Raw genomic sequence first — 144,179 nt, forward strand, 5'->3', positions numbered from 1 at the left:
CAATAAACTTTTATGAAACCGTCAACAGGTTTTCATAAAAAAACTTATTGCATTTTAAATGCTGTTAAAAAAGGGTGTCAATTTATTTTAATCCATTTCTTTGGTCATTTTTTTATTTGTTTTTGTCAGTTCAAATATTGAAATGAATCAGCCTCGAAAACAAGCATTTTTCACCTTATACACACACACACAAACATCACTTCTGTATTCCCAAATGGGGTAGGCAGAGCACACAAAACATTACCGCTTCGGAGCCACTTTTAGCAATTTTAGGTTTAAGTTTGCCGGTACAATAGTGTCAGGTTGTTAGCCTGTTACCTACGGTATACCTTAAAACCTATATCCTCAGTCGCCTCTACGGAAGAAATAGAGAGGTGTACACGGGTCACCTTATGCCCGGTACATAACTTTCTTACATAACTAGCACTGGAAAGGTCCAAATATCTCCTATTTTAAACAGAAATAAATTATGTAATTGCTCAATCTTACCGTAATGTAAGTATCGGAAAATTAGGTACGACGGCGAGCGAAGCGAGGAGGAGTGTCAGGTACAATTGCGACCACAAAACGCGCCAGCCGAGGGAGCGAAGCGAGCGCGCCGCGGTAGCGGCCGGAGAAGCGTCAGGACCTTATTTATTTAGAAAATAATATGGCATATCCCCCATGAATATATTTAGGAAATAATACGGGGAACAAGGGCATTTTTCCTCTGATTGATGATTGTTACGGAATCTAATTTTGGAGCGTGAATTGTGTAGTGTGGATTATAATATAAAATTTAAGATCATTGATTGGCCGAGAGGGCAGAAATTAACTATGAATCAATATCAACTATCAACACGGGCATCTTGGTTCCTAATTAAACAAATTTTGATGTCAGTTTGAGTGCAGCCTACGCGCTGAGAGGTCGTAGTGTGTTTTCTGCTTTTCCTTGTTTTGTGTGTGGTCTCATACAAGATGAATGACATAATGGTAACGACATATCCATTCGTACTGAGCAGCTAGTAAAATTAACTAAAATAAATTTGTATTTTTTTTTTATTCTTACCATAACCAGAGAAAATCAGAAGTAGAATATTTTATGTGCCTAGATAGATATAGGTTAATAAGAATTTTGTAAATTAACAGTTTCATTGTGTTTATTAAATTCGACATTGCATTATGCTTGCTACATCAAAGGTTCATAATAACCATGTGGCATGCCAAAAATATCAGGTGAAATTTCTTAATGTAATTTCGTAGCACTTAAAATATACTTAACATTTTTTATATATTTAACATTTTTTTTCTTTAATATTCCAAAAAAACGCGTTAATTGAACCATTAAACAAATAAAGAGTGACAACGGCACAATTTTATTATGCCTATACGAATAAAAGTTTTTTCAGACATCCAATATATTACTAAAAGCTACAACATTTTTGGATCTTTTCTTAGATTTCTCCGCAAATATCCTTTTCAAACGTCATCCACTGTCAGCAGTTTAATAGCGTTTTAAAAACCGCCCGTCCACTTCGCCGAGCGGCTGAACATTCCTATGATATTGAATAACCTAACGGCCACTATTATGCGCCAGAGATTTGCGCGGCCCTTCATAAATATCATAATAACTCTATCGGCGAACCGGGAATCAACCAGGAAGGTCGGAGGTTGGGCTAATCTATTACCTGTGTTCGTTCGTCGACAGTTAAAAGAAAGAAACCAGGTGTTCTTAACTCATAATAAACGCGGCCCGCTAGTTATTTTCACCGATAAAAATATAAATATTAGGTACTTAATTTTCGTGAAGCGTAAGGAGTGGAATGCTCTGCCGGCTTCTGTGTTCCCTGATCGCTACAATGTGGTCGTTTTCAAATCTAGGTTGAATAGGCATTTATTCACAAGCGTGCTCCATTTTAATCCACATCTTCGCTACCATCAGACGTGATTGTGCTCCAACGTAAATCTATACCTGCATAAAAAATCAAAAGTTTCCATCTTTTCGAAAAATCTTCTTCATATGTGATCAGATTACCTATCAAAACCTCACTTATTATTGTGGTGGAGCAGTTTAGTTGTATTTTTCTGGATAAAAATAATAATTTTAAACAATTATTAACACTATGAAACAGAAAACAACACGCTACACTAGCAGCAAAATTTTTGGGGATTCTATTTCTATTTCTATATCACACTAACCTAACCTAATGTACCTAACGTGATCTAACCTAACTCAATATTTTGTTGTTAATTTATAACAAATAATCAGTAGTCCAAACAATAATATGCATAATGTGTATTAGTCTAATACAAATTAGTCCAACTGAAATTATTCTAACAGCTTAATATACCAAAAAAGTAGTAGGCCAAAGTGTTACTATGTGACAGTACTATTATGCCAATACAAATTATGCCAAATCAATAATAGTCTAAAAAAATTATGCGATTGAAGGCGATCCCAAGAATTACCAGGGTCCTTGCAGTAGGCTTCGCCTGTAACGCGGGGATCCAGTTAAAATTATATAAGATAATTAATTTTGGTTATAACAGGCTTATTAGGATACAAATCCTGAGTTCAGCTGCAAAACTTACTTAAAATAAAGGAATCACAATAAGGTACAATAAGTGCTTAAGAGATCGTATCTAAAATTGCATTGTATTTTGACTTTACTCAAAACGGTTTAGAACTGCACCTTGGTACCCAGGATAACGTCGTATAATTAACAAAACAGCAGTCATAATCCTCCCTTTGTCCACCTTTTGGATCAACACGCTGTCTCCCTTTGTTTACTTTAACCCGAATAGGGACAATCGAAGATAATGTTAAGTTTGATTTACGATCGGCTCGGTGTTGAAATCGGTGGTTTGCTTTTGTTTGCATAGTGGCATAATTTTGAAATGACTTTTTTATGGCGACCAAAATCTTTTTCGTTTGGAAATAACATTGATTAAGAATCTGGTCATAGAAGTCAACATTCCTGAGCCTTTTATTAGTAAAGCGTTATGAGACTAGGAACTAAATATCAGTATCGTTATACTATGTACGGTAAATTCATAAATAGATAAAGGTTCCCTACCAAGACGAAATATCCACTTTATACCACTAGGTAACCATAAGGTCGATGTATACATATATGTTTTTGACGCTGTGGCTGTATACTTGTACCTGTTGTACTTCATTATCATATCCAGCATATAGATACGTCCCGCTGTTGGCCTGGCCACAGACTTCCTCTAAGATATGGCGGCGTTTCATGATATGCCTAGGAATTTCATAATCTGCTAAACGTTACTAGGCAAATCGTTAAACGGTGAGTTTTTAACGATATGGCGGGTGTCCCTTGACCAATTCATGAAATGCCGCCATTTCACGAAATACCTAGGAATTTCGTGATCTGGCGGATTTTACGATCGGCCACCGACATAAACATATAGTTTAATTCAAATGTAACTTTACCTAAGCCAATACTTTCATCCGATATCATTTGTAGATCATCTTCCAAGTAGCGGTGATTTATCATCTCAGGTCATACTAATAAATCGCCGTGCGGCGTCGGATTAACAGGCACTAAACGTCGCGGCCGCCGTATCGTACGTGTTAATTTAGAGAGGCTGCGGTTAGGGGTCCGCGGGCACGAGATGAGAAAACTTACAAAAGGGTCATTCGAGCGTTTAAACCGCCTCCATTTTCGTGGTACATTTTTTATCAAATTTTTGATTTAATTAAAATTTTATTTCCGACTCAGTACATCTAAATAAGCTAAGGTGGTTAAAATGTTATAAATATATAATATATAACCATTTGACCTAGTCCCAAACCAGGCAAAGTTTAGTGGGGTACTGGGATAAACATACTTGTATAGATAAACAGCCAAGACAGAACAAACATTCGTATTAAATAATATAATATAAATATCACGGGACAATTCACACCAATTGACCTAGTCCCAAAGTAAGCTTAGAAAAGCTTGTGTTATGGGTACTAAGCAACGGATAAATATAATTATATAGATAATATACATATTAAACAGCCAAGAACCCGAGAACAAACATTCGTATTTTTCATACAAATATCTGCCCGGCCGGGGATCGAACCCGGGACCTCAAGCTTCATAGTCAGGTTCACTTAGCCATCTGGTCGTCCATCATATACTTAAATCCGTTCAGCCGTTTAAGCTACAGAGAGGATCAAACAAATAGATATACATTTACGCTTGAAAAAATACAACCGTCCTTCGGACAGTCTTTCAAAAAGACAGTACATACTACCTAACCTCGTCACAAACAGATAAAAATAATGAGTAAATAAATAAAACGACTGGTAATAGACGACCAGATGGCCTAGTGGTTAGAGAACCTGACTACGATGCTTGAGGTCCCGGGTTCTATTTCCGTGTCGGGGCAGATGTTTGTATGAAAAATACGAATGTTTGTTCTCGGGTCTTGGGTGTTTACTATGTATTTAAGTATGTATCTATCTATATAATTATATTTATCCGTTGCTTAGTACCCATAACACAAGCTTTGCTAAGCTTACTTTGGGACTAGGTCAATTGGTGTGAATTGTCTCGTGATATTTAAAAATGGTTTATTAAAAGCAAAAACATATTACAAATAGGGTTTCCGTTGGTTCCACACTAGGCTAAGCCTGTCACGTGGAAATCTGATTCGGGGTACAAACAACTGATTAGAAACAGACAAAACTTCTAACAGCTTTCATGAAATTGTACCTCAGTGTACCTCACAAGTATTGCAAAATCTGCAAAATGAGGATGTTTTCTTTTCACTCTCCCCAAACAAAAGTAAGTGATAAAAGAAAAAAAAAGGTCAGCTTACTCAAGCAATTAAACAACCCGCATTGAGAAGGTTCTTTCAAATCCTCATTCCGGTGACTTAGTTTTTAATCCACCATTTAAAGTTAAAAACTTATGGCTCCTTTTAACTTTCGGATTAAGGTAAAATTGTCCTAGAAACTTCAAGCAGTGTGTGTTGCCAGACCTATGGATCTGAGTCGTGTTCCTTGACTATTGATCTCTTGGAGAGGCCCGAGTCTCGCAAAGAGCTATGACGAGAGCTATTGTTTGGAGTTTCTTTGCACGATAGAATACGGAATATGGAAATTCGCCGAAGAAATAAAGTCATCGATATAGCTGCAACGCACTCACCACTAAAAAACTTCGAAACTATAATGTATTGAATCAGGCGTTACTTTGCGGAGGCCCATATCAATGAACTAAAAGAATTGCTCAGCGCACCCGCGACCTTATGATAGCTACGTTTATACAAAATATGCGGTTCATGCAGTTCCTCCACCTCCACAATGTAAGAACACACTAAAATCACACACACCCACCACCACACTACATCACGCGTTTCGAACTAATCAGAGCTCATCTTCCGTACAACATGTTACCAGATGGGTTTGTGTGATTTGTGTGTTCTTACAGTGTGGAGGTGGAGGAACTGCACGAACACGCATATCTTGCATAAACGTAGCTATCATAAGGGTACGGCAAAGAAATTCTTTTTGTTCTTCGAAACTATAATCTTGATAAGTTCGAACGTGACACTAGGTACAGATAGTTCAACTCAGTTGTGCGCGCGGCCCTATGTGTGGGTAAAGCGATAAGAACACGTCTTGCTCGGACGACGACTGCCGCGTCACGTGAAAGTTGTATATTTTACAAGCGCACGCACACATAGGGCCGCGCGCACAACTGAGTTGAACTATCTGTAGAACCCTGTTGCAGTCAGCATTTGCCACACTTAACAAAAAATCTTGATAAATCATTATCATCTTAATATCGTAAGCCTTGTCTTACGATAATTCACATTAATCATTGTCTAATTCACATTAAGTTTCAAATTCTAATAATCGAAATTTGACGTGGGCCTCAGGAGGTTAAGTAGATAAGTAACTTACTTATTTATACAGTTCCATAATATCTACAATTACCGTTAATAACTACAAAACTTAAACAAAAAAAAATACAACTAGGTACTTAAACAGAACCCAGAATGAAACCACGGCACGCGCTTGACTAAAAAAATTACAAATAAATACACCGTTACTCAATACTATTATCTCATAGCGACGTATTTAGGTACAGTCGCACCAATAAATACTGATGTACAGTCGCACCGATAAATCCAATGGAATATTGAGACGTAGATCTAATCTCCCTCAGAGATTTATAAAGGAAAGAGATTTATTTTGGTTGAAAAATGTCGTCTCTATTAGAGGACGATTATTTTGGTTGTTTGAGATTTTTTTGTTAGTTTTTAGAATGCTTTGGACTAGTTTTAGTTGGTTTGTTAGCTTGGAAATGTTATAAAGTATTGATTTTATCTTTAACCGTGTAAATACTTGTATGGAAAAACAAATAGTGGCTGAAGTAGTGATTAGTGAAGTCTCATTTAACCTACTTATACGTTATACTACATAAAAAAAAACAAAAAAAACATAGGCAGGTACATTTTTTAAAGGCTAGTAAATTTAAGGTATGTTTACGCAAATTTGCATCATAGAAAATAATATTTGCGTGATTTTTAGGGTCTAAATATTTGAACCTAGTTAGAACTTAAGTGTAACAATATCAGTTTTGTACAGTCAGGTGTAAAAATATGAACTTATTCAACGTTTCAAAAATAAGTACCACAGACTCTGATTCAGACGCAATAAGGCCGTGGTAACATATTTTTGAGTGGTTCGAATAGATACATATTTTTGCACTTGACTGTACTTACAATATTAAATTCGATTTTATTTTCTCTTTCTATAGTACTGTGTGATTGACAGCCAAGCCACAGTAAAGCGGTAACGAAGTCACAGCCCGGCCATAGCCAAGCCATAATCAAGCCGCAGTCAAGCTACAGTCAAGCCACAGTAAAGTCATAGCCGAGCCATAACAGAACCTGCCCACAGCCTAGCCATAGCCAACTCACAACAAAACTACAGCCAAGCAACAGCGAAGCTACAGTTAAGCCACGGCCAAGTGATAGCCAAATCACAGCCCAGCCATAGCCATAATCAAGCCACAGAAAAGCCATAGCCGAGCCACAACCTAGCCACAGCCCGGCCATAGCCAACTCACAACGAAAAGCCAAGCAACAGTGAAGTCACAATTAAACAACAAGTACAGTTTCCCAAGCAGTATAGCTTAGGGATCTTTAAAAAACGAGCCTGTCAGTCTCTTAAAAGGCCGGGAACAGGGCAGGTGTCCATGGGTGGCGGTAATTGCCTCCCATCAGGTGACCCGCAAGCTCATTTCCCCCTGTTATATATAAAGGCCAAGCCACAGACAGCCAACCATGAGGTGAGCCACGATCAAAACACGGCCAAGTAACAGCCAAGCCATAGCCAAGCAACAGTATCTAATCTACTATGGTTGGCAACACTATTTGTATGTGTGGGGGGAGGGGGGGTGTACTGAAAATCAGCGCAGTGCCAGTCAGGGCTACCAATAGAACCCTGACTCACAGCATACGCTTAGTACATTCCCTTTGCCACAGCAAATGTTAGTATTATGTCTAGGTTTTATATTAATTACTAATGTATAATGTGTGTATGTATGTGTGTATTCTCTGTAATAAGTCTTTGTTGTACTCCGTGTTGTGGCAATAAATGGTATTTTATCTTTATCTTATCTATTTTGTAGTGACGATCAACTTTAGCAAACATTTTCAAAGTATGACAACGCCTTCTTAATGTTTAAGCCTTTAACACTACACAATCAAATAGGTACAATAACAAAAAAATACACTTAACACGTAGTAAAGCTCTCCTGCGAGGAACCAGTCGTAACCCAAAAAAAAAGGTTTCTACGTCACAGGCTAACGGACGTTCGGTTCGGAAACAGTTTAGTTAACGGTTTAACTCTAATAAAACAATTACAATATTTGCTCGTTTGTGCAAATTTCTTTTCTATGAATCGTTTCTTTTTGCGTGTCGGCACCTTTGTAGGGTTTTTATTGTGCAAACATCGGCATTTGTTTCAGAAAAGTGACCGTTAAATTTGTTATTTGGGTGATGTTTACATCATTTTGTTTATTGTAGAAATATTTTTTAACAAAGAACGGTAAACTGGATCAGCCTTCCAATCCAAACTTGTTTCTTACTGTAGGTATTTATTATGAATATCCAGTGTTATCCTGAGGGGCTCTGATTCAAATGTCATCAGCATCAGCCAGAAGACGTCCACTGCTGAACAAAGGCCTCCCCCTTAGAACGCCACAATGAACGACAACTCGCCACATGCATCCACCGGTTACCCGCAATTCTCACGATGTCGATGTCGATGATTACTTTGTTTTTATTCCAAACGTCGCACTTGTTGACGTGACAGCTGTCACAGACCGCTTCTCTCTTGTATATCGAAAAATAATGAAAAATTAATTACGCTCTGGTAGTTAATTCTAAATTAACAATTTGTTTTAATGTCGGTTCACAGCACTTAAATCTAAGTCTGGTTACAGTTTGAGGTGGTTTGAGGCTATATCAACCATACACGCTGTATACTGTAAGTTAAATAGTAAAAAAATAAGAGTGTCAATCAAGTCGCTTAATGTCTTTGTTTGAACTACCCGCAATTTACAAACTAAAGTATACAATAGGGTTAGTCTTAAATTGCGCATATTAACACTGATCTTAGTACATGTCACAATTTTAATCGTGCAATCAATTTCATTACCAACAAGCTAACCTGTGCAATAAATCCAGTTATTCATGTATGCAAAAGGATTTTCCTAGATTTCCATACACTACCACTTGCATGGTTGTTTATGAAGTGGCCGCGTTATATGTTCTACGTAATCTAGGAGATGCACTGTACACACATATGAATATGTATTAGTTTAATGTTTAGATCCATATAGAAGCGATGATGTTATTATGTAAAATATGTATTTTACAACTGCGAATTTGAATGTTAGTAGGTAGGTTTGTGTACCTAACATTTACCCAGCTTATAAAATCGTGTTTTGTTTTGGAGAAAAAATATATTTAAATAAACTTGAAAAGTAAAGCGCGAACTAAATAATATCAAAATGCGGGTGGTAGGACCTAGTGCAGGGTCCGTCCGGATCGCTACCACCATCTTACTCGTTAATCCTACCGCCAAGAAGCAGTGCTTGCACTGTTGTGTTCCGGTGAGGAGAGTAAGACAGCCGGTGAAATTACTGGCATAAGAGGCATTTTATCACGAACGTCCGAAAGAGAAAACAGTCACAATTTGCAATTACCAATTTTATTGTGCGTGAAATGAGACGAACTAAAAACACGAAAAACACCAAGAAAAGTACAAAATATTTAAGAGAAAGCAACGTGATTGCAAACCTCCGCATCTTTGGGTTTTCTAACATGACATTTTTTTGTTCGTAATGTACTCGTAATAGCATAAAAATAATAATCTTAATAGCGCAAAAGTAACAAAATTTAGAGTTGAAATAAAAGATACAAAATGACTCCAAAAACCAATCTTAGCATTTTATGTTTTATACATTTTTTTTTCAATATACTTAAAATTTAAATACCAACTTAATTAAAGATTTAAGTCTACATTTTACGTAAGTAATTTCTTAAATGTTTTTGTAACCACGAGCTGAAGCTTATGGTGAAGTAAAACATTACATCGCCATGGAACCTGTACTAATCTGCGGAGCAATTCAATGGTGTGCGTGAAGTTCCCAATCCACACAGAGCCAGAATGGGAACTACGTCCCAAGCCCTCTTATTCTGAGAGTTCTGTGCCCAGCAGTGGACGTGTATAGGCTGGGATGATGATGATGATGATGAAGTTGACCAGTGTAGTTAATTATACAGTGTAGGTACTATACAAAACGACTGCCTGGAAGAATACAATACAAATATTTTTAAATTCAATATTCTGTATTTATTTGTTAATTCGGCACATAAATACAAACCATATGAATAAAAAAACAATAAAAATTTAACAATTCAACACCTTATTTTTTTATTTAATTCTAATTATAATGTTTCTTTATTTATAACAATAATAACAATATACAATAAAAACAATACATTAAACATTAAGGGGCTGTTTCGCCCTCTATTGATTAGTGTTAACTGACGGTTAAATGTGATGCCGTCTCTATTTGTTTTGTGCGAATAGACGGAGACGGCATCACATTTAACCGTCAGTTAACACTAATCAATGGATAGCGAAACAGCCCCTAAATATGACTATGTACAAAAAATATCTAACCTAGCCTAACCTTTATATAAAAAATCCCTCCTAGGTCACCGTCGCTGTTCATACAAATATTTTTAATTACATACACAAGAAAAATCATTTCAAATTTTTATAAAGACAAAATGCAGATTAGACAATAGGCGGTAAGAAGTTTCTAAGTGACATTGATTAAATTCTTTTACATTACCTACTTATTAAACCCCGCCCGATTCGTTTCACATTAGAACAAACAAACAAATACGTCTTTCACCTTTCCTAGAGTGAGTAAAAAAAACTACCATCAACCGTTGTGATCTAAACTATTGCTAAAAAGGTTCGAAGAAAAAAGATTCAAAAGCGCATCCTATGTAAAATAATTATTCGTTCACTTCCAATTGTCTCTAACTTTAAAAAAGATCAATAAAAAAACTTTTGCAAAAGTCCCGTTTGTTTGTCCTTTGGAAAGAAAGTTTTATTGCCGTGCCCTAGTAAAGTTGCGTAAGTAACAGTTTTATTATTTTGAGATAGTTTCTTTTTAAAAAGGACCTTTTTTAATGGCACTCATCATGTTTGAAGTAAAACAGTTCGGGACGCAATGCTGCTTCGGTGTCTACGGTAGGTATGTAAACAAAAACTCCTTTAGTTTCAGATTATGTATTTTTATAATTTTATTGTTAAAAGCTTAAAAGAATAAGTTTATTGCTATCTCGCGTGAATTATGCAATTTTTCGGAATAAAAACTATCCTAGCAACAGGCAGGACCTAGGGTCTTAAACATTCTTCAGACCAAATTTCGTCTTAATCGGTTCAGCGGTGTAAGTTTAGTTTTCATAACTCATGAAGTAGGTATGTGCCTAAATACGACAAACTTAAACTTTTATTGCACAGTTTATGAAAATTGCTTGTAACTGACTAAATAAATATCAATTCCTAATAAAATGACCTCTATAGATTTTTTTGTTCTATTCTGTAAAACTTATAGTAGGTACAAATAAATAAGAAACTTGATAAAGTATATAATGTAAAAGCTGATAACTCAAGTTACTAGATTTTAAAACCATTACCTAACATCACGTTAGTAAGTAATCTTAATTTAAATAAAATGTTGATGAAAAAAAAGTATTTTTATTTTATTTGATTAGCACTCGCAATACAATTTATAGGTATAAGTATTTTGGACGTTTAAAGGTATTATATATAGATAGATAAGTAGATAGATGAATTTATTGAAAATTATAAGAACGGACTACATAGTACCCATACATAAACATAACATATGTAAGTACCACCTAGGTAGGAAGCATAACTTTTTTACGGTTACAACAAACTGATGCAATAATCGAAAGTTAGGGTTGGATATCCTTACTAATTATAATGCCGAAATACCTACCTAACTCTACCTGTTCCCTTCTGTTATCTTCGCTTACTAAGACTTAAATCGAATTTGAGATGGAGACAGTTCGAAACCCTCGAAATGATATAAGATAGTCCGCGGGATGGCGATAAACGAACTCTTTGCAGATGGAGTCGAGAGAAACAGCTAGCAATTTCATAGTTTTTCGTGGTAGGTAATGGAATTTTTTTTTATATTTCAATATCAAAGCTTATCTCAAAAATCGTTAATTACAAATATTCAATCAACACATAAAATTTCGTAACCTAGCAATTCTAAATGTAATCCGGTAACACACGCATAAAAACAAGCGAACCGCCGCATTAAACTATAGAATTACGATAATCGTGCGATCTATAACGTCGCGTATCTTTAATCGGCGCAGTGGCAAAGTTCACGCTCCCACCACTTTGCCATAACGCACGAGAGCAACACGGAGATACGGGGTAAGTGCTCAGTGCGAGAGAGACGGTGGATCAATAGATGTTGCGTTAGAAGCAAGCCACGCCCGCTTTGCGCTCGGCTCGCTGAATCCACCTCCAGAGGCATTCGTGCGCGCGCGCCGGTACGACTACACGCGTGCGAAAACAGCTTAAAAAAGGACGATTTATTATCGAAAATGACGCTCAGCTAAATTTGAAGATGATTGTACTCAAATATTTTTTAAAGTATTTACTCTGATTTTAACACGTTTTGGCGAGATAGGACTCAGTCTATAGTTTCAGTTAGCGCCAGCCTGCAAATTGGCAGGCGAATTTGGTTTCAGTGAAAGTGACTGAACTGTGACATTTGAAAACGATAGTATTCGTAATTGAAGCACCGCGGGTGCGGTTGTGTTTTCAGACTGCGAGGTTTTTGTGAAGTGTTGTGGGATCTTTTTTTGGAAAACATCGGCTGCTCCGACGTTGTTTTGTTTTGGCGCCAAAGATACCAAGGTAAGAATGTATAATTAAACATAGAAAATAATGCGTGATCAAAAAAATAATTTTGTTACTTGCGTATTTTTACAATTTCGGGGATGCTAGCGGTGCCGCCCGAAAGACATCAACGGGTGCGCGATGTTGTTTAAACGCACTTAGGTATGATTTATATCAATCCAATTTATATGAAGTGTAAACAAGCCGATTTTATCAAAATTCTTGTATAAACACCCAGTAGATGGAATCATTAACACATGCATCTATAAGTCGTGTCTTTTAACTAGATGTATAATCACTTTTTTCACCAAAATTCACTTGATTTCAATATTTAATTTTCATTTGTAAAATCTTCGTCAAAATCTGACGTCACTTCTTGAATGGAACATTGGTATAAACTGTAGTAACATAGACTAGCGTAGAGTAGGTGGAAAATTTGATATTTCAAAAATCGATTAACGCTCGATTTGATAAGTGATTTTTATTTACTTACGTTAAAATTAAAAAAAAGTTACTACTTTTATAACTGAATGATCAGTCTTTGGAATTAAATCAAGTATTGTAAATAATACAATAAACAAAAATACTTCGATTTATTCAGTTTAATAATAATCGATTTACTGAACGAATAGAATAATTATTTTGTACTAGGTTCTAGGTTTTCACATCACTAAATTTGTCTATGGTCGGGTAAATGGCGTCATTGCTTACACTTTTCATAAATTGGATTGTTATAAACCATAGGAAGTTACGTTTCCCGTAACAAAAACAAAATGTTTAATTCAAATTTTTTTGTAATTAATTATTACTCTGCATTATTTTATAATTAAAGGCAAATTAGTGCACGAACTCGAATGATTTAAATCGTTAATTAAGTAAGGTAGGCGTCAAAGTGCTAATAACTGTACCAGTAATGGCATCTTCAATTTTATGTCTATAGAGAAGACGACAGAGTCTATTGGACATTATCATATCAAAAAGTAGGTTATTTATTATATCATTAGATAATATTCTTTATTTTTACGAGACAATTTGTGTCCCAAGAATGGGCAAATTACCTTAACCTAACCTGTACTAAAACCAAGTACCCTCAAATTATTTATTAATTTATCAAATATCCCACTAATATAATGAATGCGAAAGTTTGAAAGTCTGTTTGTTTGTTACTTCATCACGTCTAAACAGCTGAACCGATTAAGATAAAATTCGGTATACAGATAGTGTGAATCCCGGGGAAGGACATAGGATAGTTTTTATCCCGGATAATTTGAAAGTTCCAGCGGGATAGTGAAAACCGAATTCTACGCGGCCGTCGCGGGTAAAAGGCTAGCTTCTTCTAATATTATAAATTAAAGTAAAATAAAGCCTAAGCTAAGTTCTAACAATAAGTACAAATAGAATCATCAATTTATAAGATGTGATAAAGATAAATCATTTAAATCATTATCATACTAATATCGCGGAAATCCGGCCTTTATCATCTCATCTCGGTCTATCTACACTATACGTCCCACTGCTGGGCCTAGGCCTCCTCTCAGAATGGGAGAACTTGGGTTGAAGTTCCCACGCGGGCCCAATGCGGTTTGGGAACCTCACACATTTCAACAAATTTTTTCGCATGTGTGCACAGTGTGGAGGGTTATTTCGCACGTAAATTGCGAAATTCATAGACCGGGCTCGAACTTGAAAGGTCATAGGTCAAAGCACTAGGCCGCAGGGCGTTACAGTTAGAGTATTATATTTTTTTTTTATACGACTGGAAGGCAAACGAGCAAGTGGGTCTCCTGATGGTAAGAGGTCACCACCGCCCATAAACATCTGCAACACCAGGGGTATTGCAAACGCGTTGCCAACCTAGAGGCATAAGATGGGATACCTCACGTGCCAGTAATTTCACCGGCTGTCTTACTCTCCACGCCGAAACACAACAGTGCAAGCACTGCTTCACGGCAGGATTAGCGAGCAAGATGGTGGTAGCAATCCGGGCGGACCTTGCACAAGGTCCTACCACCTGCGAAACAGCACTATCTTCTTATTTATGTGTACCACTAGCTATTGCCCGTGATTCTGTCTGTTTATAACATGCCTTCAGGAACTATACAATTTTTGGTCGTAGAACTATAACATACTCTTATTATTATTACGGCTCAACACGATCATCAGCTTAAAAAATCAAATAATCATACTAACGTTTATATTTTTATAAAATTAGTTAAAATGCCTAAAGTAATTAAAAACAAATCAGAACCTATCTTCTTCATTTAATTACGCACAATTAAAAATTCTAGTCCTACCTGCACACCTATTTTAAAACACTTCATTGATTAATTTTAAACCATAGATATCTGTAATGCCGTCTCACTTTGTTTTGTGCGAACAGACGGAGACGGCATCACATTTATCTGTCAAATAAAATTTATCTGTGAGTGGTAAAACAGGCCCTTAATGTCGCCAAACCGTCAAAGTAATTAAAACAAGATTATTAGCGCGTTCAAAACCTGCGATAACAAATATTAGTACAAACTAATTTAAACAATTCAACAACAATTTGGCAATATTGGAATTTTTGTTATTTAGTCGCTAGTTGTTTAATGACGTGTCATTCGATTGCGTTGACTTAGAACCTTGTGCACCACGTTTTGGGTCATTCATTATTATTAATTAGTACCTGGGCGACCGAGCTTTGCTCTGGCTAAAACTCGTTAATAAGCATTTTCCCAGATATAAAACCAGGCTAGATCGATTTGTCATCCCCGAAAACATACATACCTACCTACCAAATTTCATTGAAATCGTTGAAGCCGTTTCCGAGATTCGAATTATATGTATAGAATTGCTCGTTTAAATGTATTACATATATACTTAGATACTCCGTTTAATTTAAGGTTTGAATTAACGGTCAAATTGTAATAATCAGTAATCAGTAATTTATTTGCTCAAACATGGTATAAAGAAGATGGTTTACATACAATGTATAGTGCGACATGTTTTGTCAGAAAGACATGCCAAATATATTATTTTTTATTGTAACACACGTATCTCGGTATTTTAAACACAAATGGACTAAAAATACCTACATGTATATTTATTAGCGGTATTTATTATGTTTTTATTATATAAGTTAACACAATTTTAAATATTTTCCTTGTTTCATTTAAAAACGTGTGCAAATTTTACCGTTAAGTTTCAAATGTTAAAATAAATGGAGTGTAGTACAAAACTATTGCTCTCATCCTTTATTATCCGGACAGCGAGGGAGTGGGATGCTCTGCCAGCTTCTGTGTTCCCTGATCGCTACAATCTGGTCGTCTTCAAATCTAGAGTGAATGGGCATTGATTAGGCAAGCGTGCTCCTTCTTTCCATAAAGCAGCCATAGAACTCGCGTGCATATTGCGTTTGTGTCGATACAACGTGCGTCAAAGATGCAGTTAAAAAGGTATGGATAGGAAAATGATTTGAAAAAAAAAAACGAAACCAAAAAGTTTATTTTGTAAGTAAGCCACGAAGAGTTCTTTTACATGTCACTTTTATACCACCAGTGCTTTTGGAAAGACCTTTTCCTTTCGGAAAGATATTGTCACGTATTCAAGATGCATCCCATATATGTATGTATATATAAACTCTTCATTGCACATAAAAAATAAGATACCCAGAGAGAAGCACAAAAGCAAGCTCCTAAATCCTAAAACCTGAAATCGCAACCGCTAAGTCTAGAAACAAGAAATTTTGCATGGGTGTACATATTTTAACTTTAAATTAAAACCACAATGAAACTGGATATTCTCGGGGGATTTTAGTGAAATATAGAACCTCAATTCAACTATCAGACTGACTCACGCAAAGCCCAATAAGCTAATTAAAAATAAACCTAAGCTTTTAACTGCTTTTTGTTTATACATGCATTGTATTAACTAACAAGCATAGGAGTATATCACTGACCTCTTATACAATCAATTGAACAATTGACTATTATTTTCATAATACTTATTAAAAAAACAACATAAAACTATTAACCGTAAAACAATGTTCCGTGGGAATATTTCCCACGGCTGGGCCGATTATGATAGCGTGGACAGCAAAAAGATAGACATTAAGAGTGAACAATAACTATTGTCAAACGGTACTGGACTAAGGACACGAGTATTGTTTTTGGGCCCTTAGAAAAAGTGTTGAAAAGTTAAGTCTGTGTGTTTGTGTGCGCTTAAAGTCACGGCATGAAATGTTTTTTATTTCATTATTTTTACCCCACGATGCAAAAAGAGGGGTGTTATGAATTTAACCTGTCTGTGTGTCTATCTGTACACTGTCATAGCTCTCAAACGAATAGAGCGATTTTGATGCAGGTTTTTTTTATCGGAAGCTAGTTTAATCGAGATGGTTATTAGCTAAGTTTCATTAAAATCAGTTTAGCCACTTTTGAGATATTGAACTTTAAAATGACAGTGGCTTTTTCTGCTCTTATAATTTGTTTTATTAAAGAGTAAGCTAGTTTGCTGAGTCATCAACCTCAAATAATCCTACAATATATTTTAAACTTGCGTGATTTTCACTCATAGTTAGGCCGAGTTTAGACTTGCAAGAAAAGTCGTGCAAGTTGCATTACATTGCGAGCCCGTAAAGCCAACGAGTTTGTAGTGGTCAATCGATTTTTCTTCCAAGTCTAAACTCAGCTTTAAATCCATAAACGGGACTTGACACGCTAAACAGCCATTATAGCAGACATGAGACTGTACACTTCAGTCTACTCGGGACCACGGTCACTGTAACGTGGTCGAAACGTCGAGGTAAATAATGACTCGTGTGTTTAGCGTGATGGTATTAACTAACTATTATAATCCTCCGTATCCATAATCTAAGGATGGCACAGTGCCACAAATGAACGTCTTCTTTCCTTTTTTTATCCATCTCCGGCGCAGTAATTGCGCTGCGCGCGCGCCGTCGGTAAACGACAATGATGCAATTAGCGCATTACGGTTATAAACTACCTTAATTGTTGCTTATTAATGTATTAATTAAGAGACGTTGATTTTCACAGTTTTAATAGGTGATTGGGACTTTGGTTGAAGATTGAAACTGTTTATTAGGTTAATGTAATATACTAGCTGTTACCCGCGACTCCGTCTCCTGAGAATTCATTTATCACAAACCCGCGGAAACTATGAAACTGTATTGTATTATGTAAAACTCTTTATTGTACATAAAAACACATGAAAATAACATAACACTGGATTATAGATGTACAAAGGCGAACTTATCCCTTAAAGGGATAAGGAAGGGATAGGGAATTTTTCGGGATAAAAACTATTCTATGTCCTTCCCCGGGACTCAAACTATCTGTACACCGAGTTTCAGCTAAATCGGTTCAGTGGTTTAGACATGAGGTAACCAACAAACAGACTTACAAACTATCTCATTTATAATTTTAGTAGTATAAAACAAATGCGAGATGACAGAATAATCACTTTATTAAAGTACCTACAAGGGCAGAGGTTTGCCGCGTATATTTTCAGGTGTGCCGCGATCGCCACGAGTGTCAACGAGACTCAATAAGCCTCCGCTATCCGTTATCTTATACATATTATGGGTATACTGTACGGAACCCTTTATAGGTAGTCTATGCGCCAGTTCGACTCGCACTTAGATATTTTTACTGGTGTGCCGTGAAACTTTGATGAACGAAGTGTGCCGTTAAAACCAAAAGGTTGAAAACGTCTGTACTAGGGTGTTACGTGGGTAAAAAAAAATACAAAATATTGGGCCCATGTTCGCATATTGTACTCCGAAGAAAATAAGCAAGCAGTCCCGTCGGAATTTTGTGACTAGGAATTAGGCTACGTACCTAGTTCCCGTGAGGTATCGACAAACTAATTATTCGCTTATAAAGTCAAGAAGAACTAGTTTAATTCATCATCATCATCATCATCTCAGCCGTAGGACGTCCACTGTTGGACATAGGCCTCCCCCACAGACCTCCAGTTGCTTCGGTTGGCAGCGGCCTGCATCTACCGTGAACCCGCGACTTAAATACAAGCCACACATAGCCAAGCCAATTAGCTCGTTGAAGTGGCAATGGGCGGGCCATATAGCACGGAGAGCTAGTTTAATTAAAGTAATTAAATAAAAGTATAGCGTCTAACAGAAAGTTTGTTAAATGTAATTAAGTATTGAATAAATTAAATTATTGCTATTCTATTATTAATTACCTAAACGCGACGAGCGTAAGTCTCGGCTACCTGCTGTCTTTTATTATAGTAACGTGGACGGTGTGCTTACGTGCCGACAATGCGGACGTACGTTCACAGCTAAGATAGAGCGCATGAGCGCCAAATAACTGACTAGGAGTCGAAGTGGTCGCCGTGGCCGAAATCGGTCGGATCATTCATTAATTACCTTACCTTAAAATTACCTGTGTCACCAACACCTACTTAGTACTGTTTTCATTAAAATGTGTCAAACCTAATCATAAGTTAATTGCATCTTGATTGAAGTTTGTAAAATTGCAGAACAAGTTGGGTCACTTATAGTTCAGAAAGTAACAATACAAGGCATAGCACGAACTTGAATTAATAATATAATAATAATAATACATTTTATTTCAGATATTTTTTACAATCATCTATAAGTGTTTTGGTTAGTGGGTACATTAAATACTTAAATCCTATGTTAGTAAAGACTTACAAATGCTTAATGCTTACAATACATTCCTAAGAGTTGCAGGCAACCGGTGGATGTAAGTGGGAGACCTGTTGTTCAGCAGTGAACGTCTTTCGGCTGATGATGCTGATGAATACATTCCTTCCTACTAGTTTTGGAGTCGCTTGCGCATGCCTCCAACTTTGTTGCCTGAAGATCTACACATACAATCAATGAAACTGAATCACGTACCCTCTATAACCTGGAACCTTTGTGCTACTAATGTCATGTTGACATCCCATGCATTTGCCAAAGAAATCATAGCGAAATTGATTATGAAAAGGTTCCACCCTGGTACGTAATTCAGTTACGTCGACTGTACCTGGGTAACCTGTAATCTTAATAGTTGAAATTTTAGGATTTTAATCCAATCTCGTATTAATTTTGGATAAAGTAGTCTATGTGTTATTCCAGATTCCCAGCTATCTATATACCTTTCGGTAAAATTCCGGGATGCCCCAAAAATTCCCGTGGGAATTCCTAAAACATCGTTAATTTCACTGACGTCGCATAAAAAACCTGTGCCTAATTTCATGTCTCTAATCCTACCGGTTGTCACACCACGCTAAAGTTACATTAGAAAAGTTTATGAAGTCGTCTAAAACACTGTTCTCTAATTTTCTACTTTTATAATTTTTTTCGTAATGTTTTCTACATTAGAAAACTTAGAAAAAAGTTGAATGAGATCGGTAAGAGTCGTTCTCAAGTTATAGCGTGACCGAGGAAAAAAAGGTTTTATTCTTTTATAGATAAAAGGCAGTAAGATTGGTTTTTGGTTGCTGAAAGTTTCTCGATGAGGGTTAAAGCATAGATGTCGCTAGTATCGCTGCTTAAGTGACTAAATAAGAAACAAACAAGCTGAGATATGTGGTGCAAAGGAGAAATTTGTGTCTGTACTCCTGTCCAGTGCTGGTGTAGCGGTATAGCACGCAGCACGCATTGCTGAGGACCTGGGTTCGACTCCCAGAGCTGGTATCTTTTTATGGTTTTTCTGTGCATCTATGTTTCAGTTTGTATTTTTAAGATAAAAGACAGATAAACTTCACTTACGTTTTTTTATAAATTAGCTATTAGGGCGACTTTAAGCTACTTATCCAAACTTAGGTGTTAAATATACTAATAATTTCAAATTTCTACGAACGTCTTACATATTTCTGAGAGCACTGCTGCCAAGCTTAATTGGTTTTTAATTACCTTTTCTATTTTTATTCTAAGTAGATACCTAATCGAAGTTAGATTTGCTAATCTTAAAGATTGCTATTTCAAAAACTATTCTATTCTATCTTCCTTAGATTAATTAATCTGAACTTAAATAGGATTTTAATCAGTTATGGAATCTTGAGCATCGATATTTTTAAAACACATCATAATAACTATGCCAATCAATATCTGTACGTTGGTACAAATAAGTTTGCATCACCCGAAGGGCCAAAACTATATAAAAGTAGGAGCTCCGATGACACAGTGTCTGTGTCGATTATGATTGGAAAAACGCTACCTACAGTGAAAATAATCTATTAGGCTGCGACTGATGTGCTAACCAGTTGCCACAATTGACCAAGCGCACACTAATTACTGACAATTAGCGTCAAAAGGTTCTGAACCGTTACTCTTAATGGGATGCTGATGGCGTGTGTGCTAATTTAAAAGTGAGTTAAAATAAGTTATTTGTTATATAAACATATTAACTAGCTTGCTATAGGCTTTGTAATAATATCATAACGGACGGTTTTTTGAAAAAAAAATGGAGGTTAAGTTACCTAATCTGTTTTTAAAATATATATACCTCATTGAGTTTCTTGCCGAGTTCTTCTCAACAGATGTTTTTCCGAACCAACGGAACGACTTTTTTGACATTCATAAGTGCTTGTTATAGCCTAAATTGACTTTGAGAATACTAATTTTCGTATGTCACAAAAAGGAGTTCAACCCGCAGTTCACAACCACTGCCCTAGATGGACCGACCAGCCAGTGTCGTCAACCGTTGGATAAAGGTAGCAAGTCGTTCTAAGAGCTGGTTCCCACTTGTCGGATGTCGGGCCCGGATTTTAATCGGATGTTCCCGTGCTATTCACACGTGCCCGGCACGATTTTCTATAGAAATGACCGACATCCGACACGAAACGGATCTGACACCCGACAAGTGCTGACGGTCCCGGGTCCGAGTGGTGCCGAGTCCCGGCTGCACTGAAAAAAAGCATAGCGGAACTAGTTTGGCTACTTGACGTTTAGCCAAAATTTACTAATTAGGAACTAAAATAATGCTAATATTTCAAAACTGATTTTGTAAGACATCACCTAACTTTTAGATACTAGTAAGTAGGTACACCTTAGTTTTTGTTACTGTTAGCAAATCCTTTTTTTTTTCAGTGTGCTGATGATAATTTTCTACCCTACTCTGTGACTTTTACCGATGATAGTTACTGTTCAGTGGTTCAAAGATAGTAGAACTCATAATACATCAAAAGTACCTGTACAAATAAAGCCATATACATCAGCAAATCGCAAATGTAAAGGCTACAATCAATAAGACATAACCCAAATACGGAATAGCTGCGCCCGCGTCGATCACGATCGTATGAAGATGTGAATGTAGCTATTCAACCACCAAGCACTTAGACAGGAGTTGACTGAAGCATTTATTTGAACGGCTCATTTGTAAATAAGGGTCTCCTGGAACAAGTCGAAATATTTAAAGTTTAAAAAGTATATTAGACAGAATACATAATATTTTATGACATATTACCATTTTTACATATTGACATATTATAAGTTGCCAATAGCTGCTGGGGTAAACGGCTTCTTGAGTGGAGACCGCGAATCGGCAAGCGTGGCGTGGGACGCCTCAGACTAGGTGGAGCGAGGGTCTTCACAATGTGGCTGGCCAGAACTGGATGAGAGTGGCCGAGGATCGTGCTGAGTGGCGTGCAATTGGAGAGGCCTATGTCCAGCAGTGGAATAAGATAGGCCGATGATGAATGTGGCAATAGAGACTGCTACTGCCCGCTCTCACACCAAGTCCCATGGTTGTCTTTTACGACACCATACCCCACGACACACCGCGACAGACTGGTCCGTCCTATTCTCAAACTGAGCATGGCATGGACTTAGATTTATTAATTCACTAGCTGTAGCCCGCGGATCCGTTCGCATAAAATTCATTTATTGCTATCCCGCGGGAACTATGCAATTTTCCGATATAAAAACTATCCTATGCCCTTAACCGGGACACAAAATATCTGTACGTATATCAAAGTTCATGTAAACCCGTTCAGCCGTTATTGCGTGATTGAGTAACAAACATCCAAACATCCAAACGTCTTTAGAAACATTCACATGCATATATTAGAGTATCATGGATAGGACATCCCTACGTCCCACTGCAGGGCACAGGCCTCCCTCAGAATGAAGGGCTTGGGCCATAGTTCCCACGCGGCCCAGTGCGGATTGGGAACTTCACACACCCATTGAATTGCTTCGCAGGTTTGTGCAGGTTTCCTCACGATGTTTTCCTTCACCGCATAGCTCACCGCGTAGGATAGGATAGTACGATGTAAATAAAATAGGATTAGTAGGATATTCATTCATGTATGCTTAATTATATTCAAAAACAATCATTAAGACGAACTTTTATAGTACGAATCTTCAGATTAGTTTGGTTAGGTGGGTACCTTTGCTCCTGACCAGTTTCGCAATAATTCAGACAGTCGATGTTGTACTATAAACCCTGGACCTTGTGTTCGCTATTAGCCGCCATTACAGTACGTGGGAACCGCTGGGCCGCGGGGTTAGTATGTACTAATGTGAACGTCATACACGTTCTTATCGTTCGTACATTCAGCGACAGAAATAGCTGGATACTATGGTGAAGGAAAACATCGCGAAGAAGTCTGCACACGTGCAAAGGAAGTCAATGGTATTCGTGAAATTCCGAATCCGCACTGGGTACGCGTTTGTACTACTGCCAAAGCCTTCTAATTCCGATAGGAGACCTGTGCCTTGGAGTGGGACGTATATAGTCCGAGATAACTATAATGAGAATATCACTCTAAGTATAGAACTTATTATAAAGATTATTTTACTGAGATATATGTAGTAACTTTGTTTCTACGGCAGGCGAAAAAACGAATACTCGTATTGAAGAAGTATAGGTATATTTTGTCCGATGTACTTTTTTATCGTTTACTCTTAGTACAAATTTATAAAGTACGGGCTGTTAGTGGTCACTCAAGACGATGAAACTTGTTGTAGGTATCATGTTATAGAATGACATTGAGAGATACATGCGAAAGGTTGCCCGTGGTACGATCTTTCGCATGCCGTAGTAACAGAGTATAGAAAAACATAGCTCTCTACTTTATCTCTAATTAACATAATGTTTATTTGTTTATTTTCGTTTCTACTCTTTATTGTAGGTACAAAAAGGAAATACAAAATGCTTACAAAAAAGTGTTAATTGCAAAGGCAGACTTATCGCTGAAGGGCTCTCTGCCAGAATAATATACTAAGTTTCCAAAGTCGTGTGCAAGATTGTTGCTTCTTACGTCACTAAGTAACTTAACTAAGCAAGTTACCAAAATGACTTATCGTATCTTCATACACATAAAGACGAGAATCGCAAATCACTTATTTATATCAGAAAGCAAACGAGTCGATTCACATTTTTTTGTTGTTCAAATGTTTCAGTTAATTAATGTGCTTTATTTACCTTTTAAGGGAATACTAGCTAATAGAAATAAACGAGAAGTTTACACGTTAGTTTGTCGTTGGATTTTAGTATTTATTTTAAAGAGATACGGTTAGAAGTCGTGTGTGAAATTAGTCAATTAAAGGTGCTCTAGATGGGTATTTTTATGGTGTATCCGTGAAACAGACTATAAATTTAAGCCACACTATTGGTGCGCGAGCGCATTCTAGTTTTTACATAAACGTGTTTTCTGTGAATAAAGTTTATTTTTCTATAAAAAAATTTTTTTTTTACAAGCTATTTTGATATCTGTGCTTTTTCTTGACTGTATTTGTATTATTATCCAATAAAAATGTGTATACCAAATTTCAAGGTATTCCAACCGCTGGAAGTAAATGAAAATGAACTAGAAAGATTTCAAGTAAATATAATGTACAAGGCAAAGTTTTAACTTTTTTGTAAAAAATACGCCGGCTAAGAATCCCAATAATATAATATAATATTATAAAGGCGAAAGTTTGTAAATCTGTTAGTTTGTTGCCAACCTCTTCACGCCAAAACCACTGAGCCGATTTAGATGAAATTCGGTTTACATATAGTTAGTAAAATTCGGTATATAGTCCCGGGAAAGACATAGGATAGTTTTTATCCCGGCAAATTGCATATTTCCCGCGGGATAGCGATAAACGAATTCTACACAGACGGCGTCGCGGGGAACTGCTAGTACGAATATAAATGTTAAATCTTTATTCAAGTAGGAAGTTTGTTTATTAAGATCGTGTTCGTGACTGTTTTTAAAAATAATAGTTATTATCATTTGATTCTTATTCCAATTATTAAAACCCTTGGAATTAATATTCTATAAATTAAACTTGAAAACCAAGGTTCTAGCTGAGTAAAACTGTGCGCAAACTGGTAAACTAAACTCATCTGTTATTGTTATTTGGGCGCATCTTTAAACAATTTTAAATCGTAAAGGTTTTTTAATATTATAAGCGCCATTTTTTTAAGTACTTGTCTGTATAATTTAGCTGACACACTTTCATAGAACATTATACTGTTCACACAGAAAAACCAACTAAACCAAACCTAAACTGAACCTCCTTGAGTTGCTGGCAATCATGCTCATGATTATTTCTCATCAGTAAATAAATAAATATCATGGGACACTTGACACCAACTGACCTACCCAAACTAAGCAAAGCTTGTTTCTATGAACACTAGGCAAGGGATAAACATACTTATATAGATAAACGCATACATAACCCGTCACGCGTCCAAGACTCTACATAAGCCCCTAACTTTTTATGCGTTAAATGTCCTAGAGACTACCAGTAGTCTACCAGTAGTCTTTAGGACATTTCCCGCTAAAAAAAGTTAGGGACTAATGTACTCTAGGACGCGTGACGGGTTAAATACATAATAAACATCCAAGACCCGAGAACGAACATTCGTATTATTCATACAAACATCTGCCCCGGGATTAGATGACCCACGTGCTTGTTTGCCTCTTTCTCATTAAAAAAAATTGTACATCCCAGCCTATATACGTCCCACTGCAGGGTACAGGCCTCCTCTCGTAATGAGAGGGCTTTGGCAGTAGTTCCCACGCAGGCCCAGTGCGGATTGGGAACTTCACACACACCGTTGAATTGCTTCGCATGTTTGTGTGCAGGTTTCCTCACGATGTTTTCCTTCACCGTAAAGCTCGTGGTAAATTTGAAATGTAATTCCGCACATGAATTTCGAAAACCTCAGAGGTGCGAGCCGGGGTTTGAACCCAAGATCCTCTGCTTGAGAGGCCATAGGTCAAACCACTCGCCCACCACGGCTCTCGGCAAAAAAATTGTACATACGCAAATTAAAATAAAGTACCTGCATCGCACATTGGGAAATTTCACCGTATACCTATGCCAAATCTTAAGTTGGTGTTTTTATACTATTTAATGTCTCTACACAATACTCTTTGGATTAATTTATAACAATAATAATGTAATAAATTGAACTTTTACAGTCAGTCATTTAATAAAACGCCTGATCAGTTAGGCAGCTCATTATACCGCGTAACACTTTGGGAATAGATCAAAACGACATGTCCATTAGACAATAACAATTTCTCGGCGATTCTATTAGCGGATATTCATTAGTTTTTGGGGTACCGTAGAGCTTGGACCAAACAAAAAATTAAGACAGAATTTTGCAAATAAAATGCTTCGTATGAGTTACTTAGCGAATTAGTAGGTATATTTGACTTTTACTTTAATTTTGACTTACTTTCTAGCTTTCATCAACCAATGAATTCATGCAGGCATCTTTCAAATCTCTCCATTTCTCGTCACATTTATGACATCCTCTTTTTGCCTCATTTGTGGACATACAGGTGGTTAGTATTTTTTGGACCCTATCCGTGTATTCCATGTATTTTTTCTTTTCTGGGTCATAGGACCAGAAACATTACTACTGAGTTTTTATTACTCGAAACAGATTTTTTTAATATTTACATACTTTTATGAAACTTAATAAACAGGCAATGAATTTTCCCAGGCGCAGGTTCTGTCCTCTTATAGCTCGAACTTGACCAATTTTTACCCACTCACCCCAAGTAGCCCGTAGAGCTTTATAAACCATTAGTTACAATGCCGGGCAGTTACATACTATTAATTATAATTAGCTCAGAAACTTATTAAAGTTCGAGTCAAGTGATAGGCGGTAGCGGTATTTTAATTTGATATCAATCAGTTGACGTCAAAGTAAAAAAAAAACTTTATTCAATTTGAACTTGTGACAAGCACCTGCTGAGATGTCAGTATGTTATTAATTAGTTTTAATTTTAATAGCTTCCGTGAATTAAAAAAATCCTCTGAGAATAGCTATTGCTAAGAAAAGAGAAGATTCAATTCAATTTCTTCTGAAAGTCGCATTACATTTTGACCTTTTTTTTAACTTTCATTAATAAATATCATAAATAATTTGACGTGACTTATTTAATTTTGTCAAAGATAGCTATCAGATATAAATCGAGTTCATTAAATTTAATAAGCCATTTTGACCATTTCATCTAATGAGGTCTTGATTAAGCAATTTCAGGATGCATTAAACGTAATCATGATTTATATCCCGTAACAAATATGTCTTATTAACCGTGAATCATTAGAAGTGTTGTAGAACGGTGTTTTTATATACGGTCAGTCAAGTAAGAGGTCTATCAATTTTTAAAGAACTTCCTATCAAATTAATTATGGTGCTAAATTCGAACTTTCAAATTGACAAACATGTATTATTGATATTTTTGTAGGAGACTACGTATTTGGCTGACAGAACTCATTACTAAACTTTGAAGAAAAAAAACTAATTTGTTGAATAATTTGTATGTATATTATTTGTCTTTAAAAAGGTTGACAGCATCTCATAACATAGTTCGACGTGCAAGTAATATAAAGTTTTTCATAATTATCATTATTAATTAAATATCAATAAGTATCAATTTTACTTTAACCATAATTAATTTTATAGCCTTAATCTTATCTGTTAGCACAGACTGATTCGTAATCAAAGTGAAAAAAAGATAAATGATTTCCCGCTACCGCTTGATACATGCGCCATCTATCGTCCAAAGATGATTCCTCACGTTCGCATGACCTCTTGCGTCACTGTCCGATCTCTAATTACGCTGTGCCAAAATTTAAGGTGTACCTTACTTCACGCGAATCTCGCATTTACCGTTCGCAAAGTGCATCCCAAACAAAAGAAAACTTTATTATCAAGATGATAGGATTTACAGGATCCAAGATAGGTGTTCCGGTAACTTTGTAGTTCATATGTCAAGCGGTGATATTTAATTTGTCAATGTTTTCGATGACAGCTCGGTTATTACTATCTTTTTTTATCGAAAGTGTTATGAGTGGGACGGTGAGAGATGGTCGCTACAATATTCGGTTTGACTCTTAATAAATCCAAGTCCAATTGTGTAGATGTTTTGAGTTTTATTTTGTGTGGAGTGGTTTGTCGAAGTTAATGCCTGTAGAATGTGTCTAGTCACATGCTACTTTTGTGCAACTAAGTATTGTGTACACGGTTATCTTCTGCGGTTTGAATAGCTTGTAATTCTGTTCTTTACGGTAAAGGCCTCGGGTGTTTTCCGATTTATGTCAAGTTAAAATTATTTTGCTATAACTTGTAATTGCGAAATATATTGAAACGAATTTTGCTTTACTTGCCACGCTTAAAAGTTGTATATTGAACACTTAATTAATAGCTTACATAGATATTCAACGTTATCCTAAATTTCTGTGATTTCGTACCTACCTACCTCAAAAGGGATGAACTTAACTTTCAAAAGATCAATCAATACATTTTCCGTCTAGGCGTCAGTTTGTCGAGACTATTTTCTAAGGAACAGATAAAGGTATCGTCAGAAAAGTGATCCGCATAAAATCGATGAATTTTTAGAATTATTTACATTATAAGCTCATTGTGAGCTCACTTAACTCAGACATTATTAAGGACTTAAAAAATCAAAATGGCGACCGAATGAAGTTTGAGAAACACAGAAGCCCTTAGCAAATTACAACATATTCAATCACAGCGCATTCAATTGTATCTACTTTATGACGCGATGCGGACACAGCTAAATTGTAAAACATGAAAATACAATAACGGCACAACGTTTCCCCTTTCTCTCGTAACATAACGAACGGCGATGCCCCGGCGCCGGATTGTCTACATTCTTCGGGCGTTTACTCTGTACGGCGGGAATCGTGCAGGAATCGTGACGTTGTCTTGTCGTTGATATTTAAACAGTTTTGTATAGTTAAATGGATCGGTGGACGCAGGCTGCTTCCTACCGAAGTAGTAGTACCGAAGAGTATTAATTAAGGAAGGCATATGTCCAAAAGTGGACGTCATACAGTTGACATGATGATGATAATATTGATAATGCATATTTAAATCTCTTGTCAAAAGTTTTAAATAATCAGTTCGGTATCTCGAAAAATCTGTAATAGTACTGTGCAATAAAAATATTAATGAACGTGGCCAAAAACGTAACTAACGCGGCTATCTTGCAAAACTTTACTTTTTACAGATTACCGAGAAAATCGCTCTTTGTATCTTTTGTTTGTGGTTTTCACTTTACATTTTAAGACTTGAGCATTTTTAAAATATATTTAAGGAAACTTAATACATAATATATTAACTAGCTGTTGCCCGCGACTCCGTCAGCGTAGTTTTTTTTATCGCTATCCCGCGGGAACTATGCAATTTTCCGGGACAAAAACTTTCTGTATACTGAATTTCATCTAAATCGGTTCAGCGGTTTAGACGTGATTGAGTAACAAACATCCAAACCTCCAATCATCTCCAAAAACTTTCACATTTATACTAAACAGTTTTTTCTGATTTTGGGTGAAAAATAAACATCCAAAGGAGTAAGTGGACCTTCAGGCTGATGATGATGATGACCACTGGCCTCTTCGTAGACATGTCGCAACATGTAAGCATCTCAACAAGTAGCAATACGCAGTATGACATTTACTATAGAATATCAATTTTACGATCGTGCGCCGATGATGGATTCCCATGCGCACGCATTGTACTGTCAGTCTCCAATATTATGCGCCTGCGCGATTCGCACTATAAGTTTAATTATGAAATTTCGGAGCTGTGGACACTATCGCTAGTTGACCAGTTGTTGAAAGCGGGCAAGTGTGAGTAGAACGCGCGCACTGTGCGTTCCGTAGGTACATCAGCCAAATATGTGGTCTACCACCCTAAAGTTGATAACCTTCTTCTTCTTCTCTTTTAAAATATGGCTTTTCTGTCCTAATTAATAGGTCAATTTCGCCAGTGTCAAGGTAAACTCTCTTTGAGAGGGACGTTGTACGGTGATTGTAGTTTTTGCAACTTGATAGTAAAATTCCAGAAACCACGTGGAGACCACTTGCGCATTAAAAAATGTTAGACACGAGAGCAATATAGAATTTTGGGATCACTGTTCACTGTTAAGGTTAATCGCCGCATAAAACACTATCAAAATTAGATATTGTCTACATCCGCCAGCATGCTACAAATCGAATCAAGTTGATAATCGTTTGCATGTCATAAAATAATAATGCTAATAGACCTGTCAACTTGAAAGTTTGACTTGAGCGACAATTCGTTTGATAGGAAGTTGTTTCAAAATCGATAGATTGATTATTTGGCTGATGGTACCCACCAATTTACTAGTCCATATGTAAGTACTTGTATGTTGACGACCGTATAGCCAAGTAGTTTGAAAATACAACAAACCCTAGGTTTCAGGTTCGACCCTCGGTCGTTCTAGATATTTCTGTGAAAAATACGACGAATTCTGTGCTCGAGAATGTTTGACTCTAAGTAACCCTGAAAAAAAAGATCTCAAGAACAAACAGCTACATAGCACAACGAAGTGCTACTGCACGAATGTTATAATTGAGTACGGAACTCTAAAAGTCAAAGTATGACATTTCTTCGGAGAAATCAACATGATTGTTAATTATTACATCAGCGAAGAGTGAACTTTCTGTTAGCTAGGCTGAGTGACTTTTAAATACGTATTCAGTACATTGTAATACGTTGACTCTTTGACACTATTAGCTAATAATTAAATTATGTAAATTGAAAAGTTTAAATGTGCTTCCTAAAGAACCAAATTAAAAAAAGGTCAACATTCATTTAAGTAGTCTTTCTTCATTGAACAACCAAGTACATTCTTTTAAAATGAATATGCAAAATTTTAGCAAGCGGTTAGCTTAGTTTAATTGACTCCTGTATTAACTACACGTAAACCTAAAATATATATTTTAGGTTTTCTGATTGTGACAAACTCCTATTTTTGAATTAAATGGAATATCTGTCTTGCTCCTCCGCCAAGTAGTGAGGCCAAGTCGTGCGAAACAGCTACGTTTGAGTTGTTTTTTTTTTACATTTAAACTCACTCTTGTCGGTCCCTCAATCAATGATTGCTCCTCTCCTCCACACAAAGGTTGACTGGTGATTCCTTAAAGGGATAAGTTCTTTTTTGTCAACGTCTGTCGTATCAATTGTATTTTTTTTTCAGTACAATATAAAGTTTACATACTACCACCTACATAAAAATGTCCAAAGTACCACGTTTACATGTTTCCTCTAAGTTAGTAGCAAAGCTAAAACTAAGTAATTAATCTCACTCTAAGATCATCATGGCCTTGAAAAACAAGTGTTTAAGTATGAAACGATTAATTGTGTCTGTAAACAAACAGTGCACCAATTAAACACAATGGGACCGTGACGTGCGCCCGCGCAGGTTGTTACGCGCAAGATCAAGGCTGCCGGCACAAGGCAGGGGAGGGGGCGGGGTACACTTAAAAATAATTGGAAGTAGCAAATTATGACATGTGAAAGAAAATCTTGCGGTATGGTGAAAGTTATTCTACCTACAGTAGTCACATCTTATGTACGAAAACTAAATTGACTAAAATCGTTCCATCCACTCAAATGTTCACTGATAAATATGAGGCTGATAAGGTAGGTACCTTAAAGTGATAAGTTCGCCTCTGTACATTTTTTGTCTCAATGGCTATCAATTGAATTTCCTTTTTTTTACAATAAAGGGTTTACTTACATATATATAGCATATATTACGTAGTCGTAAAAAGACTTAAATTCATTCAAAATGATGATCCAAAGTATTGGAGTTTAGTGTTAATGTAACTTCTGCGACAATGGCTTCGTATCAAGATTTGAACACAGTCACGTGACATCGTGTCATCTGTGTATCTGTTTTCTGTATCGCTTACTATTTCTGGTGTACAATAAAGAGTCTTTGTATTGTATTGTATTGTATCGTGTTGAAATTCTAAGTTGATGTTAGCTTAAACGTTAATATTACTAGATTAATAAAAACCAATTATTTTTGACAAAGCTTATAAAAAAGGACATGTCATGTCAATGGGAATAAAACTTTATACTTTTGGCACGCACGTCCAATTCCTTTTACAGTGGTACGCAACAACGCGCAAAATCGCTCCTAGCGATAAGCGATACCTCCTTTGAGCAAACCGCTCTTTCCCACCGCTTGGGCCGAGTGCAAGTAACGCGTGAGAACTGGAGCGCGTTTTTACTTTTACCGCGAACGTTACGCGTTACGCTTCGTGAACTTGCGCGTTCGCGTAATACGCTTAATGGGCAATGTCATGTTACGTATGTGACGTCATGGTGCTAATTTAGGTTAAAGAAGGACAGGTATATTTTGAAGTTTGTTACTGATACAGGTTTATGCAGATTTTGAGTATGTGATGTAGTTGGGAGTATTTTTGCGCATGTTTTTTGCTACCAATAAGACGTTAAATTCACAATACGCCATTTCCTCTAAGGTAAGACTTTGAGCGAAAAGTTTAGAAGCTCTGGTAGTCAAAAAACATGCGGATACTTACCCCCATCCCCATCACATTATCAAAAATGTACGAGGGTTCAAAGTTAATTATTTGATAATAATAAATCGGATGCCATGCAGTAACAAAACTATAGTTTTCAATATTGTTAGAAAAATATATTTTATGTATTTTTAAGCAGAATTAAAACCATATTAAATGAAAGTTAATCCGGATAACTCACATCTTAAATCGAGTTTAGCTACTAAAGGGCTACGAATTATCCCGCAAAATGTCGAGCTAAACTCGATTTGATTAACTTTCATTGAATATGAGTGAGTCTCACAGTAGTTTTATGTTCAGAATGAAAATAATGTAATTTAGATTAGCCCCGAAGATTTTAATATTTTAATTATATTAATTAAGCTAGAGAAGTGTCCCACTGTTGGGCAAATAAACATAATAAAACAAAAATTAAGACACCGGACAGGATTTGAATCCACACTTCCTGTGGTTACGCGCCAGAGGCGTCAACCAACTAGACCACCGCGAACCTTAGATTTCGTTGAGCAAGCGTAATGCTATGTTAACACAAAAACTGATTATATTTACTTAAAGGCACGCAAGCGTCACAGTCGGTGTAACGAGCATTTTCTTCATACTTTGCACGGCTAAAACTCTCCTACGCCAATCATGTCATCGAAAGTTTACTGAGGCATTTCGTTAGTTAAAGTATATTGGTTGGTAACACTAATATATTGTGTTAATCGAAACCAAAGGTTAAGTTATATTATTTCCTGCCAAACATAATAGATATAGCTGTGAACATCAATTTTAAGTATATTATTATGATTTATTAAAACTTTTGATTTCGCTCTTGAACTATACAATATAATGGAGGACGAACCGCGGTTTATAACCACGTCATTAATAATCAAAATATTAAGACGTTTCCTACTTATTTATGAATAAGACAAAAAGTTTAACCGCATCTTAGATCTACTCGTACCGCAAAGCTTCCAATATTGTGGTTTTGTTGTAAAAAGTGTATAAACAAAGCTTTTTTTTCCATTCGACCCAAATCGTGGTTCAAAAATGCGATATTGAATAAACGGTACTTTACATTTAATTTTAAATCGATACAACTTAATCATCTTTTATTTGTGTGCAACTAAAAAACAGTAAGGTGTATTTTTCTTTGCAAAACAGTCCGCAAAAAATGCACATTTATGTGCGGACGAAAAGCGATATCATTCATTTCACTCCCACTAACCAAAGTGATAAGAAACCCATGCCGATTTCCAATAAATTAAAATAAAACGCTTACTTACTATATTTTCCAACCAGCCGTACATCATTCGAAAACAAAACACCGCCGAACAAAATATTACAAATGGCCAGTATCAAAAGACATAAAACTCGTGAACTACAATGCAAGGGTAACCCATGCTACCAACATTACGAACGGTTCTCAGTAAAGGCAGGCAGTAAAGGCTGAACACACGAGTGATCTAATTCCGTGCATAATGTTTTATGGGTCGTGTATGGCGTCTTCATCGAGGTTTGCTTTACGAAATGCTTGTAGGGTCACGACCTTGTTTCCATGGTATACTGATGAGCTGGTTTATTTTTATTTTTAGTATTTCTTTGGTTATTTTAGTGAATAACATAATATGAGCTAATATCGGAATATTGACTTTTTATATATCAATAATTTATTAAAATACAATACAATACAAATATTCTTTATTGATCACCAAAAGCAGTACAGACATTACAAAAATAAAAAAATCAGGTAGACAATAAGCAAAAATAAATTCTAATGACAAGATAAATTTCAACCTAACATACATAAGTACAAAACTTAAGTTTTTTTTTAATTAATTGATTGAATTGGTTCCTACTTTGCGATGGTTTATTAAATGAAGGAATGTAATAGTGGAGAGTAAAATAAAATAAGAAATACTTTATTCACACATTTATACAAAAAACATTCCTCTTGACCCTCTTGCTTAACCAAACTATCTCGCCTCCAAAACACAATGTTCGTGATCAATCCCGTGTATGCCATTAATGACACGTCCTCAAATAAACTCGTGCCGTGTCGCGTGACAGTGGAGACGCGGTCACAAACACGGTTGAACTTTGCATGGAATCGGAACATAAATTCGTTTGAGACATGTTTGTGAGGGTCGAATTAGTTGGGCCATTATTTAGAGACTGTTCGATGTTAGTTCCAACGGTATGGTTTTGTTTAAAAATTGACGTTCTGCTTAGAAGTTACGTGATCTTTTGTAATGCCAAAAACATTTTAACATAAAAAGGGTAATCAGCCAATTTTGTTTTATCCCTTGAGGTCCGTTTAGACTTTGACCCTCATTTTTAACCCCCGACAAAAAAAGAGGGGGTCATAAGTTTGAAGCCATATGTCTGTCTGAGGCGTCGCAGCTGTGTTTCATTAGCATTAGGGTAGCTGTTTTTGAGATATTAAACTTTGAAATTCTAAAGTGCATTCTAAGAGTGAGTTGACAATCCTCTGAAATAAAATATCTAATTAAACACCAACTTTGCCAAAGCACTGTTGCAATAAAACCTGTAGGCGAAACATTATAGCCTCAGCCAAAACGTATATTTAACTGAACTATGTCAGATTTAGCTTCACACTTAAACTTGTACGTAATAGTTATAAGCTTAGTTCCTATGAGAAAGCGTAGTGGAATGAGAAATATTTACAACTTTGCCCGTGCAGGGGAGACTCAAGCTTACTAGGCAACTTTGCCTGGTTTAGTTTAATGTTAGTGGTATATGTAACTTTGCCAGTTATTTTCAAGAAGTCATCGTAAAACGCAGCATTGTAGGGGTCGTACATTATGTTTTATTTCCGGCATTGAGTTTATGATTCCCTGCGAAGTCTCTTTTAAGCGAGTTCCACTTTTGTATTGTCTATTGTGTTCGCTTTATTAATTATTTTAATTACGCAGGGGCAATAATTAAACATAGAATTTAGGGTTTTGTGACATTTGAAACTGATTTTAATATCACTACCGTAGATTGGAGCTTTCGATGGCTGGAATGATGCTTTGTAGTTCTATTCCACTATTTCATGTTAATGATGCGTCGTAAATAATTGTAGTTAGTTGGTTGTATATAAAATTACCATGTTTCTGCTTTAATGAGAGGCAAACAAACAATAATTAGCAGATCACTCAGTCCTGTGTACGTCTAGTTATATTTTGTAGGTAGATACATTAATTTATTAAATTTAATGAACAAAATAAGTAGTAGTAGGTAGGTAGTAGTTTCATGTTCAAAATAAGTAATTGCAATTTTCATAGCAATACTTGTGTCAAGGGAGGCGGGGGCGGTAATATGGTCAAAATTGGTGTGACGTACTTTTTGGCCCCTGGTACCTTAGTCCACCTAATGGGAGGCCTGTCGACGCTCCGTCTTTCGTTTCGTGGTCACTCAAGAACCTTTGTCCCAACGGTTATCTGTTTAAAACATGCAATAGTTTACATAATTTACCTAGTCTATACTGAACAAAGCTTATTCTATAGGCACTAGGCAACGGATAATCAAACTTATATACATAAATATTCCAAGACTCGAGGGCAAACTTTTGTATTTTTCATACTTATTATCTGCCTCGACCAAGGATCGAACCCGAGACCTCGAGCTACATTATCAAGCGAGATAGGGTCACTAATAATTAGATACAGTCTTAAAAATGCGAAAGTGTGTTTGCATGCTTGTCCGTCTTTCACGTCAAAACAGAGTGACGGATCGACGTGACTTCTGGCATAGAGATAGCTTATGGGCCAGAGAGTGACTTAGGCTACTTTTTATCCCGGAAAATGCGCAGTTCCCGAGGGAACAGCGCGCGATAACCGAATTCCACGCGGACGAAGCCGCGGGCAAAAGCTAGTTAAACATAAAAATCTCAAAGGTTTCAAAAACTAAGCGTTATAATTATTAATTAAACACACTAACCGATCTCACGGTTCAAACAATGATTTATACGGTTTCGAAACTAAAACTCAAACTTAATCGCATGCGCTATTGGAAACGCAAACGCAACGCAATTCACACCTCAATCCGAATAGTGGTGGTTTAACAAATATCACTAAACGGTCTTGGCTGGAGTAAACGTTAAGTGAGTTAGAACTTGCGCGTTGGGAGTTCCAGAATTCAATTTCATTTCAATGGCATCGATTTATATGAGTGTGTCCTAAAATTTCAACAGCTAGGATTATCAAATTTGGATACATCAAATTTGGCACAGGTTTTTTTATACAACCGAGATGATATTCACATTGATTTTTTATTCAATTCCCACGGGTTTTTTTGCAAGATCCTGGAATTTAAATTTATTTAAAAAAAAGGTTAATAACTATATTAGCCGATAATAAAGTTTTCCTTATGACGAGTTTGTACAAGTACTTGTACCTAATATTTTTGTGAAATAATAAACCGAGTTGGACAGAGTACATGAAAATATCAGATCACCGAGTTATTACGAGAACAGGATAAACCTAAGTTTAATTCTAACTCAGCATTATTATTCTGTAACAGTCTAATAAATTAGTAATTACGAGTCCAGTAATCGTCGCAAGTCTTCCTTATATTAATTAATTATAGTACTTTTATAAACTCGACTCTAAGCGTATGGTCAATTTACATATGCAATTAGAATATGCCTTAGTCTGACATCATAAACTGCGCCATTAAAAGCTGAAATGTTCCATAATACTTTGATGTAATCAACATCATACATGTCTCTTGTAGCTTTGCTCATCAACAAACTATATCAGATTGTCCCTGTGGGAATTACGATAAATCCGCCTTTCTCCCTTAAAAGTAGAAAAATTGGTTTAAATTCTCCGTACAAAAGTGGGTGAGGCAGAAAATGCTTCAGTAGATTAGGTACAGTCTAATTTTCGTATTGTATTGGAACTCTTTATCTTCTCCGAAAATTGCAGTTAATAACAGAATCTTTTTCGTCATTGGTATACCCGTGTAAAGCCAGGGCAGGCAGGTAGTAAATAATAATATTAAGGGTAGTTAATGCTGCCTTTTCTCATATGATTGCTTAAAATATTTAGCGTCTCGTCGATGAAAAAAAAAAACAAAGTTTACATCTTTATTATAGTCAATAGCACAGATTTGTTTAACAAGGATTACTCATACTATCACTCTTGAAACCCAAAAATAGATCATAGATTCTTAGATCAACAAAATTAACACGCAGTCTTAAAACTCAATGATGCGTACGCGCATGCTAAGTGGCCTCTAATGCGCATGTTACAGTGCCTATAATTAGGCTGCGTTTCCACCAGAGAGATGTGCGAGGATAGGTAAATGAAGCGTTTTTATTGGTTCATAACGCATGCCTCGCAACGCATCATCGCACATGTCTGGTGGAGACTCAGCCTTAGTGCGCCCGCGCAGCCAACAGGTGGTTGTTGACCGTGCGCGTTAGCTCCATTACTTGGAGATAAGTAACGGATTACGGAATAGTATTGAAATTTGAAATTCTAGCGTTTACTTTGTAAAAGTGGACTTGTTGGACTAGAATTGGAACTTGAACTGAACTTTACCGGATATGACTGTATGTATGAATACGTTTATTTTACATAGAGATGTAGAATAATGTTGAGAATCTTACTAAAACTAGGATAAAAAGTTTAGTTACTGATAAGGACCACCACAATATAAAGTCTGAATCAATTGGTTCATCTGCCCTTTTCACTTGTAATATGTAAGTATATTTGTATGTACGGCTATGGACGGGCCACGACGCTCCTAAAACAGATAACCATTGGGGGAGAAAGGTCCTCGAGTGACGGCTATGTACCGGTAGGCGACGCGTTGGCAGACGTCCCACTAGATAGATAGACTAACGACTTAGCGAAAGTTGCAAACAAAAAGTCCCTGCAAGTAGCGAGTTGTCGTTCATTGTGGTGTTGCAAGTGGAAGCCTTATGTTCGACAGTCGACATCATCCGGCTGATGATGATGATTTATGTAAACCCTGTAAAAAATATTACAATAACTTATGTATACAGTAAATATAATTTACTGTAAATAAATCGTAAAGATGATAAGAAATTTACCACCCTCAAGTTGGAAGATAGTCAAGACGGTAAGAACTTAAATGTTATTACTATAGTTAACGTCGAATAGAACTTACGGAATGTATTTTATTTAAAAATAACTGGTTCCTCTTTATCTTATCTCGGCACCGACTCCTTAACCCTTTAAGGCCCGTAAAAGCAATTGCATAATAATCTAATACAGAAAATTATCATCGAATAAAAACACGCATATCGTAAAAAGTGCGATACAGAAATATAAAACTTTATCTGAAATGGCGATTTAACTTGCCGGCCGATACCGGGGCGAGCATCGCGTGTACCGACGGCATAAAAAGTTAAAAACCAACATAAAACATGGTCCAACATGAACCCGTGTCGCTTTAATTGTAGAACATAACCATTTCGAAACTGTGTGTTTTGTTGATTGAACCGTGATTTTAATTGAGACGATTTTTTTAAACATGCCTTTTCGAAATGTTATGTTTATAAATGTCATGGATTACACGGTTCGATCGCTGAATAATTGATCTATAAATGTAATTTTACACTTTGGTAACGTATTTTGAAGTAGTGTTTTTTTTAATTGTCCCAAGCATGGGACTGGTTTTGGTGTTACTCAAATTCGCGTTATATGAGTTGAGTTGACTAACCACTTTAGTTCTGGCCCCTAGCTTCATTTTAATAGTTTAATTTGTTTAAATGTACATAATAAAATGACTTTGCAGATTACTTGGTGTGCAGTTAGAGTCGATTATTTCCAAATAAGGTACAAAGTTGTTAACCTATTCCTACCTTTAGATAAGTTCTTGCACTCCAGCGCAAGCAGCTTTTGATCATCACTCTGGAAATTATTGGCACATGCGGTATAGTATAAGTGAAAAACTTAAGTAAACGACCTTTTGTATGTAGTAGTAACATGTCCATATAGAATGTCGACGTTCCATATTCAAAAAATTACTCAACCCCTCGTATGCAGGAACTAAAAAAGTACTGCATTCAACGAGTAGGCTCATCTGTTTTAATAAACACAAATTCCGCTGATTTAAATAAACCAAAAAGATAGAATTAAATTTGACACGGATCCGAGTCTTAGCACAAATAGCTTAGGGTTAAATTTCATATCAATTTTGTGCACTACTTAATGAGATTTGCCTCTTTTGCACACCGTACGTATAATTACTGTCTGTTCATCTGTACAGCATAACACGCGTCTTCCCACGAAGCCTTGTTGAGGTTAAATCCTTGTTTTAACACGTTGCCGTCAGTAGAGCTGCTATTGTATGACAGTTCACGTAGAATAATTAGAGTTAGAAGAAAAGTCCCAATACGCCTATAGGCGTCGTAAACATTTTGGATTTATTACATTTTTTTATTACATATATAACTGACGCGTGATTAACCCCTGTCTCACCTGCTGATCGTGCTGATGGGGTAGAAGTGTATCTTACTGTTCAGTAACAGCCTATTCACTTTAGCCTTGAAGAATCCTATATCGTATTTATTTTCTGGAAATGCAGACGATGGGAGCGAATTCCATTCCTTAGCAGTTCGCATTAAAAGATGAAGCAAACCGCTTCGTGCGAATCAATGGAATACTAACTACATAAGGGTGAAGATGTTCCCCCCGCGTGAATGCCACTTGGTAAAATGGAGATGGAGGAATTCCTGCGCACACTCACTAAAATGTATCCGGTTAAAAAGAGACAGACAAGCAACTCTACGAGATGGTGTTCGAGGCTCTATTCCTCCCAAGGATCTGTTCCCGATCACTGAACTATCACCAATGAATTTATGATTGGATCATAACTTTGGTAATTTAGAATAGTGTCATGATACAAACGCGACGTGGATAACACCAATGGATTACTAATGTATTGCCAGCCTATAGAGCTAGATTTAATCTTCACATACCAAAGTTGCGTGTCAAATGAAAACTGGTAAAAAGGTTAAAATATCGCTCTAATAAATATCAAATGACTGACCTCTTCTCACTTCAAAAGTAGAGGTACGACCTAGTTAATTTTTATACCCTACAGGTCACGTAAATAAACGTGTCAAAATCATAGTTAACCTTTCCAGCTAATAATTATAATAAAACGCATGTTTACATAGTCATAAAAACGCGGTAACTGCGCCGCTTATCGGCGCATACGCATCTTTATCGCGCGCCAAGAGTGAAGCGATTGTTACTTTTGGGGGCTTTTGTGAAAAACATATGTTTGCCTCGCGTCGGAACCCTGCAATGCACACTTTGAGAGTGAGAGAGAGAGAATCATTTATTTACACATATTCGATACACATAAAAATACATTAGATGGAAAAAATACATCGAATAGTATGAAGTGGACCCCACTCAGCATAATGTTACGGCAAGCCGCAACGCTGTTAAAAGCTTTGCTCCCTGCCCTACCCTCCCTTGCTGGTGTTGGATTAGGTAGGGATCCTATTTAACTTACCTTACCTTAGTTTTAGAATTAATCAGAATTCTGATATTCGAACAAATCTAAAAACCTTACCATTTTTTGAAGTCACTTAAAAACGAAATAAGTGCATTTCGAGTGCTAAAAACGCGCTTTTAGCTAGCACAAATATAAGTAGAACCCATTATTATTTACCTCTCGCTCGTTCTACTCAATTTTAAATAAGACAAAAAACCCAACTTGTATTCAGTCACACGTGCGCCCAATTAGGGCTCCTTCGACCTAACACGAATATATTACAAAAATTAAATTCAAACCATAAAGCTTGTACCAAAAATTAAATAATAACAAAAAAACTTTTTTGAACCCCAAAACCTATTCAACTCTGTGTAAAATTAGACATCCATATCACACAGATCGCGCCGCGGACGCATCTCTGTTGCCGACCATTATTATATCAACAACCTCATTATTCCGCCTCCTTAGGAAATCGCACAATATGATATAATGGTTTATTTTGCAAGATACATTTAACTGGGTCAGAGGTTACGGTTTTGTAGAACGAAACGGTAAGTGTTATTTTTTCAGCTCGTTTGTAATGATTTAGGTTGTAGATAGATATTCGGTTTTTGACATCCATTAGTTAGATACTGTTTTAGAAGTAACCTTAGGTTCATGGATTTAAAGTGAACGTCACGCTTTTTTTATTTGTTCTCGTAAGTCCTGACTTTTTTTATCATACATCTACAGACCAAGCCGAGAATTCAAAGCTAAATTTAAAATTCTTATTTCGTTGAAAAATGTGTACTCCACCAAGTAATGTACTTGGCATGTTATTCTTACAATTAATTTGTACTTTAAGTACACGAGGACTTACGAGGTTATGTTCTGTGCCGGCAAAGATTTTAATTTGTTAAGAATGCAATGGTATATTGTCATAGTGGGGCTGCGTGTTAGCTACAAATATTGCTAGAGATTGGCAATTTTTAATATGATATTTTTTCGCTGTAGGTACAGTCAAGGGCGTCAAAATATGTATACATTGTCCTATGTTTATTGGCATAAAGGTGTCCAGATATTTTTGACGTCTTGTTAACGTATATATATTTATGCCCTTGACCGTACCTTAGCAAATTACTTTCTTAAAATTTACATGGATGTTCAGTCAGAGTAACCTATTAGCTTTAATCCGGACTAAAACAACTCTTACAACTTCAGGATAAATGCTAAACCATTTTATCGGGGTTGAGCCACCGGAAGGGCCAAAGAGGCTGGACTCTTATTATTAGTTTCCAAATACTTACAGTACCCGGCCATAAAGATAGCAAAATTGGTCTTTGGAAAGAGACTCGGCTAATTTCGGCTCCGTAGAGCGTTCTCACACACTACTTATTTCACTTTTGTCGCATTTAGACAAAAATATATAATAAAGAGTTAAAGTTAATACACATAAAGGCCTTGAATTCAACAATGATTATCTGTGTTAAAATAGTAAACATCTCCTCATTACATTAAATTTGAACGCCGATCACGTGATTTCATAGCCTTTCTGTTGGACTCCCATAAGCTTCCAAAATGCGAAGCGCGAGGAAGAATCATTTTCCAGCTGACTGGGTAGCCAACGATTAAATTTTTTAGCGCTAGGTCACGCAAGCGGTTCTAAATGAAACAAACTTCGTAAACACTAGCCCAAAAACATTCGAATCAGGTTACCATTGTACCGGGAGTGAGTCGTCGCGCGTAAAAGTGGGTGCTAATTCGATCGTTCCGCCGCCACGCGGGCGTTAACCGATCGCGCGGTGTCCACGCGTCTCGTGGAACGATTATTCCTTTTTCCTATAAGAATAAGGAACAATGAAGAGGTTTAATGTCTACTTTTTAATGAATTACGAGTCTTTACTTTTATGTGTATACCATTATTATGCGTACTGTTGCGAGCGACTTCTGCCAAGAATTCGTTTATTGCGCGCTGCGGAAACTAAAGAATTTTCCGGGATCACAGTTATCCTGTTCTTCTCAAAATTTCAAGCTATCTCTATACCGAATTTCAAAACGATCGGTTGATCACAACATACTCAGATTCGTCTTTATAATAGTTTCCCTAGGTGTTCGACTAGATTTCGCTTACATAGTGATTAACCCCCTTATTCATAAATGACAATCAAACCTATTTTAGTTAAAATGCCGCTAAAATTCGTTTGTCCTTATCTGTCACTTCGACATTTGTATTTGTTAGAAAGGGACAAAGCATTTGTTAGTTAACATAGGCTTGTTAAGTTTTATGAATAAGGGGGTAAGTATTTAACCAAAAAAACATTCGAAATTTGAAACAATAAATGATGAGCCTACCCGATCGCACGCGCCAATTAGGCCAGTATCAATGTGTTTTTAAAAAGCGACCATTTTACTAAAAATATTTGAAATTCGAAACAAATGGCGAGCCTACCCGATGGCACACGCTAATTCGGCCAGTATCAATCGGTCGCGCGGTGCTAATTTGGAAACTCGCTGCTTTCGCCGGCCGCTGGTGTTTGCGCGATCATTATCGCCGCGACGACCGTTCGAGTTTCGAGATGCGAGCAATTGGGTGAGCTGCGGATGTAGGGCTAGTTTTAGACACAAATAAAAATGTTATTTCTAATATTATTTGTTTTTATTAGCAATACGTTTGCTAACGAAACTTTCTTGCTTTTGGCTTACGCGAACGATTACGATTTTCGACTGCGAATCGCTTTTCAAGTTTATACGGGGTCACATTGTTTTCCTCCATTGAAAGCTCAGGATAAATTGGAAAGGAAATTTTGCCCATTCCTAGAAAGAGAATTCGAATGAGTTCGAACCCACAATTATCTGCTTGAAAGGCTAGTCAAACCGTCAGAGCCAGAGCCAGAGAGTTAGTCTCAGAGCCTGTGCTTGCCAGTAGGACCTGATGAAGCTAAAAGTAAAATTACTTAGCTCTCGCCACACACCACGCGCTATTAGCTTGAGCGAGTAAAGCTAGCTCGTTGTCATAAGAGCGCTAAAGGCCAACATTGTGCGGACGTTAGCGATGCACTTAAATCATTAGCTGGGGCACGTTTGAGCAAATGTTTGCGGCCAATATTTGGACACTTTTGTTAACCTAGATTACAATCGGTAGTTTGTTGTGGACGTGCTTTTACTAGTGGTACTGTTAAGGTTTTGTCCTACATAGGTACTCTACAAAAACATGATGTTCGATACTCACGTGTTATTTGATATCCAGTTGAAAGACGTTAGTGGTAAAAATAGATGTTCTTACATACCATCAACTTACAAACAATCAGTTTGGCTTGTTATCTACGAATTTAATTTGAGCTAAAATTAAATAATGTCAATGAACTAAAAGAGTTTCCTTGCTCACCCGCGACCTTACGATAGCTAAGCTTTATGCAAAATATGCGTGTTCATGCAGTTCCCCCACCTCCACACTGTATCACACAAACCCATCTATCACCACCACCACACTACACTGACGCGTTTCGAACTCAACCAGAGCTCATCTTCAGAGTGACACAACCGTACACCATGCTACCAGTTGTTAGACTAACGAACCACAACCACCGTTTTAATTTGTCACTGTAACTCCCCAAGTACCCACATGTTTTATGAAACAAAACAAAACTACCCACAAATCATTAATTTTTTTTTTTAACCGTCCTTCAAAACTACCTTGATTTTTATTTATTTACCCCAAAGTAAAGCCTGATTCAATAAATTATTTAAATAATGTCAATAAATTTGCTCATTATAGACTAAATACATTATTTACGAATCTCTAAACTAACCTTCGTAGGGTTGCTTGTTTGTTTATTTTTTATAGGATACATTTTTGTTAATGTAAGCAGAAATTAAATGATTTAACTCATTATAGTTAATGGATATTCTGGCGAGAAGAGCATCTTCAGCCTTGTGTAGTTCGTATTCATTCCAAAGCGGTTCGCTTCATCTTACCTAATGCGAACTGCTAAGGAATGAAATTCGCTCCCGTCGTCTGTATTTCCAGATAGATACAATCTAGGGTTCTTCAAGGCTAGAATGAATAGGCTTTTACTGAACCAGTGAGATACACCTTTGGCCTCATCTGCCAATTTAGGTCAGATAGGGGCAACCACGGATCAGTTTCAAATAAAATAACTTTGAACTGTAGCGGATATTCTGCTATCTACGAACAAACTGGAATACAATTCAAAAGTAGCTTAAATTTACTTTGAAACAGCAAACAAAACACTATCAAAACAGCTTGAAGTAGCTTTGAAATGTGAAAGTGACGAGGTACTAAATTGACTATTATCAAAAAATGCAAATACTTTGATTTAGGTATAAAAATGCATTGGAATGTAAGAAGAACCGTAAGCATTATCACTTGGTATTGTGTAACTTTTTTTCTTGTCGTAGTATACCTACGCTTGACCGACAACGGAAGACAAAAAACTTGTAACTGACTTGTTACTTGTACAGTGACATGGGATAGTTTGTCCAAACATTTTTTTCCCAGAAGGCAATTTACTCTGACAACCCTTTTCTTATCTTTGCTACCTTTTCCATAAATTTGTCGTCTGTCATAACTATTCCAAACTATTGTTTTCTCAAAGTTCATTGATAATCAGAAGCCTCAAGGGATTACAGTTTTGTCGTAGTTTTGTCTTCATTTAGAATTTTAAATGGTGTAAAGTATGCGGTTTAAAGTAATAATTGTTTCTTTTCTGTTACAGGTACGTATTGTTCCATAATCCGCCGGTTGGTGAGTCAAAAACGTCAAAACAGATCCCTTACAGGTACGAAATGGAACCTTGCAATTGATTGAGAGAGAAAAGAGTTAGCCGTTTTAAGAGTCCCGTAATAAAATGACAAAAACGGAACAATCGTAGGTTCGCCTTGTCTGCCTGTCTATCCGCGGCTTATCGCAGAGACAGTACTAGCTGTAATTTAAGATGAATAATTAATCATGTCGACAAATGAGTGAACTACTATCGAGGGATAGGTATACTTAGGTCTTTAAAAATATTGCAGGTTAGCAATTTTTTTTGTTTATACATCCGTTTTCGAAATATTAATCTTCAAATTAGGCGGGGTTTGAACCCACGACCCTCTGCTTGAGAGGCGATAGGTCAAACCACTAGGCCACCACGGCTTTTTAATTATATATTTTTATTCATTAATTTCATTTTGAAAACGGTACTTTATAATTAACTCTAAGAAGGAAATAACTTGATAACTATTAGATAGGCCTGCCCACCCTACCCTACCCTAGCCATAAAAGCCCATGTGCTTTATCATAAATTAATCAGATTATTCAGTACATACTTAAGCAAAAGCTTTTAATCGTCCTATAAAATCGCTAGCACCTAGCACTCGTAAAGTAAGAACAAATTAAATCCCACTAATAGGTACTATAAATGCCGAAGGTTTGTGTGTCTGTTTGTTACTCTAAAAGGTCTCAATGGATTTGGATGAAAAAATAAAAGGTAGGTTATGTTGTAAAATAACAATTAGGCTATTTTTATTACGATATTCCGACGCGGTTGGGATGGAAAATGTAAAAATTCAAAATCGAAATTGATGGCTGCGTAATTTTTAGCTATTTTCATGGGGATATAATAAATTCCCAGATTTTCAATTGACCTGCCAGTTTTAACAGTTCACGCGTGCAAAGCCGCGGGTGAAGAATAGTGGATTATAAAATCGGTTATTAGTACTATTCTTAATGGGAATGGGCGTTCGGGCGCGCTCGGGAGAGCTCGGGTCGGCTCGGGTCGACTCGGGTCACTCGGGTCGCTAGACGATAGACTTATGCTTCAATTGTTTTGCGCTCGCGCCGCATTCTTTTTTTTCAAATGAGATATTGTTCACACAACGCATCGAGGTATTTGTGGCGTCAGTTTTTTTAATCGATTTATCTGTTGTTTAACGATCTAGAATCGATATTGTTTTATTACAGCGGAACGAGCCGTGGCGGGCTTTCGACACGTTCGAGTCTGTATTACGAATTGATAGTCGCTGATGAAGTAACTGTTCTATCGATTAAAATGGTTGTCGAATGGGCAAATGGTGGGATATGTGGTACTTACATCCCTTAGGACTGTAAATTAATGTTTTGGGTGGTATTTTGCAAAATGCGTAGGGTCTTTAACCTTTTGGTGCATGCGGTAGGTATCATTCGTAATATCAACTTTTTATTGCAATTCCGAACTTTAACATCAATTGAACTTACGCCTGGCAAATATCTGAATATATACGTACGGCTATATTTAAATTAGTTATACGCACTTACTAGTGCTTTACTCGCGGCTTCACACACGTAGGTAATTTATCAGATCCGGCAGTTAAATAAAAACTTCGGGAATTGACTAAATTCCCATAGGAATTTCCAAAAATTATATCGAGGATTGCATTAACGTTGAATACTAACCTATAAAACACCGGTGCCAAATTTCATGTCTCTAATCCTAAAGGTTGAAGTTTCGAGATTTTATCCCATATCTGTGGGAATAACGTGACAAAAGTATTCTTTGTGTTATTTCAGACGTCTGGCTATCTACATTTTAAATTTTATCCTTTTGGATGATTTTTTATCCAGCCGTTTAAGCGTGAACAAACATACACACATATACAAACTTTCACATTTATAGTATTAATGTAGGATAGGTAATTATTGAACCTGCTGTCAAAATTTCACGAGAGTCTGTTTAGGAATGCGAAGAGGAGAACAGCTGGCCGTGACTGTCCAAAGCTAAAAATGGAGACTATCTTACTGTATCACTATTTTCTGCAAATAAATAACTTATGAGTTATGAGACGCTTCGCTCTCACTTCCCCGCTCGCAACGTCTAAAAAGTTATATTACACCAAGTTACAACTTGCACTACCAGAGTGGAAATTTCGCACGTTGATTAGAAAAAATGGATAGAGCAATCGCTACCCCGTAATTAAGTAAAGGTTAAACCGTAATCAAGATGTAATTGTACGCATCTGACCCGCGGCGCGTAATTTAATATCCGGTCCATTACAAACAGACCCGGGCGCGGAGCTAGTGCGCCCTGGAAGCGACCTGAGCGTGGTTCCTAAATTCTCATTTCGTTATGAAAATTTGTGCGAATTAAGTTGCCCCGTGTGGTGTCGGGTTAGAATTACGCCTCTACATTTCTTTCATGGATGTCGTAAGAGGCGATAGGTTAAGGTATACCGTAGGCGACAGGCTAGCAACCTATCACTATTGTACCGTTTTTGTCAAACTTTAAACCTAAAATTGCTAAAAGTGGCTCCGAAGCGGTAACGTTTCGTGTGCTCTGCCTACCCCATTTGGGAATACAGGCGTTATTTGTGTGTGTGTGTGCGCGCGTGTGTGTGTGTGTGTGTGTGTGTGTGTGTGTGTGTGTGTGCGTGTGCGCGTGTGTGTGTGTGTGTGTGTGTGTGTGTGTGTGTGTGTGTGTCTGTGTGAGACCTCCAGTTGCTTCGGTTGGAAGCGGTCTGCATCCACCATGAGGGCCAGTAATGCTCATCCAGTCCATCACGTTGGTGGACCTAAATCACACGAATATTACGAGTATAAATGTGAAAGCTTGTAAGTCAGTTTGTTTTTGTTTGATAGTTACCTTGTCACGTCAAAAACGCTAGGTAAAATTCGGTAAACAGATAGTTTGAGTCCCAGGGAAGGACATAGGATAGTTTTTATCTCGAAAAATTGCATAGTTCCCGCGGGATAACGATAAACGAATTTTACCCGGATGGAGTCGTGCGCAACAGCTATAGAATAAATAAACCTCTTCTAGCATTTCATCTGTAGATCTCAGTACAGGCTCCAGGCCACTCGTAATGTCTCCTCTTGATCTCGATCATAACTATTACCCCGCTATTTATTAAAGGGGTTTTCATTAGAGAACCAAACGGCCGCCTTCGATGCGTGTTTGCTTAGTTTTATCATTTCATTTTAATTACTGGTTTGTAATTGATGATGTTGGTTTAAAATGTTTCGTTAATTGTGCTTGGGGTGAATGGGTGATGGTGGTGTGTTAATATTGTTTAATTAATTGAGTATTTGAAGTTGTAAGAACTGTAGCAATTGTATAAACGTGTCTCATCCTGACTGAGCCTGAAACTCTAAAAGCGGACATTACATTTTGTGTAATGCTGTAAATTTTTATTGGTTAATAAATAAATAAATTACTGAGACATGTATTTTTAATCCCCGACGCAAAAAGAAGGGTGTTATGTTTGATAATAATCTGAAAATTGGCTCAGCCGTTATTGAGTTTTCGTAACTTAAAAAAAAATCCACATCAAAATCCTAAAGAGCTATGATGTCATACACAGACACACAGACAAGTCAAACTTAAAACACCTGTCTTTTGCGTCGAAGGTTAAAAATCGAACTAATCAACGAATACACGAACAATCACGTGACCACCATTACGTCTCAATGACGCCGTTGCGTTTTTTGTTTCCCACGTATCATTTTTATTTCAAGCTCTACTTAAACCGTAGCATCGACATTACAAAATCTTTAATAACCCCCATTTTGTTCAACACATAATAAAGCAATGCATTTGCACACTTCTTGCCATCGACAACTTTAACACTGCTGACACAGAACCCAAAACAATCGAACGTGAACTTTAAGAGCCTGCATTAAAGCCGCGACTTTTAAATTCGACGGCAAATAAAACGAGGAAAGTCCATCGGAGGTGTAATATCATCATTGCGGATAGTGCGGCGCCTGCGGCGATCAGCACGACCTGATAGTCGTCCTTTTCTCACTCACATTAAAACATATCTCCTACCCCGTTCATACAAGCCTTTGCTTTGTCATTTTTGTAACCTTTGACCCTGAAATATAGAGATTACATTACAAATGGATTATGAGAAACGTGATATGTTATACATCGTACGCAGTGAGTTATTAGGGGTACTTAATTGATTACTGATACGACATTTATTAATGTGTAAGTGACATTAAATTTTATTTTTAGTGGCAATTCTTTGTGGTGTCACCCAAGCCCTCAGTTTTTTTTAAATAACGGTAATAAATGCGTCCTATTCAAATATTTTGTTTATGTCCATTGGCAAGTCTAAATAAAAAATATAAGCATATTCTGACAGTTCTAAGCTTATATTAGTCAAGATCCGTAATGACTAATCGGAAACGTGGAATACCTAGTGGGAGTAAGTAACCGTTTTAAGTCAAGTAAATCCTGAGTAATAGTTATTTAACGTGAGAGTTTGTCTGTTTTCATCGGTACTTACGAAAATTAGCATTTTAAGGCCAAAAAGAGTCGCCCTTGAAAAATAGGGAATCTAGGAAGGGCATCGAAGGCAGGGGACCGAAATCCGAAAGAAGAGCGTCGGAAATTTGTATGCGTCCGAGTTGAGCAACGTCGAAAGTGCGATGCAGCAGGGCTATCTCACTCTCGTATAAAGTAATATTAGAGTCAGTGAGATGGTACGATACAAAGTTCGATTTTTGAATTTCGTAGTAGCCCAACAGGTTGCTGGAATTTCTATGTTTGATCACTAGATGGCGGTAGGAGTCGCTACAGGCGATAATGCGTTTTAAGCCAGCTTTTTTCGCTACAATTTTTTACCTTGTGTTTTATCATGCTGCGCTACTAGGTACACTTTTAGGTGAGGGAGTGTCCTGATAAAAATAAAAAGTTCATTGATGGTTGGAGACCAAAAATTTGGATAGTGTTAAATGGTATTTAATTACGTAAGTACCGACCGGTAAAGTTCTGTTGTGACACATTTTTTTTTCTAATAAGTACTAGTTTTACCTACCGGCGTTATGGTGGACTTCAATCAATAATATTTTTTTAACATAATATTTAAATTTCACGTGACGTTAGTGACGTGAAAAAATAAATTCGTAAAGCAAGTAAATCTCGGAAGTGTCACTCAGATACTCACTAGTAAGCTCAGCGTCACTTTTCCTAAGTATAAATTATGTGTTAGAACTATAAATAACTGCTGATTCACGGTTAAAGTATTCATCCCACGCCCATTGTCTAAGCTTATCGTCGTATTAATAATATTGATAACGCACACGTGAGATATCGTGTACAGGCAGGGAAATAAATTAAAATATTTTTTAGATGCACACTTGAGCTTTAATAATGTGATAAAAAATCGAACTCGCGTAGCAAGCGCTCTTGTACAGCTTTAAAAGACGGCAAAAGTTTTGTGCTTCATAATATTTCTACAGAATACGAAATTATTTTTTGCGGTTCAGTTATTTTCGAAATCTTTCCTATAGGTACTCGTTTAGTGAGGATTATTACCAAACTTCATACTTTTATTTCAACACCTAGTAACTTTGGACTACGCGGACCTAGAAACTTTTTTTTTACATAGATACATCTCCAATAAGTTAGAGACCTGCGTATTTGATATTGATTGAATATGATACCTGCGCGTTTCTGACAAAAATATCATGACAGACGGAGGAAGTGATCCTATAAAAGATCTTTTATTTACCTTAATGGTACGGAATTCCCTTAAAAAGGTTACACTTCAAATTGCGAACAGATAGAGCTTGGAATAAGTTAGCATTATAGACATACGCAAATAGTTATTTAGTCATTAAAACATACCTATTCCCAGGTAGACCAAAATGTGCCAAAAGTTCCTTGCCTTCTTGATGATACAATTGTATTGTTCCAAAGACGAGCAAACCCTAGGGGCGCGCGCGCAGCGTTCGTTCCCACGGCCGCCCGCCCACACGCCGCCCGCGCCTTAATTTATATCCGGACTATATACTGAATATAGTTGAAAGTATCGAGGCCAAAATGTGAACTATAGTATCTGTGTACAAAATAGTAAAATTGTTTAAGCATCTTGGAATCGGTTTAAAAAATGTCCAAGTTTTTTGTTAAATATTTAATGTTCAACCAAAGCTTTTTTTTGTTATTACGAGTTTGTGAGCATTTGACATATATTTATTAATAAAATCATTGTCATTCCAGTGCTGAAAAGCAGCCCGCCTTATGGGCATTCTTTAAAAGAACATACCTAACTTAGAAAAAAAAAACACAATGCAAAAGTTTTTCCTATTTAGTGTCGTAGTTTCAATTGTACCTTAATTCTATTTACTTAATAATTCACCAAACTTAATATTCTGTATCCTAAATTCCGACCCGAATGTGATCCAATTTACCTACAACCTGTTTTACAACAGGTGCAATGTAACCTGGCGCCAACATGCATAATAAGCAATGAAATAAAAGCTTGCTAGAATAAAACCATTTACTAATTACCGATAACAAATGCAAACGCCTTTTCTTGTCCCATTTATTACCCACGCTTCCACTAAACTACCACGTTCATATTACGTTTCAAGCAAGCAATTTTAATTTTTCTTCATATCTTTACTAGTTCCATTAAGGCTGTTATGATATCTCAACTATTTATAAGAGTTATCTTGAGTTATAATCTGTCGGAGGATCAGTTTAGATAAACAGTGTTAGGTATAGAACTACTGTTAATGCTGAATTAATTCAAAGGCATAACTATTAAGTTTAATGTTGGTTGGTTGATAATTCTAGATGTGTGCTTTCTTTAGCGCTACATAAATAAGTTTTTATTCAGGTTTAGGTAAGTAACTTTTTTGTTAAGACATAAACCTGTATCATAGCAAAGAACTACGTGGTGCTACAAATAAAAAAAAAAACAGTTCTCAGGCTATAAATGCAAAAGACGTTTCTCTGCCGTTTGGGCAAAATATTTTTCGCAAATGTTTCATTTGGCAAATATTTCATTTCCCAAGTATCAAATTTCTCCGAAACCATATTATTTTCGGAACTTTCGTAAAACAAACCTAACCTATTGCGCTCTCTAAAACCATAAGAAAATATTATGTGAAAAAATTTTGTTTTCGGAGAAATTTTATAATTGCGAAATGAAACATTTGGGAAAAAATTGTGCGAAACGGCAGTACACGGCGAAAGACCCACGGGTTTAATTCAGAGCATTGCAGCCAAGTTAAGGTAACTTGTTTTAGCGCCGTTTACATGCAAGTGTGATGAAAAGTTGTCAGTGCCGTGCCCGGTTTTAAAGACGTACGGGACGGTTGTTAAAGTAGGGCCCATCTCTTCCCGTGGGCTTCGTAAAAGGCGCGTAATGGATTTAATGTGCGAGTGAGCAGCAGTGCTTTCTTTTGTCAACTATGAACTCTAGAAGGCAAAAAACCACCCTATTTTCCCAAGATAGTCGTCGTGGAAGTTCACTATTGATCCAAAAACGTTCACTATTGATCCAAAAACAACACTCTGCCAAGAGTGTACTTAGTCACTTAGAAGAAATGATGAAAAATATACTCTGCCGGCTTCTGTGTTCCCTGATTGCTACAATGTGGTCGTCTTCAAATCTTGAGTGCATGGGCATTGATTAGGCAAGCGTGCTCCTTCTTCGTCCACATCTTCGCTACCATCAGGCGTGTTTTTTTTTTAATTTCACTGCAAGTGGGTCTCCTGATGGTAAGAGATCACCACCGCCCATAAACACCTGCAACACCAGGGGTATTGCAGATGCGTTGCCAACCTAGAGGCCTAAGATACCTCAAGTGCCAGTAATTTCACCGGCTGTCTTACTCTCCACGCCGAAACACAACAGTGCAAGCACTGCTGCTTCACGGCAGGATTAGCGAGCAAGATGGTGGTAGCAATCCGGGCGGACCTTGCACAAGCCTTCCACCTGCCTTTGTGCACCTGTGTGTGATTGTGGAAATGCAAGCCTATTTTTGCGTAACAAAAAAATCCTGTTATTAATTCTGTGATATCAGCCCATAGCAGCAGCAGGGCTACTACGTAATTCGAGAATCGATGTTCGTATCGTACCGTCCCTCTCACTCTCGTATTAAATAATTAAGCGTCGGCGAGACGGTACGATACGAACTTCGATTTTCGAATTTCATAGTAGCCCTGCAGTTCCACATAGTCATTCCCATACGCAAGGGCGGTCGTGTAGCATGCGCGTGCGCGCTCACACGTTTGGCTGCGAGCGTCTGCGCCGCTTCCCGGGTATTAGGGCATTAAGTATTTCTACCAATAGTTTAGACTGACGCCAAACAAACTCTGTCTGTTTCACCACTCATTGATGCAGTTTATGTAATATAAACGTGATGCTATCTCTGTTTATCGGATCAAACAAACAGGGATACCACAAATATCTGTCTGTCTAATTTCTGTGTTGTAAGTTCCGTAAAATGAGACGTGGTATTTGGTTTCTAACAAAAGTTTAGCTGTGTGATTCTCTAAGAGCTGGTACGCATTGGATGCAATACCGTTTTTGCCAAAGGGAAACATGGGATCCGTGCCCAGGGTCTTCCAGCTCATGGAGCCCGAAAGGCCGATACAAAAAAAGGGAAAAAAATACTATTCACTTTCTTTGTCTAAAGAGATCCAAGTTCTTATGTGCCACAGGGCCCGCATGGCTTAAGATGGCCCTGATTGGACGTTCGGAAAACTCGCACGGGGAGAGATGGGTCCGTCCTATGCTACACACAGTACGGACTAGTTTCATAACCAAACTCAAATCAAACAAACAAGATTTCCATTGATAAAAAATAAACGTCCTCGGTAACTACACTAACATACCTAGTTTCTTAAACATTGATTTTAAGATAACACAGCTTCACACAAGATGATACCAACGCCAACTTGCTTGTTTTAACCATTTTAAAACGGTACCGTTTAAAATAACGACTTGGGGAAATATCAGTTTCAGATCTAATCAAATATGTAGTCCTATAGAACTAGTTCGTAAAGAGGACCTAAAATCTATGTCCAGACCGTATTAGCATATGATCTCGGTAGAAAACGATTCGCGGCTCTCACAACCATCAAGTGAATAGTACAGGTCCTTCCGTGCCGTACTGGCCCTATACTACGAAGTGCAAAACACGAACTTCGTATCTTGCCGTCCTGCTGACGCTTGTGTTATTTAATACGAGAGTGAGAGGGACGGCACGATACGAACTTAGATTTTAGAATTTCGTAGTAGCCCCCTGGTCTCATTATATTATTAGCTAGCATCTCGATACGATCTACTGGCAAGACCATTTTTTATCCCCCTAGCGATAAAACCGTGGACATAACGATACTGATCGACAAAACATAAGATCATAACACCACGTGTTTATTTGCTGATGTGATCTTTACTGCTGGGTGAGTATATCATGCATTTATCATTTTATCGGTCGATGCGGATATAAAGTATGTCGTTATTGCTAACAGGGTTGTAGATCCACCGATTGAGGATGATGTGAGGTCGGTATGGATTGTGAGGCGCGTGATTTGTTCGCAACATTTTACTGCGTTCTTTAAAGTTTTGTATTAACAGACAGACGCAATACAATGACTCTAGATTCTGTCAGTACGAATAGTATCAACTAAATATATTTTTGGGGTTAGTTTTGCAACTTTATTAATTGATCTTTAAGTCCTTCAGGGTGGCAGTGAACATAAAGTTTTATTACTAACGGCTGCCATAATGACTAAAACGCGCACTTAAAACAGACTTAATTTTGTATGAAATAATCAATTTAGGACACCGTTGCGAATTAGCCTCATTCAGCGATTATTTTGTGGCATTCAATTCGTATTCCAAAATAGGAATAACAGTTGTTGTAACTCAAGATCATTTATCGAAACCGAGGATTCTGGCCATACTTACTTATTTGTAATATTTTCTAGAGATCACATCAAAACATACAACAGAGACAACAAAACGCAGAAATGTATTCGATGCGATTCCTTGAAGCCCTCCAATGGGCAAAATGAAACTATGAAGCAGAAATCTGACCTGTGGGACGCTAAAAAAGGTTCGATATCGAATGACAAGCAAAACCCACCCGCTGCGAGCGTTAGCAGTTCAACTTAAAAAAAAATATCAATTTTTAAAATAATAAAATCTTAGAGCGGTCACACCGCGTCACATCAACAAAGTTTTATTGCGCCCGCTTTTATAGAAACCATTCCAATTTAAACCCAATTATAAAATAAATAAGAGCGTGTTCCAAAGTGTCGAGAATCAAATTAAACGTTGTAAGGAACCGCATAAATACGAATAAAAATGTCAAAAATGAATTCTCAAGATCGTAATCGCAATAAAGTTAATAATATCGCGATGAGATTCCATATAAATTATTGGTGCGTTTTGTTCGTGTAGTTTACGATGTAAGCAGAAGATCTACTTTTTGGCTGTGCCACAATATTTTGTGGCGAACTAATAGAACAGCTTTTTTTGTCATTACATTTATTCAAATTAAATTTAGGACACGCGTTCGACGCCTACTTTGAATACCGTTGAGATTGCTCCGCTAATTATATTTGGAATCTATCTTTGAATATTGAAGCCGGTATTTGTTTTTGATGGTAAAAAAATCTACTACTAATACAGGCCAAACCCAGGCCCGCGGCCCACATGACATTTGTAATTTTTCGACGCGTTGATCTTTTCTTCTTTGTGTGTATAAGTTTAGTCGTTATATACATCTAAAACTAGTAGCCCGGCGCCACCTCAGACTTTTGCCCACAAAAATTGCCCACCTAAAAAATCTATTGGCTAATTCACCAGCCTCGAGTAAAGGAATCTGATATTTATATTTTTGGCAAAATCTACACTTATTCTTTGACTAAAGTTGTAACTATCTTGATCAATAGAATAGGCTGGGCTGATGAATCCGTCAGTCAGTCAAGAATTGCTTAGAATATTAAATCTAAGTAGATACCTTACCTACTCATAAAAGATACACTTAACATGACCAGTTATAAATTTGACAGACATTTATACCATTAGATAGGATTATCCGTACATACTCGTACTCTCTCAATTACTTTTTACAGTACGTATACCTTTTCGCCGTCGGAGTATAATGTAAATGCCCCACAGATCACGGTAAGCCACATGCGTCCGCGCACAGGTGTATTCTTTATGAGCACACACAAGCTACGGGTCACGGGCACTTATACTATATCTCCCAGCCAATTATTTCGCGACTTATTGCCTCCACTCACTTTATCATTGCAATATCCGCCATCTTGAATTATAGAAACATATGCGATGCGAACAGGTGTTTTTTTTAATTTGTTTTCCGTGGTCAGTGTGGCCAGTGTGTGATACAATGTTGCCTGTGGAAATAAATAAAATAGAATATTAACAGGTAATTAATTGTTGTGCTCTGTTAATACGGACAAAACAGAACGTGCTTGAATAATTTTAAATAGGGAGTCCGATACTTTGTAGCCAGAGCTCTAAAAGAAATGAACATTCAGCCGGTATTTAACGACTGCAGAAATATTATGTACAATGTGTCACTATCCTCTGGACAAAGAAGTACGGAGTAGATTTCCTTTTTAGCAATGTTATAATATTGTAAAGTATTTGATTAAATGAATATAAAAATATATATGATGTTCCGTTAATACAGTGGCGTTTGACATGAGGCTTTGTACCTAATCAGTTCTATTGTACCAAAGGGTCCAACAACTTGTACCATTAATATTTTACGTTGAAAGTTTTTTTTTTTGGGAGGAGATGCTGTAGATTTTATGTTTTAACGTAGGATATGCGATGTCTAGTATGTAAATTTATGATGTGAATTATTGGCAAAACCGATATGCTACAATATGTCATGTTCAGCATGTTTTATGCTTAATGAATTATGTATTTGTATAAAAAGACTTCTTTCTCTTATCAAGGCTTGAGAGTTGGAATGAATTTTATGTGAATTTTAACTTTTCGATGTCAAATTAACTACTAGCTTCAGGAAAATATGGCGTCATATTGAGGTAATCCACTGTTTTATGGATTTATAACTTATACAAAAAAAAATGACATGTTCGTAAAATATTTCTATGTTTAATAATAAATTATCCGTGCAACTACCGATTGCTTTTTTATGTGATTGAAAGTTTTCTTATACAGAAATTAGTTGAACGTGTGTTATAAACCATGGTAGTAGCATAATGGCCTCGCAAGCAGAGGATCGTGGGTTCAAATCCCGAACTCACACCTCTGTGTTTTTCAGAATTCATATGTGAAATTACATTCGGAAATTAACCAGGAGCTTTACGGATCTTATTAACGGATCAAATTGTTTTTTTTTACTCAGGAAAGTACACAATTACTAAATGAAAATTCCATGAAAATACATACTGGCGATCTGGCGACAATAAAAAAACTGCAAGAAATTTTTAACATTATATCCTTTTTTAATAATGGGACGTAGGACGCTAAACTTTTAGGCCTGGCTCCTCATTTATAGCTCACATAAGTCATGCACGTAATAAAGTTCCGTGTAAAGCTGTCAAGTTATAAAATGTAGGTTTCGAACGGTGTTCAGCTAAAATTAACATACAATCCGCGCAGTTTCAATAAATGCGCGATAGTAATAGATACCGAGCGGAGATGAGAGAAATGCACAGAATGCCAGCCTGGTGCTGCTACAATGGCCGCAAAGTCGGCGACGTGAATTTCATTTTTTTTGGTGGACTAAAAATTGAAGCCTAAAGCTTCTCCTCTTTTGCACCAATTTATATTTTACCAATTTGTATTTAAAGAGATATACCTATATGAATTATGAGATATTTTCTGGTAGGTTACCTATACTATGGTCTTTAATATATTGATAAGCATTACTGTAGTAGACAGTAAAAAACGAAACTATTGTACACAGAAAGTTAATATTGTTTCTAATAAACAAAACAAGCCTGTCGGCCAAAAATGCGACATTTACAAAGATACCCCTTCATTAAATTCCTAACATGGTCGTACCTACTCTAAATAATCTACTTTTTTACCGTTGATCGGTACTTTTATTCATAATCTCTAATTCTAAGGTGTCGTTATTATAATAAAATTTAGTAGGTACAGTAAGATTACTTGGAGTTAACACTAAGTCAATTTTCAACTTTGACGTCATTCAAATAAAGCCATTTTTAGTATACCGCTACCCACGTTTACAGATTATGTGAGAACTATTTTATTTGTATGACCTCAAAGTTGAAAATTGACTGAAGGCACGCCTATCTGTCAAGTGTTAACTCCATGTAATCGTACTGTAACCAAGGTACCATTTCAATTGTTATTGTGTCAAGCGACAATATCAATTACTTCATCGTCGGTAAGAAACTCGAATACAGGAACTAGTTTTCCTGTGTCATTTTATCATCGCTTTACGGCCGCAATTGTTATGCAGGCTAGTGGTTTTACTCCAAATTTAACTTTAACTCTTTAAAAAACAATCACAGACTAAACCGAATTTAAGTAAAAAATATACTAAATACGGGTATGTAAAGAAAGAAAGAAAGAAAGAAAATACATTTATTCACAACACAAGTACAAATAAACAACACGTAGGAAAGTATGTGTCATTGCGGTTGTGAATCGGACACTGGCTCAGCATAATGCTGAAGCGTTAATAATAAACACCCCAGCGCTGATTTTCAGCCAGCACCGTTGGTGACCCTCGGACCGCTACAAAGATATACTACACAGTTTTATTACTATACATAACATAAGACTACATAAATAGATAATTTGTAAACTATGAAACATATTATTTATTTTATTATATCCTAATTTCAACTTAAAAGTTTTAAAATTAAAACTGCACATTTGCAACTATCTATAGAAACAATAGCAACACATATGCCTCCTCGAACCCCATTTACGCAACAGTTACGCCTCCCGGCTATAATTACGCCAGAGCTCCGTAAAACCAGATACAGACCGACTCCACTGTAGCACGAACCACGCGTGAAAGGTCTGGCTCATCCCGTGACCCGCGCAGAAAGCGCACCTTAGTACCATTTAGTAGCATTGGCCCTTGAAATAAACACTTTCTTAGCAAACTCAACTCTAATCCTTCCAGCTAAAGTTACGTTTACGCTTGGCGCGTAGGAAATTTATAAAGAAACCAAGTGAGAATATTAAAGGAGTTTAAATCTTGTATTAAAGGCGGTAAGGATCTTTTGGTGCCACGTGCACTAGAAAGTCTGACTCCAATAACCTTAAAGTCTAGTTGAGTAAGTAATTTTGATTTCATTTTAAAGGGACTCGTTAAATTCGCAGTGTAATTATTATGTTGTATTTTTTAGGGTTCAGTTCCTTAAGTTGGCAAAAATGGAACCATTATAAGATTACTTTCGTTATTCGTTTATCAAGACCCTTTATCTCAGTAACTCGTAAAAGTATCATGAAATTAATATCAAATTTTCTGATTTGCTACCCTGGGTAAAGAAATTGAATGGGAATTAGATTGTAAAGGCTTTTGTTTCTTGTAATTGTAATGGGTCGAATTTTGAACTTCTACACAGTCAAGTACAAATATGTTTCTATTACCTGTATCGCGCGAATCCGTCTGCAAAGATTTTTTTTATCATTTCCAGGATAAACTATCTTTTGTCTTTTTCAGGGTATTAAACTATATTCATACCAAAAATTGATCTAAATCGGTTCAAAGTTGCTTTTGACAGACATAATATTGTCGCAACTTGTTTTAAAAATCATTTTCTCAAAAATAGTTTTAATAAATAACAATGAAGACTTAAACTGCTCATCATCCCAGCCTATAAGCGTTCCACTGCTAGGCACAGATCTCCTCTGAGAATGAGAGAACTTGGGCCATAGTTCCAAAAAAATCTACCACGGGCTTATTAATTACGCCAGAATAATACCGTGGTACATATGTTTTTATTTTTGAATAAGTTTATATTTTTACACTCGACTGTACAAGGCTAGAATCGCACGCGCAGTTGGCACGCTTACTGGGCCAGTGTGCCGAGTCATTGGCAGCGCCGGCGTTGCCTCACTTCCGCGCGTGCGCGGCGTGACAGGCCGGCACAGGGTGACTCCTTCGACTATGACAACGCTAGTTCTCTACAAAAACACGAATATGTACGTGAGATTTCATTTGACAACCATACTACAGTACGCCGCCGTTTCATGATTTGGCCAGTTTAGGCAGATCATGAAATTCCTAGGCATATCATGAAACGCCGCCATATCGGTTTGACATTGCTTCACTCGCTCGGCTCGTGCATTGTGAACACAATTCATACTAACAAATCCTAGCTTCGCTCGTCATACCTAAATTTTTTTTTCGGCATGTCACGATTTTCCCGGTATAGAGCTAGGAATATCGACGAATGCGTTGCTCTAATCGATCTGCCGTATTGTTCTCAGGCACATCGTGATATGCCTGGCCATCTTTTAGGCATATCGCATGAAATGGCGCCATTTCACGATATGCCCAGGAACTTCGTGATACCGTTGATTTTACGATCGGCCGCCGACAGATACATCCGACTATGTTGTTGTTTCAAGGTTTGTTGTATAGACACCCTACACGTAATCTAGTATTAACATCGCTGCATCCCGGATGGTTGTGCAAGATGCACTTGACGGAAGACTGTTAGTCACCGCATATACATTTGAAATGAGGTCAACAAGAACATGAGCGTCATCACATTGTGAAGTAGACTTAGCTGCGCTTGCGTGGATGATTTTATCTGGCACTGGATTCAAATTAAAAAATATATATACATGAGTTTCGAAAAACTCAGAGCTCAAGTAGGTACCCGTAGGTGCACCTACATGACTTTGCTTAACTGTCTGAACAAATTCCACCTTCTTTCTTCCTTCCCCCTTCAGCTACCTACTCCACATTGCAGTACCCAAGCTCTAGAAACTTAGTATAAATGTGCTTAAATACCTACATATTTGTGTGAACCGAGAAGAAAATTCTTAGACTTTACATAACCAGTCATAATTAAAATCTCTTAGTGTTCCAAAGTTCTAAAATTTTAAGCAAGTAGTCGTTCAAGTTAGTCAATCGATAGAACATCGCGATATAAGCACGTGTCCGTCGTTAGGTATTTTAATTTTTGTTTTGCTATGTGTTTGCTGTAAGCTGTAAGTACATCGCAAGTGTAATCAACTGTATCAGAAAATAATACAGGCAAAATTTTAACATAAATGAAATGAAACCACACATATTCACTGAAGAGTTACGATATAAACTGAATGAATGATGAAATGAATGAGTTTACTCGTATTTTAATTAGTGTTCCTATTAGAACTACAGACAATACTTAATACCTATACATATATACACATATAATATATGTTCATTATCGCAAAACATGGACTCGCTGGCCATGGTGGTAGGAATGCAGTCACTAGATAACGTAAATGATTGTACTATTTAAAATAATCCACAGGAAAAGTAAACTACATAAATTACTGCGTCAATAAATTTAAAACTTTATTGTTCAACAAACTAATAATAGAAGAATCATCTTAACGTCCTCACTATTGAACTAATGTTTTGCCTTCTGTTGCAGTTATGTTAACTGAAGTTATTCTCGTTTCAAGGCTCTGGAAATAACATTTACAATGATGCATTTTGTATCAGTTTGTTTTGAGACGATGATTCATTTTAAAGACAGAAATGTGCATTAGAGATACATAACTATTTTAAATGTGAATATTAATTATAATTCTTCTTCTTCTTTTTTAAGATATGGCTTTTCTGTCCTAATTAATAGGACAATTTCGCCAGTGTCAATGTCAAGGTAAACTTTCTTTGAGAGGGACGTTGTACGGTGATTGTAGTTTTTGCAACTTGATAGTAAAACACTATCAAAATTATACTTCAACTAGCCAAAGAAACATAAATAGTAAAATTAGATATTGTCTTCCTCCTATCCTCCTCCTTAATTATAATTGCTCAACTGACTTTGATCCGTATGGGACAATAATTTATTGGTGTCATAATCATAAAATATGGAATTACGTTTGAGTGATAATCGATTAATCGAACATACATACATTACTCGTAGGTGGCGGAGATATCGCGGGAAATACATACAAAAAATACCTACATACACATAAATTGTTAAATAATTGATAACCTATTTACTCCTTATTTTTTATTTGTCTTCCGACTATATAAAATGATATTTTTTGTATTGGGATCCATTATATTTGACTATAGTTTAATAATGTTCCTGCCGTGAAGCAGCAGTGCTTGCACTGTTGTGTTTCGGCGTGGAGAGTAAGACAGCTGTTGAAATTACTGGCACTTGAGGTATCCCATCTTAGGCCTCAAGGTTGGCAACGCATCTGCAATACCCCTGGGGTTGCAGGTGTTTATGGGCGGTGGTGATCTCTTACCATACTTGCTCGTTTGCCATCCAGTCGAATAAAAAAAAAAAAAGTGCATTATGACATCATCATTATCATTATCAGCCATAGGACGTCCACTGTTGGACATAGGCCTCCCCCATAGACCTCCAGTTGCCTCAGTTCGAAGCGGCTTGCATCCACCGTGAACCCGCCACTTTAACGACCACATTGTGTACTCTGTGAAAATTTTAAATTATACCTTACGACAGATAGACAACGTCTTAGTAATAAGAACCCGTTGCGACTTTTGGACACGGAACGCCAAAACGGCCACCATAAATTCGCCACGTCAAATAAATGATCCGTATAAAACAAACGTTACAAAGCAAACCACTTCCCACCGCGGGCGCAGTGGATATGTATTAGATTCATCACGGGCAGGATTAGGGAGATCTAGATCACACGGCGCCGACGCGTGGCCGCCTGCGCACACTCTTCACCGCTACCGCTTATGACGCCGCTGTTAGATTTGGAGCGCTTAGAACTTTATTAGCCTACGGCCCGCAACGGAAAGACAAATTTCAACAACTTTGATTAGAATAGACTCAGATTTGTTTGATTCGTATACGCTTGTGCAAACTTCCGCAAAAATATGAGTGATTCTAATAATTATATAGCGAAAATGAAATAGAAACCAAAATCTACATTAATACTGCATTCAGGGAAGCAAACTAGCTACCTATATTAGGTACACTTTGATTTCGTTCCTGTTATATTTCAAGAACTTTTATTCAAAAATCCTTAAGTACAGTCAAAGAAACTGAAACTCATACCAGGATGAAAACTCTGTGCTACACAGATGTCATATTGACATTTCATACATTTTCCAAAGAAATTTTAGCGAAATTGATTATGAATAGTACCCTGGTACGCGATTTGACAGTACCTATCAGCTTTTTTTAAGCTGACTTTTGATTGACCTTTATCTTTTCTAATAATAAATGCAATAAAGTTGCGTGCGCGTCTTGATAGTGTGCGCGCGCCTTTACCTATCGACCGTCGATCAACGATCAATATGGATGAGGTCCGATCGCATTCAAGTGTCAGCGCGTCGCGCGCAGCGATGCGATCAACCACTTTGTCGGTAGGATATAGGACAGTGGCGAATTGGTTCGAGCAAATATTGGACTGTTTTTTATATGAATAAGCACAGAGCTAATAATAAAAGAGTGGAAATATCGACGTTCGTATTTCCTTCGAACCGATCTCGTCAGGTTTTCACCTCTCCTACTAAACATAATTTTTGCCATTTGGACTTACACGTGTTAGTGTCTCCTGAAAAAGCTTCAAGTGAACATCCAACAAAAGTCTTTTTTCATAGCACAAACAACACAAACATCACGCCTGTAATCCCAAATGGGGTAGGCAGAGCACACGAAACGTTACCGCTTCGGAGCCACTTTTAGCAATTTTTGGTTTTAAGTTTGACAAAAACGGTACACTAACGGTACGGTTCTTTTCATAGAATTTACTAAATTATGCTACTTACTAGTGAAATGTAACCGTTTTTGAGGCAATGTTAGTACATATCTACTTATAGGTAGTTACATAGTTTATATTGGACATGCGCACGCGTTGAAGTCTTAATTATGAAACTACGCCAAAGTCAAATAAAGGTTAAACTTTTCAATTTTATTTCCACGATTCTAGTCGTGATAAAATTTGTACAAGTCTATTTATAAAACAGTTAGACACCGCCGCAACAATAGACGACCGAACTGTGCTCTGACTAAAAATTTAAATCACGAGTTTTCCCAGAAATAAGACCATGCTACTCATGCTATGCGCCCTGAATATCCCCAACTAGCAAATTTCAAGTCATTTCCGAAATTCCCGAAATAAATATACAACCTACTCTTTTAAAGGCATTAGACATATAGATTACTCGGACTTAGCCTACCCGCCACTCCATCCGCGTAGAATTCTTTTATCGCTATCCCGCGGGAACTATGCAATTTTCCGGGATGAAAACCATCCTATATCCTTCCGAGAGTCAAACTATGTGTAGGTATACTGAATTTCATTTAAATCGGTTCAGCGGCTTAGAAGTGATGAAGGAACAAACAAACAGACTCACAAACTTTCGCATTTATATTAGTGGGATCTGTAATATATGAGTAACTGTACTCTAGTATTTAAGCAACAATTTGACCAGATTGTACAGTAGCGACATGGCGCAACACGAATGTGATGACCCGTCATTAGCCGAAGGTCGCGCGGCACCGTTCCTCAAGGTTTCGTTATGATCGAGAGGATATTGAGACAGGCTATGATATTGATAATAATGTTGGTGTAATAGGAACATGGTTGGGTTGGGACGGAGATGCGTTCTGCGGACTGTTAAGCGGTATAGCAGCTATATATTGTTACTAGTCGTAACGTAACCCGCTACTCCGTCCGCGTAGAGTTCTTTTATTGCTATCCCGCGGGAACTATGGAATTTTCCGGTTTAAAAACTATCCAATGTTCTTCTCCAGTATACCAATTTTCATCTAAATCGGCTTGCGTCACTTCCGAATCGTCAGTCTTTTGAATGGGAGTATTTTTAGGGTTCACTTAACATCCCATTTGAATATCTGACGCGGTGGAATTAATTTTTATTATTTTTAATTCCGTATAGCCACCCCACCACACAGATCTATAAATGAATACTTTGGGTATCAGAGACACGCCGGGACATCTAAACTACAATATCTGACACGCTTAAGTATTTATGTATAATTTTTACATTTATGAAAATTCGTAGACGCTTCTCTCATCATGGTATGGGAATGGAAACTGGAATGGAAACTTTTGCCTTTGGGAGAGGATAGGTTAAGATTATCTACCAAATCTAATAGGTTGGCGACAACGCTCAAGTAAATCCCCATTTAGCGTCATGGGTTCCCTACTATTGCGGCCACAGCTCGTACAAATACGATACAGAGGGCTTACCTACTCCTTAATTCGAAAATCGAAGTTCGTGTCGTAAAATCCCTCTCACTCTCGTATTAAATAGTATACGTTTCAGAGGGACGGAACGACACGAACTTCGATTTTCGAATTTCGTATTAGCCCCGCTGGCCCTATACTACGAATTGCAAAATTCGAACTTCGTTGCCGTCCCTCTGACACTTATATAATTTAATACGAGAGTGAGAGGGATGGTACGATACGAACTTCGATTTTGAAATTCGAAGTCCCCCTGTATTAATCTAGCGCTGACACATGATCTAATATACAACGTGATACGGTTTGGTTGCGCAACTCGGGGCGTGGCGGAGCGGGCCAATCAGCTTGGAGCCGGCGCGCATGCGCGAGCGGGGCCTGCGCCAAATGATACAAGTAGGTACTATTGACACATTTTTGGGCTCTACAATACAAAAGGTATTAGTTGTAGTAAAAAAAGTTTTTACACAGGCCAAGTAAGAATAAATCAAAGACACATAACATAGGAACACTTTTCTCATTTTAACTACCTAATAAGACTCTTTATTAAATGCCACATAACTTATACTGAAAAAAGGTAGGACATAGATAATATAATATAATTACAAGGTAAAGACACTAGTTCCGCTGCCGGCGAATAGCGAGGCGATATTGATTATAAGTTTGAAAATATTAATTATTTTGGGTTCGCTATAACTTTTTTTTAAAAGTTCCTCTATTAACCTTCTTAAAAAACACTCTTCTCATAACTAGCTGGCGGTGGGACTAATGCCTAAGTAAAAGGCGGCTTTATCGCTTAGAAGCGATCTCTACCAAGCAGCTTTTACAAGTTTACAACAAAAAAAAATAGAAATAGATTGCAAGCTACAGCACATGGTACTCGTTGACTTTCTTGCCGGATTCATCTCAACGGAAGTTTTTTCCGGAGTTTTTTTTGACATTCATAAGTATCTAATTTTGTGGTACTTAGGAAACAAAGACACAGTAGGACATGTCATGTAACGAGATCAGGATTTTGATATTAACTCATTCATTTAACTAGTTCTCCTTTTATGCATTCGGTTCTTTTTGTAGCTGTGTGTGTAATCATTCACTTCAACTCTCGTGGCACAACTGGGAAAGAGTGAGTATGCCTTTACTCGTAATGTCACAATAATGTGGTACAGTACAGACGTTTCAAACTCCACACATTCTTGCTCTAATGACAGACCATGCATGTCGACGTCAAAATCATATTTCAAAGGACCATTGAACAGTGTCGTAGCACTCCTAGCTAAGCCCGAGTACCGTCACAATGGGTTGTGCAAATTTCTTTTCTGCGAATAGATCTGTTTTACGACTGCCTTGGTGCGCGCGCCGCCTTTCATGCGCCGACGCTTTTTTGTTGCGCAGGGTACCGCGGGTACTAGAAAGGGTTTTTCTACCCCTGTAAAACCCACGGCAAATTCAGTTAGATTCGTTCCTACGTTTTTTTTTTATGTTTGTCTTTTTATGTTGATTTTTATCCTATGTGTATGTTAAAAAAAGGTGCCGCATTCGTGACTAAGTGTCCTTGATAAGGACTGCAATGAAAGTAAAGCCGCGGGCGTAAATTAGTATTTAAATACGACCAGGTGGCCTAGTGGTTAGAGAACCTGACTACGAAGCTTGAGGTCCCGGGTTCGATTCCCGTGTCGGGGCAGATATTTGTATGAAAAATACGAATATTTGTTCTCGGGACTTGGGTGTATAATATGTATTTAAGTATGTATTATAATTATATTTATCCGATGCTTAGTACCCATAACACAAGCTTTGCTAAGCTTTCTTTAGGACTAGGTCAATTGGTGTGAATTGTTCCGTGATATTTATTTATTTATTAAATAGGATAAAATATTAGAAAAAAAACTGCATGTTAAACAGTTGACAAAATGTATTTTTGATAGTTTTCAGATTTTTTCGATCTATTTGTTCGTTCACGATAATTTTGGAAACTATACGGATTTGCAATGCCTTTTCTTGCGTACATACGTTGAGATTGACCTGGAAAATATCGAGACAAAATAATTGTCAAAAACAAATGCGGGAGTAAATCGTCTATTGTATAAGTAGGTAGTAACAGTGAAATCCACGCAAAGTGGTACCAGACAGTTTAAAACAAAGGTACGGAACCACTTTTCGTGGGAAGGTACACGCTTTAAAAGCGGTGCACTTTATTGCACTCATTGTTACATCTTTTTAGTGTAGATTTGCATGTTTTCTTAATATTCGCACCCTGGGTGGTACAGATAACCTAATTGCTAACAGCTTGTCGGTATCAAGCCCACGATCTTTGGGTTAGTTCTAGATTTTTTTGTATTGTTTAAAATATTTTATTATTTGTACCCTTTGTTTACTAAATTAGGGACTGCACGAAGCAATGGCTTAAAAACATTTAAGAATTATTATTATCATTAGATTTCTCATTGTAGGTAACCGGTTTTTTATGTTTTGCACAATTAACAATTATACATACGTGACGGAATTCTGAGGTAAGACACAAAGGACACATAAAAATTACACCCCAAGTGAGAAACACCTACTTTTTTGAAATCAGTCGAAAAGTACGTCAAAAATCACAATGTTTTTGTCCAAGTAAAGCACGTCTGATTAAAACATCATGTCTTATACAAAGAAAACAACAGTCCGTAACATTATCATAACACACAGCTGTATTTATAACCCCAATCTACTTAAAATTCAATTTAAAACAATAACTAATTAACGCGGCAAACGCCCGATTCTTTATTCGATTGTACTCGAATACTAATCGATGGTAATTCGATATGTGAATTGAATAAGAATCGATTTAGAGCAACGGAAGCTATTGTGCTTTTGACAATGCGGTTACGCCTCCGGTTGTTGGCTTGCGTCTTAACATGTCTATTGAACTGACTGTAATCTGATTCAATAAGCCGATTTTACCCCGGGAATGCGTGACATAACAGTGATTATGAACTCACGTCCGAATTTCCCTCCACCTCTTTCACCTCGATTATAGGCTGCGCTCTTGTGTTGGCAATTACTAGTAGCTATCTAGTCTAGACTTTATTCGCGACTCTACTAGCGTGAAGAATTATGTCTAGCAGGTGAAATTAAAGTCCCGAGTTAATTTTAAAATATTACAACGTGATCTCCATTTGCGTTGTATAGGTAAATAACACTCCTACAAAACTTATTTATTTATTTAATTGTAAAGTCATCACTTAATGTCTCTATAATCTAAAGTCAAAGTAATATCAGAATAAAAAGGTTCCCCGTGTGTTATAATGAAATGAAAATGAAATGAAAAGTTTTTATTGATGCAGAAACAGTGTAACATAAAATACGGTGTCAGCAGGCCCCAAACTAGGCAGTGCCTGTATCTTGGGCGCCCTGACGAGTTGGTATTCCAAACAAAAAACGAATTACAGTGTTCTTAATAGGTACAGAAGTAATAGTTCAGAAGAAACTGAATGAACCCTTCGTAATTACTACCAATGCCACAATATAAAATAATATAAAAAAAAAAGGGTGTGTGTGTGTGCGTGTGTGTGTTATAAGTCCAAATATCCAGCATTGAAGTACCAAATTACCTCCAATGTGTATAGCGAAAGCGTAAAAGAGTATTAAATACAAACACGACATATCTACAACGTTAACGCACATTCTACTAAATCAAAATAGTCTGTATCATGTGGTCTAGTAGTCACACAAAAAAAATCGTCGGTCGTGCGCGCAGATCGCTCCAGTGAGATGGTGGGAAGCGGCGCAGTGACTCAGCGGCGTGGCTTAGCCTGCAATTCCGACAACAAAGATTCGCGACTCAAAATAAAAGTTTTAAGTAACAAAGGTACCTACACATATTTTCATTTTTTTTTGTTATTTTGTGTAGCTCGAATAAACTTTTTAATTTTCATGATTATACACATTACACCATGTTTCCTACAGCATGTGGATTACGATTATATTTAATGATGTTTCATGCATCATGGTCCTGGGTAAACATCCCGTAGCAATTACGTCTAATGTAATTAAGGAGCTGTTTCACCATCCATTGATTAGTGTTAAATGACGGTTAAACGTGATACCGTCTCTATTTGTTTTGTTAGAATAGACGGAGACGGCATCACATTTAACCGTCAGTTAACATTAATTAATGGATGGTGAAACAGCCCCTAAATGTGTAGGTATTATAAACCTGTTAAATTAAATTTATAATATAACAAATACTTGCATGTTGTGAATATTATGACAGCATGTCTTGATTATTAAATCTTAACACGTTTTTTAAATAATTCATTGAATCAGGCGTTACTTTGCGGAGGTCCATATCAATGAACTAAAAGAATTTTTTTGCTCATACGCGACCTTATGATAGTTAAGCTTATGCAAAATATACGACGTCTAAATTATTGTTATTTTTTCTTAGTTATTTTAGTGTTTTTTGTGGCATTAATTTTTTTCTTTCTCATCTTTCTTTAAATCAAGTTTTAGTCTTTTAATTGTATTTTATCAATATAATTGTCAATTAGAATGTGAATAAATTAATTTCTTATTTGAGTTTGATAATACTTTCCTGTTAGGCACTTCGGTAAGTGTGCATCGGAACTGCACTATCTTATTTCACCAGTTCCTCTCTTGCCTATGTCCATAATTAGGCGAAGTCTTCCGTCTTGTGCTCTCCACATGCCTAAAAATCCGTCCTTTGCTATCCAGACTCTAAGTAATGGAGTTCAGGGCATATACAGTGTGTGGCCCAGAACCGGAGATAATATTAAAAATAGAGGCTCTATAGATCACCGGTAATTGGATGATCATGGTCCCACTTAATTAAAATCAACACTAAACTTTTGTTTTTTTTTCTAATTAACTTAATCGTAAATTCAATGTACGCCATCCTAGAACCCAACTGACGTCGCCTGCCACGCTAGAAATATCAAACATTTTGCTTTACATTGCTTCTTCGAATAAACTTTAAAATGTAATAAAAATATAAAAAACTAATTTTATTTTTAAAAGTCGCTGAACTAATGTTGTTCAGTTTGACGAGTACAATCTATGTTTTAATTATTTGCCCGTGTTACAGGCCACACCCAGTATCTGTAATCTGAACGGTAGAACCAGGCCGTCTTCCAATTTAGGGTGAAGTTTACAATCAGACTTATTTAGTTATTTCTAATACCAATCAATCAATTTCTATTACACCGCTTCCCTCTGAGATTCTTAAAATTAACTGGCAAAGCTTTTCGTTTATTAAATCAAATCGTGCCAACGAAACCTCACCCTAACCCACTGCAAAGTATCACTTACATCAAACAATAGGACTATTTCATACAAAAAGAGTCAGGTGATAGCTCGTATCTTCATCCATTGTGTTTGGGTATTGACCAGTCATCAACCGCTTGATTTCTGGGTCACAGGTCAAAATCGAACCATAGAAATCTCCAATACAGTCTATTATTTAAATCCGTAACTAATATAGGAAATGCTTATTTGTTAAATTGTCAATCAATTGGCGTCTATTCAGTCGTAATTTTACACTGACATCTCGATTAGAGGAACAGTTAATGTTACAATAAGCTGGCGAGACTTTTGACGGGGTAAATGCGATAATCTTATTAGAATTATGCGTGTCGCTTTTTTAATCGATTTTTTTGCGGACAAGAATCGAGCACCTGATTGCGTTTAGTTTGTGGCAGACACGACAATATTACAATTTCTTAACCCCATTTTTAACACCCATAATTTTAACATTAATTTTCACGTTGCTATTTCTTTCTGTCAAATGAAATTAGATAGTGGTTGAAACAGATTGTGAATGCGATTACGCTCAAATACGTGTGTGATGATATGATTATGATATTATTTTCGGGTACGGATTGTACTTTTGCACATAGCAGTTGTTCAACCAATTAATTGTGCAAATGATAAAGGCGATGAAACTTTCCCTAAATTATTTTGGGGAGCTATTCATTTGAAATCGTAAACAACATGAGTTGCGTGCAACAAATCAAACTTGATTGGTGGCATTTTGACAAGTCGCCAGTTTCATTGGTGATATTTGCCATATGAGTACAACTAATGTGTTACAACTAATGAATGACGAGCTTAATCTTCTCACAGTTTCGAACCAAACGTTTCTTTTTATTTTAATCCATGACATTTAAATTCAATTGATTGCATTCTGCAACAGATGCGATATCGAAACGCCGAATCATCGAGCAAATCGCATTTCGGAACGTATCGTTTTGATAAACCTTTTTCTTCAATTCGGACTCGAATCCATTCATTCTAATTTCAAATTTGAATCGGGAATGCCGCGTCACGCGCTCAACATGAGCATGTGCTGTTTGTAAAATATATAGCGTTTGAGAATGAACTTTTTTCTGATGTGTGTAAAGATTTTCCGTAGTTTATGCAACTGTAAACGTAAGTTTGTGCATTCCATATTCATTGACAAGGGTTGGTATCGTTTGACGCAACTGTTGAAATATTTTGTCACAACAATTTGTCATGGTCTGTCAAGATTTGTCGCGTCATGACATTTTACGTGGCACCCCGAGGGGCCGCGACGTGAATTATATCAATTAGTTATAATAAATCATACGTTTTATCGATCGACTAACGGAATCCTTTGCCTCCACGAATGACAAATATTCCAATGAGTTATTGTTGTGAAATTTATAAAAAGGACAAATTTTGTTGAGAAAATGCACATGCCCTTTTTTATTCAAATAAAATTGATTGATGATTTCTTTTTTATAATACGCAATGTCATTTTGGATAATTCGAAAAACTCTAAAAATATTTAAACAAATATATAACATGCATGTCTTCTAATTAATTGCATTGTGTCATTCTCTCGCTATTTCCCGCGACTTATTCTGTGTAGAACTGCGGGAATTCTGCAGTTTATCCCGGAATCCTGGAAAGTAGGTTATTAAATAGGAACGTAGAAGGTTTTATTTAATTATGTGAATAAATGTCTTCTTTCTCTATTAATTGGCATGGCAATGCTTATTATGTTGGAATTACATTTTGCTTATCAATTTCTACCCACTTCTTGTCATCGAATTAACTACTGGTTCCGATATAGTTTCAATAACAAAGTTAGTAAAGGCTTTTTAGCCTCTATTCAAAATGGATTTTTTACAAGGATTTTTTATTTTAAATTTTCAATGTTACATTATCTACTTTACATGAAAAAAAAGAATCACATACTTTAATCATATCATACCACAGAAACATCATAATCATCATCCAACTACCATATTAGTTACGCTTATTAGGCGCCATTAATAAACACACAAAAACAGTTGTATGTTAATCGTTCACGGTGCGCGGGCGCCGAAAGCGAGCGTTAAATTGCGCACGGAATAGATCGTAGATCGAGATCTATGCTTATTATTTAAACAAACATAGGTTAGTTATACGAAGTTGTTATGGCAGAAGTTTATTGTGGATGATATTACATACATACATACATAAAATCACGCCTCTTTCCCAACGGGGTAGTCATAGGCAGAGACTGCATCCTTCCACTTGCTACGATCCTGGCATACAACTCTCGCTTCCTCTACATTCATCAATCTTTTCATGCATACACGTCGGTTTAGAGTATTCCTGGATGATATTTTAACTGCATAATAGTTTATCAGCAAATTTTGAGTGGTGGCGACGTAAACCTACAGATACAATACAAGTCTAGACTCATACCTAAAATATCACCAAATATCATAATTATGAAAGCGGAAGTTTGTGAGTATGTGTGTATGTTTGTTTCTTCACGCTAAAACGGCTGGACGGATTTTAATAAAATTTGGTGTAAAGATGAGCAACTTTTTAGCCCGTGGGGGGCTGGATGAAATCTCGAAATCTGATTTGCTGGCACTGTTTTTTATACATGCCAATTAAACCATACATACACTACACACACACAAACATCATGCCTGTATTCCCAAATGGGGTAGGCAGAGCACACGAAACGTTACCGCTTCGGAGCCACTTTTAGCAATTTTAGGTTTTAAGTTTGACAAAAACGGTACAATAGTGACAGGTTGCTAGCCTGCATGTCGCCTACGGTATACCTTAACCTATAGTAATAATATATCCTCAGTCGCCTCTTACGACATCCACGGAAGAAATAGGAGATGTATAATTCTAACCCGACACCACACGGGATAAACACAGAATAGAACCATAATAACCGAGCTTTGCGGTGAAGGAAAACATCGTGAGGAAACCTGCACAAACCTGCGAAGCAATTCAATGGTGCGTGTGAAGTTCCCAATCCGCACTGGGCCCGCGTGGGAACTATGGCCCAAGCCCTCTTGTTCTGAGAGGAGGCCTGTGCCCAGCAGAGGGACATATATAGGCTGAGATGATGATGATGATGAGAACCATAATGTACATATAAGTATTTAACAAAACTCTCTACAGACGTTAGTGGGTTCAGTCACTTTTCAGTACTTTGGAGAACAATTTTTCCCAATAGATTGAGATTGAGCAGCTAAAAAATACATATTAAATATAATGACCCGGATAACTCACGTCTTAAATCGAGTTTAGCTCGACATGTTTCCGGCTAATCCGTAAGCAACGCGACTCAAATGCTAGAAATGTCGAGAAACTCGATTTAAGACGTGAGTTAACTCACGGTAGTTTAAAAAATACATATCTGATATTTTAAATAAATAAATAAATTTTACACTAGGTACTCTCTAACCTACCTACCTATCATCATCATGTCAGCCGAAAGACGTCCACTGCTGGACATAGGCCTCCCCCAAGGCTCTCCACTCAGACCGGTCTTGTGCTTTCCGCATCCACCGCGATCCCGCGATCTTAACCAAGTCGTCGCCTAAACCTACCTATACTTATATCAAAATAAATCAAATCGTAATAATAACCGTAATCGTAGCCGGGTCGGAGTTGGGAACCTTTCCTTGTTAGTTACCTATGTTAATTAACTAAATGTTTCGTTCTTTATATAACTTAAGGTCTTATAATTAAAAAACATTTGCAAGTAATGCGAACAACTTCATTTAATGCAATTATATTGTCAACACTTCCAGTGGGTGTTTTAACACTTTTAACTGACTAAAATACCTTTAATTTATTCCCCTGTTCAATCCAAGCTCTATAAGAAAATACCACTTATAATAGGTGTAAATAGCTCGTTAAACACCATTTCAAAACCTTTATTTTCCTTTTAATTTGCTTTTGCTGCGTTAAAAAGTTGATTAATTATTGCTGAAATGGAAAGTATTGACAGTATGGTCAATTAAGTACGAAAATAAGGGGCTGTTTCACCATCCATTGATTAGTGTTAACTGACGGTTAAATGTGATGCCGTCTCCGTCTATTCGAACAAAACAAAAAGAGACGGCATGGCATTTAACCGTCAGTTATCACTAATCAATGAATGGTGAAACAGCCCCTAAATCTTTTTCATCTATTCTATCTATCTATGTAAATAAAAATGAATCGCCGAAATGTATGTACACTCATAACTTGCGAACGACAACACTGAATTGGATAATTATTTTTTGTTTTGTTTGTTATTGTCAGGAAAAGATTTGTGCTAAACAAATTTTAAAAAAAGGTTAGAATTGGGCAAATTCGCGGGCAACAGCTAGTATAAAATAAATATAAATCATCCACACAATGGTTGACTGGTAGAGATCCCTTAAAGGGTTATGTTCGCCTTTGTACATATATTTCATTGTTTTTCATCTGTGTTTGTTTACTTATTTTGTACAATAAAGAGTTTACATATATACATAAGTACATACATTCTTAAATACATATTAAACATCCAAGACCCGAAAACAAACATTTGTACCTATTATTCATACAAATATCTGCCCCGACTGGAGGTCGAACCCGGGACCTCAAGCTTCATAGTCAGGTTCTCTAACCACTTGGCTTTTCGGTCTTCAGTAGGTATGTACTTGATAAATCAATTTCTAAGTGAAAAAATAATAATAAGGCGGATTATCGCATTGACTTGAATTGAAACCGTCCGTGCAGGTGACATAGAATATCACACCCTGTAGGCAAATTAATTCTTAATTGACTCAAATTGTCGGAGGTGGAAGTCGAATATTTCCATCTTACAGCTTTTCTCTTTCTCAAACTGTCAATCTCTGTTTACCTTTAGAACACTTTCATATGTACCTACTAGCGTTTTTCGAGCGTTGTCGTAGTAACAACAGCAGCAGTGTTACAACGTCAGTGGCGTCTTTCTTGCGTCAGTATCTAAGACAAGGAATATGCCACTGACGTCGCGGGGCCGCTGCGTAACCGTTAAGTTGTTACTGCGTGGGCGTTCGAAAAACGCTGCTGGGGGGCTACTACGAAATTCGAAAATCGAAGTTCCTGTCGTACATTCCCTCTCACTCTTACAATAATTATATCAATAAAAGTGTCGGCGGGACAGCAAGATACGAAGTTTGAATTTTGCACTTCGTAGTATTGGGCCAGACGTTGCGGCACTGCTGCGCAAACGTTGCGGGGACGCTGGCAAGAGGAAAACGCTCGAAAGTCGCTAGTGTGGATAAACTCTTAATCGTTGTTAGTCTGTTCGACTACGCGACCGGCATCGCTCTAATTGGATAGTAGCGTAAGTGAGCGGATTCCTCATTTTAATTACGTATTTATTCACGTTCGCCGCATTTATCGCCTAAGCAAAGGTTTAATTAAAATAATCGCATCCAGCCGGCCGGTATTAATTTGTTTAATGGAACTTTAGTAAATTGGGAATATAATTGTTGTGATATACCTAGTTAATGTCAGCTTGATGAAATTTAATGTATTTATTTACTCTACTTTAAAACTATCGAGCATGTGACAGAGCTCTTTTGGCGTCTTTCGAACTCGAGAGCTATCCGTCAATACAATAGAATGCGTTTTTCGAGGTAGTTCAGCTTGTTGGCCAGAGATGGCGCCACCAAACGTCAATTAAAATTTAAATATTCATCTAGAATGAATTATCTCGGCGAAAACCTTGAAAGGTCTAGTTTTACATGTAAAACATGACTAACCTAAACCCTTTTTATCTAAATCATCAGCACATTTTGCAAAAATTCACATAGGGTTGGGATAAAACCCCAAAATTTTAACTGCTAGGATTAGACATAAATTTCTTGCGGGTTTTTTAGTGAAATAATAAATCTAAATAAATGTTTCGCAGTTCCCACGGGATTTTTTTGCAAAATCCTGGAATGTCAATTCAATTGCTGGTTTTAATGGTAAAGGCAGGTTTGTTACAAATAAGAATTCTAAGTTTGTGTATCTGCTTATGAAAAACTTTATGTCGTCCTACAAAAACCAACTGAAATTTTATTATCTATTAACTAAACTGCTGCGGTAAAAATCCATTTAAATCCCCACTAAAGACCATAGCCGTAAATATATTTCACTATGAAATGCTCTTTTCCGCAGACAAAATGCAATAATAATCCTTTTAGAGCACAAAACTACGAATCTTGATAATAGCAGTATAACCTCTAAGTAACACTTAAAAAGCAATAAAAAAGATAACCGCCTATAAAATACCCTACTTGAGCAGGCTGCGAACACCGCATCAAAAAGAACCTCTACTCCCTTTCTCCACTTTTATAATATAAGCGAAAGAGATAAAAATATAAGCCTATTTTATGACTTCCAAAGTAGGCATGAAGGATCTAAATCGGTTTGTTCTGGGTTTATAAGGTAAAATAACGTTTTAAGTTTAATATGAATAAATCAAGCCATTAGGGGTCTATCAAAATGAAATCAAGTGCAGCTTTGTACAGACTGCAAAAACCCTAAATTGTCTACTTAAAACTAGGATAAAAAGCTTAAGCTTAGGTGTTGCTTTATAATGAACCGGAGGATGGCGGGTTTTCTGAATAAAAACTCATATGTGTCGATAGATGTAGCTGTCTTGCACGTGTAGCATAAGAGCAAATAAAGAGGTTGTTGTTCATAGATATGGACCTCTGTAATAAACGTCTGAATTAATTATATAATTTAATCATTGATAAAGTGTAACAAATTATTAAGTAAATTTGTTAAGCTACAAAAAAAATATACCTAACCCAACACTTTTTTTGCGCTTCAAAATCAATTCAACTCTGATAATGAAGAATTAATGCAATATAAGTAAAGGCTGACCAGGAATATAAAAACCTGACGCGAGGGCAGTACTTCTACGTTTTATATTGCAACATTCTTTACACTTACTATACGATACCTACCAGTCATTGACAACGGTGTCGGTGATGTTATTTAAAGGTATATTTTCTAATCCCTCAGACTTTTTCTATGACAAATACTTTTATACGTCTTGAATTATTTTCCTTCTAAGGCTATGGATAATCTTCGGCATTTTTATGCACAAAAACGCAAAATAACACTTTAAAATACCACGCGCAAACAACGTTAATCTTTGACAGCAATAAACAGATGACATTTGAATTTAGTGTTACCAGTGCCAGAAATTAGTTCTATTGGTTTTCCGCAATATGGCGAGGTTTTTTATAATTCTGGCCTTTTAAATGTCTCTAAACTTTATTCATTGCTAATCATCAATATCGAATGTTTTCATTTATTAAATTAAAATAATCAAAGTAAATGTTTCTATTTCGACACAAATTGGTGACAGATAGCTTAATTAGCACTTTGAATGTCACGGATTTTTAATTTTTAGATAGATTACCTATAATATAAAAATTCTTGAAATCTTTTATATTCATAAATACACTTCTAAATTAAAGTTTTACCACCTAGCTAGAGTATTAGAATTAAATATCCAGTTACTATTGTATTCAAATTATTTTTATTTCCTTTTTGTTTTACTTTTGTGTACTTTTTATCCCGATATTCTCAGGAGATAGGGATAAGATTTCAACCACTGCGTTTAGAGTCATGCACTTAAGTACGGGTATGTTATACAACGTTAATGAAATCCACGATGTATGTTTTGGCAATTTCCATAGGAATTGAGGGTCCGTATCGCCTCGCATACTTATTGGAAGTCCGAATTAATGTTTGTCAGAATGATCGTTTGTCATAAAATAACTCTTTTTTTCTCTGAATCCAATGATACTCTAGTTAAGTACTGTCAATGGAACTAGTAGGAACACACCCAAACCCCACCTAACGTATAGTTTTCTATAGGATGACCATTTAAAATTTTCAGGAAATTTTACGTTTTCAGTGGGGAAAAAATTATGACAAACGATCATTCGGACAAAAATTACGGTATGACCAGCGAAAAGTATGCGAACTTTGGCGCTTCAAAGTGCAGTCCAAGTTGAAATATTTCCGATGTCGTGAACGGCGAGTTTAAGTAGATCATTTCTGCAGGCCGTATGCTCGGTTCCCGCGGTATTACACATTAGACGCGCTCACTTACTGCTCCGTAGTTATAGTTTTGTCGGGCATTGTGAGAACTGCGATATTGGTGCGCATGATTAGTTTGAGTTGTTTTATCTGTTTATGGCGGCGGTTTGTGTGCCGCAAAACGAGATGACTCTGAATTGTGGCGACTGTACAGAGTTAAAGATAGAAAAGAAAAAAAAATATTGCCCGTAAAAAAACGTAAGTATAAGCAAGAAGATACATGTTCAATTGATATGTGGCAAAAGGCTCAGCATGTGCAGTGAGTTGCAATGGGATTATTTTTATTTTTATTATTTTACATTTGAAATATTTGTCATGGAATGTTAGACGGTGATTTGATTACCTTTAATTATGTAGTTCCCGTGATCATGATACATGCAAATATGTCCAAATATCATTAAAGTTAATCAGTAATCACTACTGCCTGTAGACTATACTACCGTACGGGATGGATCCCGTATCAAATACATGTAATGTAATTAACCGTAAATTATTAAAAATGTCGCTCTTTTTCATTCGCGTTCTGTCGTTTAGAATCTGCTGATAAAAATTGAAAAACTGTGCAACAAAGGAGGATTTCAAAATGTGCGATCATCCATACTTGCATAATTTAATAGTAAATGTAAAACTAACTATTTGTTTGCTACCTTTTTTAGCATAAACCGATTTAATGATTAAAAGACATTACATATAGGGATTGATAAGATTCCCGCGGGATTGCGGTAAACGAATTCTTTGCAGACTAAAATGCAGTAAAACCTTCTTCACGTCTGAGTCTTTAACTCACTCTATCTCACTTTTCTAAAGCTGTACCTAACTCGATCGCGACCACCCTGTACCTACGAACCATAGTAAGAACCTAACTTATAACCGACCTCGAGTTGTCTATTCACCTGTTGCCATCATATTTACAATTGACGGGAACGGCGGGCGTGTGAACGCCGCCGCCCTGTCATTTGGCGGACATTACCGACTCTTGCCGACGCCGCCCGAATGACCTCCGTGGGAATGCAGGGACAACTTTCATCGGACTCCTTCGGTTTATGAACGCCTGGTACTTTTGCTTGAGAAAATTGTTAAAGGCTTGTTTTAAAATGAAGTAAATTTTTAGCAAAGAAATAAAAGTTTATTGCTGTTAAAGTAATTCCAAAAAAATATCTTAAAAATAACAAAAAAACGTTCAGACAGTACCTTTTCCAGTAGTTTTTCCTGGTTTTTCCATTTATTTGAATATTATATATATAAACTGTAGGTACATTACAATGAAACTACCACCACTTATCTTATTAAAACGTTTACGCTTATAGACAAACGAACGGGAGAACTGAAACTAAAACAATAAAGATGTCATTCAAACGAGATGTCATTCATCCAAAAGGGTCAGAATACGAGTAATGTAGACCACACATGAATACGCCACATGCTTGCAAAATGTAATGATGCAGTAGCATGCAAGTAACTTGTATACATATGTCAAACTGCATACAAACTTCAATGTGATACAAACATACAAGTTACGATCGTGTGCACATTCCTAGCATTCTAATTATAACATACTAGCTGTTTCCCGCGACTCCTGCAAAAAATGTGTTTATCGCTATCCCGCAGAGATTATGCAATCTTTTGGATTTATAATTTTATTATTGGTAAGGATTTAAGGATGTAACAAAAATAGGCGGACCACGTCGCTCAAAGAACAGCAGGCCTACTACGAAATTCGAAAATCGAAGTTCGTATCGTACCTCACTCTCGTATTAAATAATAAAGCGTCGGCATGACGTTACGATACGAACAACGATTTTCAAATTTCGTAGTAGCCCTACAGATAACGGTTGGGGGGGAAGGTCCTTGAGTGGCGACCACGAACCGGAAGACGAGGCGTTAGCAAACCGTTGGTGAACTGACGACGGCGCGAGAGTGGTGTTACGTTCATTGTGGCGTTCTAAAGCTGTTCTGTTTTTTTTTTACAAAAACAGCTATAATAAAAATGTGAATCATAATTTATATTTATATTTTGTAACTTGCTGAATTTATAAATTCAATTTGTAACTTGGTTAGTTACAATTTTTTTAATTTGATTATAAATTTTAATTTTTAATTTTATCTCAATTTCTAATTTGATTATAATTTTTTTATTAATTTCAACTGACTATATTTTTGAAGTGTGTTTGAAGTCTGTAGCGTTTTAATTTTGATTATGTAAGTTTAATTTTGTATTTCTACCTAGCAACTTAATGTTTTGTACGCCCATTGGCAAGACATAGAACATCACAAAATGTCTTAACAACTCTGTATCTTACAGCCTACCTATGTTCTACAATAAACATTTTTTCTGATTCTGATTCTGATTCTGAACAGTGCACATCCTCCGGCTGATAATGATTAAAAAGTATGGCACATGATACTTGTTCTCATTTAAATAATCCGTTCCTTTAAATTCGGTTAACTAATTCGAAATTCAAAATCGCATCAAATTCACGAGCTAGAACAAAAAGACAAACTGTCCCTCGGAACACGAAATAATTAATATGCTAATTGTATGTCGAGATTCCATTCGCGATAACTGATTGCGCAGTGACAACCCTTTCGGCTCGCCATATTTCATTGGCTCTTGTCATAAGCCTTCAGTTTATATGCTTGAATAAATAAGTCCACCATCAAAGAAAAACGGGCCTTATTCGTGAGTATAAGGATATAGAATTGGTTGTTGGCCGTCCCCAAAAAATTCAAGTGCAAGGAGTCAAATTAATTAAGTCGTAAGGAAATCGATCTGCTGCATCGAGTCACATGCTCGAATACACGCGTCGGATAATCAGAGTTTCGGTGTTCTGCGTTTCAAGTGCGTTGACCTGAGATTTTTTAAATAACAGTACTTACAAAGATACGGTTGAAAAATTATGGAAAAATATACTTATTGTTAGTGGCCTGGAAAAATTGCCCAAAAATGCAGTCTTGTAAGTTGGTCAAACTAGTTGGCGCTAGATTAAGGTCCGTTTGACAACTTTGACGTTTGCGTCACACTTCATCATCAACATCATCATCAGCTTCTTCCATGGCGCGCCACAGAACTCTGTCTTCAGCCCCTGGCATCCATCCGCCGCCAGCGACTCTCTTAAGGTAGTCCGTCCACAGTGCCTCAGGACGCCCTACACTACGTTTTCAAGTCCACCGTTCCCGTCAAATGCACCGTTGCGTCACGTTCGTAATTGGTTAACTAAATGAGCCAATCGCAGCAAGATTGTAACGTCAACCAGACCTCATGACAATAACTCCATCTAGCGATTATTCGCATATCAAGAAACCCTTATTTCAATAATTAACTACTTACCTATCTCAAATTTGTTTGTAATTTTTTGTTTATAATTTAGTGTAAGTTTTCGGTTACAAAATAGGTATATTCGTGTTTGCATACAAATTGAGATTTTAACGCGAACGCGCGAGACGTATTTTGTAACCGAAAACTTACACTAAGGGCACTGCACAGTATTAAAAACTTAGTTACCTAGAAGTAAACAGTAGCTTTCTAGTTTGTAAGCGAATTATTTTTACACAAAACTAACCCTTGATTGACCCCTATCTCAAACACATACACACAAACATCACGCCTGTATTCCCAAATGGGGTAGGCAGAGCACACGAAACGGTGTCGCTTCGGAGCCACTTTTAGCAATTTTAGGTTTTAAGTTTGACAAAAACGGTACAATAGTGACAGATTGCTAGCCTGTCGCCTACGGTATACCTTAACCTATATCCTCAGTCGCCTCTTACGACATCCACGGAAGAAATGGAGAGGTGTAATTCTAACCCGACACCTATCTCACCTCATGAAAACTACAGGTGAGGCCATAGGTGTATCTCACTGGTTGAGTAACAACAACAGCAACAAATAATAATATTAATACCGCTAGAAACACCGTCGGCGCCATTAAAAAATTACAACGCTCAACATGCGCGGATATCATAAAAACGACAAATCATTGTGCGACATTCCCTTAAAACAAGCCTGCGCTTGTAGGGAATCGTGTTCGATCTAATTTAGAGCGGGCGATGCGGCGATAAGGGGCGACCTCATGCGGCGTGATTTACTCCATGCGCGAGGTATGCGGCGACGACTTTATGCTGAGATGTGGCGGAGTTTGAGGCACACTTTACTGGGAAATTCTTAGATTTTAGCTTGATTTTCTAGAGTTGGTTCACTACAATAGAAAATTAAATGGTGTTTGGTGGAATTATACACTGGAACACTTTGGTACACTGTAATGTTAGGGTTTGAGGCACACTTTACTGGGAAATTCTTAGATTCTTAACTAGATTTTCAAGGGTTGGTTCACGTCAATAGAAAATAAAATGGCGTTTGTTGGAATTATAACAGTACCTAATGGGTGTCCTCATGCGGCGTTATTTACTCCATGCGCTAGATGTGGCGATTTTATGCTGAGATATGGCAGAGGCACTTTACTGGGAAATTCTTAGATTTTAGCTAGATTTTCTACGGCTGAAATGAAATGTCGTTTGGTGGATATAATTTTGCGGCAGATATTTCTGAAGAACGAAACGCATATATACCTACACAGAATCATCAACAAAAATGTAATAAAAAACTTTTGCTATTAACTGAAACCCCATTTCAACATAGGTTGTGATCTCGTGTGTATATAGACGACGTCGTCAGGCACCTGTCGCGGGTGGGACTAGATACCGCGCGTACCCCTGTTTACATAGAGTACCTGCTTAAACTAAACAGGCTGCTTCGTTTAACAGCCTGCTGAGAGCATATGGAACTTCGGATTATTCTTAACAATGCCTTTAAAACTATTAACCGAGTTTTCGTTTTGTTAAAATATGGTCTCATGTCCTTAATATTCGTTTCATTGCAGGATACACTCTTCTCAGACTGAGAGAGCTTGGGCAGTAATAGTAAGTCTTAGCTAGCGATCTATCCCGCAATCCCTTCTTAGTAAATTTCTATGATTCTTTTTAGGGTTCCGTAGTCAACTAGGAACCCTTATAGTTTGATGACTGTCCGTCTGTCTGTCTGTCCGCGGTAAGACGGCTTTTCGATTCAGTAATCTGTTTGTGAAATATTCAACTTTAAACAGTAAATTTTTGTTAAAATCAAGCCTCCCCTCCTAAAAGCTAAACCGTTGATTAGAAAATTTGGGAAATCATGATGTTAGTATCATAAATCAAACTAAATAGGAAAATTATAACGGCTAAGTTTGCTTGAGAACTTTTAGTAGTTTAAGAGTAAATAGCAGCCTAAGGTATAAAATATACCTAAACTTAAAAGATTGCGAACAAAATAAAAAAATCTGGATAATAAAGGACGAGCGAAAATGATTTGTGCGAATTTCAGGGATGCCAACTGATAGTAAATATTAAAATAATAATTGTTTGCCTAATTTCAAGTCTTGATTTATGAATGTCATAGTCAAAATACCACAAACGGGACTTATCACGCTAAAACACACGAGTAATATTTACCTCGACGTTTTCGTTGATTTGATTGCCGTTGGCAGTGAGAAGTTAAGAGGAGACAAAACAATCAAAACCAAACGTAATAATATCTCATTTGTAAGCGTGTCGTTATAATATATAGCATTCTTTTGTAAATCTCCAAATTCCTCGAGCAACTTTACACGAAAGTTATCCATGAGTTCCATTTCGATACCGATCGCTATCGACTTGATTAACAACTGCGTTCAGAAATATTTACATTTTTAAATGAGAACGTTAATGAGTCGTGAGAACGCGTATTTAATAGGAACTACACCAAGTCTTGACTTTGACTTTGAATATTGAAGTCATTGAAGTTTACCTTTTGGCAATGCATGGTTTTTCTGCTCTGATAGCTTCTGGTAGTTAGCGCTGAGATTCTGGTAGCAGTGGCAGACTTAAATACATGTAGCACTGCCGTTGAGGGAGCGATTAGCTACCGGCTATATTTACCTCTCTTTAAGTCATAGCTTGGAGCACATTTTTTTATGTTGCTATCTTTTTATTAATATATTTTGTTCGACGTCTATTTTATGTAAGTACCTAAGTACGAGTATGGTTACTTTAATGCATACACGTGAAAAGAAATTCAATTGTGTGTGTAAAATTCCCAATCCGCACTGAGCGCGCCTGGGAGCTATACAGCCGAAGCCCTCGCATTCTGACAGGAGCCTGTACCCTGCAGTGGGATGTATACAGTGTGTGGCCCAGAACCGGGGATAATATTAAAAAAGAGGCTCTATAGATCACCGGTAATTGGATCATCATGGTCCCACTTAGTTAAAATCAAACTTAACTTTTGTTTTTTTTTTTCTAACAAACTTAATCGTAAATTCAATGTATGCTATCCTAGAACCCAACTGACGTCGCCTGTCACGCTACATATATCAAATATTTTGCTTTACATTCCTTAAATTTATGAATTAAATTTGGGTTTTGTTCCGCGTACCTTGATTTTACAGCAGCTTGATATTTAATTAATTTTTATTTAATTCATTAAATTAGTAACGACCGCGATAGTCTAAAATATTGTGTTTACATTGCTTCTTCGAATTAACTTTAAAGTGTAATAAAAATAAAAAAAACGAATTATTTTTAAGTCGCTGAACTAACGTTGTTCAGTTTGACGAGTACTATCTACGTTTTAATTATTTGCCCGTGTTACAGGCCACACCCGGTCTAGGGTATAAGGTTGCATAAAGACGCTCGCTGCGCCGCATGTTGCCTATAGGCGTAGCCAGGCCGTTTTCTTTTTGGATAAATACGCATACACCATCCATCATCCATCCATGCATCTCTTTCTCTTGTTTTTTTTTTACTCTAGTATTTTAACAAGGCTTTAGTACACCAAATGTCTTGATCACATCCAAAAGAAAGTGAAATAGGTCTTCAGTCTTATTACAACCTATACACAAAGGTGATTGCACAACTCTCATCAAATTCAAAAAACTGTTTAGTGGAATGTGACCAGACCGCACACGAAAGTAAGGTAGGTAGGTTGTTAATTGTAATTTTCATATGTTTTATGTACAATAAAGAGTTACAACAACAACAACATACTTCAAACTTAAGCATAATCTCTCAATTCTTACAGTTAAGTATTCAAATTAACCCATTTTAAAAGCCCAGCAATATTAAACGTCCATTAGACAGGCTTTAAGCCAGATGTTATACATTTTAAAACACGTCGCGACTCGCGCGAATATTTCAGTTTAAGTGTCACTCGGCTAATGGTATACGGATCCCTCGGACGTTATTGCTGTTGTAAACTTTGTTTAATTCCATAAGAGATTGCTAATGAATTGTCGCGTTACTGAAAAGGATTAAGAACGTTATGGGTATGGAAGACACCTATGTTATAGTTGCTGGCTTTTGCATGATTTTATCCTACTAATATTTTAAATACGAAAGTTTGTTAGTGGGTGTGTATGTTTGTTATTCCTTCACGCTAAAACGGCTGGACGAATTTGGATGATATTTGGTAGGTATGTAGATAGCTGGACGTCTGGAATAACATAGTTTATCCGTCCTGATATCCTGATATTACTTCGGGATAGGGAAAGAGATAATGCCCACGGTTAAATTTTTATGAAAACTAAAGACAAAAGCGATGCTAAATATAGCGTTATCAAAATTCTTGCGCCTTGTCCGTCTGTTGTGCTAATAAACGTGGTATGGTACTGACGTTTAGCCGACTGGTCAAAACGCTCGAATATTCGCCCAAAAACCTCGCATCTATTATACTAACTAAACTATGTAAACATAGTTACTGTATTATACATTATAATAAGTAAGTACCTACAAAAAGGTTATTAAACAATAATCAAAAATCTAATTAAACTCTATGCGTAATAATCAATCGTCCACGCGTCCGTATCAAGAACCCGTCAAATCGAAGTGGATTAAAAACTTAAAACAAACAACGCAATTTGTAATCGATACAATGCATCGATTCTGAAACCTACAAGCGATTTTATCGCACGCAATATCATGCGCGGTGGTCCTCGAAATTAACAACTAAATGACTGATTGGAAAATGGTCGCTCTCCGTCACGGCATATTAATACTGAATTGGGTTTCTGTGGCGAGTTTCCAGGCGCGTGCGCATTTGATGTCGGGCGATAACGGCAACAATATTGGTCGGTGCGTGCCTTTATTTTTTCGCGAGATTCATTTGTTTATCTTTGAGAAGTAGTGAGCGTTGAAGATTGCTTTCATTTGTTTTTGTGATCTTTCATTTGTTCTGCATAATTGCCGGTAAAATTGATCTTGAACTGGTTAATTTTAGTGATATCAAATCAAAATCCTAGTCAGACTCGTTCATTGTTAGGTACTATTAATGTTTAAATTAATTAACTATAACTATTAGTGACTTAGAAGATGCTTTTAACTAAAGGTTACTTTGTCTTGTTTCAGATGAACCAAAAGTGCAAAGTTTGTGGGGAACCGGCGGCGGGGTTTCACTTCGGGGCCTTCACATGTGAGGGCTGTAAGGTAAGAATTGTCACCTCAGATGTTTTCTTAATATCTTCATAAACATATGAGAAAGATCCTTCACAAAGAGTCACAGTTTTCGCCTGTCATCGAGCACGCTACAATTTAGCTGTCCTTAAATATAGGATGAATGGACATCTAAATAAATAATTACATCTACTAGGTAAACGTCATCTTGGATCATGTCATCGCTTACCAGTGTTTTTTTTTATTCGACTGGATGGCAAACGAGCAAGTGGGTCTCCTGATGGTAAGAGATCACCACCGCCCATAGACACCTGCAACACCAGGGGGATTGCAGCTGCGTTGCCAACCTAGAGGCCTAAGATGGGATACCTTAAGTGCCAGTAATTTCACCGGCTGTCTTACTCTCCACGCCGAAACACAACAGTGCAAGCACTGCTGCTTCACGGCAGGATTAGCGAGCAAGATGGCGGTGGTGATGGTGTAGACATGAATGCACTCAAACGTAAGCCTATTTTTAAAATCAGTCAAGTTTTCTAGAAGGATTCCCATACCTAGTACAAAATCCCAAATACAAAGTCAGCAACAACGTTTTAGTTAAATTACACTTCTTAACGCATTCTTCAACTCCACATGCGACTTAAAATGTAGGTCCCGAAATAAAGAAACACTTGCGTGAACCTACAAATGGTTACGATCCTTTCTTTTATTTTTTTACACGTTTCTATATTGAATTTTAGAAAAGAAAGAAAGGACAGAAACAACAACAACACAAGACACAACAATATTATTACAATAAGACTACGCAAAGGGTAGTGTGTCATTGCGGTTGCAAATCGGACACCGGCTCAGCTTACGAAGCGTATATTGTCACTCCTGCTCTGAGTTTCATTTTAACTGTTATTTCTCCACAAGCAGCATAAAATCAAACTAGAATAGTAATAATCATTAATATATGATCCTTTTTGCCAAACTAAATCTTGGTACACTTACACACTATAAGTAGATATAATTACAAGGGAAACATCAATTACTTTAGAATACAATACACGCTGGCAAGGTTTGCAGATTTCATACCACATAATTGCCTAAATCCTTACTTTATTTAAACTAGAACATGCAAACCCATCCCTTGATCAATTTTATTAATTGAAAATTGGTGTGAAACTCTGATATATCCCTGATCAGTATTTGTAATACGAATCTAGTTTTCCAAGTTTTGCATTTGTTTTGCGGCAATATCCTCTCTATTGGTAAAGTAATAGAATTACTTGTAGAGTATTTCGTTGGTTAATAGGTATATTTAAAGCCCGTCCACACTAGCGTTTCTGGTGGCGTTTTCTTAGCAGACGGGAACGCAACGAGCAGATTATTAGCTGCCTGCGTGCCGCCGCGGTGACGTCGCGTGCACGCGTCAAACACGCTATATACATACGCTCACTACCGCAAATTAATTTATTGCATAAAGGACTCCGACGAGGAGATACTTCTAGCTGTCTCACTAACAAGGCGATTAAAACGGATAAGAATAATAACCACCGTAGATTTTGGGAGGATACGGCATGGCATTTCCACTCATTCGGGTAACTATGTAGCACGGAGAACAAATGGCTGTTGGGGGCGAAAAGTTCTCAAGTGAATGCCACGGGTCCACCAATGAGATGGACGGATGACTTGATTAAAGCTGCGGGTTCCCGGTGGATTCAGGCCGTTTCCAACCGAAGCAACTGGAGGTTTATGGGGAAGGCCTATGTCCAACAGTGGACTTCCTGATATGATGATGGCTTACTATTACTAGCTTTATCGTAACATATTACGTGTAATTTATATAATCTATGGTCTCGGTCGCTCGAGCGGCACGCAGGCGCATAATTGCAGAGACAACGCAGCGTGCTCGCCGCGTGCACGTCGCGTTCCCGCTCCGCTATGAAGCCGCCACTATGAAGCCGCCACTAAAACGCTAGTGTGCACAAGCCTGTGCCGTGACGAGACCAGGATATTCACATGAATAACTCGATCGGCACGCAACGAATCCGCATTTTTTCTGCTACGAACTAAATAGACCGATCCTTAAAGTAGTGCGTTTCCGTAATTTGGATGCTTAGGAACATATTTATGTTTCCTAATGGCTCGCCGGTTTCTAATCGTGATTTAGATTTCACTATTGTTATGGTTGTGGTTAATGAAGCACGTAATTAATCAATGTTATTACAATATGCTAATTAGATTGGTTAACTATTTTATTTATTGTTTTAAACTTTCACGATTTGCACTCATACTTCTTATTAAACCCGGGACTTAAATGCGACGATTTGATGTTAAAAAATACTTTTGGCCGCGACTACGTCTGAGGATCGCTGTACCGCAGGCAATATATGATTTTCCGGGATAAAAGCTATCCTATATCCAGGCGTGTTCTATATAAATACAAAATAAAAACACCCAAGATATTTTTTTAAATACGCAAATATTAAGAAATTTCTTCATAATCCAGTACATTAGTACCTTGCAAATCTCGTTCCATATAAATATTATACATAAAGAAACACGGGCAATATTTCGCCAACGTAGCTCCAACCAAATTACCGTCCATGTTTATAATGCAAATATCTAAACAAGCAGCTTACCTCAATACAAACGGTTTCACAATACCCTATTTCCTTAAATCACATTAGGGTTACGTCACTAAGTGGACCCGCAATTTGTATGAGCGCAAGTGGATCAGAACAATAGAATGTTGCAAGGGAAACTAAAAACCTAGCGCATTGTGGGGACTGAATGCTGAACATTGACCTGCTTAGGGGTTAGACCTTTATTAGGGTTCCGTTTAGGGCGTGCGTGAACCACTTGATATTTTCGATCGTTTTTTTACTTTGTGATATCCTTCGATGGCCCCTTATTTCATGCCAAAATCACGTAAGATTTATTAGAATAAAAGAACAGAAAAGTTTGGGGTTTTTTTAACTAGATTTTTTTGAGGCAAGTATTTCTTCGTCAGAAAAAAAATGCCCCTAATTTTCACGTGTGTTTTTGTGCCCATTTTGCGATGAGTCAGATTTGAAATGTATTAAACAATATCTCAAGTGATTTTAAAAAATAGAGACTTAAAAACAGAGATTTAAAAAATGATTTTGTGTTCGCTTTTTTAATAAAAAAAGGTTTTATATAATTTATTGAATCAGGCGTTACTTTGCGGAAGTCCATATCAGTAAACTAAAAGAATTTCTTTGCTCACCCGCGACTTTCTCGCGCAAATAGTGAAAAAGAGAAGAGAAGAGAGAGTGCAAGAGAGAGAGAGGTCGCAGGTGAGCAAAGTAATTCTTTTAGTTCATTAAAAAAAGGTTTTTCCTGATAATGTTATTTTTTTTAAACTTTTACCTTTTTTACCTTAATGAGCAATATAATCAAATTTAAAGCTACAAACCTTACGAATTTTGTACATATATTATGTGCGTTCTCTATTTCTTACTGTGTTATGTATGTTCATTATACAGCCAAATATGTATTGTAAAGCACTGTCCCTCTCGCATTTCGATCACAAGTTATCAAGGGAAGCTGTTGTCCAAAAGCCGTCAATTTCGATATTTCGCCGTCATTTTCCGGGCGCTGCGCCGGCGCCGGTTGGCCAATGCGCGGACACCATGACCGGCCTTAGCCGATCATTGCGATACCGGTAATGGTCTGTCACATCTTGATAGTTTACTATAAATCAGTGTTTTTCAACTTGTGGGTCGCGACCCCCTGGGACCCCTTAGTTGCTGGGAAAACAACTTCAGTAAAAAAAAAACAATTAGCTTAAAAATATTTATTAAGGAAACGCTAACTAATAATATTTGTCACAAAATAAAATACATGAAAAAAAGCAACGGGTGGGGGGGTCTCGGAATATTTCTTCATAATCAAGGGGTAGTGTCATGAAATAAGGTTTGAAAATACTGCTATAAATAAATAAATATCATGGGGCTACAAACAAAACTAAACTGCTAATATCAATTCTGTTCACCAGTCCGGATGTCAATGGGTATCTTCATCATCATCATCACCCAGGCTATGTAAGTCCCACGGCTGAGCACAGGCCTCCTCTCAGAATGAGAGAGGGCTCGGGCCGTAGTTCCCACGCGGACCCAGTACGGAATGGGACCTTCACACATGCCATTGAATTGCTTCGCGGGTTTGTGCAGGTTTACTCACGATGTATTCTTCCATACAGAATCGTAGCGCTCGTAGTAAATTTTAAAATTTTAATTTTGCACATGAATATCGAAAAACTGAGAGGTGCGAGCCAGGATTTGAACCCATAATCCTCTGCTTGAAAATCCATAGTTTAAACCACTAGGCCACCACGGTTAGCGATGGGTATGTTTGCAATCAAATCTTTACCTACTTCAAGTGGTCGAATTGAGTTTTTTGGTATCTCATCTTTTAGCCTCAACTACATTCTTCATCAAGTGAGATACAGTCTGCTCAACAAAAGGTTATGTATGTATGTTCCTGCGCTCCGACTTCTGGCCGGAGGGTGTGGTGTTCCGTCATCTTAGGGTAGCGACGAAAATGACGTTCAAAAATCCCTAACTATTCAGTTTTTTTTTTAAATGTATTTTGTCTTTTCGTTTTGTATAATTTGAATTTTACAGCGCATTGGTGTTTAACTGTAATGCTGTATTTTTTTGTTGGAATAAATAAATAAATGTTAACTCTTTATTGTACAGAAGAAAATATTTTTTTTGAGATGACGAGATTTGAATTTGATTTTAGGCACCAGTTAGGTACTAAATAAAATTACCAACATAAATATTTATTACTTTATTTTCTTGATTACAAAACGTTCGTTGAATTATGTTTCATTTTAAAAGCATATTTTTCTGAACCTAAAATCAAATCTCCGTTCACAACAACATCTATAAAATGTAGAGAAATAATTTAAAATGAATTAAAGTTCCTCCCAATTTAGTCGATAACATAAACAACTCTTCCATTATCCATACAAAGCTGCATCGCGATCAATTTGTCGACAATTAGCAGAATGCGCGTCGTTTGTATGGAGATGCGCGTGCGCTGGGGCGCTATTCAGCACTCGACGACTACGCGGCTACACGCTGCCAGCGACGCAATGAGAAGTTCCCTATCCATTGCGCGGTGAATAAGTTCACCCTGTACAAGGTCACTGGCAACCTGCGCAATGTACAATGAATTTATAAAAGCACTCGCATCGCTTGCCATCAAGTCCTGGCTGGATACGCTCGGCTCCTATTTGGACTTATTAGGCCTTTGGCGTTCTATTTTTGTAATTTTGTTTTTATTTTAAGAGACATTTCATACGGCCAGTATTTGCCAGTGGAAACAGTATGCTGAACAAATAATGTACCTAAAGATTTGTTTCATTTTGAAAAGGAGTCTTTCATTATTGCGTTTTTGCACACGAACATTTTAAAAATATTACGTCGATAATTTTGATTCGATAATTGAGCTTTGTAGTGAAGTCATAGTGGTTTTCTGTTCAAATTTGTAAAAGTTCGTATTTCAAACTACCACTTTAAAATGACAAACAATGTTACGTCCAAACTTAAATGCAACGAATACTCATATCTATTGTCAAAACAAAAAAACTATTATAGAAAGCCCATTCTTACACAATGAGGGCTATCGCGTATGAATTCGCCTCTAGAGGCGCTAGTGTAGCGTGAGGTCTCCGAAATGTCAAATCTCATAGTTTTTGGGTGAGCGACGCGGGTTTATTTATAATTAGAATAATTTTGTGACTATTTTGCAATATCTGAAATTAATTATGGCAAATATGCGTTCCGGGGCAATGAATGTCTGTGTTTTGAGACAGTTTTGTCTTTCGGAAACCTTTGTCCTCCCTTTTTTCCGAACAAAACGGGGACTATGCAACACTGTGGCATGCTCGATATTTTTATGGCACGGTTTTAAGGTGTATTAAATATGATTTTAATCTAAACTTTGTTTTCACGCCCGTATAACAGACTTTGAAAGCCATACTTAAAAACCTCACGCAACAGTGCGCCATCTAGTGAGACAAAAAACGATAGCCCTCATTACGCTACTCCAGATTTAAACACTTAAAGAAAATTCGTATTCTCTACAAAGGGCAGAATTAAAACAAAAAGCGACCGCTGGCGGCAGTTAGTGTAATGGCTGGGTGATTGATGGCGGCCGCCGCGGCAAAAACGTGTGAACAGCTCTAGTTGCGTCACGAACGAGTTCTAGCCGAGTTCACGGTGAGGGCGGAGTGAATTTGCGACCGGTGGTAGCGGTTCGCGGGGTCGTTGCTAACTTGGAAGGTTGGCCTGATGAGTTACCATTTGTTTGCTAATTAATGTAAGTGAACTTTAACATTGTGCTGCAATCTTTGTTATAAATTAAGTATCTATAGTAGTATTCACTTTAGCTCGGATATTTACAGTTGTTTTCGCCTATTCGACGAGCAAAAATAGAGTACCTTAAATGCAGTAGCGCGACGTGGATATTTTTTTAAGCAACCAAATATTCAGAGGACCGTAAACTGGGGTTACTTTAGGAAATTTTGGGGGTACTTTGATAGATATAACATGGTTATGGAAACGCAAATATTCATAGCTCGAATGAGCAAATGAAGTAAAAAGTTAGGTAGTTTATGAAGGTAGTCATTTCACTGCCTCAGATGGTCTCAAAAATAAGGACATGGCGTAAAAACTGTTTTCCAAAGTAGCCCCTGCATTGTAAAGTTACCCCGTTTTACCGGTACCATTATTGGCATGAGTTAGGTGTGTCTTCGAATGCATATTTAGCTATACTTGTCTTATTGACAACACGTTAAAATCATGGCAATACTGTATGAAAAGTCTCGAATGGAGACCGCGGATTCGGAAGCGCCGCGTACGGCGTCTACTAATGAGATGGTCGGATGACTTAGTTAAAACCGAAAGAACTGGAGTTCTATGGGGAAGGCCTAAGGCTAGCAGTAGACGTTCTACGGCTGACATGATGACAATAAATACGGTGGGAATTGAATAGTTACGACGCTGCTAAGATGTCGATCTCTTCAATGACAAGATGTTCCCAAAGATTACATATTCAGACTAAATATAACCACTGAAGACGTTTACTAACCGATCCCTGATAAGCAAACGGTCGCACGGACGAATTATATTCCAATTTGGAGCACATACAAATTGCGGTAAAGCACGCGACCGACCGAACGGAAACAAATATTCCGGCTGAGTTCTGTCGTAACGCACCATAAATCATGGCTTCTAATTTGTTTTTAAAAGTTTCTGGAAAGAATTATCTGTGTGTGTAATCGCATTGTGTCGCCGGTGGCGCCGCTTTGTGGCGGGCAACGGCAACAGTAGTTGAAAGAGCGCCGCGCTATTTGTCACCGGACAATGGAAACAAAGAGGTTTAAAAGACTCTAATGTAAGTTAATTAATTGGACCGCCTTTGTTCGCGATCGGCCGCCGTTTAACGATTGCGGTTGGCGATTTTCTTAAGCGGCTTTAGATGGTGCTTTTTAGGGTTCCGTAGGTAGTTCGACAAAAATAGAACCTTCTTTTACAAGCTTTGATTTACTTTCACCTGTCCCGTTGTCTGTCTGTAATCAAATATTGCAAGTTAAATTTGACCAACTTCCAGTAGTTATGTAAATTACGTGACAATACAATAATCTGGTAGTGACATCCTGGTAGTCCGGCCAGGATCGTTTCCACAGGACGGAAGTCCTCAGCGGTTAATGGCATCGACTTGAAATTTTGTATGCAAATGTAGTTTGGGTGACAATACAAGTACAGTCAACAAAAAGTACAGGCAGCAAAAAAAGCTTGTATGCAAATTGAATTTTTTACCAAATACTTATTTCTCAGGACGCGTGGAGGTTATCATCGCCATATCAGCACATGCCTCCTCTCAAGGCTGTAAGAGTCAGGGATGATACAATCCAGCCGTGAAATATAAACTTAATTGCTTTTAAATTGCCACGGAACCCGAAGTGCGCGAATTCAACTTTGGCTGTTTTATTTGAAGCAGCGATCAGTAAGGCGTGGGATATAAATTGTTACTATTAATGGCCTATAAGTTTTTCTTTTCTTTTCTTCATTTATTCCATTTTAAACGCTAGTATAAAGGCTATTTAAATAAGTTTTAACCGTGGCAGTGAAAAGTTATCCAGCAAAGATAAGGATTTTCACGACTAAAGGCGATATGATTTGTATGAAAAATATGAAAACCAAACAAAATCAATGTGTGAAAAATAGAAAACAGTGGTACATAAAAAAAAATACTACTAGGTTCGATCTCGTTCAGGCATTTTTTGCAATATAAAGCAGTAAGAAGTAGATTCTAACAAGTGGTGATATTTACAGCAGGTAACAGCAATATCTAAAATACATCAAATAGACATTCACAACAAAATATGAGTATTTTGAACATGAAACTACCGTGAGACTCACTCATATTGTATGATACGAGTATACCTACCTATGATGTGTGATGATTAGCCCGAAACATGTCAAGCTTAACTCGATTTAAGACGTGAGTTATCCGTTACAGTATATTTAATAAAATATGAGTAGATTAATACGCAGGAAAATATAAATAAACTATATAATACGCATGCATAAGATGACAGATAGTGCGCCCTAAGGTGGCCCTAAGCATAGAATAAATATACTTAGGTAAAGACTTTACACTAACAATAAGAAATTCCTTAACTGCCCGAACAGTCTAAATAAAGCTAAGTTTATAAAAAAGAGGAGTAAGTGTTTTAGCTTTCAGAATAGGATTTAGAAATATTAACTAATTACACCAATTACACTTACATGTATTACTCAATATTAAGATAATTATCATTTCGCTGAATTAAACTAAAACAAGAAAATAGTCACTAATTACGAATTCAATTTCCCAAATCGCCCTTGCTTATACAACCTTGTGGTAAAAAACGTAATTAAAAAACTAGATCAAAACCCGGTTGATTTGATGCAACATTGAAACAATACCTATTTGTTGGCAACGGTCGGTGATAATCGATTCGATTCAGTCGATAGTCGGCATCGCAATCGACTGCGTACAGACTCGAGGCGGCTTTCAAATATCTGTGCTGCTTATAGCTACTTTAATTACTTATTACGGTTATTGATGAATTAATCAAGTCATTGAACACTGAAATGCTTATTTGCATTATCTCCGAATGGTTTCCGATTTGCTGTAATTGATTGGGTTCATGATGATAATTGAGTTAATTCTAATTGCTTGTCAATACCTTGGCCTAATTATTATTTTTAACTAATTTTCTATGTCTGACATGGTTAGGATTCGAACACGACATGGGCAGATATTTTGTACGGAAAATACGAATGTTTGTTCACGAGTGGTTATTATGTAGCTAAGTTTGTTCTGTCATCCATTGGCTAGTCTGTAACACAAGCTTTGCATACTTTGGGATTAGGTCAATTGGTGTCAAGTTATACCGATTCTTATTAAAAAAAGCTAATAACACAGAACTAAATTATCACCACTACAATGCTAACTCATTTGAAACTATACTTTTTATATTCTCCATTTTCTATTCTTAAAGCTGACCCATATCCAAACAAAACGTAATTAGTTACATGGGTGTCGGTCACTTACCATCAAATCAATAAATAGTTATATCAATAAAATAAAAACTACTTAAAAGTTAGGTTTTTTTCACTACTTCAAGAGGTTTCAGACCTGAATACCTACCTATGACCCCATGCACCTACCTATCTATGAAGCCGTGATGGCCTAGTGGTTTGACCTATCGCCTCTCAAACAGAGGATCGTGGGTTCAAGCCCCGGCTCGCACCTCTGAGTTATTCTAAACCCATGTGCAAAATTACATTTGAAATTTACCACGACCTTAACGGTGAAGGAAAACATCATGAGAAAAACTGCACAAACCTGCGAAGACAACGGTATGTGTGAAGTTCCCAATCCGCACTGGGCCCGCGTGGGAACTACGGCCCAAGCCCTTTCTTTATGAGAGGAGACCTGTGCCTAGCAGTGGGACGTATAGGCTGGGGTGACCTCCACTCGTTCCTGAGAAAAAGAGTCATGGCAGACAGACGATAAAGTGATCCTATAGGGGTTGCGTTTTTCCTATTGAGTTAACCTAAAAACAAATTAAATTCAAGGCAACTTCCCCTAGAGTTTGCAGGAGGTAGGACCTTGTGCAAGGTCCGCCCGGATTGCTACCACCATCTCTCTCGCTAATCCTGCCGTGAAGCAGCAGTGCTTGTACTGTTGTGTTTCGGCGTGGAGAGCAAGACAGCCGGTGAAATTACTGGCACTTGTGGTATCCCATCTTAGGCCTCTAGGTTGGCAACGCATCTGCAATCCCCCTGGTATTGCAGGTGTCTATGGGGCGGTGGTGATCTCTTACCATCAGGAGACCCATTGCTCGTTTGCCATCCAGTCGAATAAAAAAAAAGAGTAAGTTTGTCTCTCCAAACCAGTAAAACTAAAACAATCAATAGAACACTCGTAAAATCGTAAGTCTTTTTGCGACCGAATATAAATACGGGCCATCTAATAAAATAGTGATGCAAATAGTATGTTTAATTCGGCATTGTCTGTTGAAACTGTCGCCATTGGCTCACCGACTTATTGGAGCGTGCCGGTGGCAAACCAAATGTAACAGTGCACTGTCTTAAACGGTTTTATTATCACATGGTCTATTGTAAATCACACCATGGAATAGAAGTTACGTTGAAAGAAAAGTGCTCGAAGGGTGTCTGTAGGTCGAATCAGAGTGAGAAGATGCGCAAGAGAACTAAAGAGATGTCTGTGTAAAAGCTTGAGTTCAAAATGATTTGACTAGCAGAAACTTATACCTTCCAATAAAAACCTTAGAAAGAAGAAAGAAAGAAAATACCTCAGCATAATGCCGGCTCGAGAGCCAGCGCTGGTATTCGTGGGACCGTGAGGCCGTCATTGCATAGGGATATCTTATAAATATGAATTAGAGGAAATTTGGTATGTAAGTAGATAGCTCGAAACCTTGGGAAGGAGGGATATAGATTAATATCCCCGAAAATTGCATAATTCCCGCGGCTAGTAAGTTTCTTAAAGCAGGCCTTTAAAAAAATCGGGATTTTGATTTTTTAGTTAACTCATAGTTACAATAATCCAAGGGTCAAATCTGGAACCTCAAGCTAATCAGGGTTTCTAACCAACTATCCGATCGCCTCCGTCGGTGCCGATAGTTTAATATTTAAATTTTTACTACCATACAAAAGTCTTTCTATCCAAGTACGAAACAAAACCAACGCACTGTCCTGTCTTGCCTGTGGCCAGCTCATTGGGATGCCTTGCGCACGCGCACCGTCCGCGTACTGTTCGATTAGTATTGCATAATATATGCGGTATTTGAGGCTCCCTGTGATATAAAGTAGGCTATGATCTAAGTGCGAGGACAATTTTATTGGTCTATAGTAGTATTGTAGATTAAAATACGTTAGCAGTTTAAAAACCATTACTATTATTTTTAACGTATTTTTTCTCCTTCCTAATATTTCGACACTACTACGAGTAAACTGTACAGCAAAAAATTTTTGTGTCTATTTAAAACTTGGGTTATTTAACAATAAGTGTACTGAATTAGAATTTTTAACATCCAACATTGAATTATTGATAAATGTTACCAAAAAAAAATGTAATATGAAATAAAACAGGGTATCAAACGATATCACGGGTAGACTAAAGAAAATGCGGGTAGACAGAGGTTACCTACCGTTTTTTCGGTAGGCCCGTCTGGCGGCTCGCCCTTTCTCCGGTAAGCTCTAAGGTTAGACAGAACATTTAGACTGTTAGTGAAATTACTGGCAATAAGCTATTCTATTTGAACCCTCAGGCTGCCAACACATTTGCTTGTTCACTACTATTTTTTTTTAATTATCTTAAAGTCCTTTAGTATAACTACAAGGTTGTTAATTAAATAACTGAAACCTCAGACACCCCAAAAATATAGTTTCCTTTAAAGTTAGTTGATTACATTTATTTTCAAATACTTTCATTATTTAAAAAAATGTCCGAGTCTTCTGTTAAGTCTGTAACTCTACTTGATTTCTAACTTTACACTTGCTCTACACTCATAACTTGTATTTGTCATTTGCGCTATGACGTTTTAAGAAGAAAATCAAACAGACAGCAAAACGGCCAGTATTAAATTATCTAAATATTATGAAACCTCGCCAAAACATTTAATAGGCGCATGTTGCATTTGTAATTTTTATACTGGGCACAATAAAAAAGGGATTTAAAAATGCAAACACAACCTGATTCAAAACATAGTGAAATCGATTCTACTTTCGAGACTGAGCCAACTACTTTCTGGTTTTCAGTTATTTAATTAACACCTTGTATATGTCCTACACAAAATATTGACGTCATTTCATCCAACGTAATCATCTCTTAACAGCATTCAGCTGCTGCACTCACTAAATTGGTTCTCACAATCTTAAAAGTCATAGCACATCGATGATATACGACTCCATTCATCTCGGAGGACTGCCAAAAATCGCTTCCGCTGATTGATGGCTGAAAAGCGAGTGCAATCGAATCACGTTAGTCGAATGATCGCTAACTCGAATAATCGATTGTATTCGAATGTCAGCCGCAATCAAAACATCTCGAGAGCCGCACAGGTCACTGCTTCCGAACGCAAATGAGGGATGACAAGCGCTCGCGTTCTCTATGGTACATCAGTGTTCTATTTTTGAAAATGATTTTTAATGTTTTGAACTAACGGCGTAGCAGCCAAGGTTGAGATTACTTTGAGTATGGATTACTTTTTGGTAAAGTTATGATGGTTGGTACTACCGTTGCTGAGGTCAAAATAAAAGTTATCTACGACATCTATGGTGTTCTCACGCCTGTTTGTGTACGTTAGCTGATTGGCCAAGTCCGGTACGAGCGTAGCAACTATTTATCAGGCAAATGAACCTGCAAAATTGTTTATAAAATTAATTAATGACACGTAAAATTTTTGGAACACTTAAGTTGGATATAAATTGGTTTCACACGCTGTTAACGCGATAACGCGGTATAAAAAGTTTTTTCTTGAATTAAAAACTTTTATGATTTAAGCGTGGGATTGATCCGAACGGGAAATGTCGCATATCTTGTTTACCACGTTTTAATGCTGCGACATCTTCATTTAATAAGATGTTTTAGGACTTGCAACACTCAATCTATTAATCGGCATTTCAGAAGTAGCCAAAGATTCTAATTAAAAGCGAGCTTTACAATTTATATCCCTCGTACGGCTCTTTAATTGTAGATTGATTAATTCAAACCAAGCTTATGATTCGCTAAAGCCATCTATTCACTGCTATCTAGTTTTTTTGTACCTCGTCAAAACTCCACAATTAAGAAATTCAATTTAGTGGTAATATAGGAAGGGTTGTTAGTTTATAAATAAAATCACAAATAAGGCGTTTAAAAATAAATCAGGAGTACTTTACATCCCTATAAAGGTTTTATATTGGACTTTTAAATTTAACATTATAGTCACACTTATTACGCCGTACACTTTGGACATCAAAACCAAAACTTTTCGAATTACGTTCTAGACTTTCTGAGATCAACCCGTTAATTTTATAAGCAGTCCGCAAAGAGTTATTTTACATTGTCATTGTCACTTTTCCCATACTACCTGCAGCGCTTTCAGAAAGACCGTCAAGTCGAATGGACTGGAAGAAACTTGTACCAATATGTGGATAATTAATAATATCTAAAAACATTAACAGGAGTGTTTAGTTAAACTGTCGTAACAAACTGCTGAAATATTGCATATTAATTTCCAAACATATTATATAAACCACTAACCTTTATAACTCACCGCATGACAGTGAATCGGTAGCTTTAACTAAACCCGTCGTAGGCTTTTAATAGTTGTTAACAGTAGCAGTTAAAATTAAGTAAACCAGAGCATATTAAACCAATAAAATGCACGCTTGGAACTGAAGTGTAGTAACTGAATAACCGGCGTTATTTCATTCACAAACTAATTGCTTCGCCTTTAGAATGAATCGGGATAGAACTAACGTTTTATAATTGAATTGAAGTTTGTATCATATCTCCAGCTTTAAGGTCTGAAATAAAACTACAGGGGGCATTCTAGGATGCACTAACTGGGGTAACTTAGAATTGCAAATATTAACGACAGTGGAATGTTTTGAGGAATGAAATTTAATTTTAACAAGACTTTAACAGATATATTTAATGTCATCGCTTCCAGCAAATGTACTAGTTGGGGGTTAGTTTAAACTTACTTTTAACTAACTTTTAATAATTCCCATAAAAAATCTCAAAAACTACATATTTGGTCTTCATTTACGTTATATAAAAAAAACTTAGCGGTTGAGAATACAAGATTTTGCATAACATAACCGATCTTTTCCTCTTATTATTAGATATGTGATCAATACTGACTATCTTCAACAACTTTTGAAACCTATCAGAAGATTTCATATTCTCTGTTTCCCTACCCAATGTACATTACATTCCTCGATCAATAGCGCACTGCGGTAGGTAAAACGCAACAAAATGGCCAGAAAATGCGCTACAAGCTTTTACTCTTACTTTATGATCCCGTAATGACGCTGAGCCTTTATGAGCTCTACTTTGTAATACATCACGATACTAAATGCTTGTTACGGTTACGGTAATAAGCGGTTTAGTGACAAATAGTATTTACGGCGTGTGGTAAATCTTTGGTTTAGATTTTTATGGCTATAGTGAACGTCAATCGCTAAGTGCGTTCGGCTTGGAACGACGGAGCGCTATCGGCCACGCGGAGGGCATTTTATCTTCATTGCGCGGCCGAGAGGCTAGCTGAATAATGTTTACAGCAACACGCGCAATGGACGGAAAAAACGATCGCTGCGCCGCAGATCGCGCCTATTCGTGACCACGCCGATAGCCGTTTCGTCCATTCTAAAAGTTGCAAAAGATGGCAAATGTACATCCGCTATTATAACGCCAACCATCTGGCATAAAAAATATATTAATTTTCAACAATTTTGACTTTTAATGCTGTTGACAATCAATGCTACATTATCGTAGCGTATGTAGGCTGACCTTCCCAGTTACGATGTTTATGATAACGACTGTACTACCGTAAATTTAATATTTTTTCCTAAAATGTTATCCGACTTCAAATGTGAATAAAAGTACAATTTGGTCACTGATTTTGATAACATTTATGCAGATTACACTTGAGAAACCCACTTCCCAAACCATCTATACAGTAATGATGTTCTGGTACGGTCGGTGCCCTGACATACATAGGTATCCACTTTTCTATGCAACTTGTATGAAAAGGTGGATACATGAGTTAGGAAACCGACTGTACCTACTTGCGTAAGAAAATGCAGTCAAATTGAGAACCTTCTCATTTTCAGACGTGATTATGATCAAACGCATTCTGTAGACTGAAAAAGGGCATATCTAACATTGTCCCCGAAATCAAGTTGCATCTATATTCAGAATCATTTTATAAAGACGTATCTGAATTTGTAACTTGTTTTCAGAGCAAGATGTCGTATGTGTCTTTTCTGTAGACGGTAGTATTAGGCATGAAAGAACATCGACAGAGCTATTCATGAGGTTACTTTTAAAATGAAGTACGTTGTAAAACATATTCTATTATTAAATACAAAGGCGTACAAAGTATAGTAGTGTAGTGTAGGTAATGGCTGCCAGCAATAAATCTAACTCGCCATATAATTAAATAGCTAGTGCAAGAAACAGTCAAACAGACATATATAATTAGCAACCATATTTTAAACAGTCGCCACTATTATTAATAGTTGAATTCTTTCCATGCAAAGAGGCAGAAGCAAGTAAATGAAATTGCTAAAATTACTAAATAAATTTTATGTTTATTAACACGTAAAGACAATATAAATTAGCACTTCCCTTCCATTTTGTTTCATTAATAACAATGTGAATAAGGAAACATGAAATTTGTGACACACTCAAATTGCTACTACAACAGGGTTACCAACTGTCTTATTTTGCCAACACATGTCTGTTTTTTGACTTCTCCTGCTTTTTGGGGTGTCCTGTGTACTCGTAGTCTAAACGACGAACATACAGCTCACGAATGTTCTCGCTGCTCGGCTTTAATGTCTTGTTTTTATAAAGAGTTATCGTGTTTTTTAAACTTCAAATGTTACTTTTTAATTGTAGTTGACAACCCTAAGCATCTACGATCAAATTTAATGCAAATCTGAAATACTGTAGTTAATATTATGGCTCTTTTTTTAATACTTACACTTAATCTTATGCACATTGTGTATCCGATTGTTGACTTGATCGCAAAGTCTACTTTCCAGTAAATAAAGCGTCCTCTGTCAAAAGTCTCTTTTGCGAAATACTTAGTCGTTACTTTTTTATCTCCCTTGCGTAAAATTTGCATTAAGTATTTCATTATTATGGCATTTAGTATTTACACACGTTTGCTTTACTATAAGAATTTATATATGTGAACTATTAATTGCACAAAAAATAACTTTTTTTAATTAGATTTATCATTGTTTATTTATTTATTTTATATGTGTATTATATGTACGATATATGTATGTGTAGATGTATTTTTGTTGATTTTTTTTTGTTGTTTGCTGTAAACTAGACCTTTCTTCGTTCTGTAAAAAAGGTTGCCAGGAAGAGATCCCTCTTAAGGGATAAGGCCGCCTATTGCTTCCCTTGTAATTTTCTCTCTATGTACCTGTTTTCTGTATCGTTTACTATTTCTGGTGTACAACAATAAAGAGTCATTGTATTGTAAGACAGCTGGTGAAATTACTGGCACACGAAGTATCCCATCTTAGGCCTCTAGATTGCAACGCATCTGCAATACCCTTGGTGTTGCACATGTTTATGAGCGGTGGTGATCTCTTATCATCAGGAGATCCATTTGCTCGTTTGCCATCCAGTCGAGTAAAAAAAAACTAAACTAATTTATAAAAGTATCGTGCGTAACAACAAAATATAATTATCTATTTATTATTTTCCTCCAAGTCCAATACCTATGAATACAATTTACTGGTAATAAAAAACATGCGGTTAGACATCCTTTACTTCCATACAACCGCAACTAGATGTCGCCAAGCAATATAACTCATCCCTCTGCCACTAGATGTCGCTAAACCTCGTAAATTAACGCGGCAATAAATGAATAATATCGTAACTGGCAGAGGTTAGGGGTCGTAGGTCGCAGCACTAGCGACGTCGCGCGGTGCGCCTTGCCCAACGGTTATTTATGCGCAAGCGCATGGACATGCAAATAAGTGCTAGCTAGCGGTGCGTGTTGAGACTCTTAAGTGTTGAATTCTGATCTTTTTACCCGAAAGCCAGAAGGACGGTTATGTTTTTCGATAGTATGCATGTCTATTTTGTTGGTCCTTTTTCAAGGTTTTTGATTTTGCAATTTATTTTTTACGAGGTTTATTTCATTTGCAACTTTAGTAGGTTGCGAGCTGTGGTTTCAAAATTTGTAAACGATTGTTGGTTTTGGACCATCTTTTATTATATAGTTGAGCTAAAATTTTGCGTACTTATGTGAGTTTGTATATATAAGATATATTTAAACTTTCGGTGAAAAATTATCTAACTAATAGTAAAAGTTTAAAAGATATAGAATACAAGGAATAGGTGTATACAAATAACTTTATATTTTTCTATATTTATATAATTACCTGTATCCGCTTTAATTCAAAGACACAGGCAATTTGTTCGCCTTTTTCACAAACATGACCTAAGTTTTTTTTTATCTTTTCGAAACTACATAATTGCATTGTGAATATTTATAAAACTTGAAACAATGCCAGAATATCGCTAATTGGTTTGAATTTAGGTTCGATTCGAAAAAAAACTGACCTGTTATTATAAGAACAAAATAAAACTGGTATTTAAATTTTATTGTTATAAACCTAAGCATTTTTATAAGAATGAAGTCACGTGTAAAACTTCTATTCAATCATATTTTTAAATTTATATCAACAATGGGTCTTTATTGAACACGACAATTATATTAAGCAGTTACAGATAACAAGATAAGCAGTAGACGGCTTTATCGCTTAAGGTCGATCTCTTCCAGGCAACCTTGACAATCGAAAGAGTAAGGAACATATCTTAGCAAGTGTTGCATTCCAGATTAGAGCAATAACAAATTTATGTACAAGAAATATAATCAGCAACATACCTATAAATAAACTATAACCAAAACCTGATTTTTTACGAAGGTTTAAAGTAAAAAATGTTAGTATGTATGTTATAGGATTTACTTGACGATCTCCTTTACCTTTACACCGCATGTGATTCTTTGGAGTGACCCTAATTCAGAATCGATCTCCTGTTTCTATCATTTTATCACTAAAATTAATTAATATTGCTGGCAGTCAAAAAATACTGTTCCTGAATCCATTTTGTCAGTGCTGAATGTACATATAAGTCACTAGTTGCAGCGCGATTAACGAACAACCACACTTACGCATTAATAAAACGTGTGCTATAACTTATTTTCATCTTACGGTGTATGGCGAAATTCACTTAACAAGCACCCTGCGTGCGCGCGTGGCGTAGGGTTGTCAAGTACAGTAACTATGTACTTTAATTGCCATTCAAGCAACCCCTTTATTGTGGTATTTCACGCCATAATTATACACTTCACATCAGGTGAGATAGAGGTCAATCACGGTCAGTTTAAAAAAAATGCAAGTGTGATATAAAGTTTGACAATAATGTCTGTTTGCTGTCTGTCTGTCTGTCTGTACGTCTGCCTGTCTATCTGTCTGTGGCTTCGGTGCTCTCATACGAGTAGACCTATTCCGATGCGATTTTTGAGGTGAAAGCAAGTTACTTGCGGTGGTTCTTAGTAGTTCTTTTCTAAGTTGGTATGTTTATTTAAAACAACTTGTATAAGTTATAAACCATTAAAATCATTTTCTACCAGTGAAGTCGGTGCCAAGAGCCAGCAAGAGTGGACCTATAGTCGTCTACCTCACCTACATACTATACGAGTATTATTGGGCTTCAATCACTCCTGTTGGCTCGTGCTGAGGCACCGACTTCAGACTGATAGAAAATTATTTTAATTGTTTTTTTTGTAGTCGGTTAAATTTTTTGTTATAATTTTTTTCACGCTTTTTAGTGTAAACAATCTAAGATACAATAGTTTAATGTCAACTGCTCGTCACCTTTTACGAAAAATTGCTTTTTCCGATGCAGAGACGTTCATCATTGAGCAGTCCTGGTGCTTCACCACCCATTCCATTTCACCATATGCATTACGATGAGGTTAAATTGCTTAGCAACTGTGTAAAAGTAATTGAAATTCAACCAGTGAAGTACTTGTTATTGAGTAGTAGCTCCGTTGGCCAAATGTGGTCTTCATCATCAGTTCCACTTCACCAAATGATGGTTTTCAAGAGCAAATGCACGAGTTAGTACTAAATATATAATATATATCCAAATTACCATTTGTCCCTACAATATTTGAAGAGTTCCCTCGATTTCCTTAGGATCCAATCATCAAGATCCTGATTTGGTGTTTATGGGACCTAATTGAAAGCATTCCTAGACGGATGAAAAAAAAATCAAATCGGTTCATAAAATAAATGACGGAGTTCTGAGGTTGTTACCATAAAAAAAAATACAACCGAATAGATAACCTCTCCTTTTTTTGAAGTAGGTTAAAAAAACTATACTTTACGCAACCCAGTCCGTTGCCACTGGTCTAACTTTAAACAAATAGTTGTTAGCCCTAGCCGGACATATGACGCAATTAGTATAACGCATGCGCGATCCACGCAACCCTTTATCCGCATTAATTGCTTTATCTCTCCGATTCATCGCGCTTAATTAATTCGTCACTTTTATCTCTTGATCTTTCATAATTACTGTATAAATTTGTTTCAGAGGATCATCAATAAAAATATCAATGGGTTGACTGTTATAAATGTTAAATAAAATAAAAAAAATCTGTGCGGCGGCTTAAGTTACAAACAGCCAGGGCAGATTTTTATTAAGATAATTATATAATCTAATAATATATTTAAATCGTTTAAAAACATATATAAATACACTCTACCTTAATTGTGGAGTCAAAGGAAAGATTGACTGTATTGACAAATAAAATCTTAACTCTGGATATTTCTTAAATATTTCTTTTTATCACTCCTTTAGTAGTACATAATAATCTTCTATTTATATTCTAAACATATAAACTTTATTGCACGGGTATAAAGTCGCCGTTAAATTTAAAACTATAACGACCTCGTGATAATATTAGTTTTACGTGCATATAATTATTTCTACATACCTATTGCCCATCGGTTGGTAATAACTGTCCAATTCAATAACAGTAAAATAACTGAATGAAACGTCCCAGGTGAATATTCGTAGGAATAGGCGTAATAAATAGTTTATTTATGGCTTTGAGTCATACAGGTAAGTAAAGTATTTTAATAAGGGAAAGTAAACTTTGAAGTTACAAGCCACGAGGTTTTAGGGTGAATACATCAAGTCCAAAATCTTTCATATATAAACCAACGCCCAAAATGAGAATCATAACAAAATTAATAACATTTTCAGTATATAAATAAATTCAATCCAATCCAAAAAACAATAACAGCCGAATGTACAGTTACAACACTGCTCGCTTACTCTATCTAAATTTGGCGCTCCGAACGCATGCCTCCCAAAACCCTCCGGAACGTGGACAATAATGCGATAAAATTCCACTCACGCACACATAAGATGGTATTGTTTCAGTTCAAATGCTAAATCTATGACGATATGTGCATTCCACTTGGCATTCATCCCACGTCTACCGTTTTGGCAAACGTAGCTAAAAGCACGGTTTTTTTCCGGCGTACAAAATTGGAATTACTGTTGATACATATTGGATATCCGATGGTGGCGCTACTGTAAAGAAATAGCACAGGTTCTGCGTATATAATATAAATTTGTATTATGAAATTACGTGATTATGTAGCAGAGAGTAAGCAGTACGTTTCGAGTGCTCTGCCTACCCCATTTGGGAATACAGGCGTGATGTTCGTGTGTGTGTGCATGTGGATGTGTGAGTAAGCAGGAGTTACCAGGTTATCCTATTCTACTTAATATTATAAATGCGAAAGTTTATGAATATATTTCTATGTATGTGTATATTATGTCGCTCTTTCACGCTTAAACGGTTGGATAGATTTAAATTAAATGTAGCTAGAGGACTGGCATTATACAAAGGGTACTTTTTATACCGATATTCCCACGGCGTCTTTGTAAAATCCCAAAATCTAGTCTAGATCTAACAGTAAAAAAGGTAGTATAATTTACAACATTTTACGAAAAAAAAATCAACATCTGTCTTCTAGGTAATAAAATAATGGTGCACATTATAATTGCTTTTATGACTAACAACGACAACTAACTATTGGAAAATCTGAAAAACTTGACTTTACTTATAGCAAAAAAAACTGATACGCATACTTTTACTTGTGTAATTAATGAGTTATTAACAAAAAGTAACGTACATAAATTATGTCTAGAAATAAAAACTATGAAAAACAAGTATAAAATGCAGTCCATTGTCATAGAAACCAAAGCATGTTTGGTAGTAATAAAATCAAAGTGGTCATTAGGCTTCAAGAATAAAAACTTCCATATACAGCGGAGGACATCTTCCAATCGTAATTAGACTTCTTATACTAGATCTGACCCCAGACCCCTAGATCAAGGGTCAGCCGACGACGGCAACTCGTGAAAGTTGTATTCACAAACAGATACATATATTTAACTTATACTAGATAATTACTGACTTTAATGATGTCACGTGGAAGACAGGAACCCTAAGTACTCATCATTTGCTCACGAAAAATGTTAGGGATGAAAATAAATGATTTTTTTGAGTTTCTGACGTTTTTTAATCCTTTCTCGTTATCCATGCGACTAGGTATAGCATTCTTAAAAAATAACGCAGCTACACCTAATTTTACTGATAAGAGCCGCGAGAAAACTGGAGAGGCAACTGGAGGTATATGGGGGGGGGCTTATGTCCAACAGTGGCGGTCCTACGGCTGGTTTGATGATGATTATTCAAAATTGTATACATTTTTAAACCATCCAAGTATTTGACCTATTAACAGTAACAGTTGAAAAAGAAAACTGCTTGGTTACGGTATCGTGTAACCTAAAGACGAGTTTACACGGGTGGGTGGGCGCCGCCGGAGCGCATAGCCCCGAGAGTGAAAACCGCCTTAGCTGACGTCACTTCCCGTGGAAATGTGCCGGGGTTCCGCTCGGCCGCCGCCGCTTTGTTTTGAGTGACCTTGGCTTTTGAGAGTTATGTAAGACGCCATGGCAACTGCCATTATTGGATTAGGTTGGCAGGTGCCTCTCGCAACCACCTTGCTATACTAGAAGATAATAAATAATGAAAAGTTCTATTTTAGATTTTATTCAAAACGCCCCCAGTATACCTTTGCTGGCTACTAAGTAATTAAAAACGATTCTGGGCATATAATTGTACCCATCGTGTGCTGTAATAAATTCAAATTACAATTCACTAAATTCCTGTTTCTTTCTTTGCAGAGCTTCTTCGGGCGGTCGTACAACAATCTCGGCTCGATAACCGAATGCAAAAACAACGGAGAATGTGTAATAAACAAAAAGAACCGCACAGCCTGCAAAGCTTGCCGACTCCGCAAGTGTCTAGTCGTGGGAATGTCCAAGTCGGGCTCGAGATACGGGCGGAGGTCCAACTGGTTCAAGATACATTGCTTACTTCAGGAGCAGCAACAAGCAGCGCAGTCCCGATCGCCACCGAGAATGCCCCAATCACCTCACCATCTTCCACCGCCATTCCCTCCCCACCTATTCCCAAGTCTAACCAGACATAGGACAAAAGAAGAAATGGCTTTATTAGGCCTCGATGAATACAAACCACCATGTTCAGGCTCCCCTGATTCCCATCGCAGCGGCTCGTCTCCGAAGCTAGATGACAAAAATAGACTAAGTCAAAGACCTCCCGAAAGACCTCTCACGCCGCCCCGAGATTCTTTTATTCCCATGCCTTTAGCCAACATGTCTTTACCCCATTTTCCCCACTCTCCATTTCTCACTCCACCTCCCTTCAGCCCCTTTGCTGCCAACCATCATCTACTGTTTCCACCCGGCTTCCACCCATTGTACTCGAGGCATCTACTTGATCATGCCGCACTAAGGCAGGCTGCTGAGAACAACAACGACGTGAGAATTGATGATCACAATGCTGATTCATCAAAACGCTTCTTCCTCGATGAGATACTGAAACAACAGCGGTCGGTGCAGCCTCCGCCGCAAGAAGAAGTGATTCCAGAAGCCGAATTTGTTCCCACTCCGCCTGCTGAGCGAAGAACTTCAGAGTCTCCATTACAAGAGAATCCTATGGACTTGTCGGTCAAGTCTGATGGCCGGTCCAGTTCAGCGAGGCGGAGATCTGATGACAGCGAAATGATAGCGCATGATAACGATGACAATGGGTCAGGGAGCGGAGCGAGGTCAGCGAGCGAAGATGAAGACGTGCCTTTTCCCGAGATTAACAGGATTAAGTTGCACCCGCTGGACCTCACCACCAAAGTCTGACTCGCCCCCGCGTCCTCTAGTGCCGTACCTTACCACCTTTATGAAACATCAGTGAATGATTATAATTTAAAGGCCAGTAAATCGGATTGTGATTTTAAAAATAAGTAGGACGATCGAGTAAACTTTACGGCAGAGTTTGTTTTGTGAAATTGTTATCGCTTGAGAGAGTCTATCCAAATACGTAAATTAAGTAGCTCGTAGTTGATTCAAATGTTATTGGTACTCGAAGAATGGTAGATGTATGTACAAATTGAATGTAAATAATAAATTATTTCGTAGCATTAAGTCTAGGTTACTAGTTGGTGTTGCTATTGTAAATGGATGTCAATTCGGAACAGACCATTATTTTGTAATAAAGAAATCCTTATTTACGTTTTTTTGTATAATTTGAGTATAATTTATTCAATGTAGTTGAATTTCGAGTGTTGTTTTCAAATTTAAATTGAGTTCGGGTGCATTGTGAGGTTGCTGTCCTATGAAAGGTACTTTTAAGTTTTTTTTTTATAATCACTGTTCTAAATATATTAGTACAAAACGATACATTCCATTTGCTGTGTACTAAAGAAGATAATATATTATACTCGTATGTTTGGCGCTGACAACTTATCTGGGTTAGCAAAACGCTACGACCAATTTAATTATTTTGAATGATCCTAAATGCCCTGAACGCTTTAGTTACGCATTTCAGTAGCCCTTTTAACAAGTCTAGTAATTTAAAAGGTGACAGATACAGACTAAATAACATTAAAATTATGCGTTAAAAAATTAAGGGGTGGGGTTCGACCCTTTTTTACCCGACTGCCCAAAGGAGGGTTGTTTATTAAGCTATTAGTTTCACCTTATTAATTTTTGTTCGACTATATACACACCTATTTGAAATTACTTTTTTACTATTTTCAAGCAATCCCACCAAACAGAAATCTAAAAAAGAGCATAGGACCACCTTAGTTTTAGGAATAAAATCCACCTGGCTACCTACAGCGACAAGTTCTATATTATTTCCGATATAAATTGAAGATGTGAAATTCATTTTAATCATGTTAGTGGCAAGTTTTCTAAATCGTAAAATGTTAAATCTTGGCTATGGTTTTTTAGCTTTGAGAGCTAGTAATAACTTTTGAATAGAAGAAAAAATCAATTCGAATGAGTTTCAGGCACACACTTACGTAGGACATCTATTAAATGTGACCAATGAGAGGTCCAAATTCTTATTTCCACACTACAACCCCAAAAACTTCGTATTCATAACTCTCACCCCGTATTTCATCCTTTTAGGGGTTAATTTTACAAAATCGCTGATATACATATGTCACTCTTTATTTTTAACCTTTCAACTACATGTCGACTAACTATAAGTGTCGGATATCAGTGATGCCATCTGTGTTTGTTAAACAAAGACGGCATTACTTTTAGTCGACAAGTTGTGAAACAGGCCCTAAGTCTCAAAACAAAATTCCAATTAAGGGATGATTTTCGGGACAAAAACTTTCTATACCGTTCCCAAAGTCTTTACCACAATACTATACATCAAAATCGGTTCAGCGTTTTATGCGTAAAGAGGTAACCCACTGACAAACAGACTGACTTACTTAGGTATAATATTAGCAGGATGCATTACAATTGACCGTCAGGCTCTGCCAATTTCCCCTCTACCAATGCCAGTTGTGACAGGGTTTACTGTCTGCAATAGCTCTTTACAAACCTATAGTTACCTCTATTTTCATTTTTTAAGCAATTGCCTTTCGTTCTTTTCCAAATTTTGAATTCAAAACATTTCTTATTTCTGATCCTTTGGCTTTTGTTTCATTCGATCTTCAGTTCTAAAAGCGCACAGATGCGAGCATATTGTGGTTCAAGACAAGCCTTTGGCCGTATATTTCAATCTTAAAGGTGTTATTCAGTGATGTTAAAGTGACCTGTAAATTTTAATTGTTTTGCCGTTGTAAATACCACAGTATTTAAACGGCACGTTGCTTTTAAAAAGGTAAATAACGTATAGGTTTCTAACGAGCAATTGCAGCCTTCCCAAAGGCAGTGTTTTCGCATCTTCAATTTAAAAGAAGATACCTGAATCTGAATCAATGAATCAACAATTGGTGGTAGGATACGGAGTTCTTCGAAAAAATATTCTAAAAATCAGCATAAAATAAAAACAATAATAAAAAAAATATGATAAAATATTTTTGTTTGTTTTATCTTCTATTCAAAAGTTAAGGTGAGTTCAACTAAGATTGGACTCCGTGTAAGGAAATGAAATGACAATGAAATAAGAACGTGTAATTATAATTTACGCTTATTACGGGTGATTCTTTTAAATAATTCGCCATTTGACCCTCTTCAGCCCGCACTTGTTGCTCCGACTGACGAGTCATGTGTTATATGTAGCGAAATGAAAATTATGAAAATTTTAAATTTTTTTGTGTGTCCGGAATTACCGTTCGCTAGTTTTTACAGCATAACTGGTAAGAATAGGCGTTTTAACACGTCTTTATAACAGAGTAAATACTACTTTTATTAATTTTGTGACAAATCTAACATATGATTCAAACTTAGCCAAAGTAGTTATATAATATCAGATGAAAATAATGTAACCACAAACTGACAGATTCTCAAACTTCAGCCTTACGGGTTAAACAGATATTTATCACGCCAGCGAAATATACCTAGTAAAGAAAAAATCGAAAAATAATACCCGTACCTACCTATCCATAATTACAATTCACAGTAGGTATTCGTATCTATCATCTGGCCAATTTTACTATATGTTTGTCAGTGGGTAAATACGGATATTTCTCTGTAGTAATTTGTTTGCTTGCACCAATGGTGAAGTCCGTTCTTATACCACCACGTAAAAATTTCAGATGTCGAAAGATTTTCGATTCCTAAGTTCGAACACTCACCTTATTGAGGAAGATAACAAAATTCCAGAAGTAAGTTGCTTAATACGTAACGTACGTACGTACTCACAAACTGACAAAAATTCAAAATTCACCAATATCTTAACCTACATAGAAACGTCCGAAACTTTGTCGAGCGCACCTTGTTAACTGTCAAAGCGAGAGAATCATTGCGAATTTTCCACATTTTTCAATAAAAAAAACATTAAAATTAAAACAGATACGGGAAATTAATCCTACACCCCGGTTTAATCGAAAATTCTTTCAAACTTGCCGCAATAGCTAGCTAGAAATGTAGAGATTTTTACTTGAAGATTAAAATTAAATGTAGTGGAAACTCATAACTAGCTTAATAATAAAATTTGGGTTGTTTTATATGGGAGCGTGTCAGTACGCCTACTAAAATGCCATACTTAAATGCTTTTCATTACTTATTGACGTTGTTAGAGGGTTATTTAAAAGCAGTTTAAGGGCTCAATACAGCCAAAACAGCGGCATTTAGGGTTGTTAAATTAATTAATATAACAAGTTCAAATTTAGGCCAACTTGTCTGCAGTAGCGTGGCGCCGTAGCAATCCAATTCAAGTTTTTTTGTGACGTGACGAAAGGCAATTACAAGCAATCTCTTACGCCAACGGGGTGTTACATCCTTCGCGCGCTTTTGTCACTGAGTGGCCTTTTAGAATTGTTCTCTCTACGCTACTGCTAGTCAGATATGTCAGTGGCGCTGTAGACCATACGGTACGCGAAAAAATTAAAGACAGTCCATATAAAACGATGAGCTTACAAGCAAAATCGTTATCCTTCTCAAACTATTGTCTTTGTTCTTCTCGCGTACTGAACATTCCTATGTATTTGCTCAATATTATGTACGAAAGAAGCTTCACATTATGTACTCATCGTAGTAAAATTAGTCACATACATACTCAGATATAATATTGTTGTGAGACTATAGGTTTGTTTGTAAATATAATGTAGTTTGCGTGATTTTTATTACGAGATGTAACGGAGCAGACGTACGTACAAAATAAAATATTGATGCACTCGATTTTTCTTTGTTTTCTTTACCCCTTCATTCCAACAAATTGGCAAAGTACTTATATGCCAGTATTATTTATAAGTACTGTGCATATCCGTGACTGTCATCCATCATCATTGTAAGCTGAAAGTGGACATAGATCTGTCCCAATAATAAGTTTTTGGTAAAAAATACATTTTTAATACAAGCTTTTTTTTGCTGACTACTTTTTTGTTGACTTTACTTAAGTATTGTCACCCAAATTACATTTGCATACCAAATTTCAAGTCGGTGCCATTAATATGCCGTTGAATAGTTCCGTCGTGTGGAGACGATCCTGGCCGAACTACCAGGATGTCACTACCAGATTATTGTGTTGTCACGCAATTTACATAAGTACGTATACTTTCAAACCAATCCAACTACTGGAAGTTGGTAGAATTTAACTTGCAAGATTTGATTACAGACAGACAGACAACGGAACAGTTGAAACTAAAATAATGCTTGAAAAATACAGTAACTGGTCCTGCACCGCCTGCAATTGAACTCTTGCAGTCTTTACCAGGTTATCAGCTCCTTATAGCTGCACATGGAAAGTAGGTATGTAAGTAAGTACATTCCTACCAGTCATCTACAACGATATCGATACGGCCAAAGTTACAAAAATTGTATACACGACTTTAATATTAAGACAATAAAGCCGTGAATATACTTTTTTTTGGTATTTTCCAGTATCCTTCTTTTTGTAGTTTACTGTAAAACAGCTATAGCGATATAGCCTCATCCTTTCAGGGCGAACATTTCCAGACCATTTTTAACCCCCGACGCAAAAAGAGGGGTGTTTTAAGTTTTACCGCTGTGTGTGTCTGTGTATGTGTGTGTGTGTGTGTGTGTATATGGCACCGTAGCTCTTAAACGAGTAGACCGATTGAATGCCTTTTTTTAATTTTTAATCAGGTTTTCTAGCGATGGTTCTTAGGCACGTTTCATCAAAATCGGTTAAGCCGTTTTGAGGTATTGAACTTTGAAGTGACAAAGTCGGGGGTTTTCCAACTGGTTGTGGGTTAGGTTAGGCTATTATAATATAGACATAACATCCTATATCCTATTAATATCATAAAAATAAAACTTCATGAGTATCTGTGTTGTTATTGTGCATGTATGTGAGTTCTTCAGCTAAAACGGCTGAATGGATTTTAATAAAATTTGGTATGTAGATAGCTGAACATCTGGAATAACACAAGCTTCTTTTTATCCCGATATCCACATGGGATCGAGTAAAAAATGCTAAAATGCCAACCGCTAGGATTCATCATCATTGTCATCATCAGCCTATACCAGTCCACTGCTGGACATAGGCCTCCCCCAACGAGCTCCATTGCGCCCTGTCCTCGGCTAGATGCATCCAGCTTCTACCAGCAGCCTTTCGCAGATCGTCACTCCACCTGGCCGGAGGGCGTCCTACACTACGGAGCTGAAACGTGGACACTCACAGTACGGCTGATGCCAGTTCATGGTCGCTAAGCGAGCAGAACAAGCTACGCTCGGAGTTTCTCTGAAAGATAGAATCCGCAACGAGGCTATCCGACACTGAACTAAGGTCATCGACATAGCTCAGAGAATTAGCAAGTTGAAGTGGCAGTGGGCTGGTCATATCTGTCGAAGAACCGACAACCGCTGGACTAAACGAGTTCTTGAGTGGAGACCGCGGCTTGGCTAGGATTAGTGACATGAAATTTCACGCAGTAGCTTTTTAGGCAACGTTAATGAAATCTATTGTTTTGGGAATTTGCAAATTTTCATTAAATGGCTTACGTGTGCGAAGCCGCGGGTAGATGCTACTTAAAAAACAATATCTATTATTCACAGCAAACAGGATTCCAGAAACTTCAAATTCAATCGATTTTTTTTATTCTATAATTAACTTTACTACGTTACAGTAAGGTACCGAACCTCCAAGTCACCTCATTTATTTTCCCTTTGAAATTGATTCGCATAGGTGCGCACGCGTCGATTGTGCTAACCCCCGGCTGCGCTACAGGTCAGATCCGTGTAGGGTTACCAGGCGCTGTGTCATGAGGTTTTAAACTTTCGTGATTTTCACTCATAGTCAAAATACCACATACAGGTCTTATACGCTAAAGCACACAAGTAATATTTACCTCGACGTTTCGACCACATTGCAGTGGGCGTGGTCACGAGTAGACTGAAAATCTATACCACACTCGGTCTACTCGTGACCACGGGCACTGTAATGTGGTCGAAACGTCGAAATAAATATTAGTCGTGCGTTTTAGCGTGATAAGTCCTGTTTGTGGTATTTTGACTATGGCTGTGTCATGAGACCTGTATGTTAAGGCTTTATTGTCCATTGACAATCCAATCTACCAATGACTCTAAGGCTTCTTAGCATTGATGGTCTTTCCGAAAGCGCTGTTACCCTCTGTTTCACCATCCATTGATTAATTTTATGTGACAGATATCTATGATGCTGTCTCTGTTTGTCTTGTCCAAATAGACAGAGACAGCATCACATTTATCTGTCAATTAATGTATCTATCAATGGTGAAGCAGGCCCTTAATGTAACAAGTGACATGTAAAAGAGCCTGCAGAATAAACGTTTTGATTTTGACATTTGACTAACAATACTAGTGACTTTTTTATTGACAGAACGAGCGCAAAGACCTTGAGATAGACATAACTTTATTCAACGCCAAAAAGTACAGTCGAACAAACTAAATCATGTACCAGGGTGGAAGCTTTGTGCTACTAATGAGTGTGTTAAATTATTAATAAATATTACCAATATTCAAAAAATAAATTGTGCTTATTATTCAATCAATCAATCAAATCAGCCCACATCCACCCACTGCTGGGTAAAGGCGTCTTCATTTTCACGCCACTTTGCCCGGTCCTGTGCTAGTCTCATCCACTGTTTACCAACCGCCTGCCAGATGTCATCTGACCAACAGGCGGTCTGCCCACCGCTCTTCTACCCAGTCATGGCCACCACTCCGTAATTGCTTTCGACCACCTCTTGTCAGTGCGTCTCGCCAAGTGGCTCGCCCATCTCCACTTCAGTTGTGTTACCCTCTTGCCCACATCCACAACTCCAGTCCGTTTCCGAATTTCAGAATCGGGGATGTGGTCAAGAAGAAGAAGTTACGTTTTAAGAAATTTATTCGCTCAGCAGATCATCCAGTCGAAGTAAAATGAGCTGAATACGAAGAAATAGCTGAATTCCAGCATTCAAAATGTCCGGGAAATTCCGAATATTATTTATGGTAAACCTTCCCCTAGAGTACGTCGTAAAGACTTATTGCTACAATCTTAATAAAGGCTCGATAACTAATGTAATAAGCTGGTGTAAATTGTATAACTGCATACACGAATAGCTCGCATGCACCATGCACCTTGCACTTTACATAATTCGAGTCATATTTAATAGTTTAGGCATTTATCTTTATCAAAGTCCAAGGCAAAATATAAATGAACAAGCGGACCCGGCAGACGTCGTCCTGCCCGAAAAACACTACATTAAAATGATGATAACATACCAACAGCAGCGCCACCTAGCGGGTCCAATTGCGTTTCCAAACCATCAACCAACGTTGTTTTGCCATATCAATTATTTTAAGTGAATATTTTTCGAGGGAAATATAAAATAACTAAGTTATTTTCAGTGTGTTGTGTGGCAAAACTCCACATCTACAACTGACAGTAACGAAACCCATGAACATTTTGTATAGGACAATTTGTTTTCATTTATTTTATTTTTTCGCCATTTTCCAATGTTTTTAATACTTATTATCCTATTCCTGACGAAGACAAATCCAAAAACACAAAAATCATAAAAATTGGTCCAGCCGTTCTGGAGTTATATAAATGATGTAACTAACACGACTTTGTTTTATTTATATATAAGATATAAAACAGATATAAATATTTCATTTAGGCTATAAGAAGCACTTTATGAATGATTTTTTTATTTATTTATTACAGTTGAAACACCAATGCGCTCTAAAATTCAAATTATACACAAAAGTAATAGGTACACAAAAATTACATACAAAAAAAACTAATTAGGAATTTTTGAAAGTAGTGTTCGTCGTGATAAAAAGTCTACCACCGGTTCGGAAAAAAATCCGCTGTTTGATATAATTACGTTTTTAGATTCGGTATTGAAAGTAAGGGATCACCAATGTCAATCTTAGTTATTTTTAATCATCCCTAATCAATCATTAATAATACTCCTGAGGTATGAATGTCTTCTTGACAAAATATTAGGAACGACTTTTTGGTTTTAGACTTTGGGAAAATCACAAATATTCCTTGCACACATATTTAATTATTATAAGTAAGAATACCTACTTGTTCCTTTAAAAAAGATCTTACAAACAAAAATAGGCTTCAAAAAACGATTATGAAAACATTTCAAATTAATATGGTTCAATTGATGGCAAGTGTGTTAACAATGTCAGTTATGCCGACGACATGACTCTGCTAACCCTATCCATCAGGGCCCTCGAGAAGTTAATAGGAATTTGTGAGGGATATGCGGATTCCCATGGTCTCAGGTACAACGCTAAGAAAAGCGAGTTGCTCGTTTTTAAGGCAGGTAGTAAGAAACCCATTGCCGTTCCTCCCGTTAAGTTGTGTGGGTCTGTCTTAAGAGTATAGTCTCCAAATTTAAGTACCTGGGGCACTGGGTCACCGAGGACCTTATGACCTAGATGTGGAGCGAGAACGCAGGGCGTTGGCAGTGAGTGAGGAGCAACATCTTGGCTCGTAGGTTCGTACGTTGCACAAAAGATGTCAGGAAAACTCTTTTTAAGGCATATTGTCAAACTTTTTATACGTGCAGCCTGTGGACCAAGTGTACTCAGAGAGCTCTCAACGCCCTGCGTGTCCACTATAACAATGGGTTGAGGATGCTGCTGGGGCTGCCCTTTACTGCATCGCGTCAGGCATGTGCGCAGAGGCGCGCATAGACAGCTTCCAGCAGGGCTACTACGAAACTCGAAGTTCGTGTTGTGCGGTCCCGCTGACACTTACACTATTTAATATGAGAGCGAGAGGGACGGTACGATACAAACTTCGAGTTTCGTAGTTGCCCTGCAGGCCATATTGTGCAAACGAGTTGGCTCCCTGACGCATGCAGCGCGTACGGGATAGCCCGGACAGCCTCCTCGATACTATTCTAGGCAGGGTGGACTGCCCTATATTGTACGACGCTGGAATTTTCTTCATAAAGGTTCCAGACCGGTGTTATTTAATAGTAAGTAATAATCAATGGTTAATGATGTTATTGTGATTGTGAAATATAATATTTAAAAATGGATAATTTAATTTAATTTCATTTAATTGAATAATCGAAATTGTGTTTAATGTTATGGAATTATTTATAAATCTACTAACACAGTTGTAAGATTTAATATTACTAACCATCTATGGACATTGTGTTTGAAATAAAAGGATGATTATTATAATTATTAAAACAGTTTGGAACGCCAAATCATTCAAAGAATATATATTAATATCTGTTTGATCTTATGTAGTTACATTGAACTTTAGAGTTGAACAGCCGATCGAGTTGCTGTTTGTGCCAAATATTGAAATATGCTAATCCAGCATCGAGACAAATATCGTTCGTTCGTTCGATTTGTGTAGAAAAACAACCTTTGCCATATCGACACCAAAACACGTATTGGATTTGACACGTCTTTTACTAAAAAAAAACAAAAAAACGTATTAGTAATCAAGCTGATGAAATTATCGAAGTTTTATCTAGCACGATTAATGCCTGACACGTTCTTATTATTGGTATGATACGATGTAGTGGGTAGAGACCTTTATCCTTTAAAAACATCAAAATGGATCAGTATCGTGCTTGTATCGTGTATTACTTTACGTTTATCGGTAATACAGGTTACAAGCGGAAGATATTATCGTTCCGGTAAGTAAAGAAAGTCCCAAAGTGATTTTATTTTAATGTTCCCGGTAATTAAGACGTGGGAAAATCAGTGCCAGCTTTAGTGCTGTGGAGAGCAAAAATAAAGGGTCACTTTGTATTGTGTCTTGTATTAAAAGTGACCCGTTACGTTTGCTCGGCAGTGTAGTTAGTACACTAAGTTTACTTAAAGTTGTTACATTAATTGGAGAAGACGATAAGGGCTTAGCTATTTCATATAGTTTCCGGGATGATGGGTCCGCTATACGCTTCGAGTTACACATAACATACTCGATCTTTACATTTAACTCGACTTCCCGAAGAACGTCACATATGGTCTATCTCTCTAGTTCTCTCTGCAGCCTAAACGGCCAGATGGATTTTAACATATGATGTATCATTAGTTTCGTCATAACTGTCATATAACAGACATGTGACATAAGGCATGGGTCCCACTGAAAAACAGCATTGTGGCTTGCCGCAACATTATGCTGACTGGTCCCCAATTTATACTATTCGATGTTTTTTTTTATTATTTCTTCCTGACGTTCATGTGTTTTTTCTGTGTATCGAATATGTGTCTCTGTATATGTATTATTATTTCAATATAGATAGCGCGAAAAAATATATGGCGAGGGAATTAAAAAAAAATTGTATTGTAACAAAGGATACTTTCAAAAATAATTCCTGGTAATTAAAATATTCAGTGCTGAAAATGTTGAGTAAATTTTTTTAAAAAGTTAAACATTATTAAAGTTTTTGTAATTTTAAGTTTTTTGTTTACTTTTGCTGTATTAGTATGAAATGAAAACTAACGTTAGCTCATTCTAAATACTTTTAAGCTACAATTTTCCAGAAATATCAAAAAAAAATGTTAAAAGTTTTCTTGGTACGGGGGTTTTTAAAATGTTTTGTAAGTAACAAGAATTTATTTAATTAGGTAATAATGATGTGGACATTCTAAACGCTTAAACATAAAAGGATTTTTAAGTAAACCAGTAACTGTCTCCATTTTACTATTATCATGCATACATCGTAGAACATTATTATTATCGTAAAAAGGTCTTATTATAATCAATTATATACAATTATCCATTTTAACGGCTGTCTGGGATCGTGCAAAATGCAAGTCAGAGATCAAAGACATTTAATTATATTAATAACATGACTTAGTAAATGTCCATTAAAGTTATGGTATAAAACTAAATCGACATGTTTGATACCAGCTGAATAGTATCCCGCTGTGGGACCTTTTCACAACAAAAGTCGTAGTGCAGACACACAGACACACATAGCGATCGAACTTATAACACCCCACTTTTTGCGTCGAATGTTTATTGTACAATGAACATCAAACAAATTACAATGCAATGCAATCAATGCTCAAAGTAAGTTTGTACAAAGAAGTCACGAGAATTGTCATTCCAATTGGACCGACCCAAAATTGGCTATGATCGTCGAACAGACAGACATACAGGCACACGAACAACCGACTTATCTGCCGATGCGCACAATATGTGCAATATTAGCAGCGGTTATTAAAACGTACGGTCGCAGGCAGGTCGGCAGTAATTCAGCTGTGAGCGGCGATCCTTGACCCGGCGGCGCAGGCGCATCTCCGCGACAGCGCTAGCGGCACTGGATGCGACCCAAATATCAACCACGCTCATCAGGCTTTATGTAGTCTTACTTTTTAAACTAAACTCATCCATCCACTAATGGCTGATTATTTTGGGATTTAGATTGAGAAGAGAAAAACTCCCTAATTTTTTTACTTGAATTTTACCGGTAAAATGAAACCAAACATTTGTTAGCGTTTTTAGGCAGTTAAGCCACGTAGCGCTTACTGAAAAACAGTTTTTTTGTGAAATTTAGTTATCAAATCCATCATTATTATCACACAACAGATATTTTTCACTGTGCACCCATACATTTACAATTAGATTCTCATTAGAATTATTTTGAAACACTTTGCTAACTATCTAGTTGAAACATTCGAGAAAACATGGACTGTGGGGCTACTGAACTAGAGTCTGACCAGTGAATCGTAGCATCAGGGAATGGAGGCAAATTTGAAATTCACCGCCAGTTTCTTGATTTCTGATAATTTCGACAGACGGCTCATTGATTGGAAGTACCTGGTACTACGTATTGACCAAGCCGAAAATAAATCATACATTTATAAATCCACAATTATTGCCGACTGACATCGCTGTGTGAAACAAGACACCAAAAAAAAAAAGTTTTTTTAATATTTTTTTGCTAAATATGTGTTAATCAAAAGCACTTTGGTTACAGACTAAAAAAACTAAATAAATTACACCTTTATGCAATTTTACTGATACGAATAATTAATTATCTTAAATTGGCCTGACTCTTACTGTTTACTATTGGCTACTAGGTAGTATTTTTTATAGAAATTAGAATCAATAAATTAGAATCGCGATATCTCAGGAATTCTAAGAAAAAAAAGTATTTAGACAATTATTGTAGATAATTTTAAGATCTATAATTTTTTCCTGGGCTACTTTTTCATAAAACTTACCGTTTAAAAAAAACTCGAATTTTGGCCTTTGACCCCGAATAACTCTTTTAGCACACATAGAATCAATGGGGAGTTTTGACACTATTTCTAATGATGTACCTAAGGTCTCCACCAAAATTCAGCTTTGGCAGAATTTACGTAAATTGAAATGTCTATATTGACGGAAGTATATGTATTTACATAGATAATTAATTTATAGGTAGTAACTAGATTATAACAGCGGTTCTCACACTACGTCAGGCATGTTCATTGCTGGAGCGTGCTCGTTGTTCCAAGCCACATCCAGCACGGCTCTATATTCCACCGCAGCTCCATCGCGAGTGGAAGTGACTTGTGTAACAGTAGTACTCACAGAGCCGTGTTATAGGTCACTCCGTCTGAATACGTAATTACGCCCAATCGCACAACCTTGTTAAAAAACATGCATTTTCTGAGATTTGTACGCCACAACCAACTTAAGCGCGACCTGCGAGTGGCGCCACTGTTCAACAAAACCTTCGGACTTACTACGACAAGTTGCAGTTTCCAAATTTAGCCACTGGTATTTTTAACTTGCTGGTGTTCTAATGAACGCCAAGGCGACTCTAATTGCTCCGCGATTTGTTTTTGACACTCAATCTCTGTCAACGCTTCGGAGGTGTGTGTGTGTATCAATAAATTGGCCTTGAAATGTGTTCGTAAGCACGATCCTCATGCAAATGTTTATTAATTAGCTGTTAGATGTCAAATTAGTGATTTTTAACCTCACGCGTTTGATATAGGAAATCGATTAAAGTTTTAACTATCTAAAAAAGTTTAAGCTTGCATCAAGAATAGTTAATCATGACGAGAATATAACTATTTAGGATTAGATAGATCAAGATCCATGGTGTGGAGTTGGCGGATGCGGTTAAAGTATTACCTATAATTGGAGCCGGGATAAGCGACAATAATGTCATCATCATCACTCAAGCTTATATACCTATGTCCCACAGTTGGGCACAGGCTTGGGCTATAGTTCCCACGCGCGGTTGTGCGGATTGGAAACTTCACACGCCATTGAATTGCTTCACAAGTTTATGCAGCTTTCCTCTCTATATTTTCCTTCACCATATAGCTCGTGGATTTTTTTTAATATAATTTCGCACATGATTTTAGAAATACTCCAGTGTTAGGGTTTGAATTGAACCCACGCTCTGCTTAACCACAGACATACTTACGCATTTATAGTGTTAAAAGGATAAGGGCTATATAGCAACTTGTTGACTGTCAAAAGAATAAGTAATAGTTGCCAATTGTGTCAACTATAGGACCACCTGTAATGTTCCTGATTTAGTTTTGCATGTATGTAATTAATTTTTCATCATACATTTACAATAAAACGTGTAAGCATATAAGAAATATGAAAAAGGTCGCAAAAAAATAAAAAAGTTATTAAACTTGGTTGATGACTCTTAGCTACGATGAAACTGAGGAGTTATTGCATGCAGCCTGTAATTAAATTTACATACACAGCGCGCACACACACATACACACACACACACACACACACACACACACACGGCGGGGAGCTGGCTGCAACAGGCAGTCAGTGGTATCGGCAATTTTTGAAAAAATAGTATTTTATTTCAAATATACAATTTTACTCGCAAATGTGTGAAAATTGTATGTCTCACGGGCGGTACAGAATACAACATCGGAGTCATTGCCCTCAGTCTTCGACTTGGGCTTTAAATAGACCCTCGTTCGTAATTCCTTATTTACCGCCCTTAAGACACAATGTACTAAAAGTTTCAGCTAAATATATTTATATATTATATGCCTTTGTGTATACGAGCTGGACTAAGTAAAGTTTTATCGCGGACATGAACCATATCGCTTTTTAAAATAAATATTTATTCAAATGAGTACTTATTTAGGCGGCGCTGCCCGACTCAGGCACAAGGGCTGCGTTCAGCGTAACGCGTAGGGTCGTGTTGCACGACACGACACAGTGACCGTCTAAAATGGTCTCGCCGGAAGACCAGCGCTGCTGGCTCCACCCAAGGAGTTCATATTTTATGCTGAGGCGGGACCATTTCGGGCACAAACGAATAAGTATTCGTATTTTTTTTATATTTTGTATTCTCATTTTATTTTATTTTGATTTATGTTGTATCTATCATTTATATTTGTGTGTCCGGAATAAACTTTTTCATTTTCAATTTCATTTAGATTGATATTTGACACAGCGTATAAAACCAAATATATAATCGCAAGTTGTAGCGACCGTCTGTATTCTAGGGACCAGTCTGAAAACCAGCGCTGGCCGCGCCCTGCACACGCTGAAATTGGGACCCATTGCCTATAGCACGAAGTAGACCTACCTTAGTTTACCTTCTTGATGATTTAGTTTTACCTAAAATACCTGTTATTTTTATTTTTTTCTTAGTTTGTATTATTTTTTCTTAGATTTTGGTAATAAAGATTATTCTATTCTATGCGGGTAGGTAATTTGTTTTTTTTTTACTTTTTGGTAGGTACCTATTTTGTTTTTCGTTGTGTTAAATACTAAAATATTATTATTTTGAATATAAAACTACGGTGAGTCTCACTCATATTAAATGATATTGTAACGGATAACTCACGTCTTAAATCGAGTTTAGCTCGACATGTTTCGGTCTATTTGGTAGCCCTTCTTGACAGGAGCACGCGACTCGGCGGCTGTCAAGGAAACTGTCAGTTTCGTTGGGCAGTCGCGCGAGCAGAGCGGTGGCGCGTAGTGCGCGTGTTGCTCCTATGAAGAAGGGCTACGAAATAGCCCGAAACATGTCGAGCTAAACTCGATTTAAGACGTGAGTTATCCGTTACAATATCATTTAATATGATATTATTATTCGAGCTGTACATAGGTAGGTATTATGAATTTTCAGTATAATACTGCGTCATCATCATCATCATCATCAGCCGGAAGATGTCCACTGCTGAACAAAGGCCTCCCCCTTAGAACGCCACAATGAACGACAACTCGCCACTTGCATCCACCGGTTTCCCGTAACTCTCACGATGTCGTCAGTCCTGGTAGGAGGCCTGCCAACGCCTCGTCTTCCGGTTCGTGGTCGCCACTCGAGAACTTTTCTCCCCCAACGGATATCTGTAATAGTCTGTAGACGTCGTGTTCCGGCGGTTCCGGGGCACCATGCCGCAGATGATAGCGACGTCGGGGACGGTGACTCAACGGGGTCACGCCGTTTTGTCACCAAATTAGTTTTAAATAATATTGATTATAAATATGTATGTTAGTCTGTAAGGTATTTATTGTATGGGCCAAGTTGCCCGAAATAAATGAATTTATTATTATTATTATTATTATTATAGTACTTACTATAAATCGGTATCTAAAATGTTCACATGAATTTCGGAAAACTTAAACGTGCGACCCCGGGCTTGAGAGCCCATAGGCCAAACCATTCGACCACCACAGCTTTTGATGATGATGACGAATGTGTAAGGTCCACCCGGATTGCTACCACCATCTTGCTCACTAATCCTGCCGTGAAGCAGCAGTGCTTGCACTGTTGTGTTTCGGCGTGGAGAGTAAGACAGCCGGTGAAATTACTGGCACGTGAGGTATCCCATCTTAGACCTCTAGGTTGACAACGCGTCTGCAATACTCTTGGTGTTGCAGATGTTTATGTGCGGTGGTGATCTCTTACCATCAGGAGACCCACTTGCTCGTTTGACATCCAGTCGTATATAAAAAAAAAATAAGAACAAGAACGTTAATTATTCTTACCACTCGCAACAACCCCGGATTCTAGTCACTCAGCCATTACGATTTCCTCTCCATTTTTTATAATAAATACTCTTTTTGCGATGCCATGTGTTTTAAAATAATGAGTGCGAGCGGCGCGGGCGCAGCGGGCGCTGAATTATTGCGACGGCGCGTATAGATCACCTGTAGATGGCACAGTCGCGATACTTAGGCTGCTTTACCACCAGCGATAGCTTAGCCGTACAGGCGAACAAACTGGATCATGTTCCAGGGTGGAACCTTTGTGCTATTAATGTCATTTTGGCATCCCATACTTTTGTCAAGGAATAGGAGAGCCTTTATATCAAATATCAAATTCAAATTCAAAAATTCAAATCATTTATTCAGTAAATAGGCCGCAATGGGCACTTATACACGTCATTTTTAGGGTTCCGGGGCCAAAATGGCAAAAACGGAACCCTTATAGTTTCGCCATGTCTGTCTGTCTGTCTGTCCGTCCGCGGCTTTGCTCAGGGACTATCAATGCTAGAAAGCTGTAATTTTGCACTGATATATAAGCAAACTATGCCGACAAAATGGTACAACAAAAATCAAAAAAAAATTTTTTTTAGGGTACCGTAAAGTGGGGGTGATTTTTTTTTCTCATCCAACCCTATAGTGTAGGCTAGCCTTGGATAGGTCTTTTAAAACTATTAGGGGGTTGCTAAAACAATTTTTCGATTCAGTGATCTGTTTGCGAAATATTCAACTTTAAAGTGCAAATTTTCATTAAAATCGAGCGTCTCCCCCCTCTAAAATCTAAACCGGTGGGTGGAAAATTTTGAAAAAAATCAGGATGGTAGTAAGTATATCAAACTTTCAAGGAAAACTATAACGGCTAAGTTTGCTTGAGAACTATTAGTAGTTTATGAGTAAATAGCAGCCTAAGGTATTAAATATACCTAAACTTGGAAGATTCCGTATAAAATACGAAATCATTAGAAAAATATTTCTTAATTTTTTCGTAATGGCTACGGAACCCTATTTTGGGCGTGTTCGACACGCTCTTGGCCGGTTTTTTAAACTACCAGCGCTTTCGGAAAGACCATCATTGCCAAGAAGAATGCGCCGCAAGAAACTTGTCACAAAGTCATTTTTTCAACAAAATATCTATATATTATATATTCTATATCTAGTCATGTTTATGTATCAGCCGCATCTCAAATTTCCTATTTTTATACGTACAGGTAATGGTGATCCCACATTGGCTGTTATAAGTGTTATATAACGTTATGAAACTTTGTTTTATAACATTGTACAACAAATTGTAACAAATGTTATACATCGTTATCATGTTATATAACTTTTAAAATGTTATGTAACATGTTAACATGTGGTATATAATATCTATATGGTGTAATATATAACAATTTTATACCAATATGGGAGCGTTTAAGACATCCAGTAAGTTGTAAAAAAGTTATAAAGTGTTAGACAAATTTATTGTGTTTTATAACGTTATATAACATTTATAACAGCCAATGTTGTAGCACCATTTGCTGCATTAGCCATTGTTGGGCGGCATAGCAGAGTCATCGACGCATTGGGTTCCTAAGTGGTTTAACATTCCATAATGACAATACCAGGTGTGGCCGGTAACACGGGCACATAATTAAAACATAGATCGTAGGTACTCGTCAAACTAAACAACATGAGTTCAGCGACTTTTAAAAATAATTCGTTTTTACAAGCTTTTATTTAGTTTCACCTGTCCCGTTGTCTGTCTGTCTGTCTGTCTGTAATCAAATCTTGCAAGTTAAATTCGACCAACTTCCAGTAGTCGGATTGACTTGAAATTTGGCATAGTTATGTAATTCACGTGACAATACAGTAATCAAGTAGTGACATCCTGATAGTCCAGCCAGGATCGTGAAATTTGGTATGCAAATATAATTTGGATGACAATGCAATTGTACAGTCAACAAAAAATACAGTCAGCAAACAAAGCTTGTATTAAAAATGACATTTTTATAGTTAGGTTAGTTTACTCTTAATACGCTTTAAAGTTTATTCGAAGAAGCAATGTAAAGCAAAATGTTTGATATTTGTAGTGTGACAGGCGACGTCAGTTGGGTTCTAGGATGGCGTACATTGAATATACGATTAAGTTTGTTAGAAAAAAAATGTTAAGTTTTAATTTTAATTAAGTGGGACCATGATGATCCAATTATCCATGACCTATAGAACCTCTATTTTTAATATTATCCCCGGTTCTGGGCCACACACCGTATGTATGCCCGTACAAGAATCTACCGAAAGCCGCAATAAAAACTATCTTATGTTCTTTCCACCTTAAATTGAATATGCACAGTCAAGACCTATATTGCTGGGAATTTTTGAGCTGGTCACGTTTTAGAATGGCTCCCGACTGTTGAAGTTTAAATTAAGTACTTAACAGAGTTCTAGACAATCGAAGTTTTTGATTATTTTATTGATCTTTGATTGCGTTGACTTAAGTTAGATTTTTTCAATGCTCCTAATATTTATATTGTTGGTATCTCCACTTGTTTCTTGGTATCTGAAAAAAGGGTCTTGTTTGACACACGGGGTGAAGCAAAGTGAACCTATAAGGATTCCGTTTATACCGACGGGATCCCTAAAAAGAACTTTACCGTAACTGTTTATTATTTTAACGGTTTGTTAAATCTCCGCTTGTCATCGCGTCACATTATTAACCGAGTTTACCCATTTACTTAATATCGTTATAAAGCACGTCAAAAAAAGGTTGCGTTATAAAATGGTGGTACTTTATTACACTTTAAATTGTGGCAATAACTGTCTGTTCGTGCGAATTATTTTTTTATTTAATATGTTTTGGGAACACCGCGTTTTGATTATAATAAATTATTAAGTAAGCGTTATTTAACACTAGTGATTAAGAAGTTGGGTTCAATTCCTAGCAGCAGCTATTTCAATGAGTTTCGGTTTCTTTAAAATATTTCTAATGAAAAAGCCCTAAAAAAGTATCTACTGGAAAATAAAATATCTGATTTTGATGCGAGAATTTTTTTTAAGAAAAACATTTAGACAAAAATGCGATCACCTTATATTTACAAAAATGTATCTGCATAAAATACCTGTTTCTTCTAATGATGTACTTCAAATCCGTAATTTTTAATTTCGGGAACCCCGAGGCTTTATTGCTTCCGAAATAAAAGTCAAATATTGTCTGTACTGTAGTCTATAGCATTCGCTATAAATATTATCTCTATCCGTAGAACCGATTTAGGTGAGACTTATATTTAGATAGTTTGAAATTCTGGGAAGAATGAGTTTCGATCCCGGAAAATTGTATAATTCCACGATTAATGGATTCTTTGCAGACAAAGTCGTAAGCAATAGCTAGTACTGTTATAAACATTAATAATATTTCTCATAAACACTTAAAATAGCCTCTAGAACTGGTTCCATATTATTCTATGAACATATTAAGAACCTGAAACGATGTGCAGAAATGACTGCCGATTGATAGCTTCAGACTTAATTTTAATTTTATCACCGAACCATCGAGGATTTAATTATAGGGCACGTCATCACTAATAAAATGCTGAACATGACATTAGAAATTAAATTAAATTAAAATATACTATTATGGTTGGTGGTGGATAAGACTGCGGCTAAGTACGTTTTAAGGTTGCATTCCGATGTTGCCGACCGCGACCACGACCGCGACCAGGTCGTGCGATCCACTCCTTTTTATGTAGGTACTACTTCGATCATCAATACGAGGTACTATCAATATGAAGCTCTGCACGCAACGCAACTGTGTCGCGCGACTAGTTGACGCTGGCGCTGCCGACCAACGTGCGTCGCGGTCGCCGGTTCCGGTTACTCTTGCCGTCAACATCAGTTTTTTTTATTCGACTGGATGGCAAACGAGCAAGTTTCAAAGAGCAGTTATCAGTTTCTAGTGAGCGGCCTTGTGTTTATCGTCTAGAATGAATGACGATAATGCACGACCAAAAATTCTAATAATAAATAAGTCAATATTTTCATAAATAAATATTATTATTTCCAGAATTCCAGTTTAAAAATATTTTTTATTTATATTAAATGATATTGTAACGGATAACTCATGTCTTAAATTGAGTTTAGCTCGACATGTTTCGGGCTATTTCGTAGCCCTTCTTCATAGGAGCACGCGACTCGGCGGCTGCCGCAACACGCGCACTACGCGCCACCGGTCTGCTCGCGCGACAAAACTGCGCCGACTACGCGGCGTTTTTTCTTTCTCGATATCATTTAATATGAGTGAATCTCACGGTAGTTTCATGTTCAAAATTTATGTTTAGTTTCAAATACCTTTGTATTCTTAAACTAATACAATATACAATATAATATTGTTTTTTTTATATAATATTGCAATATAACAACGGACATAAATTTTCATTACCCAAATACCAAAAAAAAATTATACTCAACAAAAACTAAAAAGGAAAAAAAGTCTTACAGTCAGTTAAGTAACTTACCTGGTTAGTCGGGAGCCACTGCTGGTTGAGCTGGTCACATTTAAAATGGGTCTCGACTGATAAAGTTAAAGTTACTTAAGACAGTCTAACTCTACTAGACTTGTTGTTCCTTCTAAGCTTTTAGTCAAAGTTTTTTCAATCCCTTTATTTATACTCGTTATTTCTTCCCATAAATATAATAAGCAAGTACCCTATTCTAGATAATCTCGGTAAATTCCAAAGTAGTCGTAACTGTATCAAGTTACAACGAGTTTTCTAATTTATTTTATTGGTTTTAACGGAATCAAACATCATAATTATTTATTAGCATTTTTATCATTTGTGACTCCCCGGTCGTTCTGGACTACAGCACGTCGAATTGAAAGAAATATTATCTTAATATTTAATCTAATAAACAAATCGGTCAGCTTCTAATTTGATAAAAATCAGTTGTAATTTTCGTATATTTTACCGTTCTGCGCTTAATCAGTGACAGTGGTATCATATATTTTGTTTATAAATTGTTGACTTATATAGTTTCACGATTAAACTTCGATATTTTTAAAATAAATTCATGTCATGACTATTCTGTTTGCATATATTCTAATTGAGTTCTGTTCTCACAGGTGTCTGAGTGTAGGTTTCGAAGGAAATTATCGAATTCCAAGCGAGATTTTAGCTAATTCGTTGTCACTTTGATATTCATATATACCATAGAGATGTAGATGAAGCTGATTCAACAACACTTCTGAGACAAATTTGTATAATTTTTGTACCAAAACAAATAAAAATATATGTTTTGGAATATCGAAAGTTTTTTAACCGCTTTTAAATTTAGTATAAACGGTTATAGTTTTTTGTGATGCAAAATATAAGCTTGTAAAGAAATAAAGACGTAGTTAGCGCTACGATTAGAAACGAGTAGGTACTACCTGACTTCTTGTCTTGTGTCAACAGACGCTAACTCACAGCTTTCTTGATGTTAGTCATAAACTACTACTTTTTACAAGTAAGAAATTCACTCAATCAGTTCTAATCGTGAGAATTTTGGGTAACCGGTGGATGCAAGTGGCGAGTTGTCTTTCATTGTGGCGTTCTAAGGGGGAGGCCTTTGTTCAGCAGTGGACGTCTTCCGGCTGATGATGATGAAGAGTTTTGCTCGTCATATCATAACATATTAGGTTAGGTCCAGGTACTTGTTACTGTAGTGGACGGACGGTCCACTATTCTATTATTGCCCTATTAGCTATTAAGCAATTAGGATATTTTCGTATGTATTTCAAATTCAAGTTCCTACGTTGGCAGGGATACAAGTCTTATGTTTAACACCCTTGCGTCCGTTCCAAATTATTATTCAAAAATGGAACTATGCTGCCAGCATCGAACCAACGGATTAGTACTTACTAGATAGTAAGATTTGCCATATATATTTGTCTTACCAATTTTTTTTTTAATTAAGAAAGAAAGAATATGTGTCTGATTTTCTGATAGATAACCTAGCTAAATGTCTTACCATTTTTTTTGAATTGACAAAAGAAAAAATATTTGTCCGATTTTCTAATAATCTAGCTGAAGGATTGAACTGAATAATATTTTTTTCCCCAGGAAACATACCCAATAAAATTGTACGTTAAGTCAAAAACAATTTGATTAGTTTTCTTTGTACACGTTTTTATTTCTCTTTCTATGACTTCCAAGGTACGGATGTGTAGTTTGGATCACAAGTAAGTACTTGGATACCTCGTTTAGTTTCCTGTTGGTTTCTTTTCAACAGAGATATTCTTTGTAGAGGTAGATTTTTTTTGACAGTCTTAAGTGCTTGTTATAGCCTAAATTGAATAAAGGTACCTATTTTAATTTTGACATTGACTTTGAAAGCACAGTCAGCAAAAGATGTAGTACATATTTTTTTAACAAAATGTTACATTCCCTTCAAGCCAATCAACGAAAAGGCTACGTGCTCGCCGTGTTCTTGTAACTCTCAGGTTACTTGCATTCAGACTTTACCTCAGCAGGCTCTAGTCCAGGGATGCCCAACCAGTTAAGACGCGTGCCTCTTGGGCGACGTAGCGTAGAGTGATTCAAAGGGGGGCGCGGGCGGCTTTTTAATATAACTTTTTATCAAAATTGTTTATATCACAACAGTTCGCACAGGCTGCTTGTTGAAAATGATCTCCACCGTACACTGACTTCTATGAAGATTGATTAATACAATTCAGCCACAGTGTTCTCATTAACTGACTACATAACGTATGCTGATATACATACCCTCCTTTGAGTCGCGCAGTCGGGTAAAAATAAACACACTTATTTATACATGCTGAAATTTTGAACGTGATACAAAATAAGCGTTTACTCATTTGTTGAAATAAGTCAGATGAAATTTGCAATTTCCACACATTGAGTTCGCGATTTAATTTCTACAATGTAGGTATGTAAACCGCAAATTTTATCAAACTAATTTCAACAAATAAGTTAGTGTGTTATATAGTCCATCATTAACTGAGCTTGAAATTCTAATTTTTGTTTCACGGTCAATATTTCTCCTTGTATTTTATTGTTTTTTTTTTTTATTTTCTTATTTCGATTCCCCATTTCAGCCCCTAAGAGGGTGTAGTTTTGCATAATGTTGCATGAGAAGCATAGGGTAAAAGGTTGTGAATCCCTGCTCTAGTCTAATAAACTTGATCATAAGCAATAAACTGTACCGTTCACATCCGCGGCAATAAATGCAACATGATGATTAGTGAGTAATTAAGGCTGATTATATGCGAACGAATCTCGGTTTTACACCCGCGATGTCAAGGGTCGAGAGTTCGATTACCTGGTGTTTCTGCTGTCCTACTATTATGGTGTTTTACTTCCTAACGCAAACCTTATTGCGCCATTGCAGTGGTTCCCTACGCTACCTACTTACCTTAACTTAAGGTAGTTATTTAAAAACACGAGCTTTGAATATGAGTAAGGAACGTCCTTTAAAAACTAAAAGATTCAAACATTTGTGCAGCCCAAGTTCGTTTATTCCGCTTATAAATTCCCATGTCAATTTTGTTAACGCATTAAAAAAATACAGGTGGTAGCTGTTTTCGGCGCAAAAATATTTTTCTCTCATTCAGAAATAGTTATTTATGTCCAAGGAAAGGAAGCAAAATTATCTGCTTTTACAACTTCAAAAAAAAAATTTTTCTTGTTAATGTCAAGAGTATCATAATAAATAAAATTAAAATTATAATTAGAAATGTCACAGTAAAATAAATGAATAGAGTAATACCACTTCAAAAATTGCATTTGCAAAAAAACACTTAGAAAAGCCTTAAACAGAAAAGTTGCACTTTGATCCATCTAGTCAGGGAGGAAAACTTAGTTACTTTTCTGAATGAGAGGTGTGAAAGTAACTATTAAAGCACCAATGTTTTAGTAACAACATGTTACTATATACAATACAATACAAAGACTTTACTGTACACTAGAAATAGTAAGCAATACTTACAGAAAACAGATACATTTCAAATAAAAAAAAACCGTTCGTCCATAGAAAATATTTGGGAAATGAATGAGAAAAATACTATCAGCGAAAAATTAGAAAACCGTTTTGAATAATATGGCGCGTTTCATGACATGCCTAGGAACTTCATAATCTGGCGTATTTCACAATCAGTCGATACCATGAAACAATTCAGGGGGTAACCCCTGAAATTGAATGACGATATTTTGACTTCGCAACGAGCTATGGAGAGAGCTATGCTTGGAGATTCTTTGCGCGATAGAATCCGGAATACGGAAATCCGTCGAAGAACTAAAGTCACCGACATAGCTCGAAGGGCGGGCCACATCGCTCGAAGAACAGATTAAAAAAAAAATATTTAAACAGTTTATTATAAATCAGAATAACATTACAAAATTGTATAATTACTTAGCTAATAATCTTTATTATTTAAGATTTTATAACTAAGGATTGCGAAGGGCGGGCGAGCGCTCATCTATAATTAAAATATAATGTTCACATGTTTCCATGCTACATGACCGTTGGGAGAGAAAAGTCCTCGAGTGGTGGCCACGTACCGGAAGACGAGGCGTTGGCAGGCCTCCCACCAGGTGGACTAACGACATCGGGAGAGTTGCAGGAAATAGGTGGATGCAAGTGGCGAGTTGTCGTTCATTGTGGCGTTCTAACGGGAGGCTTTGTTCAGCAGTGGACGTCTTCCGGCTGATGATGATGATGATGATTTTGACTACTGGTTCTCAGAAAATTCAGAGCACTCTGGCAGCTCCGCTCTCCGACTTATTATCAGCCTATCAGACTCATCAACATCAATTCGGTTGCGGGTTTCAACGGGACTCTAATGAACCACCTACTATATCCCGACACCTGCCAATCACGCTACCGTCTAATGAAATCATGCGCAGTGTATGGGAAAGTTTTAATAGCCATTTAGACGCGTGAAATCAAATGTACAAAGCTCTAAGCGCTGAATATCATAAAATTGTGTGTAATGAGATTTTATGGTGAAACTCGCTATATACAAGTGTGTTGTATGTGATACTTTTTTTATTTAAGTTGTACCTACCACTCAAGACTATTTTCGTTTTGCGTGACGGAAAACAACATAACATAACGAATATATAGAGCAGAAATTATTTAAATGAGGGTGAGATTTCCTATGTAGACTTATAATGTTGCTTATAGGGCTTGAATATAGTTTTAAATTGATTGATTGATTCAGGGGCTTCCTTACGGAGCATAGTTACGTATGTGTGACACGTATATATGTTAGGTACAACATGCAGATATGTAATAGTTGTGATGCAAGAATAATTAATTAGTTCTTCGGTAACAGTTTTGTTTAAAAATTTCAAATTTATTTTTCGTCCGTTTCTATTTGCTATTTATTTACGTTCTATTAAGCGCACACCCGTGCAAGACATCTTCAGAAAAAGGTTCACATTTTGGCATTATAAAGGCATATTTTTATTTATGTTTGTGATGGTGAATAAAAATTTCTATTATTATTTTTATTTTATTATTTATATATAACATTAGTAATATGAGCTTCCGCAACAAGGCCGCACTTCGCATAATGGTTGCCTTTGATTTGCTTAAAAAACATAGCACTAACCGGCAGTTAAGTCATGCGTGCATCTTGCGTGCATCTCTATCTGGCAGATAGCAAAGCAATGGTCAGCCGTCATATAATGGGGGCTCACGAGATATCAGAGCGGTCACGGATCCCGTAACGGTGTTTCTATAACAATTCTTTTACTATCTGAAATTTATTCAGATGAGACTATTTTTATGACGCTTCGGGCACGGGGACGATTTTTGTGTTTTTTATGCACGTTTATTCGACGACCGGATAGCCAAGTGCTTAGAGTACTTGACTATGAATCCTGCAGTGCGGAGTTCGATCCCAGTCGGGGCAGATATTTATATGAATAGTATGAATATTTGCTGTCAAGTCTTGGACATTTAATATGTACCTATTTATCAAGGGACTATGACAGAGGAGAGTGGTGACAATGTCGATTTTCGGGAACTTATTGATTGCTAGCAAGCTCGCAACAGCGCGTGTTTGATAGCTCGAGATTTTAACTAAAAATGGCGCGCTATTGCGAACTCGCTAGCAGTTATAAGGGGTTAGTCTCACTTCGTGTAAAAAGCAACTGATCTATGTAGCATGTGGTCTAAAAAGCAGCTGGTCTAAGTAGCTAGTGGTCTATAAGGCAACTGGTCTAAGTAGCAAGTGGTCTATAAGGCAACTGGTCTAAGTAGCAAGTGATCTAAAACGCAACTGGAAGCTGGTTTAAAACGCTTTTCGCCTAAAACGCAACTGGTCTAAAAATACAACTCTTCTATAACGCTACTCGTCTAAAACGCTTCTCGTCTAAAATGCAACAGGTCTAAAACGTTTTTAGTCTAAATCGCATCTCGTCAAAAATGCAAGTGGTCTAAACACAAATTAGTCTCACTATACTCACTACCATACGTACGAAATAAGTTCTAAAAAATCGACGACAACTCTCCTCGGTCTCCTCTACTTCGTGTTATTTTTCATATCCGTTAACTTTAAGGGGACAATCTACAGGTCAAATGAAGTTAATTTCTCTTAGACACTAGTGGCCTAACTCTTACCGTTTAAAGGATAATCAAGAATTAAGTTAATTAATTATTAGCACTAAAATAGCATAAAGGTCTTTAATTTATGACGTTTTTTCAAAGTCCATAACGAACCCGTTTTTAATTCAGACATATTTAGTAAAAGAAAGTTAAATATGAGGACTTTTTTGATGTCTATCTTATGTGTCACTTGATTAACAATGACCGTGACGCTATTATATGAATTAAAAAAAGTTTTTCTTTCAATTTAAAGAAAAAGTTAATTATCAGGTAATTCTCCACGGAAGAATAAAAACAATATCAATGAACTGAGCCGTCTGCCGAAGTTAACGGATATCAAAACAGCACGATGTATAAATATATCTATCTGTTGTCTATACAAGTCCCGTAGTGCTATACTATACCCCTAGTACAACTTTTGCTAAGTTTGAAACTAGGTCAAATTGTATTAAGGTATTGGGGTTTATGTACATGTAAATTAATATAAAATCTTGTAAAACCCATAAAATGCAATAAATGAATTATGAATATGAATATAAGTGTCCCATGATATTTATTTATTATTAGTTTGCCTAGTAATATTAATTGTAACCTTATTTAGAAATGAGCGGAGCGTCGATAGCTTAATCTAATTATTTTTACTACTTCGACTAACTTTACTACTTCGAGTCAGCAAAAGCAATTTTCTTGTTATTCATTTCCTTTACTGCCATAATTTATTGATTTTCAAATTATATTGAACTTGAATCAATATAATGACTATGATCATAGAGATACTTAAATTAAACATTTACATAATATTTATCACATCTCACACTCTCTGTGATAATCAATGTTCCAAAATTTAAAAACGGTAGCCGGATTCAGCAGTAATCGTTATTTTCTGCTGGGTAGCATAAGTCATAAAATAGATTTCAATTTGTAAAAATAAAGAATATGCAACCATTTTTTTATTTGCCCAAATATATCTTTATTGTTTGATAAACCGAGTTATGTTTTTTTTAATAAGTCTTAAAAAGCTAGATCGTAGAAAGCGAAAAACGAAATCTACTGACTTCAATGCCTTAGTCCTAGAAAGCTGATATTTTACGTATGTATAGATTTCATTTATCGACGTAAACTAAGAAATAATTTAAATTGTATTAAATTTTCACGGGGTATAAAAAAACTGTAACTGAACAAAGCCGCGAGGAAGCCGCAAAGGCATGCTTGTTTGTAATGAACAGGATGTTTATTTTATCTGATTTTCAGAGCACGATCAGTAACTGTCCGCTCCAAATGTCAAGACGTTGCGGGCTGACGCGGAACTGTCAAACAGACGGACACGCGGGGTCATCCTTGTAATTATCTAATTAGATCCGCTGCGCTTGCGCATCGCCACGCATTTTGTTACTACGTAAGCTGTATCTATTATTATTTTAGTAAAAAAATCTGTAAGTTTGAAGGTACCTATTAATTTTGTGTTCCAAATAATATTTATTACTTATTCTTATTAGTCTATTCTGTTTAATTAATTAATAATAAAAATTATTACAATTATTACTAGTCTATTCTGGTCAATTAATTAATAATTATAATTATTATTATTATTAGCCTATTCTGTCCAATTAATATTAGGATTTAATTTTCTGGCAACTTCATTCCACGCCAATGTCAAATGTTGACAGTTTGGAGCATTTTTGTTACCTTTTTAGTGTTCCGCACTTTAATGTTGATGTATGTCAACAGTCAATCAGTCAGTCTGTAAAGGACAGACACTATGGATGCTCTAGCTAATAGCAGTGGTGTGGAGTAAATATTTTCGATAAACATCCCGGAATATGAGAAAACCGTGCCTCGGAGTTAGTGTAATTACACAAGCTTTTCCATCCTTGTCATTGACGTGTAAAAATGTAGGCAACCCAGTGGGAAAGTTGTGCAACCGCCACACTACTGGCCAATAGTAAAGAAACTTGAAACGCAAGGCGGGAGATGATATCGCTGCATCCCTGCGGAGCGGTGAGCTAATCGCCCCTTAACTTAACTGACATTCTCAGAGACAGGGACTCGTTCACACTGAAAATTTACTCGGATTTTCGGGTTTATTTTACTTAAGACTAAACCATGGTGGCCTAGTAGTTTGACCTATGTCATATAAAGTAGGGGACGCGTATTCAAATCCAGGCTCGCAGCGCTGAGTTTTTAGAAATTATTGTGTGAAATCGCATTAGCAATTTATCACGTATCATCATAATATGTAAAAAATCTTTATTTTATAGAAAAAACACAAGAAAGTATGTTTATTAAGGCTTTTACTAACTACCCTTAAAGTTTGCGGTTATAACAAAAATGCACGCTCTGTTGCCATAACACCCATTACTGGCTTAAATAATTTATTCTAACATCTTAAAAAAATGATTTAGTCTAACATCTGGTAGCATGGTGTACGGTTGTGTTGCTCTGGAGATGAGCTCTGGTTGAGTTCGAAACGAGTCAGTGTAGTGTGGTGGTGGTGATGGATGGATTTATGTGATTTGTGTGTGTTCTTACAGTGTGGAGGTAGAGGAACTGCATGAACACGCATATCTTGCATAAAATTAGCTATCATAAGGTCGCGGGTGAGCAAAGAAATTATTTTAGTTCATTTTAGTTCATTACTTAGCTTATTATTATTGACCATTCAACATGTACTCAACCAGCAACCTGGGCAATAATGTAATATTAATGTCCTTATGCATACGCCTTTACCGCACCTCGACACTTGCACCCCGCCTGTCAACCTGTAATAACAAACAAACTTTTACATCCAGCCACGTATTGTGCAGCCACCGCCCGTAATTATTAGTTCTCATTAACATTACTTGACGGTACCGAGTGGACTAACTTTATTTTATATTTTTTGTTACTTTACAACGTTTTTATGCCTGCTGTGTCTTGTAATGATTATTGCGCCGAGTGTTAGTTTGTTTTTGTTTGCTATATTATATATCTTTAAAAAAAACTTTAATTAAAAAAAAGGAAAACTAGTTAGTCTAGGAGTCGGTTTAGTAACTTAAACACAACAGTATAAGTTACAAGTAGAAAACCCATGTGGCCATAAGTCACATTAAACAGTCCAATACCATAATAATTGTTATTCATCTTGTGAACTGAGAACCTCTACTGTCAATGTTTATGCTCGTGCGTTGGCGAGGGTAGCCGAGGTTTTTAAATTATATAGTGTCCGTACTGTTTGCACTTTATTAATAAAAATCTGGTTAAAACCGCGGCTTCATGATGGATGCAGGCCGCTTCCAACCGAAGCAACTGGGATCTATGAAGGCTATGTCCAACAGTGGACGTCGTACGGTTGATACGATGATAATGATGAATAAAAAAATCGAAGAAATCTACTGTTTTTTATTGAAAATTCTAAAAATCCTGAGTTTTCCCGAGATAAACGAATTAGAAAGTACATAGATAATCTTGTAGAAGTGTCCAAAAATCCTCATAGCGCGCGACAGGTCCAGGAGACATGGTAGCCCTGCGAGCGAATAAAGTTCACCTGCGCCCGCGCAATCGTTTAAACTCCGCGCAACTTTACAACCAAACTACGCGTAATCGTTTAACAGCCAACAATCATGGGAATTTGACTAAAATCACCTTTCTCAAAAAAACTGATTTAATTATAAATGCTTTCACTAGCATCTTAGCGCCTAACCAATAAAAACTATAGTCGTACACATTTGGTGTAAAATAAATATTTAACGTAGTGGACTGTTTATCTTACTATATCGGTTTAATGTATTTTTTATTCATGAGAGAATCGTCTTGTGGATCGATTGAGCGATCAAGAAACTCGAATTTATACCCCGCTCTATGGTTAGATCATTCGGCCGCCACGAAATGGCCTAAGTCAAATTTTTATATTTCTATAAACGTTATAAAAATGTGCTAAGACTTGTTTAGCTGATTGTATTAACCGTGTATTTAGTTACGGCATACATTTCGCGCAGTCGATTGCCAAAAGTTTGCCCGTTTTTTTGCTAAATGGCAGAACGCTCGGTTATGTTAACTAATTGTTTTGAACAGTTATGATGTTTTTTATCGATTGCCGAAGGCGCGAGCGCCTGACGAGTTATTCTATGAAGGACATAAGGACACTTGATATTGACAGACAGTCTGATATACTGAATAGAAATATGAAGTACGTATTGTATAGAGAACTGTTTGTTTTATAATTTATCTAGTTTGGCGCAATTGTAATTTTGTGTTACAAAAAATTTACTTGTAATGATGACTTTTATATATAAACGTAAAACAGTAACGTGAGTGACTAACGAACGGACAACGCACAGCCTAAACATCTAAAGCTAGAAAGGAACGACCACAAATGTGTTGTACTACTATACGGTATAAGTAAGGGCTAGTCAAGTTTTTATTTTTAATTTTTGCGGAATAAAACCGCACTTATAATATATATCTGCAAATGATCCAACCATCATCCATCCCAGCCATACGTCCCACTGCAGGGCAGAGGCCTCCTCTCAGAACAAGAGAGCTTGGGGCCATAGGTCCCACGCGGGCCCAGTGCGGATTGGGAAGTTCACACGCACCCTTGAATTGCTTCTCAGGTTTGTGCAGGTTTCCTCACGATGTTTTCCTTTACCGCAAAGCTCGTGGTAAATTTCAAATGTAATTCCGCAGATGAATTTCGAAAAACTCACGAGGTGCGAGCCAGGGTTTTGAACCCACGACCCTCTGCTTGAGAGGCGATAGGTCAAACCACTAGGCCACCACGGCTTCCAATGATCTAAAGGATCATGGAAATATTTCGAATTAAGAAATTGTAGTCATAATAACCACAAGTCCTAGACACATATCTCTCCTCACAAAATACATTTCCTTTTAACAAACAGTCTAAGATTAGGGTTTTTTTTATTTATTATTCGACTGGATGGCAAACGAGCAAGTGGGTCTCCTGATGGTAAGAGATCACCACCGCACATAAACATCTGCAACACAGGGTATTGCAGACGCGTTGCCAACCTAGAGGTCTAAGATGAGATACCTCACGTGCCAGTAATTTCACCGGCTGTCTCACTCTCCACGCCGAAACACAACAGTGCAAGCACTATTGCTTCACGGCAGGATTAGCGAGCAAGATGGTGGTAGCAATCCGGACGGACCTTGCACAAGGTCCTACCACCTGCAAAACCTGGGTTAGAAATAGACGGTGAATTTGAATGAGAGCGCCCGCATATTAGACAATATGGTTTCGCATCCCGTTTTTAGATCCATTAATGAAAACATTGAGACTGCTACAAATATAATCAATAACGAAACTTTAATAAATGGATTTATAACAACCTCTACACAAAGGAAACAAAAATTAAAATAAAAAAAGTGTTTTTTACTTATAGCCGTTCACCACGAGAGCTCCTAAGCCCTATTATAATAATTAACTTACAAATACATGTATAAAATGGACGGGGTTACAGTTCAAGTAATGTTGCGGAGATGTATGGCGATCTGGTTCCCGATGACAAATGGTTACCATTTCTCAGCGATGACGCCGTCTTTAATTGACTTGATAAATAGATCAGTTCGTAGCTTTACTTGTTGTTAGTTAGGTAATGTGAACACGCATGTATGAGGTTCATGGTGGGAAAAGGAATAAAGTACAAATTAAAGCTAGGTAACTGATTAGGTTAGCAATGTGTATATATTGGGACGGTGCGAAGTACTAGGTGGGGGTGATAAAATCTATCGCAGCGCTCATGGTGGCCAAAAGTAGAAATAGTTCTGGTCTGTCATCTGTCATACTCATATGGATCTGTCATTAACAAAGCAATTTGTATAGACTTTAACTACCTAATTTTAGTAATAGATGTTTGTGTTATGATGCGAGCTTGAATTATTGAACACTGTCCCTGTTATGTTCTTAATTCGTCTACATCTCGGACATGTCCAGCAACAATTTTCCTTATGAAACGGTTTGTGGTTAAAATTTTATATTGAGTGATACTCACAAAACCGGTCTTCAAAATGATATAGTCATTTTGATCTGAAAACGATATTTCATTTATTACTAGCGATAAAAGAACAATTATAT

At 36.9% G+C, this 144,179-nt stretch overlaps 1 protein-coding gene across 3 annotated transcripts; it reads left to right on the forward strand.

The window, feature by feature from the left end:
• The first annotated feature begins 12,121 nt into the window (after positions 1-12,121).
• Positions 12,122-112,500, forward strand: LOC141430698 (uncharacterized). 3 transcript variants are annotated; one of them, XM_074091554.1, is made up of 3 exons: positions 12,122-12,497; positions 87,673-87,750; positions 110,329-112,500. In XM_074091554.1, the coding sequence occupies exons 2-3, from the start codon at positions 87,673-87,675 to the stop codon at positions 111,358-111,360; spliced, it is 1,110 nt and encodes a 369-aa protein (XP_073947655.1). In that variant the 5' UTR covers positions 12,122-12,497; the 3' UTR covers positions 111,361-112,500. The 3 variants fall into 3 exon arrangements, with proteins under 3 accessions (XP_073947655.1, XP_073947657.1, XP_073947658.1); XM_074091556.1 differs by lacking the exon at positions 12,122-12,497 and adding an exon at positions 87,381-87,399; XM_074091557.1 differs by lacking the exon at positions 12,122-12,497 and adding an exon at positions 87,418-87,513.
• The last annotated feature ends 31,679 nt before the right edge of the window (positions 112,501-144,179 follow it).

The sequence above is a fragment of the Choristoneura fumiferana genome, chromosome 8 (assembly GCF_025370935.1).
Source record: "Choristoneura fumiferana chromosome 8, NRCan_CFum_1, whole genome shotgun sequence".
NCBI lineage: Eukaryota > Metazoa > Arthropoda > Insecta > Lepidoptera > Tortricidae > Choristoneura > Choristoneura fumiferana.

Coding starts and splice junctions, on each gene's coding strand:
- LOC141430698 (XM_074091554.1), top strand. CDS start 87,673: ATGAACCAAAAGTGCAAAGTTTGTGGGGAACCGGCGGCGGGGTTTCAC. Junction 87,751..110,328: donor TCACATGTGAGGGCTGTAAG/GTAAGAATTGTC, acceptor CTTTCTTTGCAG/AGCTTCTTCGGGCGGTCGTA.